General features: G+C 45.0%; 1 protein-coding gene across 3 annotated transcripts; it reads right to left on the bottom strand.

Moving 5' to 3' along the window:
- Nucleotides 1-47,387: 47,387 nt before the first annotated feature.
- On the bottom strand, nt 47,388-108,135 carry LOC309586721 (E3 ubiquitin-protein ligase rnf213-alpha-like). 3 transcript variants are annotated; one of them, XM_082304065.1, is made up of 69 exons: nt 108,097-108,135; nt 106,995-107,115; nt 105,778-105,860; nt 105,307-105,403; nt 104,946-105,073; nt 103,199-103,262; nt 102,563-102,602; nt 102,168-102,233; nt 101,878-102,054; nt 101,047-101,258; nt 100,090-100,373; nt 99,355-99,560; nt 98,301-98,474; nt 96,758-96,956; nt 95,806-95,870; nt 95,219-95,414; nt 94,728-94,847; nt 94,532-94,630; nt 94,176-94,304; nt 93,776-93,971; nt 92,806-92,985; nt 91,117-91,248; nt 89,680-90,257; nt 88,491-88,656; nt 88,101-88,318; nt 87,375-87,512; nt 86,667-86,846; nt 84,277-85,747; nt 83,268-83,461; nt 81,521-81,676; nt 76,998-80,567; nt 75,906-76,039; nt 75,666-75,761; nt 74,229-74,344; nt 72,541-72,669; nt 71,794-71,858; nt 71,191-71,335; nt 69,797-69,938; nt 69,386-69,559; nt 68,578-68,711; nt 68,209-68,366; nt 67,732-67,935; nt 66,488-66,678; nt 65,479-65,599; nt 64,960-65,060; nt 64,249-64,422; nt 63,552-63,727; nt 63,377-63,473; nt 63,178-63,292; nt 62,396-62,579; nt 61,002-61,213; nt 60,274-60,375; nt 59,856-60,071; nt 58,955-59,036; nt 58,517-58,551; nt 58,343-58,437; nt 57,817-57,967; nt 57,499-57,664; nt 57,240-57,331; nt 56,542-56,796; nt 56,206-56,341; nt 55,141-55,224; nt 54,719-54,887; nt 54,390-54,585; nt 51,525-51,602; nt 50,794-50,994; nt 50,508-50,597; nt 49,919-50,079; nt 47,388-48,555 (listed from the first exon to the last, which is right to left on the bottom strand). In XM_082304065.1, exons 2-69 carry the CDS (start codon nt 107,098-107,100, stop codon nt 48,369-48,371), a joined length of 14,988 nt encoding a protein of 4,995 aa, XP_082160191.1. In that variant the 5' UTR covers nt 107,101-107,115; nt 108,097-108,135; the 3' UTR covers nt 47,388-48,368. The 3 variants fall into 3 exon arrangements, with proteins under 3 accessions (XP_082160191.1, XP_082160193.1, XP_082160192.1); XM_082304067.1 differs by having other exon boundaries at nt 61,002-61,207; XM_082304066.1 differs by having other exon boundaries at nt 106,995-107,172; nt 108,097-108,127.
- Between the last annotated feature and the right edge of the window lie 36,044 nt (nt 108,136-144,179).

Here is a 144,179-nt window from a genome sequence, read left to right as displayed (position 1 = left end):
TCTACCCTTCTTTTCAATACCTCCAGGGATGGAGACTAAACCACTTCCCTGGGCAGCCTGTTCCAGTGCCTGACTACCCTCTCGGTGAAGAAGTTTTTCCTAATATCCAGCCTAAACCTCCCCTGGTGCAGCTTGAGGCCATTTCCTCTCGTCCTATCACTCGTTACTTGGGAGAAGAGACCGACCCCCACCTCGCTACAACCTCCTTTCAGGTAGCTGTAAAGAGCAATAAGGTCTCCCCTCAGCCTCCTCTTCTCCAGACTAAACAACCCCAGTTCCCTCAGCCACTCCTCATAAGACTTGTGCTCCAGACCCTTCACCAACTTCGTTGCCCTTCTCTGGACACGCTCCAGCACCTCTATGTCCTTCTTGTAGTGAGGGGCCCAAAACTGAACACAACACTCGAGGTGCAGCCTCGCCAGTGCTGAGTCCAGGGGCACTATCACCTCCCTGGTCCTGCTGGCCACACTATTCTTGATACAAGCCAGGATGCCATTGGCCCTCTTGGCCACCTGAGCACACTGCTGGCTCATGTTCAGGTGGCTGTCAGCCAACACCCCCAGGTCCTTTTCCGCCTGGCAGCTTTCCTGCCACTCTTCCCCAAGCCTGTAGCGTTGCATGGGGTTGTTGTGACCCAAGTGCAGGACTTGGCACTGAGCCTTGTTGAACCTCATACAGTTGGCCCTGGCCCAATGATCCAGCCTGTCCAGGTCCCTCTGTAGGGCCTTCCTACCCTCCAGCAGATCAACACTTCCACCCAACAGAACCAACAGAACAGTTTCCAGTGTCTATATTTTAGTCGGGAGGCAATAATGACTTTACACAATCATTTTTTTATCTGCTCCAGTCTTTGAGCCTCTTGGGGCCTATTTCCGCCATTCCTGGCCACCCTTGTACGTCCTTATAACCAGAATCGTAGAAATCATAGAAAATAGTATGAGAAGAGACATCATTTGGCCCATCTTTATACTCCACAGCTGGATCATCGCCACCTAAATTAGTCCTGAAGGTGTTTGTCCTACTTCTTGATAATGCCTGGTGATGGAGGCACCATATACTCTGTAGGCAAAATGCTCCAGCATTGACTGGTCTGTACTGTTTGAATAATTTCCCTGGGAAATGTCTTTCAAATAGTCATCGTGGGACTAATTCTCTAAGTGGAGATGTCTACAGGTGTATATCTACAAATACTGTAGGTTTCTAAGTTTCTGCTAGAAGAATTGGAGATCTGGATCTTGATTCAGTTGTCTACAGCTAGGTGATGAGAGCCATCTGACGTGGAAAGAGCATCCCTAATGTCTAACCTATAACAAAAGCCATTTCGCTCTGTCTCATCCATAGGACAGGTATGGAGTTCAATTTATTCCTTTCTTCTTTGTTGTACCCTTTACCCCTATTTGTCATGTTGCCTTTCATCTTCTATAGGCTAAACAAGTCCGCTATTTCTTTAAGCACTGTTTATTCTCAAATCATCCTCTTTGTTCCTCTTTGGACTCCTTCCAGCTGGTTCACGTAGTTCTCGTAATAAGGAACTCGAAACTAAACACGTGGTGGAAGAGAGACTGTGTGGTATTAAATGTACACTGCGTGAACCCCAGCTTATCTTTTAGGAGAGTGGGTGGGGAACTTAATCGGAGGAAAAGCTCTCTTCCATTACTCTCTTCCATTACATCACCACTGAAGCAAAAGCAATACGTGCAGCTGTGTAGTGCTCGCTTCAGGCTATACTTACTGTATAGCTGAGGGCTGGATACCAGTGAGCCACAAGGCCTGGTGGGACAGTATCAAAATCAGCAAGCATCATGTCAGCAAAAGTGTGCTGGCTGTTTCTTGATGATTTATGTCTACAATGTTTTAAAAAAGATGCTCGCAAAAATAAGATGCTGGAAGTGCTCTTAAGAAACTTTATTATCTCGATCACTAGTTTAAGAAGGTATTGCCTTCATTCTTGAAGTTGTGGAGTAAATTCTCAAGTTCACCTGTGGGGGAGGAATACTGAGCAGATTTTTTGCATATATCTAAAAAGCAAGTTAATCTAAAAATATGCTCCATTGTAGCTCAGTGTTCAGAAATATTACTCTTTTCAGTTCTATTTTTATAAACAGCTTAAATGATTTATAATAGTTCCTTAAAAAATTCTTTATTACTATAGTACATCTTATGATGGAGGATAATTGTTTTTGAATCTTCTAATTGTTCTTGTGTCAATCAATCTATAAGAAACTCAGAACAGTTTTGTGAGAATAACGGAACAAACTTCAAGTGGAGAGAGTTGTCTGAGGTCAAAGGAAATACAAGGGAAATACAAAGAAAATACAAATGACCAGACTGATGTTAGGACTCTTGGAGAATGCAGGAGTATCTGCAAAGAGCGTCTGTGGTAAATCCATACCACTTTGATCATACCTTGATTTTAGTAACATTATGATGCAAATAATGACCATAATGCACATATAACCTGAGATTCTGGAGTTCACATGAATATCGTTGGTTTAGAGAAATCATCACAGTTTGAAAGACAGAAACCAAGACAGAAGACAGAAAATTTAGTTCATACGCTGTTGCCACTGTTTGTTCATCTAGAAACATCATATTTACCTCCTGCTGCTTTGATGTTCTGGGTTCAAAATCACCTGAGAGGAAAGACAGGACATTGGAGACAGAGTTGAATTAGATTTTCAAGTCTGAACTGTTCTTGCACCTCCAGATCCTCAGGGCAGAGCCTGGTGGAGGCATGGAGTGGGCTTTTTGATCAGTTGTTTTGATGCAGAGCCAAGATCCTGGGTGAGTCCCAGCAATGGCATGTGACCTGACACATGGACTGAAGGCTTCTGTGGTAGAAAGAAAGAAAAAAAACCTTGTGAAAATTAATTGGGTTTGTGATTCTGAAATTGAAGACCAATCAACATCTTGATTGGATACTCTCTGCTTTATGATATTGTCTAATAATATGTAAGATTTTCCACTCGCACCATATATTGCGAAGTGCTTTGAATTCACATTGTTATTCATTAATAAATCTCTCCTGCAGTATTCTTTTACTATCCTTACTGCTACTTGATATAGTTTTAAAATTAATTTATTGGAAAATCAGAATCGGTTTATTGTGATGTACTAACTGCTTCTAAGTTTCTCTGTGGCCTTTCAGGTATGAGTTTTGTCTTTATAAAGCTTTACATTGTTCAGGACTTACTGACATAAAGGATAACCTGCTTCTTCCAGTTTTTCAATTATTATTTATTGTTTGTATTATTGTTACACTTAAAGGCTTATTAGTAGTAGATTGAGGACTTGTTCTCAGCGTTACACAAACACAGAATGAAAAGAAGACCTCTGTCCCCTCCATAGCACATAACTTAGAACAAGAGAAGACAGATGGATGCCACAGTCAGAGGCGTGTGATCTGAACAACCATTGGTTTTGGAGATATGAAATGAGATATTTCAAGATTTATATGTAGACAATTCCATTTCTCTCATTTGAAAGTGACTTTCCTACTGAAACTGCAAGGTGAAAAACCAAAAATCATCAAAACTAAACTGAAATCTCCTTTTAAACCCAGGTAATTTCATCTTTTTTTTTTTTTTTTTTTTTTTTTTTTTTTTTTTAAATTGACACAAGCACTTCTTATACTGATTTGGGGTAAAGAATTTTTTTCAGTTCTTGAAACTTTTCCTCAGGTGGGAAAATTATTTGCCATCTTCCTCTTCCCTAGAGGACAGTGGGATGAGGGAGGGCTCTTTGGGTCTCATGGTACAACCTGCACTAATACAAGGATGCGTACAATGATGAACTATACAGCTTACTTTTCACGAACATCAAGCAATTTTCTAGTTGATTTCCCTGATTTTGACTTCTTCCAAGTAATACTTAATTAATAGCATTTACTAAGCACGCCTCTAGTGCTTTTCAAAATTTAGAGTCAACCATGTTGTAGGTGACCTGTGTTAAAGGACAGCTTCTCTCTAGAAGCACCATGAGAAGCAGGTATGAACAAATTGAAACCATGGCTCACTGTTTAGCATTTGAGAGGTAGGATGTAGAAAAGGACCTGACAATGGTTCTCTTTTTCTCTTGTCAAAGGTCAGGTTAAATTTAGTTACCACTATTGCTTTTACTTGGTGTTCTATCTGTAGTAGGTCTGAATTTGCTTCAGCATTGTAGACTATTGAACCTAAGGCAGAGTGACACTAAGTAGAGTTGATTCTATGTTAGCGGAAGATTTGTTATTGTTTAGACACACCGTTGTGGGGTGAAATCTCACCATCTATTTAAAAGTGACAGTGTGAAAAGATTAACACATTAAAGAGGCATAATGATTTCCAATTTGATGTTTTAGTATGTCCTATTGCAAAATTCACTGGCTTGATTGCCGTGTATGCAATTCGCCAAAATTAGTTATGCAAAACATGTTATAAAAGGGTGACATCTTAGGCAGAGGTGAAAAAACAGCTCAGAAATGCTTTCCTAACCCAAATATACTTGCCCCGTGCTAGACCTACCCTAGAGATGATTATTCTTTTTGTCTTGAAGTCTCCAAAAGTTTTCCTGCATTTCACTGTCTATACAGCACATTAAATACAATATATTGTGATCACCACCCTGGTTCAAGTAAAAATAATACTGCAATTTTTTATTACAATCCAAAATGAATTTAGTGCATGTCTGGAGGAATGTACATAATGCCGGATGGAAAGCTGCTTCTCTGTCAGCAGCAGCATGTGGGTTTTCAGTAAACGAGAACATTTGGTGATGTTTCAGCTTTCACAGATGAAAGGTAAGAAAGATTTACATTTATACATAAACATGCACAGCATGGGGGAGACTCGTCTGCCTCACTGCTTGCGGCAACTGTTCAAAGGAAAATGAACACTTGTTAAGAGTACTATTCTGGGAAGTGCTAAGAGTCCATGCTGCTCACTGCACCAACGGCCCCAAGAGCAATACACCTTAGATGTATGCCACAACACGGTCTGGCTGACAAGCATATCCTCAGCTTCAAAGGCTTATGGAGTTCAATGAATTGTTTATTGATCGTACGTGAAAGAGCTCAGCAGCTAGTGGTGGAGGTTCCACCCTATACCAGAAACATCCATGCTTTGTCCTTGGGAGAGATACAGGCTGGCAATGAAACAACATTAGTACAATGACTAACCCAGCAGGAGGTAGGGAGGTGGGAAGAGTCTGGGCCACGTATCTTCCATGGTACCAGAGCACTCATGGTTCTGCTTTTAATGAAATCCTGGCCAATTTGGGACAGGGCTCTATTGCAAAATCCTCAGTGGATTTGTCTTACTGGAGGCAAATGTGTCTTGGTGTTTGCTGAGGGCATGAGTGCAGAGCCACTTTCTTCCTGGGGTAGATGGGAGAAATAGCGAGCTCCTTGGTGTCCCAGATCCATGTGATGCTGTAGGATCCTTATTGTTGGGGATGTCAGGAATTGCTTTATGGCAATATTAAACAGCTTTGATTTTAGCTCATGTCCATTTGTGGTTTTTGGCCCTGCTAACAGTCCTGTGCGCTGCGTGTGTTCAGGGTTCTGGCACCCAGGTGTTGTGCACGAGGTTTATGTTTGCTTTGTAGCCTTGGGTAGTTTCTCTCCACTGGGATTTTGGTCAGCAAATAACCACACTGTGCTGGTTTGTTGAGCAGAGGAATGCTTCCCTACCATGGAAAAACCAAATCCTCAGGCTGCTTCTTAGAGCTGTAACCTTTTAGAGACAGAGTGGGGTCTCCCTGCAACAATCTTACATCATGTTAGGGGGAACCAAAAGAGTCCCGAAAAGAAACCTCAAGGCTACTGTCTTTGCCTTCTGTACATCTTACTCAAAAGAGAATCACTTGTACTCATATTTGCTGCTTTTTAGTCGGTAGCAGTGAGACTTTAACATAAGAGAAAGTTGCTTCATTATCAGTCAGACCATGAATTTAGTCTTAACCTCTTTCTGCAAGAGGCATTGGTAACCAAAGATTAGAACCTTGCAGCTTAGGCTTGGCTTAGCCATCTTGATAACAGTTTATAAGCATCTTGCCAAAATATTAGCATAATATGTACCAGGACTGGCTCTAGGCAAATCGCTGCATGAACCAGGCCTCTTTGTATGCTTCTCCAAATGGGTTGCTGAAGGCTATGGTTGCAGGAGGATGATACTCTGGTAATGGTTTGCATAAGGGTAAGTGTGTATCCTGTTATCTGAACAGAGCTTGCAGCAAGCCTGAATGAAACTTGCTGTTCTTGCCTCATTTTCTGGTAATACATTTTCAGGATCATCTGCTAGTATTACTGCATGTATATGTGCATCACACTTAATCAGTATGATTAATCTGCTATTTTTACACAGGCAACAATCTTCTATATTAGGAAAATGCCAGGTCCTTGCCTTAGATGTCACAACAACTGTCACCATATTTTTGTCTCTACTTTTCCAGCTACCCTAAAATCACTCATTAGCACTATGAGTATCAGTACTATGGGAACTGCATTTTTAAGAACAAAAATGAAAAAAAAAAAACATATTACACTAAAGCAGAAGATGTGAGAAAGTCATTGCTTTGTTTAAGGTCAAATACACAGAAATGTGCGAGGTTTGTTCTTTTTCATTCATCTACAAAGCTCTCAGGTTGCTCACTGAATCCAGTTCTTTGATGAGTCTCACCTTCAAATTTGCTTGTCTTGAAATGGATTCTGATTTGGGTTCAAACTTATTCTTATGTCACCATTTTTCTCCAGAAGCCTTCAAAGAAGATTTCAAGGAAGCCCTCAAGTGAATCTCCATAAAGCTCTGTGTGGTCTTTTGGAGTACAGTTCACAACTCGGTACATAACCCTTCATAAAGTAGCCACTGAAAATGGAATTTTATATGAACATACTATTTGCATATCACTTCCAAGGCAGAATGTTTATGTTTGTAAAAGGGGGTAAAATAAAAGTGATTACTGAGCTTTATAGACAATTGTTGTGAAGATATCAAAATGAATCTGGGAGCAATAGCATATTGGTGTTAAATGACTCCGCTCTTTCCCAGTGGTCCCACAGGTCTGGCTTTCTGACACTGGGATACCATGCTGTGTGTCAGAAAGCTGATAAAACCTCAAACAATTAGTTCTGTGCTGTTGGCAACTCCACTGATCATTGCACGTGAAACAGCATTTTAGACTGAGCAGATGCAGTCACAAAATCTTTACTTTGGAGGTGCCTGGTTCAGCTGAGAAAGCGGCTTTATGGTGCAGTTTCTCACTGTTCATTCCTGGCCCGATGGCACTCGTACTTCACCATTCTGTTGTGGGGGATGCGTAGGAAACTGAGCCTTTTGGGAGTTTTTTTTTTTAATTTTGTTGTTGTAAACCACAATAACTCCAGCTGGTGCTGGAGTAAAGATATCTTACGTATGTTGATGTATTTTTAAGAGCTCCAGCTAATGCTTGGGGGAGGTTTTATATATTTTTTATATATATATATATATATATATAAAATTAAATACTTTCTGCATATTCATCTGTGAACTCCTTGTTTTATTCAGTGAGTAACAATCAAATGAGGTATGTTTTTGAATGTCTTTTTTCTTTTACTGGACCCTGACATCATGTAGTATCAGGGAGGGTGGCATTAATTACCCATACCGTGTGATGTTCTGCACCTGTTGCTTGTGCTATTTATTGCTTTTGATTCTCAAGAAGTGCAGTACTTAACAGATACCTTGAAAAATTGTTTTATCTTGCCAGATTTTTCGCCCTACTTGGTGAATGTGGTTTCACCAGGAAGGATTTTGATAGAGGGTTATTTTTCCCCTCTGCTTGGTGGTTTTGTGCCAGGGTTTATGAAATGCTGATCTGTTTTTCTGTCCAGAGAAAGCATTCAACGATGGTATCAACATTTAAGGGAAAAATGACTGGTCACAGAGGTTACGTACTAGCTGTTATGGGAAGAGCCCTGTTTGCTTCAAATGCAACTGCTAATGGGTTTTGCATTAAACTAAAACAAAGTTATCGCAGGCTTATTGCAGTAACTTGCAAACCAGCCAGGGTCATGTTTCTGTTAATTCTGCACTTACATGCATTGCAGAAAACTGTTGCTACAACCTGTCGGATGGCGTTGATCACAGGAGCTCTGATGTGTGTTGCTTTTGGATAAAGTATCCTCAACTGCTGTCACATTTGGTGGCATCGCTGTCTGCGGGTGACCACTCCGAGCAGCCGTGGTGCAGAGCTGCAGGTGCCTGGCTCCATGCACAGCCCCAGCCGGGAAGTGGGTGCTCCCAAATCGCAGCTCATGGTGCTCAGCGTGACTGTCTCACCGTTACCTCCGTTTGTGCTGAGTTCGTAGCACGCTTCCTGCATCGTTTTGGCCTGGGCCAGCTGATGCTGCGTCTGGGAAAGCCTGGTTTAGCACAGGGCTGGGACTATTCCCTGCAGGCAGTTTGGATGAGGTCAATCTGCTTTAATGGATGGAAGGTACCTACATGGATGTGAACTGTACTGTGCCAGTTGGTCAGATAAGAGTCCCTGGCATGTTTCATTTACTTGTACAGATGCAGTGTAATAAATAGTCTAATGGGCCTCACTATCTGTATTTTAATTATTCTTCTGTCATATGGGTTTAGGAAGTATTACAGGAGTGCTATGAGAATAAATACATTGAGAAAAAGCTCTGAGATGCTCAGAAAATGTGTCTACCAGGGCTACTTAAGCACTATTTATCAAACCGGAGCACTGTATTTAATGAATCTCTGCCATTTCTTTTCCTACTTTAATGTTCTTGCATGCTCAGCATAGATGACACTCAAAAAGCATGAAGAAGTAAATGCATATAAGCCAGCTTCCCCAAAGTAAATGACAGGAAAAAAATAACTGTGCCATCAAGGGCATGCATTACCATATTGCAAAGCACGTGAATGTTTTAATTGCTGTTGGGAGTGAGCGAGCCTCTTGTTGTTCCTGCCTGTTGTTCCTCTTTGTTTCCCTGTGTGATATAAGGAAAAGCATTTATAAGGCCCTCTTAAAAAAAACAGGTAGTGTGTAACAATCCAAAAAGTAGCTCTTTCTGCATCCAAGGAGTCCTTTTGGTCTCCCCTGCAGCACTTTTAACACATAGCCCAACTGGAAGAGGACAACGGACTGCTCCATCCCTGCTGGCCCAAAGGCTGCCCCGATCACGTAGACACAGACCGAACTGTGATGTGCCTTACGCCAGAGCTCTTACGGCTTCATTATAACTTATTAGGTCTCAATCAGCTTAAAAACAACAACAGTTGATTGTGCCAAGTGACAATGTGTTGCGTCATGACTGTGCTCTGCTCTGTATTGTCTCCCTTCCCACTACAGTGCCTGGTTCATGGACGATGTCCCCTCAGAGCCCTTTGTGACCCTGGCCTGAGCTTCCTGGGCCCTCGCTGGTCCTGGTGTGGTGTGCAGTGGAAGATGTCCTCTGCTGAAGGACATCCTGGGCTCGTGAGGCCCTGAAGGGCCATTGTCGTAGCCAGGCATACTCCAGCTCCCTCAAGGTCAAAGGCAGTACCGTGGTCTGAGAGAGGAATATTTAAAGCCCTGAATGTGCTGGAGCTTGTTTAGTGTCAGAGGAATGCACACACTAGCAACTAAATAAATACCAAACTGACTCACAAATGTGGAAAGCCCTTCCAAGCTGAGCTTTTAGTTAGGAATCACCGTTCCCAAAATATCCATCTAGCTTGTCCCATGGGTCACCCCAGCTATCTACTGTATTAAAGAGACCAGGAATTACTTTCTCTTCCAAGTGAAAGTATGTGGCAGGTGTCAGCATCCTTTCCAAGGTAGAAGGCCAGGCTGAATGTTTCCTTTCCAGATTAAAGGTCAAATGTGCCAGCAGAGAATTGCAGGAGCCAGAGCAAGATGCCACTAATCAGGTATCTGAAGCATCTTGGCTCAGGGTTAAGTGCGGGCCGGAGGAACAGGGATCTGAAGCCCTTCTCTCTCCTGCTGCTAGTAGCCCTTTTAAAGTGATTATTTTGAAGGGCAGAAGCTCAAGGGAGGCGGGGTGGGGATATGGATGACAAAGATGTTCACAAAATTACCAGATTCAGTTGTTGAAAAGTTGTGATTCAGATTTCCCTCCGCCAAACTGGTGATGTTTTCTTTAAAACACCGATATATTTTATTTTCTGGCCCTCCCTCCCCACTCCAAGGCCACGTCTCCATGTTTTATTCCCCCACGGCAAGAGTTAGAAAGGGGATTAATTTACACTAAAGGCCAAGCTCCTTGCCCAACCGCTGGCCCCGAACTTTGAGCCAAGAATGGGCAGGAGCCAGGATAACAGTGTGGCAGCCGACACCAGGGACTTCAGCCGCAACAGAGGGTGGAGAGCCCACTCCCAGACCTTTAGGAGAGTTCAGAGGGCAGAGGGAAAAGGCAAAAACAGGCAGCAAAGTCTATTTTAGCAGGCTCAGAGAAGCAGGGCTGAGGATGAGGGACTCAACGATCAGTTTTGTAGCTCTGTGCAAATCCAAGGAGGCCTTAAGGAGTGTCAAAGTGTTTGTGATATCTCCTCCTTCCTGACTCACTAGCAGGATTGCTTGTGGCAAGTACTTACCTTATTTTTAAAATTGGTCCAGGATTGGGATTTTTTTTCCTGAGAATAATTAAGATGCCCAGAAAAATATGTTTTTTCTTATGTCTTTGCTGATGATTGCTATCAGCCTGTTGCAGACATTTTGCCTTGTCTATCTCAGGATTAGACCTGCTGTTAGTCGGTGTCCTGCATGGGCTTGCTCTGAGTCCACTTTATACTGCATCCTGCTAGCTAGACCTGAAAGACCATTCAGATAAACTCCAAATATATTTAGGAGAGTGCAATGCCTTGAAGGGGACACTGCTGACTGGGGCCAATGCTGTCAGGATGTTTCTTTTCCACTAACTCTATTAGTGAATAAAACCAGTGCTCATCACTCATCTTCTGCAAAACATGCCCCTTAAAGTTGTCGAAAATTGGTATATAAAATAAAATTTTTAAAATTTGGACTATCATTTATTATGTCTGTAGGTTTTTTGGCTAAGAGGATTGTGAAAAAGAAATGGAATATGGGTGAGCCCTAAAAACTTAATAAAAATCTTTTTTTCCCCCCTTATGAAATGTAGCTTTTCCATTAGCTGAACTCCTCTCCTGGTAGGTCATTTCCAGTGGCAGGGCTGAAATCTACTTGCATTTAACACCTCTGAATGCTCCTGTGGTCATTACTTGCAGTGATACCCAGATCTAATTTGTAGAAACAGTAGGCAAGAGAGGGGAAATTCAGTCTGAACATTTTGTCCTTGAAATTATGGGCACAAAGTTAATAACATAGCTAAAACTTTAATTACTGTTATTTTCAATCCCCTTTCTGAACCAGAACTATTGACATCTCTGGTGTAATCTCCTGAATGCAACCCCACAAAGCCTTCGCCCACATACCCCATTGTAGGAACCAGAGCACCTGAACACAACCTTGTTTGTTGTCCTGTTCAATCAACCTTAAATACCAGTAGCTTTGCCTCAGCAGCAATGCCTTGGGCACGATTCGTCATGCTCTGTGCACTGACTCAGTACCTCACACTTTGCCGTGAATCTAACCTTCCCTTTTCTTTCTTCAAAGCCCTCGGGGGTGAAAAACAATTTGCTGGTAGTAGTTCTGCTTTTTTATGGATGGAGAAAATATTGTATTTATTTCTAAAGATGCACATTTACTTTTCTTGTCCTTTTCCTTTTCTTGTTAGCTAAGAACCTATTGCAAGAGTTTCTTTTCCCTCAGTGGATTTTTCCACATAATTAGTGAGAAATGGCAATTGCAGTGTTCACCATGTACTTGTGCTGTGGACAAATCACATTCAAGCACTGTGAAAAATGTAGTGTCATTTCCCACCGAACGTAATGAACAATATCATATCACCTACTGAGTGACAATCTGTAAAGCACTGACTGCTCAGGAGTTGATGCAGAATGACAATTTAGTGGTTGATGTTCTCTGTTTACTCACAAAGCCTAAGTAATATAAATCTGTAGACCACGAGATGATGTATAGGACTTAATTTTTATTTCACAGAGTCCTTCTGGAGGGGTTATGGTGGTTTCGATCTGTCCGAAAATGCATCTATCAAACAAGCACGGGAGTGATGGCCGTACAGGGCAAACATGTGGGCTATCTTTAGCCAGCTGTCTCAGGTACTGAGCCATGATGCTTGTCTTATGCTGCCCATTTGCCCTTCGTCCCAGCCTGCTGACTGAAGCTGGCAGGTTTTGGGATGCAGATAAATTCCCATTAAGAGTGGAACTGGGATCAGAAACCTAGTCATTTCTAAAATTACTGCGTCTTGAGAGGACTGAGATAAATGGGCATCTTGGAGGATAAAAAATCCTCAGCCCCTTCAGTTAAGCCTTCCAGCAAATCCACTTACATTTTTGTTGAGATAAAGCAGAGAAACACTCACTGCCCTCTTTACTGTCTCCCCAAGCCAATCAGGTAAAGCTGAGGACCCAAAGTAAAGGAAGGTCATTAATTACCATACAAAATCCTGGTCCCTGCACTGGGCAGTGTCCCTTAAAGCAACAATTCATTGCTGCTACACCATGCAACATTTCCTCATTCAGTTGGTATACAAGGGCATGTGTCGCATGGCAGCAATGAAATAGGACATAAAGGTGAAAAAAAAAATTCTCAGTCATTTACCATTATCTGTCTGACAGCCCTAATAACAGTAATTTAATAAATGATTCAATATTTTTTATAGGAGGCAGTAAAAGGTCAGTTATTCACTGTTAAGAGAATGAGACTTGTATCCCAAATGTCCAGTGTGCAGTACATGTACGATGTGCAACATCCTGAGTATAAAATCTGAGTTTAACTCCCACTGGCCAGATTCTGACTCAGGAAGAGTACGAATGCCTGATCCCATGGTCCTTCAAAACCAAGGAGATGACTCCATTGGAATTCCGTCTAATACAGATGAAGCTCTACGATGGATTAGTTAGGTTAACTTCAACCTCTGTTGAAGTCAGTGAAATTGCTAAATAGTATAGCAGAATAGGAAATCCAGCAGGTTATTTCTGCAGTGTACCATAGTTCTCAAGTCTGCAAACTCTCAGCCTGGTCGTAGGAGATGCTCTTTGCGATGTACTTAGAAATCAATACAACAGAGCTTGCTTTCTACTCATGGCTTTCCTTGTAAAAAGACTGTAATATTTAACAGCTTTCAGCCAAAGAAAACTTTGACGCCTTTATTGAAGAAGCCACTTAAACAATTACTTGTTACCTTATATGAAATAGCACAGGAAGTCAACTGCTATTTGTTTTAAATGGAAACAGAATCAGTATCGTTTTCATAGAATCATAGAATGTCCTGAGTTGGAAGGGATCCACAAGGATCATCGAGTCCAACTCCTGTCCCTGCACAGGACAAGCCCCAAATTCACAGCATATGTCTGAGGGTGTTGTCCAAATGATTCTTGAATATTGTCAGGCTTGGCGCCATGACTGCCTCCCGGGGGAGCCTCTTCCAGTGCTCCACCACCCTCTGGGTGAAGAACCTTTTCCTAATGTCCAACCTAAACCTCCTCTGGCATATCTTCCTGCCGTTCCCAACAGATGTTTTTCCTAGCAGTGTCAAAGCTGTGGATGTCACGGGAAATGCCGTACTCCTCATTCCTAGATGGGAACCCAGGTGTGATATTGGATGCACTGGCCCCTTTTCTTGTGCCGTTTCCTACATAGCTGAGAATTATAGCTGGAAAAAACAGAGCTGGATGGCTCCTTACAGATCACCTACAGTTGTCCTTTTACCCAAGGAAAAATGAACTGTAACTATGCCATCCCTGAGACATGTTTCTCCAATATGTTCTTAAGGATGACGAGGATGGGCAGGGTTCAGCTGAGGCCTCATGTGCTCTGAGCAGGTTGTCGGTATCTTCTACATCTTTCCTGCCCGCTTACCTCCAGTTTATTCACTGCTGGGATGATTTGTGTCTTTTTGCAAGAGTTTGGCTTCTCTTCATCCTGTACTTCTCTCGAATGGTACCCTTTCCTGAGCAGTGCTTCATCTTTCTTTCTGTATATGTGTGTCTGTAAATGGGAATTATGGAAGTATGGAAGTATATCCATGATACTAAGGAAAAACAGAAGTGTTTTTTCTGATTTTGTTGGGTTTTTTTTCTATTTCTGTTTTTGTTGTCTTTGTTGAAATGTGTTTCAACACAGGAGTTTGGGAGAGAAGGGCAGCACTTTTCACCTTGGTTTGGCTAATTCATAGCAGAGTCCCCAGCTGTACTAATTCAAAGCTGTTATCGTGCCTCTTGGTTGTCTGGATAATACCAATTCGCTGGATGCGTTGTGGCTGGATGCATCACTGGCATGTCCCGCATGGTAGGAGGGACATGGGAAGTGACTTAGCTTGTTACTCATGTATGAGCCTGGCCCAGCTCCCCTAAGTTTGAAATAAGAAGAGAAAGTGGCACTTGGGGCTTGTTCAATAGATGAATGAAGAATTTTAGCATTTGTAGCTAAAATTTGACACTGTCCACTTGCAGTAGATTTATGAAGACATGCAAACCCAGAGAAAATAGTATTATATGTAGGAGAGTGTCACAGATAGAACAGATTAACTGAGATCATGGCCACATCTTTTTAAAATTCAGTAGCAGATCTGCATTTCAAATGGTAATTTCTTTCTGTTTTCTCTCAGCTTAATTTCAGCAGGGCTAAATTCCTGTTTTTAGGCTTTTCTCTCAGCTTAATTTCAGCAGGGCTAAATTCCTGTTTTCAGGCTCATTTGCACAGATGGATTATCTGGCAGAACATAATACAGACTCCTGAAAGAATCAGATTTCTGTGGCTGGTTGCCATAACTCACAGCATATTTAAGGCAGTAAAAATTTGCAGCAGAGGGAAAATAGAGAATTAAAAATGGGAAGCAGAAGAAATGATGCCAAGGTCACTTCAAGATCATTGAAGTTACGGGAAGGAGATGCATTGATTTCCATAGCTTTCGGATTGGGCCCAATGGAGACAATTGACAAGAGCCCCTGGGCATTGGGGTGAGTTTGTCTCTGCAGTTTATTACTTGTAGTGGGATTACAGCAAGAATGAATTTAGCAGAGTCATCAACCTCTCATATAGCTCCTTTCATTTATACTCAACATGCTGCCCCTTCCCTCCTTACATTTCGCTGTTCCTCATCTGCACCCTGATTTTGCAGCACATGGAGTAAGAGGCAGATGCCCTTCAGGTGAGACTGGGACAGGGTAGTGAAGGCTGATCTGATTAATGTGCTGTGGGAGAGGAGGGCAGGTCAGGGGAGGAGAGGTGACACCAGGGACAGTTTACCTCAGAGTCCCCTCTGTGAGAGCTGCAGGCACTATCAGCTTCTCCTGGTGTTCCCTCCACCTGTGAAAAGAGTAGAAAATAGAATTTCTCCAGGCCTTTTGGACGCATGGGTATTGCTAAACCCTTGAGAAATAAAACTCTGCAGAGGCCACTCCAGCTTCTTCAGCAAGATGATAGAAAAGCACAAGATATAATTGTCCAGCATTCAGGGCAGGACTCAGTTTGAGATTATGAAACCTGAATCATAGAATCATAGAATCGTTAAGGTTGGAAAAGACCCTTAAGATCATCGACTGAGAGCTCTGTTGCCAGGGTTCCCATCGTGAGCAATGGCATCCCAGATGAGACATCCCTGGGGTGGAGGGAGCTGCTCAGTGGCCAGGCACTAGAGACCTGCATGCCTGGTCGGGTGCCTGCACATAGTGTCATCTACGCTGCTTGGCCTCCAGCAGGCCGTGGTCCCCTGTAAGTCATGGGGCTGTCTGCCAGCCCCGCATGGTAGTCTCAAGTGTCCCATGGCATCCCAAACAGCCCTAAATCCTCATGTATGGAAAACTGAATCAAGCAGTAGATAAATACGTCAGGGTGAACTGAATTATTTTCTGGGGTCTGCTGGCTGTGCTTCCTCAGGATTCAATCCAGTTGTCTGCACATAGGTGCCTAGTGCTGATTGAGATGTCCTTGAGTATCCAAGACATCCATGTGGGCTGGTGTATGTGGCCTATACGAGAGTAATGCCCTCTGTAGCAGCAGCTGGGGACCAGACATGTCAGATGGCACTCAACACTTATCTGAATGGAGTCCTGTATCTCCACTGACCACACTGGGCCCTAGGTGCCTAACTCATACGTAGACATCTCTAAGTACACGCCTAAATGTACATGGATACTCTGCAACTGCTTGCTACCCTGGGTTAACTACCCGTATCTCCTTAGCTAACCATGCCTTGAGAAGGGGGCATCAACTGGTAAATCCAGAAGGCACTTTCACTAAATGAACCCTGTCGTGGCTGCAGAGTACATCCTTACATTTGAGCAAAGGAGGCAAAAATAATGGAATTATGGACCAGAACTTTTATTCTCTACTTAGGCAAAACAACATTCAGGGTTGTTGGCAGTGCTGGTGAAGAGCATTACTTCACATTGAATAATTATTTAATACTGTGTAATCATGCTAAGATATTGCAGTCATTTCCCAGAAACTAATCTCTAACCACAGAGAATAATAAATTGACTGACATCCATTGATTTGTTTGTGACAGTGTTTAAAAAGTAGAAGTTATTAAAGCACTGTTTTGATCAACACGACTTCACTAATTATATATCTCATGTATCTCGCTAGGTTGATTTCCCTCTATATTATTAACTCTGAAACTTGGCTTCTTCTAACAAAGAGTTATTTCTAAATCCAATATTTCCATTACGCAGTTAATTCCATCTGTTTTCTGCACATTGTGCTGGTTACAGCTGAAATGTCAGTGTTGGCAACATGGTATTATATGAAGTGCCGAATATAGGAGATGAGGTACCCAAAACTGCTGACTGATTAGTGGCAGACTCCCCTCATATACTGCAAACATGTTGGAGAAATCAATGTCACCAGGGCCCAATGTCACCCAGGACATTTTCTCCACACCTCCAAGACCCCCTCTATGGGATCTGTGCCTGTGGAGCATCAAAGTCATGGCAGGCAGACTTCACCTAACTTCAGTCATCTAGAAGTAAGGTCCAGGCTAAGCTTATGAAATAGCCTCTATCAATGGCCAGAGAGGCAGAGGAAGGCATTTCAAAGAGTGATTCCCTTCCCCTGTTGACTGGAGAGGGAACTTAATGGTTAACTGAGGCTGGATACCTAACATTTAGACAGCCGAAGTTATGTGACATGAATACCTCCAAAGTCCTAAATCTGTAGCAACATTTGCAACAGCTCTGGAGCCTTTTGCTCAGTACTTAGAAAATTGCTGCATCTGCTGTGATTTTAAGTAAAGGCCTATTGTCAGTAAAATTGAAGCTTCAGTAATAAGCCTGACATTTAAAATTGTGTTAATGAATTGAAAGACCTGGGGAGACCATTTAAAATTACATGCCTTTCTATCTGTGCACTGAGTAACTAATGCTGGTCTGGTTACTAATTTCTGTGTAGTTTAGCAGAGTACTCAGCCTATTATCTTACTCCTTTCATCTGGAGCAGAAATCAAGACTGACAAGTACCACTGCACAAATCATTATCACTCACTGCCACTCTTTCTGCAGTTGCCTTAATTGTACTTCATTACTCATATCAATATCTTGTATTCCAGGTTTTAAGTAAAATTATCTTAGTTTTCAAGGTATTAGTGGAGAGGCTAGTTTGGACTCTGGCATTTCTGGAGACTGTTTAACAGTGAAAACAGATTGCCAAATGCAGAAAGCTTAGATTTTTTTCTTCTATCTGGTATTAACTATTTCTAAGTGTGATTTTAACATTTATTTTCCAGTCCAATGAATCATATGTAATGGATAGTATTTTGATCATCACCTCTGATTTTAAAGATTTTAGAGTTAAGTTTGAATATCCTACAAGGACGTTGTTTTTCAGTCATATGGGCCTCCAGCTTCTTTTTGATGGCACCAAGAACCTTCATTTTCCACTTTGTGTTCCCTTTACAAATCCAGGGTCATTGGTTTAAATAAGAAAACATAACAGAAGTACTAAGAAGTGGACAATTGTTACCAACTGTGCCCTACATTTCATTATGGTTGCCAAGCATTTTAGGAGTCTTTGGAATGATCAAATACTAAAATGCAAATCTTGGCCAGTAGCTTTCAAAGCTGACAAATCATTTGGGACATCTTATTTCTTAAGTACGCACTGTGACACCTTGACTAAAAGTGCTGGGTTTGACAAATGGGCCAACTCCCAACCCCTAAAAATCAATTCCTTTCATTCAGTTGAATTAAAACTCCAGAAACATCGACTGCTAAATGTATGGATCTTATGTTTAGGAGCAAAAAGGCACGCTTCTTCCTTCCCATGCTATTTTTTCTGTCAATCAGACTAATGAGCAATCTTGGTTTAGATAGAGATATCCTGTACAAGTTTTCTTTTGACCTTGAATATTAAATTTGTCTCTGGCAAGCAACACCAGTAAGAATTTAAATATACATATTTGGGATTCCAAGGTTTGGTTTTATATTTGTCCCTTTTGTCTAGTGCCAAGAAGTCTTTTATTGCAGAATTATTTCTCAACTCCTTTCCAATGAATATCTAAAATTCTACCGATGGCAGGGAATGATCTCCCTTTTGATAGGTATGTTTCCAATATCTCCTGCCCATTTCCCCTTCACATCCCAGTTGCGGTGACATAAGTTTGCACTTATGATCAACAACAAAAGTAATTCCAATTTTCCAAATGCCATGTTAAGAATCTGATTATCTCAAAACCAAAGAAACAGGTGGCTCGTCTTCACAAACTCTTCATTGTCAAGTTCAGAGAATAGACTTGTGATATTAAGTTGATTAAGGCTGCTTATGATTTAATCTCATATCCAGGGCTTAAGTTTTTCTTCAATGAGAGGAAGAAGAAATCCACCACCCATGACTCCAAAAAGTATCTCGTAGCAGAAAGACCTGTAATTGGGAAGACATATGGCCTATTATTTAGCTTTCTTCTTATTTTGATGTGTAAGTCTGAGAGCTTCATCAGACACTGCTTCTTTTCAAAGCATCTGTCTCTTTCCCTGTTGCTGTTAGTAGCTGATGGGAACTTCACCTTCTGATGCCAAGCTCAGTTTTTGGTGGGAGGACTTTTTTCTCCTTTCATTATGGGTGAGCCTCAGACAGTTCAGGACTTGGCCAGCTTGCTGCCAGCTTCAAAGCCTGTAGCTGGCCAGTATTCCCTCTAAGACTAATAGCAGCAGCATTCCTGTTATATGCCATTCCCTTGCATACCTGAGATGATGGCTGATTGTTATTTTTGGTGCAGAACAGCTTGGTGTGGAGGGTAGACGTGGCAATGTTCTTTCCCTCAGGCATGAAGGGACTCTGCTGTCTCCTGAGTGAACAGAACTTGAAAGGGTTGATGAGATTTGGGAGATTGTGAGAGACTTTATGGGCTGGTAAGTAAAAGCAGGCTACTCTCTCTCTCCTCTTGAGCTTTCCTGCTTTTTCCCACTGCTCTCTAACCCATCCTGGAATAAAAGTGACAATGCAGGAACAGTCAGTCAGAAATAGCTACTCTTGGATTAGTCTCCCATCAGGAAAATCAAGAATAATTTTTTCTGATTTTTGGAGCAGCAGGCTTTGTGCCATCTGCAGATCAGGTCCTGTATCCAGTTTCAGGTCCAGTTTCTCAAGTTGGCCCTCAGATACTGAGGTCACCAGAATCAGTGACTGCTCTTTAAAATGTGGACATTAATCCCAAATGCTTCACACTGAGATCAGAGTATGCACAACTGAGATTCAGCAGAAGAGACATGAATATTAAGAGATGAAGAGATGACTTAGTGGATTTGTCTGCTGTTACTTAGAGTGCATCACTAAAGTGAACCTATAGTTTCAGCTTAGTTGTGAAATTTGCATCGTGATGTGAACAAAGAGGTCACAGAAATGGTTTGCCAGACATTGCAATGAGCACATCACTTGGAAGCACATGTGCAGGAACTGATGCATTGACTCACCGAATTAAATTGTGCTTTAAGCATTAAACTGACAGCTGCTAAGCAAGGAAGAGAGATGCCTATTCTGAAGTGCTGATAGAAAGAATATAGTCAACATCTTTAAAAAATGTACCATTACAGCATACTTCGTGACAGGTTTCAGTCCCTTACACTTCATGAATTATTAGCAAGTTTGACAGTGTAGAAAACCTTTGATCAAACCAGTCCAGTGCTTCAACATCACCCCAAAATGGCAGACGGGAATTCCTGGAAAAAAATGAACCAACTTTCCTCCCTGCTTTGGACCACAGTGAGTGGGAGTGTAATTGCCATTCGCACATAATTTTCGGCAATTTTCTATTTGTAATAATGGAACCTTTTTTTTTCTTTTTTTTTTCTGCCAAAGTCAGTGCAAAGCCTCCCACTGAGCCCAATGTCCCACACTGGCACGCAAACACGAGCCCCGGCGTTGCCCGGGGGTGACGAGTGCCCGGCCACCAAGCACCCACCAGAGACACTCCTGCAGCTTTCTTGTTATCAGAGGCAGCATCTTGACAAGAGAATGGGTCTGTCTGCCCGTTACGTTCAAGATATGTTTTTTCTACTCAGTTTCACAATGTCTAACAATAATTGTGCTTATTCCCTTCTCTCCCCTGTCATTTCTTTGGTGAAATAACAGAGTCTGTAGCTGTCTGTTTGAAGAAAGCCCCTTCCCTGCTTCTGAAGACAAGCAGACGGTATTTTGGGATAACTTTGCAGTGTTAAACCCTAGTCTGAGGAAACTTATGATTCACAGGACACGTATAAATGCTACCCACTGTTCACTGCCTCTCGCTGTTATACAATCTCTCAAATCTGATAAACACTTCTAGGGCTTTGTCAAATTCTCTTTGTTCAGGTACATGAACAGTCTTCTATAGGATAGCACGTAATTGATATATCTTGACTTTCATTGTACTGCAGATTTAAATCCCTATGGATGGTCCTAGTTTATCAGAGGCAAGAAGTCTTCTATTTGCAAAAAAAAGGGCTAAGTTGAGTAAAAACTGCTCTGTAGTGAGTCTAAGGGAAAAAAAGAAAACTATTTTAATGAAAAACTAAAACTGGGAATAAAGAAAAATGTTCATCATCAAGACTTTGAGGCAAATAATAGAAACATCTCACTTTTAGGCCAGAAAGACCCAGGCTGATGCAGGAGAAAACAGTTTAATGGCAGAAAGGCAGCAAGCTGTCAGAAAGAGGCAAGCTAAAACGGAAGATACTTTGGCTGTCAAGCATGAAGATAACTGGGTTTGTGATGCCTGCTGGACACAACACTGGGACATCTTGTAGACCTCTACAGTGACTTGTAGGGAGTACCTGCACGATGGTCTGCCTTTTCCGTCTCCCTAGAGGTCTGCAGGATCTGCCACCACTGCACCCAGCAAGCGTCATGAGCCCAGTTATGAAGGAGGGGTAGAAGCATTGGAGGTGAAATGGAAGCTGTTAGGTGGGAGGATAAGCACCAGGACCCCATGGCTGTCTTAGCTGAAATGCTCCCAGTGCCATGTAATGATACAGAAAGACCGAAAATCAGTCTTAGGTTGTGATTTAGGAAATGGGAAAAAGAAATGATGTAGAGTTCACACTCATTGGAAACTTTCGAAAGAGAGGTATCCTGTTTAGGAAATGTGGTCTTACATTTAGAAATGTTAGAAATGGAAGGTGGCATTCAAATTTGAAAAAGTTGTATGGGAGATTAATAAAGATCTGTGAGAAAACAAAGAGGTATAGCATCTGGAAAGGCATGTCCTCCTGGGTGAAGGCATGAAAAACTCTACATCTTCAGCTGAGTGATAGTGTAGAGACTGATAACCCAGGAGAGAAACAGTGAAGATCAGTCTGAAGAAAAAAGTCTGATTTAAACAAGGTGCATGCACACATGTGCGCGCGCACACACACACACACAAGTTACTCCATCAAGGTGTCTGTGCTTCTAGTGAAATGCTAGAAGTCTAAAAGCTGAAATCAGGGAACAGGTATATTTGCTTTTAAATTCAGAAGTTGACACAGCAGGTACCTCAGAACTGGAAAGGAAAAAAAAAGATAATCTTTGGGACATTGTAACACCTAGGAAAAAATTATGACAAAAAAAAAAAAAAGTGGCTGCCCAGCTTTAACGGTGGTGCTATATGTTACAGAAGACATGCAATCAAATCAGATAAATAAGTTAAGTGCGTGATTCAAAGCACGAAGTCGCCGTGGATAAAGACTCCAGACCTAAATAGCAAAAACACATCATTAAGACTATACTTGAGACCAGGATGGATGGAGAGAATGATTGTAATGTCCTAATAGAAATTAGAGAGATGACGAATGCAGAAAACCCTGTTGCTTTATATAAATTAAGTACCTGCAGTGTGATTGCAACATGATGCTGGGAATACATTTGTAGACTGCACCATAGAGGAGCTATTCAGGGAAAAGGCAGGTAGAGCAGCAGCTCTCCACTGAATCCGGAGCTGTGTACAGGCCTGGTTTTAAAATATTACTGTCAAAGCCACAACGTTCCATTAAAACCAAAACAAAACAAAACCCCAATATAAATATGATTATATTTGCAAAAAAACAGACAAAAGAGTGAAGTGTTCATAGGTGACATAAGAATTGTCTGAAAATATCAGAGACTTGAGCAAATGCACGATCCCTCTCAATAGCATCTGTAGGAAGACCACCAAAAAAAGCCACCATCAAACTGTTGTGGTTCAAGAGCAGGGTAAGTAAGGCCATCCTTAAAAAAATGAACTTAGTGAAAAAGAAAAGTGGAAATAGACATTAAGTCTGGGAAGCAAAATATAAAATCATGGTAAGGCAGGCCAAAAAGAAACACAGAGCTTAAGGCATAAAAATGAAGATATCCTTGCTTAAACACACATGAAGCAAGAAACCTACCAGAGAGTCTATAAACACTCAAACCGCTGAAGAATTTCTGAAAGAGTATGGGTCTATAACAGAAGAAGAGCATGAATTATTTGCATTGCTTGTTTTAGTGGAGGAGGTTGTTGTTTCTTTAAGGGCATGAATGTTGGAGGATCACAGGATGGCTCAGGCGGGGAAGGACCTCAGGAGGTCTCTGGTGCAACCTCCTGCTTACGGCAGGGTCAGGGCTTCATGTACTCTAAGATTAGTAGAGAAAGTTTTACAACATGGTGTCTAAAGCAGTGGAAGCAGCTTAATGTTTGTGAAAGAATTTAAAGGGCATTTTGAAGTTGCTAAGTAATAAGTTGTTATGGGTACCCTGTTGATTAAAATTGCCTTAGTGACAGAGAACTAAGGTGAAAAATGTGGCTCTGATTTTCCACCTGGATCCGTGGGCCACCCTCAGCAAACTGAAGGGAACTACAGTAATGGGGAGGATCAGCAGATACATGGACAAACATGGACTCGGGAAGGACCAGCAGATCTTCTGTAGAGTTCTTAGCTAAGAGCCAGTAAGCATGGGAGCTAAGGCAATCTGGCTCATGTACTTGGGTTTCCAGAAGGCTTTCAGGAAGATCCATCACTAAAGACACAAAGATAGTAAGTTGCCAAGGATCAAGGAATACATTTCCTCATGGATTAATAACTCATTGAAAGATGGGAAAAATGAAGCCATGGATATAGAGGTATTGCAAAGTCTTCTGAATGCTCTTCAGGAGTTATTAAATCTCTTGCTGGAGGTGGGGAAGTATCAGATAAGTATTTTGGGGAAAGTCATAGCTCTACTTTCATTTAATAGCATTTCCTTCTTGAGTGACATAAGAAAAATGAAACAAATGTCTCTTAGCTGCATTAAAGCAATAGCACGTCAGGACCACACAGGATTTCATTCAGTTTCTTCTTTCCCAGTTTCGGTCCAGTCAAGTCTTTCAGTGAAAGTGATTCTGCACTGTGAGGACTGGTGTTTCTTCTCTGCCATCTACAAACTTTACTTCATTCCTTTTTTTTTTTTTTTCAATGTACTTGGCTAAATAACTGATTAAAGAGGCTTTTATTTTGAAAAAAGAAACTCTTTTCATAGAATCATAGAATCATAGAATCATTTAGGTTGGAAAAGACTCTAAAAATCATTGAGTCCAACCATAAACTTAACACTACCAAGTCCACCACTAAACCATGTCCCTAAGCACCACATCTACAGGTCTTTTAAATACCTCCAGGGATGGGGACTCAACCACTTCCCTGGGCAGCCTGTTCCAGTGCCTGACAACCCTTTCAGTGAAAAAATTTTTACTAATATCCAATCTAAACCTTCGCTAGTGCAACTTGAGGCTGTTTCCTCTTTTTCTATTGCTTGTTACCTGGGAGAAGAGACTGACCCCCACCTCACTACAACCTCCTTTCAGGTAGTTGTAAAGAGCAATAAGGTCTCCCCTCAGCCTCCTTTTCTCCAGGCTAACCAACCCCAGCTCCCTCAGCTGCCCCTCATAAGACTTGTGCTCCAGACCCTTCACCAACTTCATTGTCCTCCTCTGGACACGCTCCAGCACCTCAATGTCCTTCTTGTAGTGTGGGGCCCAAAACTGAACACAGTACTTGAGGTGCGGCCTCACCAGTGCTGAGTACAGGAGGACGATCACTTCCCTGGTCCTGCTGGCCACACTATTTCTGATACAAGCCGGGATGCTATTGGCCTTCTTGGCCACCTGGGAATACTGCCAGCTCATGTTCAGGCGGCTGTCAACCAACACCCCCAGATCCTTTTCCGCCAGGCAGCTCTCCAGCCCCTCCTCCCCAAGCCTGCAGCGTTGCATGGGGTTGTTGTGACCCAAGTGCAGGACCTGGCACTGAGCCTTGTTGAATCTCATGCAGTTGGCCCCAGCCCATCGGTCCAGCCTGTCCAGGTCCCTCTGCAGGGCCTTCCTACCCTCCAGCAGATCAACACTTCCACCCAACTTGGTGTCATCTGCAAACTTACTGAGGGGGCACTCAATCCCCTCATCCGGATCATTGATAAAGATATTAAACAGAACTGGCCGCAATACTGAGCCCTGGGGAACACCACTTGTGACCGGCCACTGACTGGATTTAACTCCATTCACCACAACTCATTGGGCCCGGCCATTCAGCCAGTTTTTTACCCAGCAAAGAGTACGCCCATCCAAGCCATGTGCAGCCAGCTTCTCCAGGAGAATGCTGTGGGAGACTGTGTCAAAGGCCTTACTAAAGTCCAGTTAGACAACATCCACAGCCTTTCCCTCATCCACTAAGCGGGTCACCTTGTCATAGAAGGAGATCAGGTTAGTCAAGCAGGACCCGCCTTTCATAAACCCGTGCTGACTGGGCCTGATCCCCTGGTTGTCCTGTACATGCTGCATGATGGCACTCAGGATGATCTGCTCCATAACTTTGCCTGGCACCGAGGTCAGACTGACAGGCCTGTAGTTCCCCGGATCCTCCTTCTGGCCCTTCTTGTAGATGGGCATCACACTTGCTGACCTCCAGTCAACTGGGACCTCCCTGGTTAGCGAGGACTGCTGATAAATTATTTTGCTTCTGTTTAGGTTCCTGAAGGTAAATACCATAATTCTAAAAGTTGACCTGGCTGGGGATCGCAGTAACAAGCATGCATTGATATGTTCCATATCTCAGGACAGGAAAGTGCCCTGCAGGACAGCCCCTGGAGCTGTAGAGCACCATCACCTCTGCAGCTCTGCTTGAGACGGAGGTCTGTGCTGTGACGTTCTCTGGTGACCTCCACCCCTTTGCTTGAGGGATCCCTGGGCCCTGATGTCTCCCAAGGCCCACATTGATCTCCCAGAGACAGTGTCCAACATATTGGTGTACAAGGGGTTTAGAAGTTGCTGCGATGGGCATCCCGCTGCGGGGACCCCTCTCAGGTTGGTGCTGTGATGGGCAGGGTCAGTCATGCCCCAGTCACTATGGGGACATGGTGCATAGGCCCCTGGCACTGAGGTCTGATTGGCCACATCCTGATGCCTCCGGGCCCACAGGACAATCACTCATGCATGGACCCAGACTGTCCTCCAGCTGCAGGAGGAGTGGCAGGAAGCCACTGATTTGGGTATTTGAGACCCGCTGGGCTGGCTGGTGGTGCAGTGCTCAGAAATAGCATTTGGGCCTCTTCCACAGGTTGAAACAGGGGTTTCAAACTCTGCTTCGGGTCCAGAGAAGATGAGGACAGGGGACTGAAGTTACCTCAGCACTGAGGGGGCTGCAGTGGGAGGCAGAAGAGCTCAGGCTCCACTGACTTCCTCACTGCAAGCTACAATGAATGCAAACTAATCATCTCTCAATGAAAATTTTAAGAACAATTAAAAAAAGCCCCAGATACGTGTTTTGTTATTAAAATAAACCCATGAAAAATTAAAGTAGGTTGTGACGAAAACTTTCAAAATGTGTTCTCTTATTTTGTGCAGTCTACATCATGAAGCTAAAAATGATACTTGTATTTCAGTGTTGCTATGGTTACTGATACTATTCTTCTGAGTCTTCAGAGGAAATGAATTGATTGTGTTAAGGAGTAGGCTGTATACAGGAGATAACCTCTGACCTTCATGACGGTTTCATCTATATTGGTCTAACTTCAAACTTTCATGGCCTAATCTTCACTTCACTGAAGTAGCTGTAGTTTCATTTTTCTGTCTTTGTACAGACAAGTTTAAACTCTAACAGACAAGGTTGAAAGTTTTGGCCTGAACTCCCAGAAGACAGAATTTGTTACTTATTTACTATTGCTGTCCAAAGCACTCCATGAGATAAATACCTTGGTGAATGTCCTGGTAGACTTTCCCATTTAATTTGATGACTCCCATATATTTAAGAATGCAGAATGTATTTTTCTAGTAAGGATTATCTTAGAACCAAAAATATTTGTTCTTTGAAGCCTTTCTCCATCCCCTTTCTCCCAATCCTGCACTGACTCCAAGTGCTATTTGCTGTGAATCACAGCACCACAGGATAGCTCAGGCTGCAAGGGACCTCAGGAGGCTCTGGTCCAACTTCCTGCCCACAGCAGGTCAGCTCTGAGGTCAGACCAGGCTGCTCAGGGCTTCATTCTGTTGCGGCTTGAAAACGTCCGAGGATGAAGTGTTGGTTCCTGCCCCAAAACACCTGTGACTTCCACGTACAGGAGAGACAAAAAGGCAGAAGAGGAGCCAAGTCACAGGAGCGGATTAGAGCCATATAGAGAGCATATGGTGGCAGAGCCAGGAGCAAAGTCCTGATCTCTGGTACTCAAGTCAAGTCAACAGAAGTCAACAAACTGTTCTATAGACATTGATTTTATGTAGTTTCCAATTTCTCCAGAAGCAACACAGCTATGCAGCCCTTCACTGTAGGCAGGCCTCTCTCTGGGGTGATGTCTATCATCGGGGCATGCAGTCATGCAACAGTTAAGAAGACCATCTCATAGCTTTGATGCCAAGATTGCTCAGGTACATTAGACATGGTTCTGCATTAATCTTCCTACCTGGTTGTGCTGGATGGAGTGGCTTATAGGTGTTAGCGCCTGATGGTGGAGCAATGCCCCAGGGGAGGAAAGATAAGAGGTGCTGCTGCTTGATGATAATGCCTTTCAGCAATGAACTGCAAGTGGTTTGAGGTGAGTATGTGAATGATTTAAAATAAGGAGACAAGCAGAATTGGCCTTGTTCTCAATGTGTTTATGCTGTAATCGCGCTGCGCTGATGACACTCAGCTTAAGCTAATGCGTTAGCTGCATTCGGAGCCCGCTCATGGCAGCTTAGAGCTAATGCACATCTCGTCCTACAGTCTCACTTACTAATGAGACCATTTGTTTCTCGGCTGGAGAAGGTGAAAGCATATGCAGTGATTTAAGACTAGCACAATATTGTAGGGACAGCTTAACTTTGTCTAAACCTAGTTTAGCTTAAATCAAATGGGTAGTTGTTTGAATTCACACACACAATGCTTGTGTTGTTTTCATTAACTGTGTTTGGAAATCACTCTGGCTAAATCAGGGCATCCCCTGGTGTGATATAATGAGGTCTCTCCTCAGATAAGTTACACAGATATAAAGACACTATACAGGAATGGTCAATGCAGCATAAAACTGTCTGTAAACAAGCCTTAAGGCACAGCAGATTAAGATGGCCTGCTCAGGGATTTGCACTGGTTTAATTAATTTGGTTTGTTAATTGAATTCCATTAAATTACAGAAAGTTTTGATTTTAGACAAAGCCTCAGGCCCTGATCTTCCATTCGGACCTATCAGTAGCGCTGGTTGAACTGCTTTTGGTGAACGCTTCATTTGCAACACTACAGTGTTGGTCATCGACAGACTATTAGTGAGTATGACCCAATTTGCCAAATGCTTTCCCTGAAAAGCAGTTTCGGGGGCTGATGATGAGATGGTCTCCTACTTATGATCTCTGAGCTCACTAGCTATGGCACAACTCAGGGTGTGTAAGACCCTAGTTCACTTTGAATCCTCTGCCTAAGGGGATGTGAACTAATAGCTCCTTGGCTGAGCAAAAAGGTATTCTTCCTCCTCCACCTCGAGAGCCGTGTGCCCTGTGCTCACCACAGTAATGCCATTTCTTGTAGGGTTGGTTCATGCAACAGCTTGGAGTATCCTGGTTGTGGCTGCTCCGAGACCAAGGAAAATTAGAGGGGAAGAGTGGGAAAGCAGGAGGAACATACTGGCTGAAGCCAGGAAACACAGCTTTGTCAGTGCCCCTTCTGGAGATTGTGTTTATTAGGTGGCCGTGCCTTGTCTGAGCAAAAGCTGTGGACTGTGCTGGTTCCTCCTTAGACATGGGGTGACGCTGTAATGTGGACTGGAAAAGCCATAAAAGGGGGTTTTCTCTAGAAACTAGTGTGAAGATCTGGTATGGAGAGAAAACCTCATGTTCTAACTCATTGGGTCAGTGTGTTTCCACCGCTATTTGCTTGTGCCATGTTAAAAAACAAACTAAGAAACAAACAAACAAAACCCTAGGAGTTTTGGACCACAGAGTAAGTCACTGTAACTGGGATGGGTGTGTGGTATAGAGCACAGCAGTTATTTCTGTGAATTGCACACTTATAAAAACGGAAGAAAGGACCTTTACACCATGTAAAAGCATATGAATTCGATGCAACTTGATTAAGCTTTGTGTGAACGGTACATATTTTCTTAGAGTGCCAAATACGATAAAAAAGAAATGACCTGATGAGTAAACTGCAGCATTTCCAAGGAAATGCTGCTGTGCGCTAGTTCCATAATTCCTGCTCCAGTAGGTTTCACTGGCAGGGATGACGGCATGTCTTCTGAGGGTCTAGAAATACAGCTGAACAACCATTTCTTTTGGGCTTTTTTCTTGGTTTATTTCATCTCTTCCTCCCCACTCTGAACATTTTTGTTCCAAAATGTTGCCTGAGGCACGTTACCCGTGCCTCATGGCACTAGCAATTTGGGTGACTAACCCTTCCATTTTCCTTCTCAGGTGGTGCTCCCTGGCTAAGTGATGCCTTCCCAGGGCAGCACATCTCCTGGGACGCCTCGCGGCAGTGGCACGGCCACTTGCCATCGAGAAAGAGATGTGTTACATCCCAGGAAACACAGCCTCTCCGAACAGCCTGGCTCAGGGAGAAGGGAGCAGAGGGCCTTCATCTGGGGCAAGGCTGTGTTACACCTTGGTGTGTCTGTTTGGTGCAAAGTGGGGCATACCTGGTGTGGAGTGGTTAATAACCATGGTTCATGTGCTTGCAGCTCTGAGGTGCTGCCAGGATGAGGTGAGATCCTTTCCCTGCCCTGGAGCCAGACCCTGAATGAGGAGGGAGAGCCCTTCATTTTGCTGGTTGAAGGAGAGACGGGATCAGGTGCCAGGAGGTGTGTAGCAGACAGACAGGTTGGGTGTCTGCTCACACTGCTGGTGCTGGCTGGCTTCCCCTGTGACAAGGGCTGGGCTGCACGCAGGGCTGAGCTCCGCACCCTCCAAGCGGTTTGTGCTTTGCTGGCTTTGGCACAGGATGTGCTTGCAGCCACAGTATGCAGGCGCAGCTGGGTGAGAAAATACAGCAGAACTTCCTTGGAAATTTTGCAATTTACTCATCAGGTTACTCCTTTTTGCTTGTATTTGGCACTCTGTAAGAAAGCACGAACCCAGCTGCACCCATATGCTGTTGCACAGGGCCAGCATTGCTGCTGGGCGTATCCCGGGATCCCTGGGCCTGCTGGAGTGGGAGCAGGGACATTTCTGCAGCTGGGCAGGTCTCACGGGTGGGTGCTCGGGTGGCATCTCTGGGGACCTCCGGCCAGAGGGGCGGCAAGGCGGCTCCTCCTGCGGCCCCGGGCCTTGCTCCCGCTGCTCAGCGGCGGGTCTGCTGGGCGCACGCAGGGCATCGCGCAGAAAAAGCAGATTTGGCGTCTAACAGGGTTTTTTTCTTCAGCTTTTAGGACTGCACCGTCTAGCGGGCTGTGTGAGTATGACTGACTGCCGGAGGAGCTCCGGCCCCAGCGCATCCTTTCTCACAGCCGGTGGTGGAGGGCCGGCCCCCGGGATGCTGCGGGCCGGCCGCCGGGATGCCGCGGGCCGGCCCCGGGGGATGCTGCGGTCCGGGCCCCCGGGGATGCTGCGGTTCGGCCCCCGGGGATGCTGCGGTCCGGGCCCCCGGGGATGCTGCGGTCCGGCCCCCGGGGATGCTGCGGTCCGGCCCCCCGGGGATGCTGCCGTCCGGGCCCCCGGGGATGCTGCGGTCCGGCCCCCCGGGGATGCTGCCGTCCGGCCCGGGGGCTTCGTGGCCTCAAACCCAGGTAGCTGCCTCAGCACAAGCACTGTTCCCCAGCCTGCTGCAGGGCTCACTGCTCCCTGTATCCCATATCCTCAGGGAAAGGTTGGGGATTTTAATCCATCACTCAAACTGGCATGGGGCAATATTAATAATTCTCCCCAGTCATGCTTTTTTTTTTTTTTCCTGTCCTGGTGGCTTCCTAGTTCTACTGCCTACTCACCCCAGCCTCAGACAGTATTTTGCTCAGGTTTTTAAGCTCTCCCTAGTCCCCAGAAAGCACGGAGAGGAGAGGGAGAGGGAAAAGGAGAGGGAGATGAAGAGGAGCTGAAATGGTTGAGATGTGCCACTGCAGATGCTGCAGACGGAAGGGCAGGACAGTGGTAAAGTCCAGAGGCCCGTGCAGTGCCCCTGTGCCTGCAGAGGCATTAGGCGAGATGGGGAGTGGTAGTTTCAGGGTCAGAGGACAGAAGAGACAAGAATTACTCACTGAAAAAAGTAAACTCTGAAAGCCCTGAGCCACCTAATGTTATTTTGAAGTTGTCTCTGCTTTGAGTGGACACTGGACCGGCATGAGGTCTGTTGCAGTCTAAATTATTCTGTGATTCTACAATTTTGCTCTACGTCTGCATTTTAAAGCAACAAAATTCTTCTTTGTTGATGTATGCTCTTTTGGTAATCATATTACTGGCATTAGCCTGGTAAAACTGACCAGTTACTTGTCTAAAGTACTGACACATCCGTCTGCAGCCTGGGTACATTTCAAATGTTACTGGAGTCATCTTCCTACCTTGGAATTACAGGATGTTTTCTGACAGCTTTGGAAAAGAAAAGAAAGACTACACTGCAGGGTCTGGCTGTCAAATTAGGGCTTTGTACATTGACTGCATTCTCAAAACTATATTTTAAGAACTAGAGAAACCTACTTGCTGGTCACAAAACTGACCCCACACAGGGCAGAAATAAAACATTTTAGATTTGAGTGAGAAGGACACAATGGATATTACCTGGATCTGCAGAGTTCGTAGCAGCAGCTCTATTCTGTACAAGCAGGAAGAAGATCTACAGATTTCCAGAGAGACAGCAAATGCATGTTCCACAAACACTTAATGTGAGTAATAGTTCAATTTCCAAAGGAAAACTGAAGGTCAGTTAGCACCTTCTGTTAGCACAAGCAGGACGTAGAGGAAAGTCTTAGTTAACTTTTGAAATCAGTTGGACTTGAGAGCACAAATCGGGAGTGACATTGTCTCCCCTCCCTGCTAGAGAAGTGATCCTGCTGGTGATTTTGTCCCCTGGCAGGGGTTCAGGGTTATACCTGGTTTTTTGAAGGTGCAGTGACCAAAGGGCTATTAGTGCAAGCAGATGAGATCGAACGGCAATAGAGCTGGACCATGTTGCACAGGTCAGGATGCCCTGCTCAGTCCCACTGTCCTCCTCCGTGCCCACAGTGGGTGTGGGTTTTACTGCTTCCCCCTCATTTCACAGGCATGATTTGGAATAGCTGCATGTGCTTAGGTTTATAGACACATCAGGAAAAGGCACCGTTGTGCTTATTCTGCATAACTGAGATATATGGGGCGGAGAGAGGGAAAAGAAATCCCTAGAGGAAGATCATGTCTGTAGCTGTCTGCAGCACTTCACAGCCGTGGCACTCCCTGCTCACTAAAAGCACATTTGCCCTTCAGTAGTTTCCGCATTATAAATGCTTAGGAAGAAAAGGACGAGCTTTGCAGAGGTTCATGCAATCTGGGACACAGCAGGTTCTGAGACATGAGACCACACTAAGTATCAAGGCAGAACCACACCGGACCCGTCAGACCCGCTGGCTCTGTCCTGTCTCCAGCAGTCAGCTTTTCCTTGGGGTGACATGCCCCCCCCAGCACCCCCCTGCGTGCCCCCCAGGGCAGAAGCAGCCCCCTGAGAAGGGGGTCAGGGAAGGGGCTGGCACAAGATGGGACCTGGTTCCCAGCGCCGGGGCGGTGCTGGACCCGTTGCCGCACAAGCCACAGTCCTGCATCCTCTGTGCGCTGCTGAACTGAAAGCTTGAGAAGAAACAAAATTACTAAATAAAAAAAAAAAAAAGAAATCCCCTCAGTAGCAATATAAAGAAAAGGATTTGCACTCCCCCGTGCCTTCTAATATAACCATGAAGCGGAGCAATTTTAAGTATTTATACTCTTATTCTCCAGGCACCTGCTGAATATTTATTACTGTAACGTCTCTTGCGCCTTTCTGTCTGTTCATAAACAGCTCAATACCAGTGATTTGAGCATTCATCGCTTTAAACTGAAGCCAATAGTTACTGAAAGAAAGTGCTTATTCCACGCAAGTTCCCCACATCTTCCGCAGAAAAGGTGATTAAGGGACAACTGCAACTGAGGGGCTCTAGAATATGATAATGATGCCCTGCCTTTGGGAATGAGCCACAATTAATTACCTGCCTTGAAGTGATTTGATTGTTGCTAGTGGGTTTCGGACAAGCCAGCTCCCAGGTGCAGATCTCCTTTTCCTTGTAAGAGGGGAAGCATCTGTGTAGTCAACCACAGTCTTTCACAGCTGGGGGTCCTGGAGCTCTGCCAGGCTGTAAGGCGTCAGCAAGTGCTCTGCAAGTTAGGAACAAGGACTTCACATGTTTGCATGTAGGCAAGGAAAGAAACCAAATGAGTGGATATGAAAAACAGTAAATAAACATTCAAAGCTGAAGCTTTTTTTTTTTTCATTTTTCATTGGAAGTGAGAACTGCACAAAAAGGTAATTTTTTTTTTCCCCAAAAGTGGCAGTTGGCCTTGATGGAAAAATAACTATGCTCACTCCTTTGCTTAGGCTTCACAGTTTTGTGAACAGGCATCATTAAGTCCTTCTCAGTCAGATCTGTGGGATGGGGGATGCCAATGAAGACACCCGGACCATGGAGTGTGTACTTAGAACTGAAACTGAGCTGGATACGTGCCCTAAGTTCCCGCTGCTTCCTGGGGAGACAGCACTGGAATCCTGGAGCCGAGCTGGCCATGGGAGCACCTCCTTCTCTGCTTCCTACTGGCACAGCTCCTGCAGGATGCTTGTCCTCATCACTTCTTCAGAGTTGTGACCTGCCTTAGAGCAGGGTCTGTAATCAAACAAATTCTTCTCCATCCATCCTGGCAGAATTTCTGTCTTCTCAGAATGCATTTGGTTTTTCTTTCGGGGTCATTTTACTGGGTTTGCTTTTGTTTTATTTTCACATGGGATGGTGGGGGGACTGGTGTAGGAGACACGGCCAGTGGATCCACACCGAGACTATGAATCACTGTTTCTTGGTTTAATTTCCTCAAGAAATGAGGTTTATGGGATCATGCCATTGCTCTTTCCGTCTGTTCTTCTACCCCTAGTAACTTTTGGATCCAGTTTGAACCAAGCTGGACAGGAGGGTAGGTGTATCAAATAATACAAAATGTTAGCATGTGTTGAGTGAAAATAGCTGGAGAAGCTCAGTTTCTTATGGAGGGAGAAAACAAGGAGGTCCTGCCTTATTAGACACCAGAGAACATAGCCCGGTGGCTGGGATTGAGACAGAAATGCTGGGTACTGGAACACAGTGATTCTGCTGCTCACACAGACATTGAGTCAGTTCAGCAGTGGGGAGACACAACCCAGACCACCTCCAGGCACTTGCCAGCAGGGCACTGGTCTGAGCACTGAGTCCTGCTCTCTGCTGTGGTTTGTGGATGAGTGCTTCGGGCAGTAGGGATTTAGAGGAAGGTCTGGTCCCACTGCCTGAACAGGGATGGTCAATGCCTGGGCCAGCAATGCCTTCAGCACCTTATGGGAGAGACCGCTGGACCCTCAGAAAGTGGCTGGATGGTGCAGTCCTGGCCAGCCCCCAATTGCAGATGTGGTCCGTGGTGGTGACATGGTGCACGGGTTGGCTGTACCTGTTTTTCTTAGAAAGAGGATGGAGGCAAGTGGTTGGAGAGTGTCCTTCTGTGCTCCAGAGGGGATTGTCCAGTGGGATGCAGTGTGTGCTATTGCAGAAAGAGAAATAGCACACCAAGCTCTTAATATTATCACTGTGTTGAGAAAAATGGGATTGGGTTTAAATATGATGTTCATCTTCTTTTTCATCAAGCCGGGTGCAGTGCTGAGCCAGATGGGTGCAGTCTGTATTGACAAGGGCACTCGCTTTCTAAGAAGGAGTTTTGTTCATCTATCCATCTGCTTCGTATCCATGCAACAGTGAAATGGAGCAGCTTTTGCATATTTATACCCTTGTTCAGCCTGCAGCACTATGAGAACCAAATGACACAATCACAGGGAAGTTTGCCCACTTAGAAACACTCCAGCAACCATAGCAGAATAAATGTGAAATGAATGTTATCATTTAATTATTTTTAATCAATAGTAGAGCTTGGCAAATTCTGCAAAGAAGTATTCATCAGTGTTAGCTCAAACAAAAATTGTGCTTTTGCTTTGGTATTCACTCTCCTTTTTAATAGTGTTCTGAGAATGTGCATACAAATGATTTGTGCTCAGCTGAATGCAAGTGTGGTGCAGAGAGGCCATTTTTCAGAAGGGAGGGTGGCCTTGTGATTAAAGTGCCGTGTCTCAGGACCTCAGGGACAGGTACTTAGTGCTGTTGCAAATTTTCTTTGTGACCTTGAGCAAGACATTTAGGGGAAGTGTTTTAGAGCACATACTGGACCAGGCACTTGGCCATCAGGTAGAATTTCGGTGCTGGATCCTACCCTATGCCTTTGAAAAATTTTGCCCTACATCTATCTAAATAACTTCAATTCCCCTTGTGCAAAATTTGGATAATCATATTTTCTTCTTGTCATCTGTAATTTGTCTTGTCTACTTACACCATAGACTGTTGCAGGCAAGAGCTGTCTCTACCTGTGCACTTCTTGGGCTCACAGAAGAACTCTGAGACCTCTAGAGCCACTGCTGCAAAAATCAATTTGCACAGAGTGAAAAACCTTACCAAAGTTCCTGAAATGGCCATCTTCAAACTGCTTTGATTTCCTTCTAGCTGTGTGTCATTCTGGGCAGGGAGTAGAGAGCACGAGAGCGTGCCCTGCCAGGTCCATGTTGGCTCCTCCTGGGCTGCAACGTCTCAGGCACCATCTCCAGGGTATGAATCCACCATGGCTAGAAGGTCTGAAATCCTGGAGGCCAAGAAAGATCAAAGCACCTGGCACAGTGTTTTTTTACCCCACTTAGATACAAGAAGAGGCTCACACACCCTATTGAAGAGGAAAGTACAAGACCAGCCTTAAGACAGGACAGCCTTTGGCAGGGTGAGAGTGACTGTGAACAGCTCACCAACAGCGCAGAGATGGCCAGTGATAGTCTTGGGGCTTTTGAACAGTTCCCATTAAGTGACAGATTAAAATGACTTCCGTGGATAGTTCCCAGACACAGGAAAGCGCTGTCGTAACCTGCTAAAATATTGGCTGCTGGCCACTATTGTGTGAATGAACACCACGGCTAACTGGATAGTGTCTTTTCTTCGTGCTGCAGTGGGATACATAACACACCTTGGTATATGCCCAAGATATATGCCCCTATACATGTTCAAAAGAGGTTATGTTGGACAGAGGCAAAGCGAACACGGTGTGTAGAGGCAGAAACAGCACGTTTTTTGGAAACTTCTGTATTCTCAAAAAAAAAAAATCCAGAATTATCTCCAAATTCAAACAAAACCTGTAACCTCTTCTTTTCTCTGCAGATTCAAAGGCAAGTGCAAGTCAAGAGAGGAGGCAGTCTAGGAGGTTCCTGGAGTGTGTGGGAGATAACTTCCTGACACAGCTGGTAAGCGAGCCAACCAGGGGAGGTGCCCCGCTGGACCTGCTGTTTATGAACAGAGAAGGTCTGGTGGGCGATGTGGTGGTCGGAGGCTGTCTTGGGCTCAGCGACCATGAAATGACAGAGTTTTCAATTCTAGGAGAGGTAAGGAAGGGGGTCAGCAAGACCGCTACCCTGAAATTTAGAAGGGCGGACTTTGGGCTGTTCAGGAGTCTGGTTAACAGAGTCCCTTGGGAGGCAGTCCTGAAGGGCAAAGGAGTCCAGGAAGGCTGGACATTATTCAAGGAGGAAATCTTAAAGGCACAGGAGCAGGCCCTCCCCATGTGCCGCAAGTCGAGCAGGAGGGGCAGAAGACCGGCCTGGCTGAACAGAGAGCTTTGGCTGGAACTCAGGAAAAAAAGGAGAGCCTACCACCTTTGGAAGAAGGGGCAGGTGACTCAGGGGGATTACAAGGATGTTGTGAGGATATGTAGGGAGAAGATCAGAAAGGCAAAGGCGCAGCTGGAACTTAAACTGGCCGCCACCGTTAAAGACAACAAAAAAAGTTTTTATAAATATGTCAGTGACAAAAGGAGGGCCAGGGAGAATCTTCCTCCTTTGTTGGATACAGAAGGTAACCTTGCCACGAAGGATGAGGAGAAGGCAGAGGTACTTAATGCCTTCTTTACCTCAGTCTTTAATAGTCAAGCTAGTCATCCTCAGGTTTTTCAGGCCCTGGAACTGGGAGATGGAGATAGGACACAGAGTGAAGTCCCAGTTGTTGAAGAGGCTGCAGTCACTGATCTGCTCCTCCACCTGGATGCACACAAGTCCATGGGGCCAGATGGGATCCAGTCGAGGATACTGAGGGAGCTGGCAGAGGAGCTGGCCAAGCCACTCTCCATTATTTATCAGCAGTCCTGGTCAACTGGGGAGATCCTGGATGACTGGAAGCTAGCAAACGTGACGCCCCTCTACAAGAAGGGCCAGAAGGAGGATCCGGGGAACTACAGGCCTGTCAGTCTGACCTCGGTGCCAGGCAAAGTTATGGAGCAGATCATCCTGAGTGCCATCACGCGGCACGTACAGGACAACCAGGGGATCAGGCCCAGTCAGCACGGGTTTATGAAAGGCGGGTCCTGCTTGACTAACCTGATCTCCTTCTATGACAAGGTGACCCGCGCAGTGGATGAGGGGAAGGCTGTGGATGTTGTCTACTTGGACTTTAGTAAGGCCTTTGACACAGTCTCCCACAGCATTCTCCTGGAGAAGCTGTCTGCACATGGCTTGGATGGGTGCACTCCACACTGGGTTAAAAACTGGCTGGACGGCCGAGCCCAGAGAGTGGTGGTGAATGGAGTCGAATCCAGTTGGCGGCTGGTCACGAGTGGTGTTCCGCAGGGCTCAGTGTTGGGGCCAGTTCTGTTTAATATCTTGATCAATGATCTGGATGAGGGGATTGAGTGCACCCTCAGTAAGTTTGCAGACAACACCAAGTTGGGTGGAAGTGTCGATCTGCTGGAGGGTAGGAAGGCCCTGCAGAGGGACCTGGACAGGCTGGACCGATGGGCCGAGGCCAACTGCATGAGATTCAACAAGGCTCAGTGCCGGGTCCTGCACTTGGGTCACAACAACCCCATGCGACGCTACAGGCTTGGGGGAGGAGTGGCTGGAGAGATGCCTGGAGAAAAAGGACCTGGGGGTGTTGGTTGACAGCCGCCTGAACATGAGCTGGCAGTATTCCCAGGTGGCCAAGAAGGCCAATAGCATCCTGGCTTGTATCAGAAATAGTGTGGCCAGCAGGACCAGGGAAGTGATCGTCCTCCTGTACTCAGCACTGGTGAGGCCGCACCTCAAGTACTGTGTTCAGTTTTGGGCCTCTCACTACAAGAAGGACATTGAGGTGCTGGAGCGTGTCCAGAGGAGGACAACGAAGTTGGTGAAGGGTCTGGAGCACAAGTCTTATGAGGAGTGGCTGAGGGAGCTGGGGTTGGTTAGCCTGGAGAAAAGGAGGCTGAGGGGCGACCTTATTGCTCTTTACAGCTACCTGAAAGGAGGCTGTAGCGAGGTGGGGGTCGGTCTCTTCTCCCTAGTAACGAGTGATAGGATGAGAGGAAACGGCCTCAAGCTGCACCAGAGGAGGTTTACGTTGGACATTAGGAAAAACTTCTTCACCGAAAGGGTGGTCAAGCATTGGAACAGGCTGCCCAGGGAAGTGGTTGAGTCTCCATCCCTGGAGGTATTTAAAGAACGGATAGATGTGCTGCTCGAGGACATGGTATAGATGGACTTGGCAGTGCTAGGTTAACGGTTGGACTCGATGATCTTAAGGGTCTTTTCCAACCTTGACGATTCTATGATTCTATGATTCTATGATTCAAGGCTGAATTGAGGTGTAAGGGTTTCCCCCAGCAACACACTCTCAAGACCAGATCTACTGTGCCATGAAGGACAGGGGACCTGGGCTTCAATGAGAGCGACCTCAGCCCAGCTGCCACTTCTGCTGGCTGCTGTTACTATCCCTCTGGCTCACCCTCTTCGAGCAGCATTTGCAACAGGCGAAGAGAGCCTGCGAGCAGGACATATGCAGCTCCTTACCTTTCCATGTTGGGGTTTTCCCCCTAGCCTTTGAGCTGGTAGTGATGCCATCTCAACCACCCTACCTCTGCCTGCAGTGTCATCTTTGTGTCCTTGCCAGGCTCTGCTCTGAGTATGTCTCACAGCTTCTTCTGATAACTGTGCAACGGCCATGGCAGCCTGAGCTGTGGCTGTGCAACCACAAGGGCTGTCTCAGAGCTGAGCTTCGGGGCCTCGGGTGCAGGCGGTTGGTCCTGGCCAGGGATGAGGAGGTGACAGCCGGGGTTGTGGACAGAGGTTGTAGCTCCCATCATTGATGGCCTGATAGCATTTGATCATGGATGCCATCCCCATGCGTGGTATTAGGGCTTGGTACCAGGCTGAGCCTCTGCTTGCACTTCTGCCTAATGGGCTGCAGCCACCAGCCGGGATAAGGGTCTTCGCAGGTCTGCAGGAGCCAGCCTTGCCCCGCTCCCTCGTCCGTGTGGGGCATGATGCTGCTCTGCTCCCAGGCCTGGAGCTGCGCTGTTACGTCGTGCTCTCCGCAGCCAGCTGGCGGTATGAGTGGCTGCTGCGATGCTGGAGGAACTGTGACATGGTGGATGATGGTGCTGAAAGTAGCGTTAGCTGTTTGGGGGGTATTTACAAAACCTGACAGCGTTTCTTTACCTGACAGTGCAACCTTAGTGCTGGCAATGTGAAGACATCAGCTGTGAAACTTTCTCTCCAGCTTGAACACATACAAATCAAAGTATGCATATCGCAAAGCATTATACCGCATAACAACTTCAGACATATAAAAGTGGGTTTCACTGGTGTTTAATACTTGCTCTTCAGTGACAGCAATATTCACATTTGTGTGTTTTCTAGTAGATATATAAAATATATTTGTCTCACCTTGTTATAATCTATGCAAACATCAGTAATCTATATGAACTCCAGTAGCTTGTAATGACAGGGGATGGCACCAGAACTGATCATTCACAGTGTGAGTTATCCTATTGTAAGTTAATTCATGCAGCAAAGCAAATATCTTATTCTAATTTATAAGCTAATATTCCAGCCAACAAGGCACTATTTCTCTGTGATCTTTCAATTGCTTTTGTTCTTTATTTGCTTGATATCCATCAGTTCCATCCTTTTCCACTAGTAAACAAATTTTCTTTATATTTGGCATAAATAAGCAAGCAGTAACACCACGATGACATTCTAGTGCAGCAGAACGACAGCTACGGAAATCCTTGTGTTTTCTAGGCACAGTCAGTCTTACTGCAGAGATCTTTTAACATTGCTCCTTAATGCTTTGTTGCAGCTTGGACAGAAAAAGAGATTTTTAATGGCTAGGGTGTTCAATACTATTAAAAATTGGTGGCTTACCTTTCTTTCTTTCCCTCTAAAAGTGGTGTTGATTTAAAACTGGTTAAGGATTAAGTTTATCAGTTACCAATTAAGTTTTTCAGTTAACCATCTGCATTTGAACCCTTATGTAAATTGCCTTGCTTAAGCCCCGGTTACTAGACAGGTATAAATTTCCTCTAATAGCTATCTGTACAAGCTGAGATTGTTACTTCTGTCCCAATTCAATCACAGTATTTTATTATTTATTACTCACCTGTCCTAGATTCTTTCCATACTTACACACTTGCTTGACAGGACTTACGGGAGTCAAGAGCAACATCAGAAAGTTGAGCTGCGTCCCGTTGAGTTCTCGTCCTGTGGTGGACCACCCTGTAACACAACCCAACAAAACCCAGCAAGAGGCTTATTATATTTTTGAGTGCATTTTCCCAAAGCTTGAACTAAAATTGATGAAATCTCATCTTCCAAGATGGGTTTGCTCTCTGCTTTGGTATTTCTGTGTGCTATACTGTAGGGCTGACAATTTCCACGGTTACAACTGGATCTTGCCTTTTCCTGGAAAGCCCCTGTGGGGCTTCACTGAACCGCTGGCACACAGCCTGCCCTCCTGCATTGTACTCTTTGTAGTTTTGGGGCTTTCCAAGTCCCCTTCCTTTTTTTCTTTTTCCTTTTTTTTTTAAGTTGCAGCCTAGCTGCAGTCTTCTGATTTTTTTTTTTCTTTTTACAATTTGTTTTGCTGAATATATATTATATATTTGTTGAATATATAGCTATCCAATACTTAATATGTTTAGCTGATTCATCTGGTACTTCATTAACAATGCACTATGACTGAGGTGTCTTATTTCTCGGCCAGTCATTGCTGTGCGAGAAGAGGATCCATGTACGACAGGGACGGAACATAAACCGTTAGAGTGAATGGAAGTTTTTCATCCCAGTCTTTTCCTGTGCTGCTGGACGTCTTTCCCAAGGCTTCCTTTAATGTTCAGTTCGCTCTGCCTACTGAGTGGGAGCTTTGGGAATGTCCTTTTATGTGAAATCACTGCTTGACTCCTGAAATGTCATTCCATTTTGGAGTAGCAGCTCACTCTCTCTGTCTCTGTGTGCTCCGCAGCTCTTAGGGCTGCAGCCTTTGCTAGTGCAGCCACTTTGTTACCTCTGTCCTCTCTTTTCATCTGATTTTTGGTGCGCTTTCACATGCATTACTTGTTTATCACCATATCTTTTCCTCAGGGTTTGGGCCACTTGTTCCCAGAGGACAACATGTAGTATTAGCTTGCCATCTCTGAACATGTCCCTTTGTTTTCCCATGTTGGCAGCCAGACAGCAATAGCTTGGCAAATCTACGGAAACAGCAAATAGTTTCTCCCAGTCCTCATTTTATAGTATTTCTTTAGCAGCCCAAGTTTCAGCTGCTTGAGCTGAATGGAGGCATACTTTCACTTTTGTGTATGTTTTTGTGCTTATCCAAATAGCTGCAAATCCTCTTTCAGGTTCCCCATATTTACAGTAACTGGATCCATCAGTAAACAGTATTAGCCATTTTTCTTCCCTCCTTTTGTTTAAGTCCGAGTCTGGATTTAAATGTGAAATTTTCTTCCTGATATTTTCATATTTGGATCCTCATATTTGGTAGAGGTGCAAAAACCTTTCCTATTCCCGGTGTTTCCCCCTGACTTGTTAAGGCTGGCTTCTGCAGCATTAGCTGTGGTTTGCTATCTACCATTTCGAGCTTTCCCAGCGCTGTGTGTTGGCCCCATGGCCACCATCTCTTCTCCTTGAGGGACATGGTCAGTGTCCGGCTTTTGCCTGCTAACGTTGGAATAAAACTTCTGGAAAGTTAAATATTCTTTGCAAGGCCCATAATCCCGATGAGTGGGCGTGTGTGTGTGTTTCAATGAGATCTACCTGTTGTTTATCAGCAACCTGTCCTCTTGAGCTAAAATTATGCCCCGCTCTTTAAGTTCCCAATGTACCAGTTGAGTCTTTGGTCACCTAAACTGAAACCCAGTTTCCTGCAGCACTATCTCTTTATTTGCTCTCATGGCCACACAAGAGGGTCCATGGATCAAAATACCATCTACAGAAGGTGGAACTGAAGCTTGGCTGTTTTCCAAGAACTCCTCCACATTTCCATAACACACACGGGGCAAGTTGCCGAAGCATTAGGATCCCTAAAGCACTGGCTGCCCCATCTGAGTATGAAACAATCCTAAAATCTGTGTTTCTACTTCATGTCCAGTATAGGTCATGGCCGCTTTGCTTGGTGGCTCTCTGGGGTCCCCAAGGGGCTCTTGCATTGAGCCAACTGAGGCTCCTGCACCTGTTAGCATTTAGAGACTATATGTATTCACTTCATTGTGATCAGTGCTCTAGTTGCTGGTTGCCCCTGTAAAGTATGGATGGGTCTGGGCAGAAGCAGCTGGAGGTTTTGAGAAGGTGGGAATCCCTACTGTGCAGAATCAGGTCTGTCTGGGTCAAGCTTTACCGCTTGTTGCTTTTCCAGCTCTTGTGGTTTAGTTAATTTGGGTTGTTGTTCTTAAAAGGCACTAAAGGGTGCCCCTCTCCCAGCATTTATGTTTTCTCCTTCAATCCTCAGCTCCGTAACCTGCTGAAATTCCGTCTTCCATCTCTGTCTCCAGTACTCCAGCAAAATCACTGGCCTTTGCCTCAACCTTGTAATACTGCCTTTTCTCCGTTAACCTTGGTTTTTACGGAGCAAACAATTAGTGGCAAATGTTACTGCTCGGACTGTTTCACAGACTCTCTTCTTCTTTCTCTTTACATTTTCTATCTATCTGCACCCGGTAAAATTGTTCTTCCTGAATGACTTTCCTCTTAAGCTAGAGCTGAGTCAAATGCTGTTGATTTATGGGTTCAGTAATTGCCCTAGCAGCTGGTACCAATCCATCCATCACTGCAGGTTTAATTTTGAACCTTAGCATTAGGTTGCTGTCTTGGTCCCTCCTGCATGAAATCTGATCTTTTATTCAGTACTTGCTTTCTTGATTAAAAAAAAACCCCTCTGGTCCTTCCTCAGCTTTCTCTTCTTCCAAACCAAGCAACTGCACCACAGTTAGGGAGAGCGCCAATGCCTCCGCAGTCCTCTGCAGCAGGCCCTGATGTTCTCCCCCAGCTTCTTCCACTGGTGCTGCAGGCACTGGGATGAGGTTGGATGGCGCTGTGGTGGGGTTGTGATCACTCATGGCTGTTCCTGGGGCTCCCCTGAGTCCCACCACCCCTTTATAGCAGTATCCATGCAGGGTCCTAGCAGCTATCATACAGCTCTGGCTTGTTCCAGGCTCTAACTCAGGTCTGGCTCAAACCCGCTCCTGCATCCCTGCATCAGCAGCTGTGCCCCAGCAGTGACTGGGGACATGAGGAGGGTCAGGGGTCCAGTGCTTTGCCAAGGAGCGGTCAGAGGGGAGGGGCAGGTGTTGACTGAGTAACCTGGTGACTCTGCATGAGCCAGCCCGGGATCAGACCAGCCAGCCCCCTCCTCAGCCCAGGAGCCAATATTTCCCCCACAGGAACCCCTCTTGGAGGGCTGCAGCCACAGCCTGCAGCTGCACGGCTCTTACAAAGACTCGGTTGTCCTCTGGCAAAACAAAGCATCAGATCCATGACACTGAGTGTCTTTTGCCATTGTCCTCACAGGTACCCTTTGCCAACCTGGATCCTGATCTCAAGTTTCTGCTGTATTAGCTCTTGTAAGCCATCCCTCACATCCTTCCTGGGCTTGCTCGGCCACTGGTGTGGATGGCAGGCTCTCTGCTGCAGAGTCACACACGTTTCTGCCTCAGTCCCTTCAACAATTCAGTCTTTTTTTTTAAATCCATCTTTCCATTTTCTAGACCTGCAAATTTGTCTGCAAGCCCTCCCTTTACCACTTTTAGTAGACTAGTCAACATAGCTGCAACTTTCCACAAAGCCCATAGCCAGCAGCCTTAATAAGTCTTGACTTTAGTGCTCTCCTGGCAGACTGTAAATGCTTTCCCTGCCTCCCCTGGGGCACTTTTGCCCATGCAGTTCACCAGCTGCCATGACTGGGCTCATACTGCATGACCCAGATCCTAAACTTTGCTGTGGATGGGAGAGTCTGTCTCTCCCCCTGCGAGCAGTCTTGTTTGTATCTATCTGGGTTGTGGTGCTCAGTACAAGAGCCCCAGTGAGATCTGAACCTCTCCCTGGGGTCACTCTGGGCACCCTTCAGCACATGTAAGGAGGTGCTGCAAGCAGGACACATACAGCTCTGAAGTAAAAAAAAGGGTTTGCAAGCCTTTTAGGACTTAATATATTAACACAGTTATGGCAAATTCCAGGCAGAAGTCTACCGACTCCTAGGAAATTCCTGAGCATTGCTATCCCTGCCTGCCTGGCACCGAGGTGCACTCGGTGATGGGGCAGGTGCAGGTCTGCACTCATCTCTGGAGGGCAGCAAGGTGTCAGGAGAGGTGGTTACTGCAAGCCAGCTCCTGGCAGAGAAAATCACAGATCGCTGTAGCCAAATGCATTTGAGAGAGGACAAGTTGCATTCTTCTGCATGCATATAGATGAAGGATTTGCATTCTTTGCAGATAATTTTTACTTGATATGTTGCAAAGTGGTTTGTTGATACCCACTGAATTACTGGGTCTGCTTGGATTTCTTGCTGGAATCAACCACATTATCTTCTGAGTTTTAGGCATGACTGTAGATAAGGTTTGATGCTCTGTCACAGTATGGGAGTCCTGTGGAGTCTCCTACTATTGTTTTGGATAACACACACAGGATAGCTGGGGCTTAACGAGCTACCCAGCTGAGCACAGGGAGCTCACCACCCCCATATGGCACCCCAGTGCCTTCGCTGGCTGCACAGGCACCACCTCAGAGGCAGAAGGGTTGGTCACATCCTCAATGGTGCTGAGTTGCCCTTTTTCACCTCCCTATTTGCTTCTTGAGGGTTTTATACCTTCCCACAATGTTTTTTTTTTTTTTTTTTTCTGATGAATCCTTGAGCTGGTAGTGATGCTATCTCAACCACCCTATCTCTGCCTGTGGTGTCACCTTGTGTCCTTGCCTGGCTCTGCTCTACAGATGTCTCATGGCTCCTTCTGACAGCTCTGCAATGCCCACAGCAGCCTAAGCCACAGCCACGCAGCCACAAGGGTTGTATCAGAGCTGGGCTTTGGGGCCTTGGGTGTAGGCCATTGGCCCCAGGGGGATAAGGAGGTGACGACTGGGATTGCAGAGGTTTACATCCCCAGCTGCTGCTGGAGACAGTGCAACAGCCGCAGGTCAGGGAACTCTGGTGATTCCCTGCTCAGCTTGTGAACAAATGGATGCTGCTGGTAGGTACCATGTCTCCAGGACCACAACATCTCCTTCCTGATTCCAGCAACATCAGTTTTAGGATGGGTGCTGTGGTGCACCATGCAAGCTGTAACACACCGAGCAGATACCTACAGTGGTGAACACTAGGAATGTTGTTAAGATTTTTCACTCCTGCATAGAACAAAAAGGTTTCTTCAGAGCAAAAGAACTGGCAGTAATTGGGGTGTATCAGTAGGATGTTTGAGCAGCAGTGATTATAGGAGTGCGGTAAATAGCAAGGCTGAGTTGCAGTGGTGCGGAGAGAACTGTAAGTTGTATGTTCTGTCTTCTGTGTATGCAGGCTGGCACATCACTTTTGTAGCCACAAATCAGGCCCATCTATATGATTTACTTTCTCCTCCTACCGTCTGCCTTTATTAAGTTAAATCAATCATCCCACTGCTCTGTGATTTATGGCTTTATGTTTTGCTGGAAATGTGTCACAAAGTGAAAAGCGGAAGTTTTGATATATTAGTAAAACCAAACTTGTCTGCCTAGGGTGAGATTGGAAGAATTTAGTTTCCTCTTGGGTGGATTCTGACAGATGATATAAATTTCCTTCCTTCCCTCTTCTTCCTCCTTCTCCTCAACCCAAACCTGTCTGCAAAGAAAGGCTTTGAAATAGATGGTGGCCAAGGCTCAGCCATTTCCCAACCTGTCAGCCTGTCCTGGCACACCTTGACCTGCACCCTGCAATACCTGTGGCACTTTAGGGCTCTGTGGAAGCTCTGCATGAAGCCATGGATGGATGGATGGATGAAGCTGACGAACCCCATCCCAGGTTGCCCTGATGGCCTTCAACAGCCAAGTGTGGCTGACATTGTCCATGGCCGACTGAAGGTTCAACGACTCCAAGGATGGAGATGCCATCAGCTAGCTGTCTGGGCAATGTTACGTGATATTGTCAGTCTTTGTCTTCACCCAGGTTCAACCAAGGAGAACCTGGCCAATGTGGGAGACCTTGTGTGGGGAGGGAATGGAAAAGGAGTTTCCCATTCAAGCAGAGGGGGAAATGGCTGGTCAAATACCAAGGCCACAGTCTGGGGAGCGCTGCAGTCCAAACATGCTGGCTTACCCACCACCCCGTGCACTCTCCGCTCTAAACCTGGACACAGAGAGTTTTATTTGTGCTGGAGGAAAAGGCAGAGGGGCAGGTATGGCCACCACAGCACTGTTCCCTCTTTCAGAAATGGAGACATTGTCTCTCCCCGTCACATTCCTTTGACTGTGCTGGGCAGCTCCTATCATCCCTGCTCTCTCCGCTATACCATGGGGTATGTGTGGCCACAGGTCCTTAGAAGCCCCGTGTGAAGGGTTTACGCCTCCCTAGACCTATTAAAAACCCTTTTTCCCTGAGGGAAGGTCCACTGTGTGTCTAAATTGCCTCTCCTTGTCTCCTGTTCTTCCCAAGGGTGGAAAGCAGCTACTCCCCAAGTTCAACTCTTCTCCTTTCAATTGGAGGCTTGAGAGGTAGCAGACTGAGATAGTAATGTTGTTTATTAATTAAGCAAAACACACCTCTAAAAGGCTCGTAACACCTTAACTACCTTATAAACACACCACTTTTTAGTAGCATAATTCACAATTACATCACTGCAAGTAATACAGAGTGACAATTCTATTGCTTATACGAGTATTAGTACTGATACATAATTATGTCACTACAAAGAAATCTTATAAATCAAGCACTTATTAAGCTGCAATTCTATTGCCTTTCTTCCTGCACTTAGTATTAAGGTACAAAGTCTATCCTTCCTTATAAGTTTATGCATCTTTACTGCACTCTCCCACACCAGGTCTTGTGGACCAACCTGGTGGAGAGAACAGCATGTCTTCAAGAGGTGTTCCCTCCAGCATCCCCAGTGGTGTTGGGTCCACAGCTCAGCTTTGGCATCTGCACTCCTTCCGTCAGAACCCTTCTTTGTTCTCCACCTGACCTTATACCTCATTGTCCATTTTTTTCCTTTTCCTGAACCCACATTTTTGCCTCCCTTGCACCTCTTTTTTGCCCTTTGGACTCCTTCCAAGTAAACAATCCTTAATTACTCATTGGTCTCAACTCTGTTACGTTCATACCCAAATTCAGTGTTTCTGACGCTGTTACTTGGGCATTTTAGGCCTATTATGGTATTACTGATACAATTCTTTAGATGAAGCATGTCTTATATTGCAAGACTCCCTCCTGACTCTATGGTAGCATTTGATTTACATTTTATGCTTTTTGGGGCAGAATTACCTTGCTTTAGTCTTACTCACCTACCTAAGTTTAATTAAGCAAAAGCAGTTTCTCATCTCAGGTGCAGAGCTTGCATACCACAGCAACAATATTTGTGCATTTTGTTCTCACATCCTATCTCTCATCCTATCACAAGGTGAGGTGATGAGACAGGTCCAAGGTAATGCAGGATGACTAGCGAGCAAACCAGGATTGTCAGGGCACAGGGCTGGACACCAATGCACCTACAACATAGCTCAGGCAGGGACAGAAGGCCCAGGGCTGAGCTTAAGTGGAGCTTCTGGACCAGCAGACAGTGGGTGCATGGGTGGAAATGCTGGGTGAGTTCAGTCAGGACAATTAAGGCACTCAGGGCACTGACAACTGGGTTGGAGAAGCTGCAGGTGAGTTCATTCCTGGGGAACTTAGCAAGAGCTAGGCTGGTCTTCCTGGATGTAAGTAAGGCTATGAAGTTTGCTGGTCCTCACAGCTGTCTTCCAGATGGAAACAATATCCTTCAGTAGCAGGTCTGGACTCAAAGTGCCTGTCAGGTTTGCAATGCAGGCATCATCTTGCCTGTCTTCCAGGAAGGATCTGAAAGTTTCCTTTAGCCTGTGGGTGAGACAGATCATAATTTTAAGTGTCTGGAGGACTGCTGGGTTTCCAAATGCCCTGACCTTTGGCCCGCAGTGCTGGCAGTCAATGACACTCCGCGCTGAGATGGCCTTGCAGCTGGAAGCCAGGCAGTATTCTCTGGGGTGTCTCTGGTGGTATCAGACAACAATGTGGGCAACTGTTGGTCAACATTGTCAACAGCACCCAAATAGAGGTTGTGGCCTCCTCAAAACTGAGGTCTCTCAGCTTCACTGCCTGCCCCCTCTCAGGTATAACACAGCATGCTGTACCTATCTGTACTCAACTTGATATATCCCCAGCTCCCTCCTTCATTGGGTCTGTCATGCTGTCACTGTGGCATTTTCTGAGACCTTTCTCATGCAAGAAACAGGGAAAGGGAGGTGATGTGGCCACATCCTCACATTGGGGCTTCTAATTGGTCCTGTATAGGGAGCACCTTTTTTGTTCCCTTACATGATCCCCCTTTTTTTTCCCCCAAAGCCAGACACATACTGAACTGCATTAACAAGAATGTAGCCAGCTGGTTAAGGAAAGTGATTTTTCTGCACTTATGAAATCACATCTGGAGGATTATGTCCAATTTTGTGCTCCCAGTATAAGAAAAACATTGACCTTTTGGAGTGAGTGCAGTGAGTGCAACCAGTATGATTACATATCTGGAGCACAGGACATACAAAGAGAAGGTAGAGAACTGGGTTATTCAGCCTTCAGCAGAGAAGGTAAAGGGAAACTCTAAATGCATCTTTAACTACATAGTGGGAGGGTGTCAAGAAGATGAAGCCAGACTCTTCTTGGAGTGCCCAGTGAAAAGACAAGAATTAACAAGCACAAGATGCAACAGTGGAAATCCTGACTAAACATAAAGAAAAAAATACTCTCCACATGGGTGGTGCAGCCCTGGGACAATGCAGAGTGGTGGTGGCACTATCCTTGGAGACAGTCAGAACTGGGCAAGACCTTGAATAGTCTACTGTAGCTTTGAAGTCAGACCTGTTTGAATCAAAGGGGTGGACTAGAGACATCCAGAGGGCCCTCCCAACCTAAGTCTCCATGATGCTATGATTTTTAGTGGTTCTCTTGCTTTCCCATGACATGCCAGATGAATTGAAGGTGCTGGGGCTTCTGCTCTATTTTCATCCCACTTGTCTTTACCTGGGCATCACAAAAAGACTCAATGATGCTCATCACAGCTGCAGTAACTCCCACTTTTGGAAGGCATGGCCTTTCTCTCCAGCAAGCTTCAAGAGCCCACCTTAAAAGGGACTTCAAGACCCCTTCCATCTGGGTCTAAAGAGTTGGTATCTACCCTTGGAACAAACAAGGAAAAATCTGCTCTTACCCCCACTGTGGATCAGAGCTATCCAGAAGCACAACGATCATCTCATGGAGCTCAATGAGGAACAAGTCGAGGTTAACTGTGGCAAGTGCAGTAGTCAGAGCCTTCTCCTTCTCTGCACTCAACTCCTCATGGTACTGCTTAGAAACCAGGCAGAATGGATTCTGCAATGACAAACAACATCAGCAAGAGGACAGCCTGGGACTCCCCGAAAAGACCATCTGGGGGCTACATCTGGAAGAGGTGGAACTGGGACCCTCTTTGTTCCTGGCTCTTATGCCAGGGCCACCAGAGACCACAGCACCAGCTGCTGATGTGACCCATGCCAGAAAGCATCACTGCTTCTAGCACAAAATCTTGTGGATGGCCCTTTTCCAACGATCTTAGGTGACTTAAATTGATGAATATTGCTTGGCTCTTGCTGAATGGCAAGATAGTAAGATCACAAAATTTTCCTTTTTTTTTTTTTCCTAAAAATTTCCAAAGTTTTCTACAGAAAATGTTTGGGGGAAAAAAAAAAAAATTTGTCAAAAAGTTTCTGTGTTCCCCTAGGTCTTGTAGACAGTTTTGTGAACTGGACTGTAACCCTCACCTGATTCATCTGCACCAGCAGGACAGATCTCTTTGCTGACAACGTCTGCCACAGAGACAGGATGTGCTTCAGCTGAGTGTTTGGTACCACCTGGAGGAGGAGAAATCAGATGGCAATCAGTCAGCCAGTTCCTGCTCTTCAGAAAGGCCACAACTGAGTTGCCATGGGTTCACTCGCAAAAAGGTGTGTGACTTAAAAGGTGATGTCTTAATCCTTAGGGGAGGGTATGAGGGGTGGAAATGTTCAGCCAATTTCCCATTCAGTACAAGCAAAGCGCCTTGCTTACCGGCATGTCTCTGAACTGTTCTACACTTGCATCCATCTTCAGCTCATTTTTTACGTAGTCAGACAACTGGCGCTCTGGGTCCCCACCAGTCACGGCCAGGAACTCGGCAGCCACTTTTAAGGTGGCAAGCGTTTGGGAAATAGCATTCACTGATCGGGCTTCTTCCATGATCCATTTCAGCTGGTTCACACTTAGTGATTCCTATCAATAGGAGAAATATAGCCAGACTGTGACTCTGACACATGAGGTCTGGGTCCTGCAAACGTGTCTGTACAGCAAAATGACTGTATAACCTTTGGCACCAGTTCTGCCCTCTTATCAGAGGGAGAGTTAGAGATACCTGGCTGCTGTCTAGGGTTTACACGGGAAAGACACAGACTACAAGAACATGGGTTCCCCAGTCTAGTTGCAAGCAGGAACAATACAGTTCCTACAGTTGCCACCTGTGCTGATCCATCATGCCAGTGCATGGTGTGCTGTGGTCACCATATCCCCTTGGTTTAGACACTTGTACAGATGAGTCCATCTGAGTGAGTTGCCTAGATTCACTTTGAGCCATCTCCTTGTGAGGCTCCAGCCATCTGCTTGATTTGGACTTGGACCTTTTTACACACCCTGAAGGTTCCGTATTCTTTGTTGAGCTCTCTGTCCCCTGGGATGGCGTATTAATAAGCACTAAAAGGCAGAAGAAAGCTCGGATGGAAAAAAAGGATGGTAAGTTCTTTCCGTACCTGTTGCAGCTGTTCTCTCACTTTTGTTTTTGTGTACTGCAGGGTCTTCGTCCTGTTCAGTGCAAAGGATGGAGCTGTCTGGAAAGCAAAGGAGTGGCTATGAAGACACAAAGTGTCACTTGGCACAGGCCAAATGGGAAACCCATGACCATGCAGTAGGACACAGCTACCCATGTCTTGGCCACAGGGCTGGCGGCAATAACAGCCTAGTGTAGGAGGTATAGGGGAGGCGGAAGCAGGAAGGGGCTACCCAACTGGAATATAGAGACATTGCTTGGGCATGCAAAGGTGGAGATAGAAGAGACAAAGCTCCTCTGGAGTTGAAACTGTTGAGGGATGTGAAGGCCAACAAGAAAGGCTTCTACATCAATACATCAGTAGCAAAAGGAAGACCAGATAAAAACTGGGCCCACTGCTCAACAGGGAAGGGGACCTACTGACAAAGGACATGGAAGAGGTACTCATTGAGATACTCGATGCCTTCTTTGCCTCACTTTTTACTGTAAAGGTCTGCTTTCAGTCCTCTGTGTTTACTGACAAAGTTTAAGGCATGTCACAAAAAAAGAGGACCAAATTAGGGACTACTGAGATAAGTTGCTGTTGTGGCAGCTAAGCACCACAGAGCTGCTCACTCACTTCCCTCCCCTCCTTACCCGCAGTGAGATGGCGAAAGAGGAAAGGAAGAATAAAAGTGAGAAAACAAAACAAGTGATGCAAAGGCAATCACTCACCACCTCCCACAGGTAGACCAATGCCCAGCCACTTCCTGAGCAAAAGATGGCTAACCTCCCTAAAACCCCCTCTTCCCCGTTTTATTGCTGAGCATGACATTATATGGCATGGAGTACGTCTTTGGTTAGTTTGGATCATCTGCCTAGCTGTGTCCCCTACCAACCTCTTGCACATCCCCAATCTATTCACCGGTGGGAGAGCAGAATGAGAAATGGAAAAGGCCTTTGATGCTGTGCAAACACTGTTCAGCAATAGCTGAAACATTAGTATGTTATCGGCACTGTTTTGGTCACAGATCTAAAACACAGCACCATATGAGCTGCTATGATGAAAATTAACTCTATCTCAGCCAGACCCAGTATAGCTGGATATACACAGGTCCATGGGACCAGACGGAATGCATCCAATGGTGCTGAGGCAGCTGGCTGATGTCATTAAGATACTTCAGCAACAACTGACATGACATCTCAGCAAGGTTGTGTATGATACCAAATTGGGGAAAGGAGCTGATACACTGGAGGGCATGGCTGCCATTCAGAGGGGTCTCAACATGCTGGTGAAATGGGCGAACAGGAACCTCATGAAGTTCGACAAAGGCAAATGCAAAATCCTGCATCTGGGATGGAAAATCATACGCAACAGCATAGGCTGAGAGCAGACCAGCTCTGGAGCAGCTTTGTATAAAAGGCCTGCGTGTCCTGGTGGACAGGTTGAACAAGAGTCAGCAGTGTGCTCTTATGGTGAAAAAGGCCACGTGCACACCAGGCTATATCAGCAGAAGTGTAGCCAGCAGGATGAGGGAAGTGATTCTTTCCATCTATCCAGCATTTATGAGATTACATTTGTGTACTGTGTCCAGTTGGGGGTTTCTCAATACAAGAGACACTGACAAATTGAAGTGAGTCCAGCAGAGACCAACAAGATGCTTGAGGGGCTGCAGAACAGGATGCAGGGGACTGTTCACCCTGTAAAAGAGAACCCTATGGGGAGAATCTAGGTGCTTTTCCACTACTAAAAGGGGGATCACAGTGAAGGCAATAAGGACAAGGGGCAATCAGGGATCTCCTACTTAAGCATGCAGAAAACATTTTCACAGTGAGGGTGCTAAAACATCAGAACAGAGGGGCAGAGAGGTGGTGAATCTCTATCCTTGGAGATTTCCAAAATTCAACTGTACCACACCCTGAGCAATCTGCTCTTGCTTTGAAGTTAGCCTTACTTGGAGAAAATGGTTGGACCAGAAACATCTAGAGGTCCCTCCAGCCAAACTCTTTCAGTTTCTCTGTGACTGTGTGTCAGTTTCTCTGCTTATCCTATTCTACTACTGGATGAGCATGTGGACCTAAATCACTATGTGACAGCCATGTTATAATGCCTTTGAACCTCTTTTTCCCACTCCCTCCTGGCCAGATTTTCACATTTCATATATCTAAACACCCAGTAGGCCCCTCCTCTGACATAGGAAATAGCTGGGGCAACCAGCAGTCATAGGAGTGCCCCAGGTGAAGTTTACGTAACCACCTGAGGGTTATGGGAAGTTTTAAAGTGGCCGAAGGGACTTAGGTACCTAAATTCATTGCTGTCCCACAAGACTTAATTTTTGAGGTATGTATCTCTGGCCTGCCTTTTCAGATGGGAATAAAGCATTTGCAGATCTGGTCCCCTGAGAGCTTCTGGAGGAAAACCAAAGACTAATGTAAGTGAAGATGAATACCACAGCAGAAGACCAGCTTCTCCAACATGGCTCAGAGACCCACATTAGACTCCAGCCCTATACTATACCGAGGAACTCAACTCTCTTGAGTCTTTTTGGATGATGTTTGACTCCTCCTTGGTTATAAGAAAATCCAGGCCAACCTCCCCTTCAGGCTTTGAACAGAAAAGCTCACATTGCCTTTCACAACACCAAGGTTTGCTGAGCACAGTGTGGTTTCTGACCACACAACTGTTACAATCCAAGGAATGCAGATAGATGCAGAGTGGTGGGCTGCCAAATATACAAGCACCTTCATGTGTGTTTGCTCCAGCTCTGGAGAGGTGAGTACTGGGTGCTGGAAATAAAATCTTACATCCTGTGCTGGCCTGAAGCACTGCAACTTGGCTTGTGCTGAAAGTGCATCATGCTAAGCTCACCTGAACTTTGATGATAGGTTTCCCACTGATAAAACGTTGGATCACTTGCCGCTGCAGTGCCTCGAAGTCAAAATGGGTTGTCTTGGTGCCGTCTTCCTCTATCACATACTGGGAGTTGGCCAGCGTCGCAGTGATCAGATCATTCTCAGTTATCTTCAGCACTGAAGATGATTTCACTTCTTCTGCAGAGATGATCCTGCAAGAGAAGAAGTTACCTTTTGCTGTTAAGGATAGCCACTTGCTTCTTAGCTCATCCGACTTTGCAGTCAGTGACACATGCAGCTCTAGACAAGTCCTGATTTGCTCCAGAGGGATGCTTTGAAACATACCGTTGCTTTTCCTTTGTGATCTGTGTAGCTATGTCCACACAACTGTTCTGGAGCTGTATGAGGAGCCTTGTCACAAGGTAACCAATAGAAAGCGGAGTTGGGAGGAGTTTCAGGAGAGCAGTGTTGGCATTGATGTCCTTTGGCAATGATTCCAGGGTGACTCTGACATCTGTAACAAAATGGAGGGTTTCTCTTCTGCCTCATGTGGTGATAGGAAGAATTCTCCCAAGGGGGAAACTCAGGCTAACTTTTGTTAAAATATTTTTGGATTTTTTTATATTAGGTTTTGTATTTTTGGAAGGGTTTTTAATTTGTTTTCAGCTAGAGGGTCAAAACAAAGCAAGCTCAGCAACTGGCACAGGTTCCAGCCTTCATCAATGGCTTAGGAAAGGGAAGTAACAATACCTGGGAAGTCAAAATACCTGAGCAGAGTGGTTGCATTCTGATATTGCTCCAGACTTTCTGGATGGTCCCTATAGCTCGGCAGAAAGCTGAACGCTGGTCCTCTTCAGGCACAGAGAGGGAAGAAGAACAGCAGTGTCAATGCATGCTCCCAAGAGAAAGCAATTGAAAAAGATTTATTTTTGTTTCCTTGAAAGATATAGCTTATGGTGTGCAACTGCTCAGTAAACTGTGTTAGGCTGGGCCTTGGTTGACTTTCACAGCTGTGGCTCCAAGCTTAACCAGAGCTAATTTTTTTCCAGCCCATATTATATCATATCTGGCATTAAGGGGTACCAAATCCCAGCTCACATGCACCATGCTAATACACCTGTTTACAGTCTTAAAAACCTGTCTCATGTATGTTGCCCATTCATGGGTGAAACAGCAGGAAAAGTCTCTACAAGTTTCTCAAGTCCCGCTGGCTATACTGACTCTGAGGGTGGGAGGCAATCTGCCCAAGACCCACTCCAATGTTTCAGAGATCATTCCAATGTCTCAGAGATGTCTACCTTCTCCCTCAAACCCTAAAGATGACTATGAAGATGGAGATGACTGAGAGTCGCCACTGTGAGCTTGTGTCAGGGCCCTGAAGTCACTAATAGGCCTTAATAGCCCTTAGCAGCATGACCTGGGGATGCCACCTCACCCCTTCCCCATGGGCCCAGGAGACATGTGTAAGCGCAGGTCAGTGACTGAGTTGTAAGCAGCCCCGTTTTCTGCTCTTGTAACTTATTGACTGGAATTCCTAGACTCCTCCTGGACTTATTACCTTGCCTTGCATTACGATCACTGAACTGTCGACAGAATCTGGCTCTATCAATCACTACCCTGGCCTTGTCCTGATACTGGTCACTGCCTGGTCTGTGCTGTGGTCACCCTCAGCTCCTGGCTCATCTTCCCTCATGGAGCAGTCTTGTGTTTGCTGCTCCCTCACAGCTTGCAACAGAAATCACAGGTCCTGCTATAACATCAGAGCAGAGCATGTGGGTGTTGAGGAGTAGTAGAGGTGAGTTTACTGGGATCGGAATAGGTCCATGTCATACCTGAAAGTTCACGTTGGTCTAGGAACTGTTGTACTGAATATGTTTCCCCTTCATGGCTGTTCTGGAAGAAGTGGATCAGGACTTTCTGTAGACTGAAAATGTCAGGCAGGTGTTGGACATGCTGGATGTTTTGGAGCTGGAAGGGAAAATTCAGCATGACTTTGCTATCCACGCCCTTATCTGAGGCACCAGGATTGTGTCTGGCATTGTGTGGTACTCAGGAGAAGGGCACTGTACTGGGAAATGAGTCAACTTAGTGCCCCACTGACACCAGCAATGGTGAATCCACATGATGCCTGTCTGCTTTGAAGGAGGAGGAATGTTTCTATAGCAAACCTTAGACATGAGCTCCAGAAGAACAGGGTAGCGGTTCCCTTCACCTTCTCTGTGTTCTTGCTGAAGGAGATGCATCAGGGTCTGGATGGACATCTTCTGTTCAAATCTCCACATGTAGGACAGGCCAGTCAGTCCAAGGTTTGGCTGGTCTTTGAAAGGAGTCATCTGGCCATAGGCTATTTGTAGGAGCAGGTTGGAGCCCTGAGGATCTCTTGTCCTCTGCTGCTTGACAGAAGTAAGGCTCTGCTCCAAGGTCTGTGGAATTTGAAAGGTTGTTAGGAGCTGCCTTTTGTTACAAAAGGGTTTGGGAGGACTTACAAGTCTTCTCATGAGGGAAGACAAAGATGGCTCTGAAGAAAAGGAAGAGACAGTAAAATCTTCCTGTTGAAGAATGAAGCTGGGACAAGAAGAAACTTGCCCAAGAAGAAACCAACAGGGAATTTTCTTGCCCTCCAATGCATAGAGCCATTTTTTTCCTAAAGGGGATTTGAATCAGCATGTAAAAAGCATCTTAAAAAAGAGGTCAGGACATTCTTAAAAAAGAGGCAATAACTATTTACTGCATGTGGTAATATCCCAGCTCGTTGGATGTGTCTGGGTATTCACCAGAGCCCATGTGGGCTCTGCACTTGATCCCTAGCAAAGTAGTAGTTTGTATATTGGATACATGGAAACACAGCAACCAGTCCCTCGCATACCTGGAAGAACAGCTGAGTCAGGGTTTTAAAGCAGGTTTCCCACTGCCTTCGGTCTTCTTGACTGGGCAAAATGTTCAAGGCCATGTTTTGTCCTGCAGGAAATGCAAAGCAAAATAAGGACCCTCTCCCAGTAGACACTGGAGTCTCTGCAGAACAGCTGCAGTCATGGGATGACAGCCACCAAGTTCCAGTGACTGTGTGAAAACCAACCTAATGTAAGCCTGCTGGTACCCTCCCAATGCGTGAAATGTACCTTTACCTGTTGTACTGTTGCTCAAGTGCTGGAGAAACAGATGGACAGTCACTGTGGCATCCTCCGTGTTTCTGCTAAGTGCCTCTGCCAGGCATTCAATATCTTTTTCAAGGTGGTCCCAGAAGAACTTTTCCATATCATTTGGCTTCTCTGTCATCAGACTCAGAATTGCCTGGAAGACAGGTTGGTTTCTTAACTTAGATCTCAAGAAAGCTTCCTCCCAAAGTAGGGCAGAAGCTATTCATCATGTGGAAGCTGCAGGCTAAGTGGGGTGGATGGAGAGACAGGAGGTAAGGGAGAGAAGAGAAGCAGGGGCTGTCACACCTGTTTATTTGTATAGATCCCCAGCAGCATGGATGAATGCAGCAGAGCTCTTGCAAGACAGACAGAGGCAGGCGACAGGTCCCTCTCCAATTCAATTCTACGTATTGAAGGGCACCCAAGGATGTATCCTTTTCCTGTTTTATTCTCTGTGCTGTGATAAGGAAATGGAATTCAGTTTACACTCTCAATGACTGGGCTCATCTCATAAGTTATCATTGACAGAGGCTTGGCCATCACTGGGTCAGAACAAGTGTGAACTTGGAGTGAAATGAGACTTCTGGAAGGGAAGAACTGCTGCTGAATAAATGCCATTTCCAGCTGTTTCATGCCACTCATGCTTTCTCTCCTCTCTGTTCCCCTCAGTAGGTATTTCCAAGATTTCCTCTTGCGACTGGACCCTGGGTCAGAAAGATCTTGCTTTGCCCAGCCACAGTGCTTCCCCTATGCCCAGAGAATGGAAAGAGGGTCAAGTGGCCACAGCCTTGTTTATCTCTCTTGGGCTGGAGGGGAGGGAGCATCAACTTACATTTCCATCCTCACGAACCCTCTCTCAGGTTTGTGATTAATTCCTCCAACTTTGGCACCACATAGGCATTGTTTGACTTCCCAGGGACGCCCGCACTGTAGGTAAAGAAATGACAGCAGCCTAAGACATAGAGCAGAAAACCTAACAGCAGAAAACCTAACAGCAGACACTTACGTTGGTGACGATCCAGTATGATCCACACTGACAAGCTGTGTATGAAAGGGAATTAGATTAATCAGTCAATTGTCTCCCAATTACAAAATCCTCTGTGATGTAAGCACAGCCAGAAATTCACTGGGAAGGCAACAGCCCAGGTCCTTCCCAAGTAAGACCTTCTTCCCATCTACCACCTGGTATCACAACATGGTTCTCACAGAGTTTGCCATAAATGGACCTGGAGTTGCTGCAGCCAAAAGCAGATCTGTAAAATACTCAACAGAAGCACAGAGGTATCTTTAAAGAAAGCCACCCTTTCCTCCATCCACCTGCTCCTCCTTTCCCTCCATCCCCTTGCCAGGCTGTCTCAGGACATGTTTCTAGTAAGTTCCCTGTGCCTGCCATCCATGTAGGAGCAGCTGGGCTGAATTGAATTAAAGTTTCCCCAGCACTTACTCCAGGGTGTATCATTTTGACCGATTTTCCAGTTCTTCTGATCAAATAGCAGGTCTTCAGGCATGGTGGGAAGGTAGGACCCCTTAGAAAGGAAATACAGGTGTAAAGAAGGATTTGAGGAATCATGTAACCATTTTCCTAGTTTGCTTCTCATCTACTGGAGAAATAACAGTTCTGGAGATAAACACATTAGGTGCAAATGGGTACATGAAAAAGCTTGACTAAGACATAGAACAAGGGACATCATAGCTTCATATCAACTGCGGCTACAGTGGGGATGGCTGGGCTTACAAGAACAGCAAAGCCCAAGTTAGCATCTTCGTCACTTCTTTGGTATCTGCCTACCAAACTGAGGATTCAGAGGGAAGGAGCAGGATCTGGACACTGCCATTGTCTTCACAGCCAAGAAATGGGCAATGCACGTCTCAATTACTTTCTGCACTCCTCAAATAACAGGAACAATTTATGCACCATTAGATGCAAAGGAGGGTGTAGTCTAGTAAAAAGTTTATCTTTACCTGACAGCTGGCATATCTGTGGTCAGAATGAAGAAGTTTGGGCTAGTATTTGAGTCATATAAGCTCAGTCAACAACTAATATTTGGTAGGCCTCCAGGCTCCCTTAGACTCACTGGAGAGAGATGGGCATCTCCAGCAGGCTGTGTCCCACACTTTCAATACAGATCGTGATGGACGGTCTCAGTTTGCTCTCAGTGGACCATCCGGAAGGGAGCAGAAAAACTAGCAGGCTCCATATGGTGTTTGCAACAACACAGAAAGCTGCAAACTGACTCAAACCAAATCTGGCTGTAAGCTGACAGAGCTGGTTGTGTAAAAGCAGATCCCATCCCTGACAGTGTTATCATAAAGGGAAGTATCTGTATCCCTACATCTTGACTTACCTTCACCACATGAGGCTCAAAGCAGATATTTCTGAAAAGTTGAGTGAGGGGACTTTGGGATAGGGCCAGAGTAAATGCAGTGTGAAACACCACCTCCATCAAGACCTTGTTTTTGTGTCTGCACAGAGCATCCACAATCATCTTCATCTTGTTTTCCAGAGGGTCATGTGGGAGCAATGGTGTTTGGAGGATGTTTTCCATTTGTTTTATGACAGGCTAGAAAAGAAATTGAACAAACCAGATGGAATCTTAGGAGACCCATGAGGTACCTCTTGATGAGGTGCCCACTGGTAGGCTTTAAAAGTGGTGTTTTATATAAATGTGATGATCCTTTTGTCTCCAACTCAGGAGGAAATTCCTATAGCTTTCTACAAACACCCCATAGAAATCTTCTGTAGGAGACACAATGGATACTCACCATCAGCCTCTGGACTTCCTGGGGATCTTTGCTTTTTATTTGATTTTCTGCTCTGTTCAGCACTGAAATCATCAGTGTTACATTTGACCAGGCACCCACATGCTGTGAAATACAGATGTAAGTTATGTTATCATAATGAAGATACCACCAGCATGTAGAAGGCTATTTCAAGCCCACTGAAGCATTCAGATGGACCCCTCACAAATGATCATGTTATTTTTGTGTTGTATTACAAACTTTTTTTGCATCTTTTAAGATTTGTATCATGGGGGCAAGCTTGGGGTACTGTAGAGATACGGGGTCTGAAATCTGTTCTTCTTGAATTTTACTATGCACTCGTTTCATTTCTGCAGTCTTCCAAATAGATGAATAGGTGCCTCCAGGGGAACAGTCACGTGATAAGCAGGTAATGGTGCAAGTCACATGCTAAGCAGGTAACAAACATGCTAAGGAGGGATGAATCGTTCTCTAGAGGAGCTTACATCTCTCCCCAGACTAGAAGAAAGCCCCCAAGAAGAATTTTTTCATTACTTAAGTTGGTTGATTCCTATCCCATCAGCTCTGATAAGGCACACAGGCTACAATACAAGATGTATTTCACCAAGCAGGGCTCAAGATAGCCAGCTGTACATGCTCAGAGCTGGCTGCAAAGAAAAGCCTGTGTGCATCTGTGTGCTTGGGTGGCACAACTTCAGTGACCTGTAGATGGGCTTTTGGAAGACACTCACCTTTGAAATTTCAACCCCTCTGGGTAAAATCCATTTTTCTTCTTGAAGGATCTTCTGCATTGGGATGAACCCATAGTTGTTACAGAGATTTCTAATGAGGAATATTTGAGGCCACGGTGTCTGTGCAGTTGCCACCAGCTTCTTCATTGCATTCACCAGGTCTTGCTCTTCTTGCTTGTTCCCACCAGGAGACGGTATGTTTGAATCTGCAGCTACCAGTGAGATTTCTCATTAGGCTCACTTCCATGCAGTCATATATCATAGATCCTTTTTGCAAGCACACCACCTGCTTAGATTGCAACAACGCTTTTTCCCCAAGAGTAGAAATATGGCCTGCAACCATAGTATCCTGGGCTTCTTAATACCTACAGCATGCAGGGAAGTAGAATACTAGGCAGTGAATATGTGGACTGAATGGCCTACTGTTTTCCCATTTTTGGCCCTTATAGGATCTTGGTCAGGTAATCTTCTCTAGCATCTATCTTAGGTCAGAGAGGAAAGCTCTCAAAGGCCGTCCAGAAGGTAAAGAGCAATCTCATGGCTCCGTTCTAAGTAGCTGAGAGAAGTGGGAATCCTCTGGCCTATTTTACATCTCGGCCTTATAAAGGGTCTCATATATCTCTGTTTATTATATGGGTTGAGGTAAGATTGTGACGGTCTCTTTACTCAGACTTTACTTCGACACGCTTCAAAGCTGAAAAAGATGTAAGGAAGTGAGTCAACAGAGTTTAACGTGCAATACGTCCTCTTCTAAACCAAGAGACTCACACATGTTCACTGTGTACTCCATTGACTCTGCTTCTCATTCTCAACAGACTAATGGGAGAACAGAGTCCCAGCACGTGCACCTACCTGTAGACACCTAAATGATTACCGTGATACACTCCTGCACACTACCCCTTAAGTCAGGTGAACTATTTATTCAGGAGAAATGCCAATATTCAGATAAGGTTCTTTTAACTCTGAACAAAAATGAGATGTTTCAATACAGAGAAAATAACCCAGAAAATGAAAATAGTTTCAGAGCAAGTTCTAGGTAATGTACATTTTGTGTGCAACATACACATCTTTGGATGCAGCCAGTTTACATACAAAATTTAGCAACTCTAACCCTATTCAGTTTCAATATTGCAAAAAAATAGTTTTATAGTATCAGAACAAGAGGGTTAAAAAATTATGCAGATTTAAAAGAAATAAATTAGCCCTCCTGATCCTGAATCACGTCTTGAAAATTCATCTGTTATATCCCTTAAATTTAGACAAAACTTTGTCTTTTTTTCTCCCCCCCCCCCCCCCGAAGAAACCTCCTGTACTAGAAAATGTTTGGCTTGTTCTAAACCTGCTTATGAGAAAACACAAATCTCATGCTCTCTGCTGCTAGCAGAAGGACTCACCGCAGAGCACCTGTCTACCAAGCACAGTGGCCACGTGGCTGATGGAGAACCTTAGATGCGCTATGAACTGGAGGGTGTCAATTTTTGAGGCCTTGCCTGAGCAGAAAGCAGAAAAGTCTGCAGTAGAGAGGCAGCTTTCAGCAAACTGGTTGATATCATCTTGGGAAGAAGGATACATAAAATCCTGTTCAAGAGAAAAAGAGAGAGAAGGAAAGTTAAGAGTCCAAAGCTGCCATAGGTTCTGGGTAGTCCCTTCTTCTTTCCTAAGCCTTTTCACCAGGTGCAGAGCTCATTTCTGCTGTGATGCTGTACCCTGTGAATCTCAAGTCCCCAGCAATGATCTGCATGGCAGGTGGGCTATTTTTCGTCATCTTTGAGGGTAGCCCCAACTCTGCATCTCTGGCAGGAGAGGACTGCCTCCCTTCTTGATTCACTTGGTGGAGAATCACATGTTGAACAGATGTGCTTGTTCTGCTCAGAGTATTGGCTGTGCTCAAGGGAGGCTCTCGTGGCTTACAAATCAGGCCATGGGCACCCCTGGACTCCAGGAGCTCCAGGTCCACAATTCAGACTGTACATTGAACCTTATTAACTCAGACCTGGGTTCTTCCAGACTACGCTTAGGCACATAACCAAGGGAGGTCAGCAGCCTGTTCCAGGTGGCCTCAGGAGCCAGTGGGGGGAAAGAGAGAGGAAGAGTGTGATCTGCAAAGGGCAGGACAGGAAATGATTGTTAGTTTGAGTATGGATTCCAGGAACATCTCAAGGATATTTGCACTTACCTCCAGACAATGCACCACCATGAAGTAGAAATGGTTCCAGTTCCTTTTGTTGAAGGTTATCTTTTCCTCCATCTCAGAAAGGTATTTTTCCAGGTGAACCTTTATGTTGTTGAACCTATGACAAAAAAAGACATAGGATGTGAGCATCCATGTAGCCCATGTGGCTCAGTGATCAGGCTGGGAGCTACCTCATGCTAACCCATGTTGCAGAAGCAGTTTCAAGAGGGAGGACTTGATTGTTGGACTGGTGTCCATGCACTCTTCAAAGGGTGACAGCTCACTTTTTGGCTTGCAAACTAAAAATGAAGGATGACATTCATTATTTTTCTTCAGTACAAGATCAAGTGAGGGTCCCAGTGAAGTCAGGCTTTTACCTCTTTTTGCTGCCTGGTGCTCAGGGCTGGATGGCTTGCAGGCCACAAACTGGATCAGTTGAGTGATGACTTCTGGGGATGGTGTGCCTCTGTCTCCCAAGACAGAGGTGGTGACAAACTCCACAAAGAATGAGTTACATTTCCTCCTGAATTTGTTATGACATGCAACAGCTTCCCTGTGGGGAGGAATAAAATCAAGACCTACCATCAAAAACGCAACAAAGCAAAGAAACAACTTCTCTTTTCTGCCTCTCTGAATATGACCAGGTACACCTAGACTGTGGAGAATAAATACACTTTTTAAATAGAGAGGGGAATGAACCCCCAGAAAACCCACTGCAGCATTTTTTCTTGAAAACTGAGGACAAACTTTCTTATTCTCCTGTACTCTCTCTCTCCCCTATCTCCACTCAAGACAGCTAGACAACAAAGAAAAATGGATTCTCATGTAGTATGTATGCCTGGATAGACTGCCTGTTGAGACAGAAGCAAAAGGACTGGAAGTGACCCCAGGTCACTTCACGTGAATCCTTTCACCACCGAGGGTTTGCTACACATGGTAAATACTGACATTTCCATGGAGGTCCCATGTTAATGACATTTGTGTAGCCTCTGCTCTAGTAACTATTCCAGTATCTTATACAAAGTGATAGAGACTGAAACAACAAAACTAGTTGTTTTAGTAGTTACAGGATACCTTGTGGCCGCTGTAGCTGTGGGTGTGTAATCCTCTGGGAATTTGTCCTTGCAGATCTTACACTGCTTGCTTCTCCACTCACGGATGCACTGTGAGCAGAAAATGTGGCCACAGGGCAGCTGTGCTGGGTCAGTGATCTCCAGTAGACAGCTCTTGCAGTCCTTCACACCCTTCCTGAAAGTTGCCACCAAAGGAAGACACAACTCAGGGCTGATTTTACACTGGTGCCAGACTTGAAGGTGGACATGGGATTCTCATGCCCAATATTTGCCTTAGGCATCAAAACTGGATGGTCATTTCTGACTAGCCTTACTGGTGAGCAGAGAATAAGGGCAACATCTGCTGGTATAATAAGTGGATGGCTCCACCAATGACCATCCCATCTAGGAGATGCAGCCTGTCATGCTAAGCATGGCTGGGTGAATTGACAGTCTCACTAGGCCTGTGAGTACCTACATCAATTACACCACATTCAGTTCCAGGGTTGTCCTGTCACCAACCAGGCACAACACTGCATGGGAAAGACTTTGCTCCGTGGCCTCCTGAGGTTGGGCATTACATGCCCTGGCATTAGGCGTCTCCAGGAGGAATCCTTTGGCCTGAGGAGATTCATGCCCATTGACTAGTAGCAATCTTAGCCCACCCCTTACAAAAATCAGTTTTGATGTAAAATGTCCCCAGAAAAGCTTTTTTTTTTTGGCTTGGACTTACACAAGGTACACAGTGTCAGCACTTTGGTTACATTTCTTGAGCACTTTTGTCACCAACTCAAGAGTTTCTGCTGGCTCAAAATTTTGCATTTCAGTCAGGCGCTGTAGGAAAGAAAGGATGGTGAAATCTCAATGGAAATATCTTCTTGGCATATGAAAGAGGAACAATATGGGATGTCAGCACCACAAAATTACGTAATAAAACACCAAAACCGAACAGACCCATCAAGTATCTTTCTTCATGTAATGCCAGGGATAATTGGCCTGAAATATGTCTTAAGCTTTCAAGAAAACCTTCCTTTAAATAAAATTCTGATTTTGGGGTGCTTTCATGATGATTCTGAAATCTCAGTGTTTTTTGCACTGGATGGTGTTTCCACCCTTTTCCCACCCTCATCCCATTTCTATGCCCTCCCTCAAGCTGGGATCAGAGGAATCCCTGGAAGATAAGGCTTCTTCCAAACTCTGCTGGTCTCCAAGGGTATAAATCATCCAGGCAAGCACTACACTGAGCACATACATTCCAGATGAAGATGAACTGCTTCACAAGAAGTCTCAGAAGCTTCTCATCTATCTGTGTCTCATTGTGCAGCAGGTGGTCAAAGAACATGTAGACAATGTTGGTGCAGGTCCACTTGTGTCTGGAAAACACACACACACATGGATGTTGAACAAGGCTTCAAGACTTGCCAGAGAAAGCCATGGGTAACCTACTCTACTGTTGGCAATGGTGCAATTTTAAGTGGGAGACTGGCCTACAGACTTCTGAGGTCCCTTCCAACCAAGACTTCTATGACAGGTCCCAGGTACTGTGAGATGATTTGAGGACACAAGTCCTCCTGGACTAGCTTTGGAGGACTAGACTAAGCAAGAAGAGAAAAATATGGCATGGTCCTGTCTACCTCACTTGTTGGAGTGTCCCCACACCAAACTGAGTTATTAAATCATTACTGGGTTTTGTCTATGGAGACACCTACTCTACTACAGCAAGCATCCTGGGCATGATCAAGCATGCAGTCAGATGTTCAGGAAAACAGGTCTTATTGTCAAGAAATGATGGGTGTGTAGTTCTTAATACAGCCTTTTGCAGTGATTTTTGCCAATGCTTTTGTGATAATCAGACAACAGAATGAGCAAAGGATTAGGAAGGAGCCAACAGTTTCAGGGATCAACGTTGTCAGGCTAATTACTATGGCTTCCCAAGGAAAGGATGGATTAAGCTCACAGTGTAGACACCTAGCTCATAGAAGAGGTGAGATAAGGCCCCATGTATTTGCCTGAAGTCTTTCAATTCATTGAAAAACTGGATTAGGAACTCCAGGGAAAAAGGATAGGCTATGAGCAATCCCTCTCCACAGACTGTATTTTTAAGCTTCAAGTATTTTAGTTTTCATATCTTTTGGTGAGAGCTGGCAGAATCTTTTGGTGAACACATGCCAACAATTTGAATGAAAAAATTTTGGCTTATCTGAAAGAGGACCTATTACTTGAAAGACGAAGATAAGGCTGCTCAGAAAGGTAGGACTTACAACACGCTCCTCAGGAGTTCCCTTTTCTTCTCGTAAAGATGAATCTGATAGTTGTCCGTACTGATCCACTCCATCCAGGGCTTAATGGACTTGACCCTTCTAAGCCATTCTGTACAGGCCTCAAATGACAGAAGATTATTTGTGGGCTGCACCTTTTTCAGGAGAATGTTCAAGGTGTCAAGAGTGATAAACTGAAATTATATTTAAAAAGAGAGAAGAAAAAAATAGCTTTTATAGCTGATCTAGCCCCATTGCAGCTTGGTGAAAAAAAATGTTCTGGGAAATTCTCTGAAAACCCTAGCTTGGTGCACACAGCAACAAATACCATAGTAGGAATTTATTAGGTGGGGAAGTGAGAACAGTACAGAAACCATAATTGTACCACAGAGTAACTCTGTGTTGCACTTGTGTCTTGAATACTGTTTGAATACTTGAACCAGAGCACTGCTTTCCCTCCACAGGGAAACTTTCAGATCTAAGCTTCTAAGCTTGTTGACTTCAGTCCCCTTGATGTTCAGGAGGGAGAAATAGGTATCTCCAAATAACAGTTCTTCCATTTCACAGAGAGATGTTTAAGATTGTTGAAAGACTTGTTCTTTGGAAAGACTTAGATATTTAGGTGGGATCCAGTTGCCCTATTGTAGGTCTCTGCTGTCAGCTGAAATGCCTTTGGATGTCTGAGACATCTATACGGAGCTGGCAGATAGGGCACAGGACCTGCAGGAGACTCATGTCCTACTGTAGCAGGAGCTGGAGGCCAAACAGCATCTGAAATGTCAGTAGATGCCTACCTGTGGGCAACAGAACTGCACCTCTTCCCTCAGTTGTGAGTCACTCTCCACTGTCTCAGAACAAAAGTTAACTATGACCATCACCTATAAGGTCTGAGTGTCTAAGAAGGGATGAATGTCATATACCCAGAATAACACAAGTGACAGGATGTGTAATATTTTCTACACAGTGCAGATTAAATTATAGAAGTTTTGAAGACCAATAAATGGAATTAAAAAATAGTTAGAGGAGGATGAAAGACAGGTCCTTTGGTGGGGAATGAGCTGGATGTGACCACTAGCTCAGAAACTCCCTAAGACTTACTGGAAACTGGAAAATACTTTCAAGGAAAGATCCCCTGAAGTCTTGGCTCTTTTCTTACACACTTGCACTGAATATTTGCTAGTGGCCATTGTTAGAAACAGGCTGTGCCACTTTGCTCTGCGAAACAACAGCTGTTCCCTTTTGCTCACCATTTCTGGCGGGTCCTTCTCATACAGTTTTTGCAGCTCGCTTGTTACAGTCTCATCACTTTTTACCAAGTCAACAAAGAGTTGATACTCCTCTCGCAGGTAGAAATATTCCATATGAAGCCAAATGGGGGAAAAGCTTGTCTCTTTCTGCCCCATAGAAGAGCAGAGCTGTTTCGCATTGATTAGGAGAGCTTTTGACAGAATCTGCAGATAAAATAAAAGGTGTTACTTCTGCTCCAAACAAACAGCAGGGGACTGAGGATGGCATTCTGCATTGCTGAAGCAGTCTAATCAAGCTTCTCCATCAAAAAAAACTTTTCTTAAGGTGGAATTAAGACTGAGCACCAACAGTTGTTGGGAGGTGTGCAGAACATGAGAAGCTATTTTTTTTTCCAGTTCTTGGAACCATAGATATCTGTAGCCCTGTGACTCAAGCCAGTGCCATTTAAAGCTTGTACTCCACCAAACCCCATTTACCTCATAGACAGAAAGATCTTGCCCAGGGAAAGTCATTCTTAGAAAGTCATTGGTGTAACACTGCATCATCTCTGGATTACTGCCATCTGGCATCAACACGTTTTTGATCAGCTCTTGGAACAATTTGGCTGGTTCCTTCATAGGCACTTTTGGATGACCTGGAGGAAAGGACAGAGATGTCAGGTAACCAGAAAATAGAAGTTGACAGGAAAACAGGAGTGCATAACACATGTTCTAGGTCATTATGGTTGCATGGGGAACAGAACTGCTATGGTTGCTTCTACCACAACCTTTGGCTATTGTGGGAAACTTTGGAGATCAGCTTCCCTGGGTTAAAGAACAATACCTGCTTGAAAAGTCTGATATTACCTTTCATATTATAGACTGTCTCCCATAATTCCTCCAGGTAGGCCTTCAAAACCCAGCTGAATGGGAACTGGCAAAACACAGATGTGTTGGGGTCTTCACTCATTGACAACACGGAAATCTTAGCATCTTGATTCCTTAAACAGCACAGAATGAAGCAATCATGTAATATGCTCTATGTGTACTGAACTGAAGCATCACAGAGAAATTTCTGACTGCCACTGGTATATGTTCTGCTTAAAAGGTTACAAAGCACAGAAAGATATTTTGTAAAAAAACTCAGCAACAGTGAAAACAAGGCAGCAGCAGAAAAAGTTCCTGCCAGTGGGAGCTGAAGGCTAAAAAAAGACTGCAGCAGGGGAAAGGCAACTGAGTCAGACAACATCTGTCTTGTCTCTGACCACAGCTGCTGTTCAGAGTAAGCTGACTGATCAATTAAAATGTGATAGCTGGACACTAAATGCATTTCGTGCTGGGGAGGGGACTGATCTTCTTTGACCTTAGGAACTCAAATTCAAGTTTCTAAATTCTGGATGTATTGTTTCTGACTTTACCCTGTGTTAATCGCCATTCCAAGGAACTGGAGTTCCTTGCTAATATTCCTGAGTTGCTGAAGGTTTAAGAGAACAGGAAGGTTCTGATTCCAATGTCATGACACAAAGGACTTATAATGGATAAGTTATGAGGTGTGTGACCTTATCTTAACTTCAGACTTATTGTTTTACCATTTCCTTCTGCAGAAAGTTGCATTATGAAAGCAGGTTTTTAGTCTCCTAGTGTACATACTATATTTTTCCACCAAGTTTCTTACTTGCTGGTATATTTAATTCTCAAGAATGATTCTTCTTTGAACATCTGAAGCCACAGTTCTGAGAGTGGAGACAGTGGAAAGAGATGATCCAGGTTGTTGTTTGCATCCACCACCGCAAGAATTTGAGCAAACACATTGGCCACAATGTCTTCTAAATACATCCAGAGTGCATGCCTAGAAGCGATAACACAGCCTGTCAAGTGTCTTCCTTGTACCTGACCAATCCCCTATTCATCAGAAACTCACATCTACTTCTGTACACCAGATAGATAGATAGAAATAGCCCTCCTAGTTGTCATATCTGAGCCCCATTAAGTATTGTGCTCCACACACCACAGTTCTTTTAACGCTCTCAGAAACAGACCTGTTTGTTTGTTAGAAATTTGGAAAGGGCTGCACAGATAAAAGTACCTGAATGAAGTGTCTTCAAGGATGAACTCACTGGAGATCGCTCTGCGGAAAACCCACTCCCTTGGCTCAAGGCTTATTTTCTCACGTTCTTGTAGGAGGTGGCAAATTCTCCTTTTCAGCACATTCATAAAACGACTAGAAACTAATTATAAAACAATGTTTATTAAAACTTTTGAATAAAAGGAGTTTCCATGCAAAGTTTTCAGTCAAAGTAGAGCCAGTCATAGAAAGTGACCTCTATGAAAAAGTTCTTGGTTTTCCTCCACAATAAAATCCAGGGGCTTTATATTCTACCCTAGTCTCTTCCCTGTCGTCTTTATTTCTAGTGAGTTGATTTGGGGGGTAACATTTAGTAAAGACACGCCATTTTTGATGGAGGAAAGAAAATCTACTTCTTTCTGTCTCAGTCTTTTAAAAATAATTGTGTGAATTAGGTTCTTTGTTGTATAAATACTCTGATGTTCATATTGATATGGAGAAATGTTTAGTATTGTATGTCACAAGAATAGTCACAGTGCTGCAGAAGGGTTGACATCCTGTTCTTATCAGTATGACGCTGGTATCAATAGAAAATAAAATTGATGGGATTGTTTCCATTTCAGTACTTATATAACCACAAGCAAAATTCATCCTGCATTGTACTGAGGAATGAAGATGCCACTATCAATCACAAGAAGACATCTTTTCCTGAGGGGTATTTTCTTAGAGTCAAAATTTTGTACAGAATAAGTTCTGGTTTTGCCATATGACCACAAGGACTTCACAGACCCATCACATCTTTGAAGTGGCAACATGGTCTTTTTTTTCTTTTTCAGTCATTAACAAACATCCTAGGCACCTGACAGGAACCTATTGCTCAAAGAAGAGCAAGTCATGTACCACAGAGACAAAGTCTTTCCATATGCAGGAAAGAATAATTTCCAAATGCACCTGCAAGGATTTTGGTGCTTGGTTTCTGGCGAAACAAGACCCTTTCCATTTTGCTGAATTCACAGTTTTCTATCAAGACACCACATCACCCGCACAAATAATTTGTATCAATTCTATGTAGAAATCAGCTGGGTGGCTTTGGACTCCAAAATAGTCATGGAGGTATAAAGTGACCTCTGCCTCAGATTTTTCTACCAGGGTCTCCATCAAAGGTCATGCGAAAAGCTGGATGTTTCAGTACAGACTCTGAGAACAGACAATATGAGGTGCATGGAGAGTAGAAGAAGCTCTGAGCAAACCTAGTCCTCTCTCCTATGGCACCTTCCCCCATGCTGGCCTAGACGGGCACCAAGACAGATCATTAAACCACTCATTTCATTCCCGCTGTTTCATGGTTTGCAATGTGCAAGTTGCAGAGTAAATAAAAAAAACCAAACCCACTCTGGGCCTTGGTTTGTACTCACTTGTGGTTCTATTATGATCCTGGAAAAGCAAGTTGTGAATGATCATGATTCTTTCAGTGGCACGCCGACTGTTGTCTGTCTTGTCTTCCAGCTGGATCACAGCTTTCTGGATGCTCTGTTTGATCATAGAGTCCATGCTGAGGAGCTGCGAATGGGAAAGATTGGAGGTCAGTATATTGCCTAACACTCCATTGCATTTGCTCTGTCAATTCCTACTTAACTTGACACAATGGACTCCCAGGTTATAAGTCTGCTTCACCATCCTATCCCTAGTAAATCGATCCCAACATTGCAGAGAAGTGCTAAAAGCCCTGGCAAGGGATGGAGAAATGGGGAAAGAGATTTCATGCTTTGTCAAAGTTCACAAAAGGCTTAAATGTGCCTACTCTGACCTTGTCCTGGTCTGTCATAGGGTGGGGACCACTTCCCCCTCACTGTGTGACTCACAAAGACCTGGAACTGCTTTTTCCTGTGGCAAATGTACTATCCGAACCAGGGACCAGCATAACTGGATCCCTAAATGCCTGTGAAATCTATTGTTTCCTAAACCAGTTCCTGTGTAATGTCAGGCAGCTGGAGTAAGAAAAGAGAAATAAATCATACATTTCCTTCTGCAAAAAGACTGGACTTGGCTGGATCTTCAAGAGCAGCAGATTCCTCTGGAGAACCTGAAATCACAATCACTCATAAGACTTCTTTGTAAAAAATGTAGAAACCTCAAAAATAGATACCTCTATCGAAAGAAAGCATCTGGAGTCTCAGCAATCAACAAAGGGTTGCAAAGCTGTCAATCTAAGAAATTTCAACCTGGGCTTTGTCCCCTCTGGGGACAATTGCCCAGTAACCAGATATCAGTTTTGGTTAGCACCCCATAGGAAATGCAGGTGTGTCAGGACAGGAAGTGGAGTCCCTTCCCAACTGCTCCTGCCTCCCTTTGTCCATACATCCTGAAAAAAATGTATTGAGTTGGCTTTGAACTCTCCAGATCTGGAATATTTAGCATTTTTATTTGGGCAAGGTAGGCAGAAATACTTGCTAGGAATCAGAATAAATGTGTGTCTATTGTATGCTGAATGCCACAGCAGTACAGCCAATTTGCTACTGTAACTGAAGAACTACCTTAGGTACCCTGCTACCCTACAATCACACCTTGCAGACCAGGAGGAAAAAAATGCAGTGCTGTGAGTACTTCAGAAACAGCAAGTACAGTAAGTCCTGCCGAGACTCAGATCCAGTACCTCCAAGGACCACTTGATCTAGCTGTACTTAAAGCTGTAGATGGAGCAAATGGGACACAGAGGAAGGGACAGAGCTGTGCAGGTAGCAGGTGAAAAGCAAGTGGCTGATTACCTCTTAGGAGATGCCCCTGGAAAGTCGTCATGAAAATCTCAGCAATAGTCATTTTGGCGAGCTGGCCTAGATTGGCTGTAAAGTTGTCTGGGGGCATCAGATCATCCAAGTGGATTGACATCCATTCACCTGGGGAAGCAGTAAGCATGACAGAAATAGTAGTACTGGACATAACTGCTGTGAACAGTTGACCTGTTCTCCTTGGTGCACCACACCCATCCAGAAAAATCAATAAACTTTGGCTGCCCTGAACTCCCAGCAGCCTGGATAAGATATTGAGAGATGGAAGATTTACCACCTCCTGTTTCTTTTTGCTCTGAGGGAGGATGCACTTCTCTTATATCATTCTGTTCCCCCCTCTCCATCTTCCCAGTTCTAATGGGCACAAATGCCCTAACTGTCATTCTCATCCATTAACCAGGGAAGAAAATGATCCTATAACCCAAAGGTGTTTGACCACCTTCAACATAAAGAAGTTTTTTCTTATGTTTGAATGGCATTTCTTGTATTTCAGTTTGTGCCCATTGCCTCTTGTCCTGTCATGGGACACCACTGAAGCGTCTGGCTCCATCTTCTTTACACCCTCCCATCGTGTATGTATAAATGGTGATAAGATCCCACGAGCCTTCTCTTCTCCAGGTTGAACTGTCTCAGCTCTCTCAGCCTCTCCTTATATGAAAGATGCTCCAGTCTCTTAATCATCTCTATGGCCCTTCACTGGGCTTGCTCCAGTATGTCCATGTGTCTTTTATACTGGGAAGCACAGAAACTAACACAGTAGTCCAGGTGTGGCCTCACCACTGCTGAGTAGAGTGGAAGGATTACCTTCCTTGACCTGCTGGCAGTGCTCTGCCTAATGAAGGTTATGTTGGCCTTCTTTGCCACAAGGACACGTTGCTAGCTCATGTTAAACTTGATGTCCACCAGGACCATGAGGTCCTTCTCTGTGGAAATGCTTTCCAACTGGTCAGCACCCAGCCTGGGGTTATTCCTCAATGGATGCAGGACTTTGCACTTCCCTCTGTTGAACTTCATGAGGTTCCTGTCAGCCCATTTGTCCAGCCTGTCCAGGTCCCTTTGGATGGCAGCATTACCCTCTGGTGTATCAGCCACTCCTCCCAGTTTTGTATTATCAGCAAACTTACTGAAGGTACAATCTGTCCCATCATCCAGGTCATTAATGAAGATGTTAAATGGCACTCAACCCAGTATTGATCCTTGAGATAACACCACTAGTGACTGGCCTCCAGCTGGACTTTGTGCTGTTGAGTAAAACCTCCTAAAAGTGCAGCAGTTCAGGGATTTGTCAGTCCAACTCACAGTCCATTTATCTAGTCCATACTTCATTAGTTTGTCAGTGAGGATGTTAAGGGAGACAGTGTCAAAAGCCTTACTAAAGTCAAGATAAACACCATCCACCATTCTCTCCTCATCCACCAAGCCAGTCATCTGATCATAGAAGGCTATGATGTTGGTCAGACTTGATTTCCCATTCATAAATCCATGTTGACTTACTGCTTTTCATGTGTTTGGAAAAGGTTTCTAGGAATATTTGCTGCATCATCTTTCCAGGGATCAATGTGAGGCTGTCTGGTCTCAAGTTCCCTGGATCCTTCTTCTTGCCCTTGCACAACCTTCCCTTTCCCTCCCACTCTCTCCCTGATCCAAAAGATCAATTTCAACCTTACCACCGTCAAATGTCAGGTAGCTGCAACCTCCCAGAACTCGCGGCACTTGAGTGGCCAGCACAACATGTGATTGGCCTGTGCTTGTTGATTTCCTTCTCTCATCTATGATACAGTACCTAGAAACAGGACAGAGAGCCTAAATAGTCCATTCTCTCTGTCAGCTGGGCAGGGAGTCTCCCAAAGCCACACCTTGCCTTTCCAGGGCTCAGGCAGAGCTTTTGGAAAGACCAGCAGCTCGAGGTGAGGCTGTGCTTCAGTGGTGGAAAGGGAAGAGAGAAGGTCAGCTCAGCCCAGCCCTGCTCTGGCAAGGCCAAGAGTCAAGATGGTGTTGGCTACTTCAAGACTCATGCCCATATATCTCCCCTACACCCTCTCCAAGCAATGAGTCAGTCACATGCCTCAGCAAGCTCTTCCATGACAAATTTCCCTCCCTGCTGAACACTAAATCTTTATTTTAATCTGAATTTGTTTTGCTGTATATATGGGTCTCTGCACAGTCATATGTTCTTTCTGGCAATCATGGGAATAACATTAGCAATATCTGCCACAAACATACAGACAAATTAAACAACAAAAGCCACAACACAGACCAATCCAGGACTTGTGGGGAAACAGGCCAAAAGCCAGCATAGCTTTCCTAGAAGTAGGACCAGAAAAGTTCAAGTCCCTCTCTAGAAAAGCACAAATCCACGCAGAACAAAGCATTTCAGGAGACAACATGCATGTTCGCTGAGACGGCGAAGAAAGGGTACGAACAGGAAATGTAGGAGAGTGAGAAAGGGGGTAAGAAGGATCATATTGAAAGAGGACGTGTCTGGTTGGGGAGGATGTCACTAATGTACTTCAAGGGCTTGAGACCAACATCATATAATGTCAATGTCAATGTCAATGACCTAAGCCCTCACTGGTGCCCAGAAGGGCTTAAGTCTCCTGAAGGGCCTGTGTCCTATTTAACCAGCCCTGAGAGGTGTCTTGGATCCCTAGGATGTCTCAAATGGCACCAGATGCCAGTTTAAGTCCTTTGGTTTGATGACTAAAGGGAAAAAAGTCATCTGGTGTTAGGCCCTGTTGGGAGTAGTTTGTGCTGTGTGAGCCAACCATGCTGGGGGAAGGTGGTTTTAATAGTGGGAAGGATGTATAAAGCATGCTCCCAGAATGAAGAAGATGCTCTTCTAGACAAACGAAAGCTGAGATGGTAGGCATGTTTTATCTTAATGTCTTAACAAACACATGCTTGGAAATTTAAGCTACAGAACATAGTCATGAACGCACACACACAGATACACACATAAAGATATGAGAACATCTGCAATGACTCCAGTGAACAGGTCACTAAAATCAACGGTATACCCCATGGCTATTTGGCCACTGCATCTTTCCTTACCTTTGCACCTGACTAAAGAAATACAGAAAGAAAGAAGAAGGAAGGATGTTTACTTGGCACAAGCTAGAAGCCTTTTGCTGCTCTGTGGCTCATCAAAGTGAAACTGGATGAGGAGCAATTTCTCTTCTGATGATTGTGCAAAAAAATTCCTGCAGATAATGAAATGGTCTGTTATTGCTCTATTCATAAAACAACCTCTGTTCTCCACTCTCCCTGCTCCCCTTTGCCCCCTTTTCCCAAAACCCCTATCTATAAAATTACCAGACAAATGTGAGAAGGAAATTTCTCCTCACCTGAGTTCCTGGCGGAAAGCATATTCGGTGTCAAACTGGCTTAGGAAGAGGCAGTGGATTTCATTTTGAAGGTTAAGTGTCTTCCTTATTTCTTCTAAATCTCTCTCATTTAGAAGTCTTGAATGTGTAGAAACCTGCAGTGAAAGGGAAATAAATTCCAGGGAAATATTATGTAGTTGTTGTATTACCATCCCTAATGGGTGGGAAAATTGAACTGATCCGCTTACGGACCTTTTCAAGTGCTTCCTAAAGGCAAGACTCAGAAATGTGCCCTGCTTACAGGGAAAAAGGGTGGGAGCATTGTTAACAACCAGAAACCCCCTGATTCCTCATGCTAGAAGCTGCATCCTTAGGAATGACTCAGATGCTGTGAGGCAGTGACTCCAAAAGTATCCTGCTGGGAGATGTATATGAGCACTTGGAACCTTGAGGGCTGGAAGAGCCTTTCCATGCAATGTTATGGGCCTAGCACGATGGTCCTCACATGTGACTCTATTGAGCTGACTCCCTCACAACACTGTGGGCTCCCAGTACTGTAGATCCTGTCTGCAGATTCAGCTGCTACCTTTTTTGGTGTCTCTATGCAACACAAGCTCCTGAGCTTCTGTGATGGGCACTGGAGAACTGATCAGTATGCTTTCTTTGGCACGGACAACTCCTGAAAATAGATGTCAGGGGACAGTGGGCATGATCCAGGACCTGCAGAATTGCCAGAACCACCTGAAGTCCTGCTGGAGGCTTGGTTGGATCCTCACAGCATCACCAGTGGTGCTTGTCACTTGTCTGCAGGCAATGAATGATGCCCTGAGTATCTTAGCCTTGAAAATCCATAGCCTTCAGAGTTAAGAGCTGGCACCCGCTGCCTGTCTGTTAGCAGATCCACCACATCCAGGTCAAGAGGAGGAGCAGAGCCCACCCTGACTGCAGAGAACCACAAGGCAGAAGCCAGGCACATGCGTGATACATCTGATAGGACAGGAGCCAAAGAGGACATGTGGAACTTATCCAGTGGCTTAATGGAGGTTGTGTGGCAACCTTCCTCATCTGGAAAATAAAGACCACTCTTACTGCTTTACAGTGAAGCACACATACCTGCAGGCAGAGCCCAGCAGTCCTCTCCTTCCTTGGTTGCTGGTTAACTGTCTCTCCCAAGACACTAACAAGGCTGTTGTGCTTCTGCTTGTGGAAGTACAAGTCTTGGATCTGCTCAGCATCATCCAGAAGGGAGTATTTAAGGCGCAGGATGGAGTCAGGGGTGGCACACTGAACAAGTTTCTTTTTGGCAATAGAGAGCACTGGCTCTTCATAGGGCTCAAGGTCTCCCCGGGACCTGCTCTGAGTGCTCTCCAAAGCAACAGCTGCAGATGTGTCCTTGCTGAAACCAATGAAGACATCCTGTTCCTTGGGGCTGGGCTTGGTGGACCAAACATCAGAGAACATGCTGCTGTCAATGGAGACAAACTGCCTGGCCCAGGTCTGCAGGTCCTGCTTCAGCTGTTGCTGCTGCCAGTTCAGAATGGTGTTCATGTCCAAGCAGTGCTTCTCCAGCCGGTTCAGCAGCGGGGTGGGGAACTCGGTGTAGACTACATTCTTCTCCTCTATCACGATGAGTCTGAAATCATCCTTCACACGGCTCTTCACTTTGTGAGTGCCAAGACCCAGGTCCACATAGTAATTTCCTCCCAGCCTAACGAAGCACTGGTTAAGTGCATCATAAAGGCTCTCATAAAGGTTGTGTATATTTAAAAGAACAACAGGCCTGCCTGTCTCCATGCAGATCTTCACTCTGCTGACAGACCGGCATACCTGGGAATAATCTTGGTCCTGTGGAAAACCAGAGCCAAATATGATTTCACAGTTCTCAATATCTATAAGCTGTGTCATCTGGATGATGTGGAAAGCTGCATGGTTGGTTGTCAGCAGCAGGAGATATCGAGACATGAGTCCTGCCTGCTGTTTGCTCATATTTTCCTTCAGCAAACGAAGTGTGTGGCTGGTTTCCAAGTCAGGGGGAAGATGCACCTCACTGATGCAGTTTCGGAAGAGCTCGACAGGATTGATATCACTGGAGCCTCCAAAGTTTCTTTGAATCACCTTTATAATGATCTCCTCTTGAGAGATGCACTTCTTGTCCTGGCTGTAGGACAGTATCATTTTGATCAAACTGTAGAAATCACGGAGCCCAAAGAACTCAATTTTTTGTGTTTTTAGCACCTTGCAGTAGAATTCTGCCAGCAAAGGGAACAAATACATAATGCTTTCAAGGTGAGGCTGTGCAGCACAGATGCCATTTGCAGTTTTAACTAGCTCTTCTTTGCTAGGGTCAGTCCGAAATACAAGAAGACCTCTGTTCATTTTGGCAGGGTCTAGGGCCCAGTTTGAAATGCCCACAAAGCCAACTTTTTTATAAGATTCTGGGTTTTCGTCATCAACACATCCATCTTCAAGAAGAGGGTGCAGTGTCTTCAGTGGCATCTCTGGTGAGTCTTCTGCGAGGCCGATCTCATCCAGAAGGACCACGGATGCAAACTCATCCAGATTCTTCCCCTTCTGGAACTGTGCACATTGTTGGAAAGTGGAGATGATCCCTTCTGGCTTTGAATGGGGACTGCACTGAAAAGACACCAAATGGATCTCTTTGCATCTTTTGAACAACTGGCTTTTGGACCGCCTGCCCTCCATGGCATCCACAGCAATGGTTTTAGACAGGGATTTTGAGCTTCCTGGCTTCCCAACCAGAAAAAGTGGAACTCGTAGGTCCATGCATACAACTGTCATGAAGATGTTTTCCCTCAAAGCATCGTTGCGGGCTGTTGCCTGAGGAACAGAGAGGTTATCAAGAAATACCTCTTGGCAAAGCTCAATCTCTTGCTGCAGAAGGGATGTAGGGACAGAAAAATATTTTGCAACCTCCTCTAGGTAATCTTTGCGGCTCTCCAGAGATACATAATAGCAAACTCCCACTGAAAGGACCAAGGCCCTTTGTGCATCATTTAAGACTGGCTCCTGTTCTTTTTTGCACTTCTTTGCATCAATCTGAGGAAATAGCAGGTCTCTTAATTTATAAAACCAGAGCACAATGCTCATGCAGCGCTCTATATCTCGAAGACTGGCAACTCTGCATTCATCTTTCTTCTGCCTGAGGAACTTCTGGGAGGCTGAAATGACACTAGTAAAGATGTCCAAATTTCCAATGGCGATCTTGTTCTTCATGGTGGACTTTACAATCTCTCTGATGTACAGGCTCTGTGTCTTTTCATTCAGCTCTCCAAAATCCCAGACAAGAGGCAGTAAACTAGGTGGAAGGGGCTTGACCCGATACACTAGCTGCCGCAAAGGAATGTAGCCCAGTTTCTCCAGTGTGTCTTCACTTCGGACTCGGTACCCCAAGCCAGCTTTTTCCAGTTTCTCTATGGTTTCCTTGGTATGCCTTTTGTAAGGGTTGCAAGTAGTTACTACTTTTAAACGGTCAGTGGGAATCTTCTTTCCATTTACACTGTGATCACACAGCACCTCTTTGATTGCAAAGATAGCTTCTGATGTGTTGGCTTCATCAAAAAAGAGTACAGTGTCCACTTTGTGCCTTTCTTCATTGATGCGTGCCAGCTCAATTGCCTGCCTAACTTTCTTGTGGATGATCTTGGAAGTAGTGCCACCATGGACGCGTACCACCACCATGTTCTGAATGTCCCTGCCTGCTCTTTGCAGACTGCACATGAACTGCACAAGCTTTGTCTTCCCACAACCTGTTTCACCCATGATGATTACAGGGATCCCACACTGGAACCGCAGGTGAATGGCAAGCATCTTCATGGTGTTGTCCAGTGTCAGCTGATATGATTCATCTGGATCTTGGGTGTAGCTCACACCAAAAACTCTGCAGAGCACCTCCAGCTGCATTTTTCTGGGCAAGTCTTCAAACTTCTTATTGAAAGGAACTTGCTGGGCTTTCAAAGTCTGGTATAATTTATCTTTGATAACATTCCTTTCCAAAACAGCTTGAGAATGGGCATCAATAGCATCCAAGTTATTACTGATGTGAAAACCCAAGAACTCCATGGATTCATTGTCTGCATGGAAGACTATATAGGGGTGGGACTCTTGTTCCCACTTTCGTCTTAGCTGGTACTGTCTCATAATGCTGTTTTCCTCATCATCATTTTCTGCACTTGGCACACTTTCATCAGAGATGTCAAGAGAGGGCACAGCAAAGTCCTTGGACATGATGATCATGAACTTTACCACAAACGTTTTAAACCCCTGGAAATCCTTTCCAACTGCTGGGCTACAGAAAACCGATTTCTCACATTTGCTTAGCTGGAAGTTTAGGAAATGAGTGAAATTGCTAAGCTCGGTCCAGGAAGGGTTGCGTCTCCCACAGAACTCCAGTAAGAGCTTCAGGCACTCTTTCTCTGTCCCTTCAGTCCTCTCAGGGATGAAAACGAAATGGTCAAGGTTTTCGTGCCTCTTATATCTGCTGAGATACTGGTAAGACCTCTGGAAAGCTTCACTCTTTAACTTGTCTCGATCAAACTGTTCCTCTTTCATTTCAGAAAGACAACCAGAGCTGGAGTGTTCCAGCAATTCAAGTACCCGCATAGGTGATACACATTCCACTGCAGGAAAAAGATCCAGGAACTTTTCTTCTGTTTCACTGGACATCTAAAAAAAAGTCAATAAGGAGTGCACAGATTACAATGAGGACAGTTGCCCAACCTTCTGCATTTGCCTACAGTTCAAGAGGTTTTTTTTTCGCACACAAATAGGTCAAGAAGCTGGGAAAAATCATATGTAGATCAAATTTGTCCAAGCCTGCCTACATGCTCCTAGATGGATATGTACTGACATGCCCATAACCTGTAAGGTCCTGGTACTGAGTGGATGTCCAATTAAAAGCTAGAATAGAGCAAGCATGATTATTTCCACTCACCAAACGATCTGCCAAACAGACAGGTTTCAGCACAGGTTACTCTCCATCTTCATCTGCTTTCTCTAATTAGAAAGCCACAATAGTTTTCCCTTCCAAATACTTGGCCAGACTCACCTCGCACCTGTGTCAACCTGTCAAAGGAGGCACACACAGCCCCCTTTGGCAAGGACCCTCACAGGTTTATGACCCATACCATGAAGAATCACCCCCTTTTCATTTGTTCTAAGCTGATCTTGTTAACATTGTGTGATGCTCCTCGTTCTTTTGTTGGAAGAGATGGTGCATGCTTGCTCCCCATTCACCCTCTCCAGGCCACTCAGGATGTTCTAATTCTCCATCACATCCCTAATTTCCTCTTTTAGAGCATCCTCCCTCATTTCTCATATGGGAGACTTTTATTACTTTTTTAATATGTGAGATGTCTATGTTATACCAGGAATGAACTGGAAAAAACCCTAAACCCCGCACAGCACCTTACATTTCCTTTCCAGAGTGGACACATGCTGGGACTGCTTGTTGCTATGTAGATGAGACATCACTCCACTGGAGAGACAGACCCTAAATTACACATACCTTTAAAAGAGACTTTGGATTTTAGCAGATTTACTGCAGGTGCAGACCTAGTTATGTTACCATTCTCCCTTACTACTCCTCTGACCTGAGCACACCATCCCCAAAGCAATACCTCTTGTTTTCTTGTTCTGCTAACACCTTTCCCTTTTGCCAGGCACTCAATCAAGTAAAGATGAGAGGATTTGCACTTCCAGACCAAGCCATTGGGACTCTTGATGTGTCTTAGGATGCATAGCTCGATCAGCAGCCGGTAAAGACCTGTTGACACCTGACAGGGAAGAAACATTTGAAAATTAGTGAAGGAAATGTCTATCAAAACACACTTACTCCACTACCCATGGCAGGTAGTAGTACCTGAAGCCAAGCTACAGCCTTGCTCCCATTCTTGTGCAGGATTGCTATTCCAGTCAATACTGAGACAGCTGTAACTGTTAATATGATCTGATACTTGGTGCTCTACAGCCTTCTGAGGTAGGACTAGGTCATCTGGATTCACCCTCTGCCCTAAGCCCACTACCTTTTGTTTAAATAAAGCCCCTCCAGAGAGGTACCAGATTGGATGTGAGATGGAGAATCCACCCCTTCTTCTCCCTGTGTATAGAATCATAAAATCATAAAATTGTTTAGATTGGAAAATCGTTAGACTCCCCGTTAGCCAGGACTGCTGATAGATGATGGAAAGTGGCTTGGTGAGCACTTCTACCAGCTCCCTCAGTGCCCTTGGGTGGATCCCATCCAGCCCCAGAGACTTGTGTGTGTCTAAGTGGTGTAGCAGGTTGCTAACCATTTCCCCTTGCATTATGGGGGCTTCATTCTGCTCCCCGTCCCTGTCTTCCAGCTCAGGGGGCTGGATACCCCAAGAACAACTGGTCTGACTATTGAAGGCTGAGGCAAAGAAGGCATTGAGTACCTCAGCCTTTTCCTCATTCTCTGTCACTATGTTTACCCCCACATCCAATAAAGGATGGAGAGTCTCCTTAGCCCTCCTTTTGTTGCTAATGTATTTATAGAAACATTTTTTATTGTCTTTTACGGCAGTAGCCAGATTAAGTTCCAGTTGGACTTTGGCCCTTCTAATTTTCTCCCTGCATAACCTCACAACATCCTTGTAGTCCTCCTGAGTGGCCTGCCCCTTCTTCCAATGGTCATAAACCCTCATTTTTTTCCTGAGTTCCAGCCAAAGCTCTCTGTTCAGCCAGGCCGGTCTTCCCTGCCAGCTCGTCTTTCGGCACATGGGGATGGCCTACTTTAATATTTCCTTCTTGAAGAATGTCCAGCCTTCCTGAACTCCTTTGCCCTTCAGGACTGGTTCCCAAGGGACTCTGTCAACAGGCTCCTGAACAGGCCAAAGTCTGCCCTTCGAAAGTCCAAGGTAACAGTTCTGCTGACCCTCCTCCTTACTTCTCCAAGAATCAAAACCTCTATCATTTTGTGATCACTGTGCCCAAGACAGCCTCCAGCTGTCACATCATCCACAAATCCTTCTCTGTTTGCAAACAACAGGTCCAGTGGGGTGCCTTCCCGACTATGGGGGCTTCTATGTCTGATCACTTGGTTTGAATTCAGCCATCCTCCAGTGCCCTACACTCTGATTGATACCACTGTATGAGGAAAGATTGCTTTTATGAAATGGGACCCATTTCACACAGCTTTCCCACCTGTGGGCATGGAACAAGGCAAATGCAGGCACCTGAGCTTCCAAACTGTACCCAGAACTTGCTGTTCACTTTAACTTTTAAGCACCTGCTGCTACTACTGTAGATGAGAATAAGCCAGAACAAGAGGCTGTGCAAATACCCTCCTCTAAAAAAACCTGTGAGGTCTTGGACACTCCATGTTCCACCACCAAAGACTCTCACCACTGGTGACACATCAATATGGAAGACGGTGGGCTGATTTTCAGTCGGATATTCCTCAAGAGAGAGTAGGTCCTCCAGAAGGAACTGGAAATCAATCTCTGACTCCATCAGCCTAATGGTTTTGTGAACCACTGGTAAATCACCCAGCTGGGCACGGATCTTTTGGATGGTATTTTCCACGTAGAGAGACTTCCCTAAGGAACAGAAGAGATGGCCAGGATTCATCGTCAGAATCAGTCTGCCCTTTCACATGCATGGGACAGTCTTCCTCCAGACATCTGAACTCCCTCCAAACTGAGTGGCCATGTCTCAACAGCCTCTTCAGAACAATACCTGGGACCAGATGGCAGTCACATGAGGGACAACCTCCCCGTCTGTGCTCACAATTTTAGCAGTATGGCTCATTGCAAGATGGAACTCATGCCCCGACTCCAGCCCCGTTGAGGTTACCAATACAAACATAGCCAGAAGGCCTGGATCCTGATCAACTTACCTCAGATGTGCCCTACAAAATGTCAGAAAAGCTTACTGTCCAAAGAGACATGTCTTTAAAGGTTTCAGAAATGGTATGAAGCATGAGACATCCTGCTGAGGCTTGCAAAGGGCCTACGGAACACTTGTTCCATTCTGGAATGGCAGGTGAAGGCCAGTTGGGCTAGTGTATGGTCTTTCAGAAGACACCTGGCCTTATTTAGGCAACTGACTCCCATCCCTATGATCTAGTTTATCCTATAGAGAGAGTCTTGTTTCTTGCTCTTTCCCAGAGTCTCACACCATTATTTGTTTCTCTTCAGACTGGACAACTGTAGCTCCCTCAAAGCTCATGTTTTCTAGACTGCATTGTCATTCCCCTTTGGACTCTTTCCAGGTGGCCTAAAATCCCTCTTGTAATTCACTAACCAAAACTAAACACATGTGAGGAGAGTGGAGGGCTCTCCATTGCACACCATGTTCCTCGCAAGGCCTCCTGGTTTGAGACATGACTCACAGTAGGACTACTAACACCTACCCATTCCTGCTTGATTTGAAAATATGAACTTCACGTTCTGCTGATAGGGCTCTTCAAAGGCCTGAGAAACAGGGGCTGTCCCGCAAGGCACTTTGAGATGTGTGCTCAGGTATGCCTGGATTTCTGTCTTAGAGTAGCATGGGATAGTAACTTTGTAGGTGTTGAAGGCTGTGATAACATAAGAATTGTGAACTTTGGCATTGCAAAAGATAATGAACCTGTAGTCAGGGACTGTAGAAGATTGCAGCAAGCGAAAGAAGTGGGACTCCAGTTGTTTGGAAACTTTGTACACTAATTTCTCAGCACCCAGCAAGCAGTAGATTTTCTGGTTTTGAGAATCAGATGAAAGAGCTCTCCTAACAATCAGCTCCACTTCTTCCTCCTCTGTGTCTGGTGTGCACACCAGGACCTCATCATACGTTGGGAGAGGTGCTGTCTCAGTGTATTTGTAAATGGAGAGCATGTAGAGTAACATTTCCTCTTCTTTACACATGATGAGAGAAGGTTTCCTGGCTTCAAGGCCTACTGGTAAACTTCTCTTGATACATGTGGTTTCAAGAGCTGCTAATTGCTTCAGCGTTTCACCGAAGACATCCAGGCTGATGTATTTGTCTGACACAAGGCCAGTGAATTTCTTGCAGTAAGCATCCCAGAGCATATTCACTTTGTCATAGATGGATGGCAAACTCTCAAAGGAGGTGGCCAGTTCATCTTCTGCAAGGGTGCTAAAAGTTGCCTGGTCAACACCTGTGTTCTTCTTTTTAAACTTAGTTGACTTCTGCAGAAAAGCTTCTCGCTGCTCATCATATAATTTGCTCAGATATTCAACCTCTTCCTTGTCATCGCCTCGTTCAAAGGCAAAATTCATGAGCTTCTGCTCTGTAATGTCAGAGTTTGGAAGGCAGCTCTGCAGGGCTGCCTTTGCCACTGATGTATCGTAGCCAGATTCAGCCAGGCTTTTGATGAGCTGGGGAAAACGAATGACATAGTCATGCCAGGTAACAGACTTCTTGTCTCCTGCTGATGTGTTGACAGAGTCAAGTGGAGTCATGAGGGCTTGCTCCAGGGCTTTTCTAATATCTTCTGCTTTAACGTCATGCTTTATGACAGAAAGCATATTAAGAATCTGTGGCTCTATTACACTATTGTGGGCTTTGGCCAGTTGGCTACATAAATAGAAGAGCTGGTGTGCAGTGAACAGGTTGAGATGATAGTAGGTGTCCCGTTGAGTCTCCAGATATTTCTTCCACTCTACCAGGCAGTGCTCCAATGCTCTGCAAAGGCCATCCAGCTCCTCCAGGACGGGTCTGGTGCTCTGAACAAGGATGCCAGCAATTCCAAATTCTGTGTAAACTTTTACTTTGTGTTGAGGATTGCAGTAGATGTCAGCCTTCCAGTCTATGAAGAGGATATTACCAACACTGAGAAGCTGCAGGTACAACTTTCCAATCATTTGAACTTTTTCCAGGATCTGTAACATGCCACAGACAAAATAGGGAAATGGATTATCATGTGTTTTCAACAACTACTGAATACTTCTCACATTACATTTTCTTCCAAAGATCTATAAACCTGTTAAACAACAAAAAAATGGATTTGGCTCAATTTTTACGTACAGCTGCTTCTCAGGATACATTCCTTGGCCAAGGACATGGTCTAGAAGTGCACGTTTTCCTGGAAGACTTCTACTACTTTTAAAAAATACGGTTCCATGGTAACTAGTACATGTCTACTGGGGCAAGAAGGTCCGTAGAGGAAGGACAGCTCCTTTGTCTCAGGTAGCAAGCAAATCCCACCCCTAAAGATTATGATGAGCTGTATCCCACCCTCAGAATCACCACCTTTGAGATATTTGGCCCTTGTGAGGTTCCTTCATCTCTGACTGAAGCACTGCACTCCGTACAATTGATCAGACAGCAAGCAGTTGAAGTGGTTCCTCAGGTGCGTAAGAGAACACCTCACTTCAAACACCTTCTGAATAAACAACTTGTATAGGAAATAAGGAAAAGGCATTTTTGGTATGTGAAGCATCTGGCTTGCGGTGAGTGCCCACATTGGGGTGACCTCTATCACACCCCTGGAGTTTCCTCTTCATTCACCGCAGCAGGAGCTTAGATGGCTTGCTTGGGTGGAGATATCCACATCATTAACATGCAGGTGAGGCCAAGACCTCAGAGAGTCAGACTTCTACACACTCCATGATCACCTTACAAGGGAATGGCTGTATTTGTAATTTGCCTTACACATGAGATCTGGGAGTCTGCTATCTCTGTTCCTGAAAAGTCAGAGCTGAAGGTCAAGGATGAGTGTCCATGAAAGAATTCTAGCAAAAAAACCCAAGCCTTACAGACACTTTTCCAAGCACATACTGGTGTTGCACTGTGGCTTACCTCCAGGAAGCGGTTTGCCTCCTCTCTGCCTTGCTCAGCTTTTGTGGTGATCAACATAAGCTTGTTCTGGAGCTCTGTGAGCTGAGCCAGGCTGTATTCTTTAGCCTTCTGATCTGTCTGAGATGCTTCCTCCGTGGTATCCTTCGGCAGTAGCACCGAAACACAGTCCTCAAGGGCAGCCTGAAAAGCAGGTAAAAGGATCAGCCCTGCTCTGCCTCTTCTCTGCGCAATTCCCCATCCTTGTGCAATGGGCCTTCAAGAACAGTAGAAGTACATCCATGCATATCACAGCCAAACATCAAGTTTTCCCATGTCTTAAGATGCAGATCATTCCTTCCCTCTTCTATTGTGCAGGGCTCACTCTTTCAGGGTATGCTGCAAGCACCACTCTCCTTGAACAATGGAGTGGCAGTTCTCATTTTAAATGTTTCTCTTTCATTTTTTTACTTTCTTAGTGATCAGATGAGTTCTTCTTTGTATTAAAATATTGCTTCCTTGTCTCCCTGGGGACAAATCCCCCCCTGTTTTGCCTTGAAAATGACCAAGGCTTAATAGAAAATGTGACATGAGGTTGTGCTCCTTTCAAATCTGGCTAGAGATCTATTGGCTATCTGACATACTCCTTGGAAATGGATTTCAAGAATGTTAATTTCTTTGGGCAGAAACCATCCCCTGGAAATCACTCTTTGAAGCGTGGAGAATGGTTACCTTGAATTTTTGAGGTGCTGAGATGATAAAAATCCCTCTACTGTTGATGACTCTGGCTTGAGAGATTGAGGAATGCTCTATGGAGCCATGAGAGTCATGAACCATCTGTATCCACTCTCTGTTATCGCAAGAATCTTTCTGTTAAAGAAAAAAACCAACACGACAGAATGAGACCTAATAATCAGTTGGCAGCTCTGTAAGAACGATTTTGGTAGGAGTGGGGTTTCTTGTGCTTGCTGTGCCTGAAGAGACAAAGCACAGCTGTTGCACCCAAATCTGCATCTATCTTATCAGCTTTCTGAAAGCCAAAGCCAGTGAATAAGTATTTTGTGAAGCTGCTGTTCTCTGCCAGTCTATGGCAATTTGGAGGAAGGGTGTCAATTAAATTGTACCCTGAGTAGGATGTTATTGTTTCTGTGGAGAGGACTATGCAAGACAGTGCTAGACTAGACTTTCCTAAAACACAGAGCATTTGATTCACTTTCTTCTGCATGTGACACCTAATGGGTCTCCTCCATTTGCCCTCACATAGGCATGTGAGGTTTATTTAAAGTGACCCAACTGGACTTCAGCCCCAGACAACATGGATTTCTCACAGGTCTTACGTCATATCCACTATGCCCACTTGGATGTCTTGAATCCCCTAGGGCATGGCACCACACTTTGGCAATTCATTCTTCTAGTACAAGTCCAAGTAATTTTGGAACATGGGATTTATAGACTCACCAACTTCTTGGGCAGATTCTTGTCTTTTGCAGTGGCTTCGCTGATTAATGACAGGGCTGCAGAGAACTGTTCAAATCCAGATGTGGGTCTCAGATCATATATAATGGGTGCTGAAGCAGCCATGGCATCACGGAAGAACCGCACTTTGTCAATATCTATGTCATTTTCACCTGCGGAAATTGATGCCAGCTCTACAAATACGGGTATTTCTGTTTTGTCTGGAAAAAAAAAAAAAAAACCAAATAAAAAATCAAAAAATGAAACACATAGTTGAGGAGTTCACATAGTTGATGCATACAATGTCTCTGGATGTTGTGACAAGTAGGGACTAACTGATCCCCTTCTATTGCTTCCCTTGTCTGATGACTATTACATCCCAGTACAACTCACCTGTTATTATGGTTTTGATCCAGGAGACAAAGCCTGTCCTTGTGCATTCAAGAAGTTCCCTCAAAAAGTCCAGCATCTCTTCTGGAAGGTTGCTCAAACTATTTTTCACCTTCATTAAGTCCTCAGTCATATAATCAAGTCTCTTATTCCTGAATTCCAGCTCTTCCTGCAAAAAAACCCCAAGACATACTGATGTGTGTCCCTTGGTAAGAGAAGAGGAAACGTAGGCTCTGCCTCCGCCCCGCACATCAAAGTTTCATCAGCCACTCAGGGTCTTTTCCAAAGGGCAAGCTTCCCAGAGACTTCTGTTCCTCTCATCTGATCTATTTCATAAACCCAGTCTGGTTATTTCAGTACAAGTCCCTGCAGCAGAGGCACAGAGTCATGATATAAAACTTATCTGGCATCTGCATTGAAGTCCTGATCACTAAAAGGACCTTTCCACAAAATTTACAACGTCTGTTCCAATTTTAAATTTCTGGGGAAACCCGTTCAAAACATGGAAAGCTATCCAAAGTACAATAAGTTACAGAACATCCAGCTGCTCCTTGGGAGCTACCGACGCGCTGCCCCATCATTGCAACCATAATAGAAAGGTTATGACAATATAACATTTTAGCTTATACAGGATTGGAGCAACGAGGCTTGGAGATCTGCAAAAAAGAACATGTGGAAGCCAAATTAAGAGTTGCTGGAATTGGTAGAGAATATTAGGTTGAGACCTGTTATTTAACTCCTGGAGTTTTTAACTCCTGGTTCTGCCAGAAACTTTCCATGGAGGCTGGGGAAGATAATACTTCCCTGTCTATTCCAAATCACTTGATGCAGAATTTGGTTGCTGACAAACACAGATGCCTGCATCCATCAGCCTCACACAAGGGCCTCAGATGCCCTTGGGCATCTCTAATGGCACTGGGAGCTCATTTGCGGACAACCAGGAGTCTGGTTAAGGATGAGCTGAATCACATTCCTGACTCCACTTACTCCACTATAAAGGTGCCAGGCTAAAAGAGAAACTGCTACAATAGTGAAATTTATATTCCAGAAGAAAAATTCCATCCACTGTGTCCAGTATGATTTAGTTAAAAGTTAAGACACACAAAAGCAGAGGTTCCCCATTCAGACCTGCCAACACAAAAGCCACAAGAGCACTCAGTATAAACCAGATATCCACGTGTGCTCTACGTACATATTTTGTTAGGTCGTTGAGAATCTGAAAATTTCCATTAAGATCAAGTGTCTTCCGCAGTTCATCAATCATCTTGGCAGTCTTCACCACTGTAGACAGGGTCAGGTAGTTCTTAATCTTCTCCACTGCAGCATCTATCCAGGCAGCTTTTCCATTCCCTTTCCCTTCACTCATCTCCATCATTTGAAACTCCTTTGTGAGTTGACTCTCATTTGCTAACTGCTTCTCAAAATGGCTCTGCACAGTTCCAAGGGTGATGGAAAAGTCTTTGAGGGCCAGATAGGTACTCTGAAAGTCAGCAATGGCTGGCTTATAAATGTTTTCTTGCACATCTTCTATCAAGAGAACTTTCCCTTCAGGGATTGTGGGTTTGATTTGCTCTGCTTTTTGCTTCCACAGTCTCTGAAAATAATTGCTTTCCTCTAAGATATGAATTTTTTCCAGCATGTCAGTGTATTTAGCAAGGAGGTGCAATTCAGGAATTTTCTTCTCGCCATTCACAGAAAATTTGCTTACAGATGTCTGATCCTTAAAAATTCCTCTTTTTTTGATGCTTTTCTTCACAGTCCTTATATCCACTAAACAAGGTGGAAACAAAAAAATTAGTGTGTTTCTCCAGCTAGAAAGACACTTACTCTCTAAGCATGGAAATATTCTGAACCTGACTGCAACACCAAAGAGGGGCATGTGTGTGTGTGTTTGTTGGTTTTTGGCAAAGTTCTTGGGGAAAAACTGAATCCAAGACCAACACTAAAACAAATGGTGGGCAAAATCAATTGCTCCATAATGAGGAAGGGAGCCTTCAAACCTTGAAACTGTGGAAGTGTCTGTACTGTTAGAAAACAACTTGGCTCTGAAGTAGAGGTTGAGGAGACTTACCCCACCATTTGGCCCACCCCAACAGGAGAATCACTTCTATTGATTCTTGCACTCAATCCGAGAACTTCAGTGCTGGGATGTGTATGTTCCACTGTCCAGCCGGAAGAGCTCACTGGGTGAGTCTTCCCAACCAATATACATTTCTGCTCCCTTTTGCTAGCTCTGCCCTTCTCTTTTCAGGTCCCAGATCTTGTCTGAAATTGTTTTTCCTGTCTGAAATGCACTTTCCCCCTACAAACATTTGTCAAAGTAGGTAATCCAACCTTGTGTATCTCTTAGAAAAATGAAATACCTGGCACTGTTTAATCTTCCCCCATGAAACAGATCTTCCCACTATTCTGAACTTCCATATATAAACTCCTACCAGACTTTCCCCATTCCTTTTTTTTCTTAAAGAGCTGCCTGCTTAGTCTCTTCTCCCAGTTACTGCTTGCCACTACACAGTCACGCAGCACCGTTTCCTGGAGGATTTGCTACCAGCTCTTTATTTTAGGAGACAGCTCCCCATTCAAGAACCACATAGGCAATCCCACCCTCTCAAATAGAATGGAATGATACCTCTTATCACATGCTCTATGCTGCTGCATAGATGCAAAAATGAGTATCTCTGCTTCTTCTGCTTTTCCAATTGCTCATATTCCTCCCTTCTGACTTTCAGCACTGTTTCTATACAGCTGGAGACAGAGGAATCTGGGGAAAGAAACAAAAAAAAACCCCATACCCAGACCTCAGATATAAAGGATTTTTGAGAAAATCACTTGCAGAGAGAGAGAAGAGCTACTGGAAACAACAATTGCCATTAAAAAAAGCATACTTGATTTTGCACAAAGGCTGTGTCACTTGATCTAAAAGAAGCAGAGATCCAGAGCCATTCTGATGTGATCACTGCCAAAGTCTAAAACACTCTGAGACACATGGATGAAGTTCATTATTGCAGAAGAATTTGAAAGAAATTTCTTCCAGGTTTTTGTAAAATTCAGGCAGATTTTGAAACTGGCCTGTGACCTTGAAGATTATTGTGTAACCAGCATAAATAGCAACGGGAAAACTAAAAATGCTACAGTAAACTAAGCTGACTAGGTGTGGTTGACATGCCTGAGGGACGGGATGCCATTCAGAGGGACCTGGACAAGCTTGAGAAGTGGGCCCATGTGAACTTCATGAGGTTCAACAAGGCCAAGTGCAAGGTCCTGCACTTGGGTTGGGGCAACCCCCTAATATCAATGCAGGCTGGGGGATGAAGGGATTGAAAGCAGCCCTGTGGAGAAGGACTTGGGGGTACTGGTGGATGAAAAACTGGATGTTAGTTGTCAACGTGTGCTTGCAGCCCAGAAGGCCAACCGTATCCTGGGCTGCATCAAAAGAAGCGTGGCCAGCAGGTCGAGGGAGGTGATTCTGCCCCTCTACTCCGCTCAGGTGGGATCCAACCTGGAGTCCTGCGTCCACCTCTGGGTTCCTCAGTACAAGAAAAACAGGGACTTGTTGGAGCAGGTCCAGAGGAGGGCCACAAAAATGATCAGAGGGATGGAATACCTCTCCTATGAAGAAAGGCTGAGAGAGTTGGGGTTATTCAGCCTGGAGAAGAGAAGGCTGCAGGGAGACCTTATTGTGGCCTTTCAATACTTAAAGGAGGCTTATAAGAAAGATGGGGACAGACTTTTTAGTAGGGCCTGTTGCGATAGGACAAGGGGTAATGGTTTTAAACTGAAGGAGGGTAGATTCAGACTGGATATAAGGAAGAAATTTTTTACGATGAGGGTGGTGAAACACTGGAATGGGTTGCCCAGAGAGGTGGTAGATGCCCCATCCCTGGAAACATTCAAGGTCAGGTTGGACTGGGCCCTGAGCAATGTGATCTAGTTGGAGATGTCCCTGCCAATTGCAGGGGGGTTGGAGTAGATGACCTTTAAAGGTCCCTTCCGACACAAACCATTCTATGATTCTAACAACACAATTAAAATTCTATAAATAAATCCTAAGAACACTGCAATATTTTAATTGCTATCCATTGTGCAGAAGAATATTGTTTTCTGTCCTTCATAGTGTTAACAGGGCTGAAAAATATCGCCTGTATTCAACTTTTGTATTTTTTACTTTTGTGTTTGTTCTTTTGCAGAGGATTTTTTGTTTTCTTTGTATTTTAGATACCTTTCCAATAGATATATTTTCTATTTGCCCCATTGCATAGGAAAACACACCACATGGAACTACTGTTTTGGGAAATAAATTTGGAAACTGTGAGCTTACCGCAGATGCACAGTATATTCTGAAATAGCACTTGATGCTGCAAGATGATGGACAGTATATTGCAGGTGATGTCTCCTGAGAAAACTTGATGCCTCAAAAAGCAGAAAAAGTTGGAAAACTGGGAAAGCAGGATTTTTGCTTTTTCATTAATCTGATTTTGAAGCTTGTGCTCCGATTTTTCTGTAAAATAGATGAAATCTATTGATAGAGCAGTGCTTTCAACAGAAGCAGTTTCCCCACTGGATTTCTTTTTAACATATATCCTCAGGAAGAGTTAGCAGCTTCACAGCTCCCTGCCTCCAAGCCATGAATAGCAAGGTGATCTGTTACAGCCACCTTTGTGGACTTCACAGATTTGGTTGTTTTCCAATTACGAGGCAAACACCAGCATATGGGAAAAATGTTGCTTTGTTCTCAGTCAATGTAAAATAGCATTTTTCGGTTGTTTCAGGTACATGAAAACCAAAATGTATCTTTTGAGGACCCTGGCCTAGCTTTTGTTATAATCATCCTTCGTGCAGGAGACAAACCTCTAGGGTGCTTCACAACTAGCATTTCTGTTATTTTTTTTCATTTTCAGAGGGTAATTTTTTTTTAATAGCCTTCATTTAAAAAATGAAACACCTCCCCTGAATGTGCAACAAAACACCGTTTCAACTGGAAAAAGAAATTGAGATGCTTCTTAGTTTCTGAAATGAAACATAGTTTTTCCAGGATATGTGAACATTTTCTCTTCCATTTTGTGTTGGCAATAAACTTGGCAGATCTTTGAACAGAGCTGGTGAAACCTCATATTCCCTTCCAGCAAAAGAAAGGTCTTGATAGCAAACTTCACCCAGCTCCACGGCTGAATTTTGTTTAGTGTGGGATTTTAATGATATGTGCATCAGATGTTGCTTGCCTTTTACAGCCCATCAAAGCTCACTTCCAAAACAAGAATTTAAAAAAACCCACTCTGTGGGAAACTTACTGACAGTGAAGAGGAGACCAAAGAACACAGAAGAGCTGAGCACCTCTGCGAGAACTGGGCCCGTGCTGTCAACATGTTTTTCCAACATGCTTATCTTGTCTGAGAATATTTTCTCAACAACAGCAGAAAGCACTTTCCCAACAGTTGACCTGTCTGTCTTGAGGACTTTGGAAACCATTTTTCCTAACATGGGCTCCTGTAAGGACAAGAAATTTCTCCTCTTAGTTGTAAATAAGCTTTGCAAAACCTGTACCTTTACAGAAAATTCCTCTTCCATTCCATTAACCCACCACAGGCCACATAAGCACAGCTAGCAAAGTGGGTCAGCTCGCTGTGGCAGGAGGTAGAAACTCCCAGCTGTGCAAGAAGGGATGGTGGCATTTAGACAGGAACTCTGTACCTCACTTTTCTCAAAGCATTTAATCCTTTGAATCACACAATCTGTAAAGCAGCTCTCTAGATTTGTATTCCAACGCTTGTCCTCCTTCATGAATTCCAAGTAGAAGTCCAGAAGTTTTCTGCCATCTACCTGCAGGAAGGAAATGCTTAAGCTGCAGTTGCTTTCTGGGGCCTTGTCAAATATCATTGGGTTCTCACAGTGGGGAGAGATGCCCTCTATGCCCCTCTACACCAGCAATGAGCTGGCTGCTTCGTCTCCCATCATCTAGACACTGACTGGGACAAAACAGAGGATTCTGGGGTCAGGAGAAGTCTGAGCATCACCCCCTTCCTTGGAGTTAAGTAACCGTAACTTACTTTCTCCAGCCACCTTTCAGCTATGCTGTGTATCAGGCTTTGCCATTTCTGGGTCCATTCCACACAGAGGATCTCAAACAAGAACAGCTCGTGCCACACCTGTGGCAGAAAAGCAAAGCTGGTCAACTGGACCTCAAGGTACAGACACACTTTCCAGAGTGGGTGGTTATCCCTTGTGTGGGTTCTTGCTACTCACATGGATGTTTTCCAGGAACTGTCTATTTCCCATGGGTGGCCTGGGCAAGGATTTTTCCAGCCACTTCTTGATGTAACCTGCAAACTCATTGAACCTTTCTGAGATAAACTGCTGATATCCCTTGGGAAATAAAAAAAGGAGAGAATTGGCAATGAGAGACAGATTTTCCCTCTGGCTTTTGATGCTTAACTGCTGTGTACAGAGCGAAAATTAAGTTCTTCCCACAACCATCAAGGGCCTCCAAGAAGAGAAATGGCTGGCACACTCTGAGCTGCTACTGGCTCTGTTTGCACCTCCCTTCTCATCTGCCCCAGCACAAATTCTGACAAGGTTAGAATATGTAACTGAGAAAGGTAGCCACATGCTCTGCTGTCACTCCTGTAGTTGGCCACATTTGAATGAAGCAAACCTGAATTCCTGGCCCTTCTCAGCTAAAAGACATGGGTGTATGTCTTCCTGAAAGCTATGGGTGTTGTTTTTTTTTTTTTTACCTCATTTGCTTGCAACTCATGTGATTTTGCAGCAAACATGTCAAGTATCCGCAGCAGTGACATTATCAAGCTAAATGGCACTGCATGCCAATGATTTAAGGAAAATGAAAGCAATGCATATGTTGAATTCAGACATGGCAAGACATCCTCCTTATTCGTGGGCTTCTTCAGCTGCTCTGTATCCCCTGGCAGGCACCTGTGGACATAGAAAAGCACTATACACCTCTTGTGCTAATTCTAACAATAGCATTTAAAAAACAGTCAACACAACCTTGAGCTTGTCCTTCATTTGCTGGACAATGCTATGTAGTCTCGGACAACCAGCGCCACTTATGTGTCTGAATTTGGAGCTGAATCCGACAACATGAGATGGAGGCAGACTGTCTGACAGGATGGATTCCCCTGTGGACCTCCTTCCCACATGGTACTCCTCAGCCCCAGAGTGGTTTAAAAGATTATGACATACAACTAACAATGAAAATTACTACAACCTCCCTTGTTCTGCTCAACCACAAGTCTAGCTATTCCTTCCCACCTCCTCCACAGAGCTGTCCTAGTATTTCTCCTCTCAGAAGGTTAGCACTTACAAGTCCTTGAACCAGAATGCCATCCTTTCAGCAATGTTGTTCAAAACTCCAGTCAAATCCTCTTCCTGAATAGAGAGTAAAAACATACACTGAAAACAACTGTGAAAACACATCCATTCTGAGAGCTGAGGTGGTCTCCTATGAAAACTGGTAAGTGTAAAACCTTCAGAGAATTTTTTTCTGCCAATGTTTGATTAAAAAACAAAAAAACCCAGCACTTCCAGATGGACAGGCAGACCTAGCTCCTATTAAAACAATCACTTCAAATCCCACAGAAGCCAGCTGTCTCCAAGAGATTTAGAGTTCAGAGGATGGTGTGGGAGGGCTTTGCTCGATTTTTTCAAGTACAAATCAGAGTTTGTTGGGGGCAAACCCTACAATAAGCACCAAGAAGTAGATCTTAAGTGGAATTCCTCTCCAGGACCTCAGAGGATATTACAACAGTCTAGTTAAAGCATAAGTGAGAATGACAGAAAGTAGGTTCCCACAAACAAGTTCAATTTTGATTTAAAAATAATCACTTCCCCAAAAATGCAAGTTAGAACTTTAACTTCCTTCTTTCATCCTTTCCAGCTTTAAACAAATTTCCGATTTCTTGATCCCCACAATGTTCATTTTGGGTACCGCTTTTGGGGACAGGATATAAAAATTGCTTAAAGATTCTGATTAAACTTCACTCAATACAGCATTTGCTAGTCATTTTCCAACAAGGCCAAAACCCCAATAAGATCCCCTTGCCCTTTCTCTTTTGCCACTTCTCTCAAAACATGGGTATTGAGCTCTCACTCCAGGTTCCTATGACTCCACCCCTTTGGATTTGTTGAAAATTTCTTCAGGAGCCAGGGAGACTTTCTGGCTCACCTGTACAAAATTGCACAACTTTCCATAACATAGGAAAGAAACACTAACAAGAAGTTGATCTATTACTGTGTGTATTGTCTGATTGCCTTACATGGACTTGGGATGGTTTACAGACGACGTTAACGATGCGTTGGTACACAGTATCTAGGAGGAGCTGAGGTGGAAGCTTGATTTGGAGCAGGGAGGCCTTGGTGAAATTCTTCAGTGCCAACATCTCCAAGACTGTCATTGCCAGTGCAGAACAGCTTTCAATTAATGACTTGTGAATCTTTATCATTGCAAGGACTTTCCTGTGAAAATGGACCATCAACAGCAAATGCACTTTGGAGTATCAGGAGGAATTTTGTGCCATCTTATGTGCTCCTGTGGCTGGCAAATGTGTCACTGGACTTAAAGAAGAGGTGGCTGGACACTGAATGGGATATCTGGGATTTTATAGCAAGTGAATTTATACAGTAACACTTTTTTTTGAGGCTTTTAAAGAAGAAATGCTGTGTTTGAGACTTTCAGTCCTGGAACACTCTTGTGTGAGTGCACATACGTGCCTTTGCTCCCTGTCCAGTTTGCCTGCAGATAGGATATTCTGGAATGAGTCCACCTTTCTCCCTGTGAAAGAATGCCCAAATGAGGATGTAGGGGTACTTCTCTCCCTAAGGCCACTCCCAACAGGATGTCTGAATGAGACTGCACAGTCCTCAGCTCAGTCTTCCCCTTCCTCCAATTCGACTTCAAACATCCTCCTCTTCTCCTAGTTAGAGTCCAGAGCAGAAGTAGGGTGTATGATAAAGGCAATGACTTGCATCCCAGGGAAGAAACACAAAGTTTCTGGTGGTTGAAAGTCCACAAGCAAAAGCAATGAAAAATTACTCTAACATAGAATCATAGAATACCAGGTTGGAAGGGACCTCAAGGATCATCTGGTCCAACCTTTCTAGCACAATCTAGACAAGATGGCCCAGCACCATGTCCAGCTGAGTCTTAAACGTGTTCAGCATAGCAGAGTCAACCACTTCCCTGGGGAGATTATTCCAATGATTGACTGTTCTCATGGTAAAAAATTTACCTCTCGTGTCCAGTTGGAATCTCATTGGGAGTAACTTGTACCCGTTACCCCTTGTCCTAACCATGTGACTCCTTGTAAAAAGGGAGTCTCCGTCTTCTTTGTAGCTCCCCTTTAAGTACTGGTACATGGTGATGAGATCACCTCTAAGCCTCCTTTTCTCAAGGCTGAACAAACCCAGCTCTCTCAGCCTATCCTCATACGGCAGGCTTCCCAGACCCCTGATCATCTTGGTGGCCCTTCCCTGGACCCCTGCCAGCCTGTCCACATCTTTTTTGTATAACGGGGACCAGAACTGTACACAGTATTCCAGGTGTGACCTGACAAGCGCTGAGTAGAGTGGGATAATGACTTCTTTATCTCTGCTAGTGATGCCCTTTTTGATGCAACCCAGCATCCTATTGGCCTTCTTGGCCGCAGCAGCGCACTGTTCACTCATATTGAGTTTCCAGTCCACCAGGACCCCCAGGTCCCTTTCCACGGAGCTGCTGTCTAGGCAGATGGATTGTGTTGTAATAGTACAACAACTTATTTCCCTGACCCAGCCTTGATGCTCTCTCCCTTTCAAACTTACCTCTGCTTCTCTTCATCATTTCTCAGCTCCAATAAATGTTGTAAAGGAATGGTTGGTGGAAAAAAGGGGTCGTCCATCTTCTCTGTGATTGCATACAGCAATGGAATCAGCCAAATCCACAACGTGTTGCCTGTATTACTTAAGCAAATTTCTTTCACAGATGAAATGTAATTGCTGAAAAGAAACAGAACCACCAAAAATCTCCATCAGTGGTCAGAGCTCCCACAACCACCTCCTAGGATGGCAGTGGGAGCTGTGTGCTTTCCCCTCAACCCAATGGCATTCATCTTGCCAACATGTACATGCACGAAGTCGTGTGAGAGAGAGCGAGAGCTTGGTTCTAGAGACCTTATCAGCAGACATTCATGTACAACAAATGAATTCCGCCCCAGCTTTCCCAAAACAGTTTCCCTCTGTAAGTTTTATGTCACAAAGGAAAATTAAAAGAAAAATAACTCAAATGCTATAGATTATATCAAAAGAGCATGACAGAATACCGTAATCTGACTTTGTGGTGTAATATATCCGTTTTTGTAGGGCTCAATTCAGCTGTCTATGCAAAGTGTCTAATTCTGTTTGAGATGTCTGGGACATCCAAGACAGACCTGCAGGGTTTTCAGATATAAACCAGAACTTCTGGGAGACAGTAATCCTGTCAGATTGTCATCAGGAGGCTTGGTGAGATAGCACATGGCATCTAAAATGACACTGATGCCCAGCTGAGTCTTGGATCTCCAAAGATTATAACAGAAGCCCAGACACCTATAGATGTGCATAAATGTAAGGGTCTGAATCTCAAACCAATCCCTGCCAAAAATAGGGCCAGTGGCTCTCCTTCCATCAGAGACTTGGCAGAGTGGACAGGCTGCACAGGTTATGGCAGCCAGTGGCAGAAATACAGATAGGAAGCATTGAAGCGAAGGGGAAAGCATGTTGGGGGAATACATTCTACCTCTGTATTCACATAATTGCTCCATAGAGAAAATGGCTGAATGAACTGAATGACTACAGAAGGATCTGTAACTCAAGAAAGTAGGATGACACTTTTAATTACCTCTTTCCTCTCAGGTGCTTGAATTTGCCTTGAAATGGGCCGATGTCCTGGATGAGTTTTTCAGCCTTGACAATTACCTCTTTGCTTAGTGAGATGTTATAACAACGTGAGGTGTGTAAAGCAAAAAGCAGCCCATCGTCTTTATGCTCCTCTGTCTCCAGGTGTCCAATGATCTTGTCCATGAACTTTATCATGTTATCACGCAACTGGACAATGAGAATAAAGAAGGGGAATTTCACCAAGATAGATAAGACAATTTTACTTGAGTAGCTGGAAAATAAAGTTATTTTTCAGTGTGTCAATTTTATTTTAGGTGTCTGCAGCCTTAAACTGCATCCTACCTTTGGTTCATACCCCTGAGATATAAGTCAAATGGGAATCTAAGTTTAGACGTTAACATGAGGCATGGAAGCCAGAACATAACTGCATGAAAAATTCTTTTTTTCCATGCAGGATTCTCAAAACCAGGGTAGTCTTTCCATTACCCAGCATCAAAGCTAGTTCTACAAATGACACCATCTGGGTCTGATTCCAATAGAAAATCTCTTTTGACCTCATCAGGCTTTGGGTCCAACTGAGAAACTGGAAAAAGCAATGAAAATAAGGTCCAGCCTTTTGATGTTCTCTGGCTGTGGTACAGAACCCTCTGTGGAATTAGAGATAGCTGCAGAAATTTCTCTTCAGGGTTCTGTCTACCTGGGAACTGCTTGCTACTTTGGCTTGGTATATACTTACCACTTGCTCAGTAAGATTAGTTGGAGAGTAGGGTTCGCCTTTTGCAGCATCCCCAAGATAGATTTTGAAGCTCTCTGTGTAGATCTTCAATTTCTTTTCTATATTCTTAAAGCCCATCTGGAGCTTGATGGGCCGGCAAAATTCATCTGCAAGGTATTCTATGATACCACAGTTGACTGACTTTGGAGGCATTGTTGTTGAAGACGAGAATTTGAAGGAAGGCAAGTAATTATTTTTTTTTCCATGAAAATAGCACTTCGTATTTTCAAAAATGGTCCATGTTTCTGGGGAGGAATCAAGGTTTGTGAATGAACCTTCAAACCTATAAAGGATGAGTCTTAAACTGGCCCAGAGCTAATGATACCAATTGCTTTATATGAATGCCAAGCCCATCTGAGCTATAACTGAGCCACTAATGCACAAAACTCACCATGCATATTTAAATTCAGCCCTAGATATCTCACCTGCACTTTAGATGGGCCTGGCGTGCATAGCCCATGGCTGATTCAATTACCCCAACAATAGGTGTCTACTACTTTTTGAGTCATCCTGGCATATTCAAAACATCTATACAGGGCAGCAGATCTGACACTGGACCTCCAGCTCGCTTGCACCCTTCTGGAATGGCCACTGAAGGCCTGATGGTAGATGCAAAGGTGATTCAAGGCTTCATTACACACTCTCCCTTTCCCAAAAATGAAAGGTCTGAGTTTATTCTGGGAAAAAGCAAAATAACTTCAACACTTCTTCCAGAATAGTTTGTGTTATATAAAGAATCTGTTTGTGTTAAATAAATAGCCCATAAGCCTACGTGTCAAAAATCCCCACAATAACAATGCTTCTGTTGTAGGAAGCAAGTGCTGCCCCACTGTGAAGCAAAACAAGAGAGAGCTTATGCAAGGGTCTGTTGGTCATACTTCACCCCAGTCCTACCTTTGAAGAAAGTACACCACTTACCATCTGCTTTGATCTCTTCCTTGGGAATGTTTATGACTCGATGTAATTGACTCTCTATATTCTTGGAGTCCATTCCATAAATATGCTCTAAATCATATAATCTCGTTTCACAGTTGGTTGAGAGGACATTAAGGATAGCATATTTATAAAAAATTGGTCCTTTCTGCAGGTCAGAAATGGGGATCATTGCATGGCCCACGATTAGTCTTTTTCTAGAATAGAATAAAGAATAAGATTAATTAGTTACTACACCATAAGGAACTTCCCTCAGATTCAACTCCAGATGGACTTTGGCTATACAGATCAATTCATGCAGCAAGAATGAGCAACCAACATTCACATTCAAAATGCAAAGTTTGACAAAATGCCTCTGGCCTTTATAACGGCAGACAAAAACTTGATAATCTGACCTGAGCTTGAAGGTTTATCAGACAGGAGAGAAATAAAAATAACTGTAAGAAGTCTTGATGTGAACAACCCTGGTCCTAGCCAAAGTTGCAGCTGCCTTGCAAAAATAATGGGAAATACATCTAGAGATATTCCCGCTGAGTGCTGCAACTGTACCAGAACTGAGGTGACTCTATTCACTCCATCTTCTTTTACGCAAGGCACATGGTGACATTTGAGAAGCTCCGTAATGTTTTAGACCTCCATGCAGATCTGGCAGATCTGACACAGGACCTACAGAAATTAGACTTAACACTGTAACTCACTTCTAAAGACATCTAAATTTAGGTGTCTTTGGAGCTGAAGCCCAGGCTGGCACCCTAAAGTTGGGGTGACCTATATGCTTTCTGAAAATGTGACATCAACATATGGTATCACTTTTACCTTTTTTTCAGAACAGCAAATTCCTGGTATTGTCCAGGTTGCTTGTAAAAAGCAACACAGATCTTGGATGACTCTTCAGAAAACCTGGATTTTTTTGACATTACAGCAACAAACTCTAGGGTCATTGTTTCTTCTGTTCGAAGTCTTTCATTGGACAGGTATGGATTCTCCAGGCAGCTATTGGAAGGGAAAGAAATACTCTAAGGTCAACATCAAGCCCCCTTCCACCACTCTGTTGCCATCTTCACCTGATCCACATCAGGACTTCAGGGCACCATTCAGACACTTACATGCATTTCTTCCAGCCTCCAGCTACAGGTCCTTGAAGAGTATCTTCTGAATCATTTCTTCCAGTCCTGTACAAATAACCTGATTACCATAAAGCATTTATAGTGGTCCCAGCTGCCTGCATGCAAGTATCAAGCCACTGTGTGAATAACTCAGATATAGACAACATGCTGTAGACCAATGCACATTGCAAAGAGACCAACTCCTGCCCTGGAGGGCCTCTACCTGTCTCCATCTCCATCTGCTGGTGGGGGAAGGAGTTTAAGGATAAAGTACCCTGATGGTACTAAAGCTACAGATCCTCGCAAAGACAGCTTTTTCCCAGCAAGCTCCCAGATCTCAGTCTCCTTGAGGTCTGATGGGAAATCCCACAGCACAGATTTCCACATCAACAAACCTGCTATTGGGTCCTAGGTTTTCTTTGCTTTCACGGTCACCTGCAAGTGAGGAGAATGCTTGGGTTAACATCAGCAGAAGATACATCAAGCCAAGAAAAACTAGACTAGTTGCATGCTGGGAATGGGAGAGAAGTTCTTGAATTTAAAATCCTCACAGCTTGGGTATGATCCTCTAGGTCTTTGAACCAATAATCCCAGCCCACTTGTTGTGTGACCTTTTACCTGTCTTGTCAAGATCCACCAATATTTGGTACAGCTTTCCTGGGGATAGGGACATGAAGGAATCTGTGCTGCTGGGGGCAAGGGTGGGGGCAGTGAATGGGCCTAAGGACAATAGTTAGCACACCCCACATTGGTGGAGTTATGGGTGGGGGCAATGGGTGGAAGGACAACATGTACAATTACACTGAGCAATCAATTTTGAGACCTCTCTTACCAATGGTCTTTCTCCTCCATGGGCAGTTCATGGTAACAAGCCAAGTACCTCTAGGCATTTAAACAATTTACATGTGGCATCGCCAGGAGCCTCTGACTTGCAGCCAGACTCTGCACACTCAGGCCTGCTCTTCACAATAGCCAGCATCAGATTTGCATTAGAGCAGAGATGGGAATACTAAAATACACTCGTTAGTTACCTCTTCTGTTACAGTTGCTTTGCTCCACTGGTTCTTCTCTCCTCTGGTGACCCAGGATGTTTTTCTTGGAAAATAAAATTTTAAAGTTAAAGAAAAAGAGACCCCCAGCAATGATTCAAACCCCAAAGCCCAAATGACACAAGAGGCACAGGGCCAGGGAAGGTGCAGAGCTGAAGAAGCCATTCAGCCTTTCTTCCAATATTTCTATTCATGGCTTCTGCTTTGCACACAGCAAATTATGAGTGCAAAGAGCAGAGCTGCATCTCAGCATAACTGCAAGTGACCTCAGAGTGCCACCTTGCAAACACCATGCTAGTGACCTCCCATACCCAAAAGACCAATGCTATCCTGCATGTTATAGGGGTGGAAAATACAACCCTCTTCCATTGTCCTCAGGGCCCCCCAAGGAGTTCAGCCATGGCTGAGTTTGCTCTTTGACAGTTACAGTGTGATTCCCACTCAGAAGGCGTTCTGGCTTCCTTGAATGCTGGGAGTCCTGGGTTTCTGATAGCCCCACTTGATTGGAACCAGCACTCAAATAACGCTCCCTCTCCACTGACACAGCAGACTGCTGTTGGTATGCTGGGACTTGTTGGGCATGGGTCTCCTCCTGGGGTGGGGCTGCTGGGCCATAGAAAGGAGAAAAATATGTGTACTAATGGCCATAATTAGAGTTTCCCTCCTGTGTGTTGCATCAGCCCAGGTCTCCATCAGTGCCAAAGGGCTTTTGGAGGAACTCCAGGATTTGAGACCATGTCAAAACAAAGCATGGCTGTGGCCAGGCCAGGAAATAACTCCTACAGGAGCAGGCAAGAAAAAGACATAAACAGTGTAGGGCCTAATATTGTTTCTCTCAAAGCAGGAATACTGGCAGCACAGAAATCCTGGGCTCTTAGGATATTTTAGCCCAATGCAGTAATGCCCAAATGTTCACAAGAGGTTCTGAATTTTGAAGGCGTACTTGCACTCAGAGTTTTTACCCTGCTCATAGACTGTAATACATCAATACAGTCTGTTAGACCAGAACTCTTATAGTTTGACAGTGGGGTTGATCAGCAGCAGAAGGAAGACAAATTCAGTGGGAAATCTTAAATTTTCAAGTAAAGATTTTACTTTTTATGTGAACAAAATCAAATGGTCTTTTCGCGGTAATTGGCTTTCTCCAAACTCTTTTCTCACAATGGATTTTTTCCATGGGAAAGAAACAGGTCAGACCTCAAATTTTACATTTTTATTTGTTTTATGTGGATGAAGAAAAAGAAGCAAGACACCTGATTTCATTTGCCATGCTGATGATGATGAAGAAGGCAAAGTCAAAGAAAAAGTTTCCAGAACTATTCTGAAGACATAAACCAACTGGACATTCAGTGGACATGGTCACATGGAAATCTCTTCAGAGTACAAGCTGCTCTGTGGTATTGTCAAAGCCACCCTTTTATTTCTGCCTCTTACAGCCCAAAAACATTCCCAGAGCCCAGTGCTGGGGCACAGCATCACTTTGGGATCACCAGCTTGAAAAAGCAAGCAAGAACCATACTCAGGCTTCTTAATGGGGCCTTTTGAGTGAGACAGAAAGAGGCAAATCTCTTCTTTAGCATTAAATATCTAAGTTTAAGGGTTTCAATCACCAATAATAGGAAAGTGCCCTAGGTAAAGCCTTATTTTCTCTCTGTGTGACTTCTGTCACAAGTTTTTTGGCTTAAGTATGTTCATTTGACATCAGTGATAATCAATTAAAAACTCTCACCTCATTAGCTCTGGCAGAGGTGTCATCTCTGGACTTGGGGGATGATTCCTGTCCAGCACAGTGATCTCCCAAGAGTTCTGCACTTGTCGTGTGTGCCTGGAGTTTCTCTTCCTCTGCAGTATTTGGAGCTGAGCACAAAGTGAGATCAAGGTTTCCACCTGATCCCATCACTGTGCCTGCCCTCCTATCTGTGATCCAAAGCCACCAGCTGGCCAGCAGAGAGGCATGCGGGAAGCCTTGGGGCCCATGACACTGATTGCAGGGACCTGCAGACTAACTTGTCAGAGAACTGGGTAGGGCAAAGATCATCCAGGAGGGATCTCAACCAGGCCCTGATGTACACTGATTACTCACACTGTACCTGAATTGGTGGGCAGTATGTCCCAGAAGCTGCTGTCATATGTAGTTGAGGGGTCGCTTGTCTCCCGTCCCAGGGATGAACTGGTATCACAGCTTCCCTTTAGAAATATTTCAGAAATCAGGATACACTCTTCAGAGAAGATAATGGGGGAGCAGGTTTCACAGGGAAGGACTATGAATTCCAGTGCTGGGGATCTAATGAATGTGGTTGTATAATTCCCAACTACTTTCCCCCGCCATAAGCCCCTTTCTAGCCAGCTGTGGTTAAGATACCCTGCAACCATCCACTCATTTTGCCAGCTTTTTTGTGGGACACCAAATAGGGTGAAGCTCAGGTCTTACAGGATGGGTCCCTGGATTCCCCTGCAGCTCCAAATCCTGGCTAAGTGATGCTCAGAAATCATGTAACTTGACCACCCTGGACCTAGAGAAACAGGGTTCCCACCTCAATGTTTGGTCCTAGAGCTTATACCTGGGATGCAAGCACAGTATCTGTCAGATGGTCTGTGCAGAGAGGTTGCTGCTCGTTGCTTTTCGGTGCTGCAGATTTCATTCCTGGTGCAAGAAAATGTATGTGTTGAGTACAGTGTTTGTCTTTACCATATCTGCTACAATGATGCTAAGCCCTCTCACTTTGCTCCTGATAATGAAGGAGCATCGTTTGCTTTTAAAATGCTCCCTTTTTCCAATTAAAATCTGCTGAAAGGTCTGAGCTGGGCCAGCAGTCAGTCACAGAGCCCAGATTTCCACCCTGGTGGGTGGACTCATCTGAGCTAGATAAAAGCTGGCATATCTAATCTGAGCCAGTTATTTAGATTTAGTAGAGGCAAGTTAACAATAGTGCAGGGAAAGAAAATGTCATTGAAAAGGATAAAAGAGAAGCACATGGAAAAGAAGCCAAGAAGGACTGATCTGGGGCAGGGCTTGCACCAAGTTTTATGAAGTCAGGAAGCTCTGATTCCTGCTGCTGAAATTCTGCCACATTCTGCACTTTCCAAGGAAAACTACCCAGGAACAAACTTACCTGTGTCAAAATCGTGTGGTAAGAACAGATCGTGCCTGCGACATGAAGGCCGGCTGGCCAGCCAGCCAGCCTGCTGACAGTGCCGTAAAAATGTGCATGTCAGCACTGCTCCTCCCCATTTTTTGGGACTAGCATACAAATATAAAGGCAGGGTGTGTGTCCCCACTGCGGACAAAGTTTATTACAGGGCCTTTAGCGCAAGTTGTGGCATCTTCTGCTTCTAGTTCTGCAGACTCCCTGATTAAATCCCTGGTGTAGGAGGCAAGAGACTGGCTGTCACACAGATGTGACGTGCTGCTCCTTGCAGACAGCTTTTCTTTGGGCCTAGGGAGACTGGACAGAGCTTGCCACCTTTTTCTTTTTTCTTTTTTTTTTTTTTTTTTACCAAGTGAAGCAGCCTTTCTTTTCTGGTAGCACTGATGGGAGGTCAGCTTTATATACATTTATATATCTTTCCTTATAAATAACATTCAGATATTTTAAACACAGGACAAAGCACCCTCAATTACAGGAGCTGAAAGTCTTCAATAGGCAAGTACCCTTTTTTAGTTAGTTTCACTATTTACTATCCCTTGCTGTATAATGGAGAAAGTTGCTAGATTAGAGACATGAGGAACAGGTTGGTGGCTGTTTACGTCGCCTGCACCCACAACATTTCCTATTACCTCTTTTCTCATGTAGCAGGTTGCTGCTGCCTTCCTGGACAGATGGAGGCACAGGATGCGGTTTCTCTCTGCTTTCACCCTCTGTGTCGCTCTCTGCACTCTCCATTGCGGCAGCTCAAACCTGGGCAACCAAGGAGAAAACTTCAGCGAGGAGACTTGCAGCTTCAAAGCTAAAGGTCTAAAGGAAAGGTTAAAAGATCACAAAGATCAACCTGAGAAGCCCAGGTCTGGTCTTTTTACCTCCCCCCCTGCAATGAGGAAAAGAATCTCATTTAGTCATTACAACCCCACTGGTTTCAAACCCCTCTTCAAGCCATGTAAGGGTTTGCCAACACCTCTGAGAATACTTAGGAGCATGGAAAAAATCAGGTGCATGGAAAAAATCAGGTGTTTTTTACATCCTCTCCTGGAAATGCGACCTCATGGGCACATTTTGAAGTGCTTCTATGGACTGGGACTTTCCAGATGAACGCAGTTTAACTCAGTCCAGCTCTGCTTTGTGAAAGTGAAAGAAAAAGAGCTGAAGATTCTGTCCTTGAATCTCTCTCTGTGCATTGTTCAACCCTTTTTCTGGTGTCCTCACTTCCTCCTTCCTGATACTGCTCTCAGCCATATTGTACATTGCTCGTCTCTCTCTCTCTCTGCAGCTTGGTCTCTAAAAGTTTAAAAACTGCGCAATTCCTTTCCCATTGCAGTTATGTTTTTTCTCTGAAACAGTGAAACTAGAAGACAATTTTTTCCTGCGATGCAGGAAGGGGTGAGAGCAGCACATTTTGAACAGCCCTGTAAACCCTCCTGCCTCCACTTCAGGTGCATGGGGAGAACAGGCACCCTGTTCAGACCTGGTCATGGACTGGGGTGGGGGAAACTGAGGCAGGGACGGTCTCCCCTTGCCCTCACCCAGACATAGAGGCTCCCTTGGCCCCACTGGATGCCTAGGCGAGATGCAGGGATGTCTGGGAGAGACGCAGGGCTCCCTGGAGATCCTGCAAAGGGGAAGCACCCACAGAAACATCCCCCCAAAGCCTCCCGCTTCCCTTGGCTTTGAAGTCTGCAAAGGCCTGAGCAAAACCCCCAGGCAGGACCCTGCCCCAGCCCCTACCTTTTCCTGTGGACGCCTCGGGTGCATCTCCCCACCAGACTGGGCTGTCACTGCCTCTTATACCCGCCCAGATCTGCCGGCTGCCTTTTCTCAGAAATCAGTGGAAAGTGAAAGAAATTATCAAAGGGCAGCAGAGTGCTGCTTGTTTCCCATCACAGGGCAGAAGAGGAAATTTCTTAGCAATAACAAAAGCCAGGGCTCACAGGGGTGTGAGGGCCCCTCATGGGGTGTGTGGCTGCCCTGCCATGCTGTGGGGCAGCCCTGGGCTTCCCTGGCACAGATGTCATGTGGGGGTGCCTCAGCCCAGTGGGTCTCCCCCTGCCCCAGGGATCCTGGGGTGCATCAGCTCTACAGATCCCACCCCCCTCCCACAGTCCCTTGGGTTCCCCAGTGATCCCACTGGTGTCTCTGCCCCACAGATCCTCCCGTGGCCCCAGGGATCCTTACCCCACAGCTATTCTCCCACCACACATGCATATCCCTCTGTGCCCCAGGGATCCTTGGGGTGTCTCAGCCCTTGTGTCTCCAGGGACCTGGGGGCTTTCTCCCCTTCACCCCCCTCCAGCTCTGGCTGTTCCGAGGATCATAAGGTCCCTCCCACTTGTCCCATGTGGTCCTTCTACACAAGTCCCCAGATATCCTTGATGTGTCCTAGTCCCATAGATCTCCTCATGGCCCAGGGTCCCTCAGCCTCTCCCTGGACCAATGGATGCTCTAGATCCCAGCCATCTGTCCTTGCACATGGGGCAGAAAGCCAGAGCTCACTGCCCCACTGCCCAGCACAGTGGAGCAGTGCCAGCTGAAGAACATGCCCAAGGCCAGCAGCAAGGCTGCCATCAGGAGGGCAGCAGGCCCTGGGTCTGCTCAGGGGCGATGGTCAGGCTGCTGAGGGAAGGCCTGATCTGCAATCTCCCCTGCACATCCCTCGAGGTCCTGACTGACAACCCTGGACAGGCTCAGCGGGTGACTGTCATGGTTTAACCCCAGCCAGCAACTAAGCACCACACAGCCACTCGCTCACTCTCCACCGGTGGGATGGGGGAAGAGAATCAGAAGGGTAAAAGGGAGAAAACTCGTGGGTTGAGATAAGAACAGTTTAATAATTAAAGTAAAATAAACTAGAACAGTTAGATAGGCAAAGCAAAAACCGTGCACGCAAACAAAGCAAAACAAGGAATTCGTTCACTACTTCCCATTGGCAGGCAGGTGTTCAGCCATCCCCAGGAAAGCAGGGCTCATCACACATAACGGTTACTTGAGAAAACAAACGCCATCATGCCGAATGTCTCCCCCTTCCTCCTTCTTCCTCCAGCTTATATACTGGGCATGACATCATATGGTATGGAACAGCCCTTTGGCCAGTCTGGGTCAGCACCCCCCTGGCCGTGCCCCCTCCCAGCTTCTTGTGCCCCCGGCAGAGCAGGGGAAGCTGAACAGTCCTTGACCGCTGTGAGCGCCACTTAGCACCTATTTAGAGAGAGCTTAGCACTACTTAGCAAGAACCAAAGCATCAGTGTATCATCCACATTGTTCTCATCCTAAACCCAAAACACAGCCCCATACCGGCTACCAAGACGAAAATTAACTCTATTCCAGCTGAAACCAGGACAGTGACCCAGCTCATCCTCACCCACAGTGGATGACACAGTGCCTGGGATGCTCCACAGGGGACCCAGGTGTCTATTGAAAATTAGACCTTCATAGTATTCTTTGCCTCCTGCTAAAAAGACAGAAGATACAATGTTTGTCCAGACCTTGCCTTGCCACCCGCAGTCCATGCCCTAGTCATTGCAGTACAAGGTTTACTTCATTCCCTCTTCCATGACTCAGAAAGAAATAAGAGAAACTATGTCGGTCTCTTCTCCCTAGTAACGAGTGATAGGATGAGAGGAAACGGCCTCAAGCTGCGCCAGGGGAGGTTTAGGTTAGATATTAGGAAAAATTTCTTCACTGAAAGGGTGGTCAAGCATTGGAACAGGCTGCCCAGGGAAGTGGTTGAGTCTCCATCCCTGGAGGTATTTAAAGAACGGATAGATACGGTGCTCGAAGACATGGTATAGATGGACTTGGCAGTGATAGGCTGACGGTTGGACTGAATGATCTTAAGGGTCTTTTCCAACCTTGACGATTCTATGATTCTATGAATAACTGAGAGAGAATAGCAGGTGAATTAAATATGAGGCATTTGTAAATTCAGTGGGTGTAACAGCAGCTGGACCTTGTCTGTCCAGGAGGAGCACCCTACCCATAGAAAGCATGTTCGGAGCAGGAGGAAGAGCAGTGGGATGAAAGCTCAGCATAGTAATAAGACTGCTGTCTCAGATGATTAGGGACAGACAGACATATCAATGAATCAAGGAGAGATGTGCTAACAGGGCCAAGAGGACTGCAACACATGGGCAAGCATTGATCGTCCAACACTTGCTCCCCCTTGCACGATAACAGAGATGTTGAGCTGTCAAACAGTTGGTGGCCAGCATCTTCCCCATTGCACCCTTATCCAGCCCCGCTGAATAGGCAAACTGCCACAGCCCTGAGCTTGGCTCGTGCTTTGCCCCAGAGTGCCAACAGCTCGGACAGGATGGTTGGTCTCCATGCTGTGCTCCTCAGGCTTTGCCTCCAGCCTGGGGGGGTCCTCTGCACTTCTGAGCTTTGTACCCCGGCATGGGGTGGCCGGTACCCAGCCCCAGGCCCACAGGTGGTGAAAGGCACGCGCTGAGCTGGCTGCCGAGACCCACTCCTGGTCCCAGGACTCACAGGTGCCCTCTGGCAGAACAACCACCGCTTCTGATACCTTCTGCCAGAATGGGATCTGCTGTACCTGCCAGCCAAACTCTGAAAAAAGGCATTTCTAGGCTCTTTAGGAAAAGCACACAGGAGCTGCCAGTCTGTCACTGAAAACAGCTTATAAGAAACAGAGTTGGAATACTGCCAGTATTGATTTTTTTTTTCTGTATTTGCTACTTTATACAGCTGCAAGGGTGAGAAAGGAAGAGCACTGAGCTTGAAGCAAAACCAGAGCATTATAATGTTATTTTTGAACATATGTCTGTGTTACTCTATTGAAGCTCTTGCTTGGTTTACATTTTTCTAAAGCTTGTATTTTAAGTCTCATTCTTTTCTTTTTTTTTTTTTTTTTTTTTCCCAAAGAAGCCAACCAACCAGCTCATCAAAAGAAGACACTGGAAAAGTAAAATTCCCCTGCAGAGTTTTCAGTGTTCAAAGCCCTAAATCCTGCTGAGAACCACAGAAATCAGCATTACAATACATCATTTTAAACAAGCTCCTTGTACCAAGGGATTCTACAAACAGAGCAGCAGATACTACAGGATCTGTTTTGCCCATTTCCTTATCAAAAAGCAAAGATAAAGCCTGGTTCTGTAACATAAGCTACACTGTCTAGGACAGTATTGTCTCTGTTATCTTTAAATTGACATTTGCCTTATCACATTAATGTTATTTCATCACTGTACCAAATTTTAAGAATAGGGAAATATTCCAAGTTATCATGTTAAAATCCATATCACTATTCCAAGTAGCACGTATGGTAGCCTGTGAACACATTAGCTGAATGACCTGTCATTTTTATGTTGTTTTTATTTACTTAACTTGTTCTTGACCGAGTAATCCTTTTGTGTGTGTGTATGTGGCAAGGGTCAGGTAGGAAAAGCTCTTCTGCTGGGGTTTTCAAGTAGCAAAGTTATTTAGTCCTGGTGATGGGCTAAAGTAAGTACTTACAAAAAGTCTGAGCCCCTTGAGCTAAAAGAGATTATATAGTTTGATATCTTATCTCCTGATCTTGTTAGGAGCTGCCACTTTATCTTACCAACAAAGGCAATACTGTGGGGAATGATTTGTGTGGCAACAGATACAGATTAGCTGACTGAAATAGCACAGTTCCTTGAAATGGGGTCTTGGTAGGTGTCAGCCCTTAAAAGATTTTCAGCTCTGCAGAAGTACAAGTAGAAGAAACTAGGTGCTTGAGAGGCCCATATCATTCGATGTAAATGAATGAATTGCAGATAGGATGATATATGCAGCAGCAGCTACTTCTTTACCAAGAAAAGGTTAAATTTTGCTTGTTAGAAAAATATCCCCCCTGAAGACACGGCATTTCTGTAAAGTTACAATGCTTGGGCTTACTTAGGAGGATTGGTTTCGGGTAGCAGCCAAGTGCAAGCTTTAAGCTGTAAAGTAATACTGCTATAACGTCAAAAAGTGCTGAAGCTGGTACGATATATGTGAGAGACATGGTTAACCTATAAAATTCAGATACTGTAGTGCAGAAAGAAAAACTACATCAGGAAAGGCTTGAAAAAAATGAATGCATAGAGGTGAAAATGTATGTGTAGAAAGTATATATATATATATGTTTTGATATGTTTCTAAACCTTCCCCTTAGCTTGCCACTGCAATTAGCATCTTACTTTGCCATGCCATGTTAGAAAGCTAAGGAGTACTAGCATGCCATGACAGGTCATGAGCAAAAGTTGGTCTTGTGGCAATGTGTTATCCCTTGAAGGGAGAGCAACTGCTTTGACTTAGTAATGAAGAGGTATTAACTCATGTCTGTGTTCACTTTCTGTTGTGTGAACATAGGACCTCCCAAAGGCAAATTTGAGAGAGTTTGACAGGACAGAAATAACACAAAATACCTTGTCTAAACATCCTGTAAAGTTTACTCTCTGCTCTCCTGAACAGCCCAGCTCTTGCCCCACACACCACAGACATCTTAAATATTCCTTGTCTTCTCCAGTCGGGAGCTGAGTCTAGAAAACACAATTCTCAGGCACCTCTTACTCCCACCGGTCTTTGAGAGGGTTGAGGAGTCACCACAGCCAACTGCTTGGCTTTCTTCCCTTTCCCTTCACTGTTGGTGATGTCAGTCAAAGTTTCATACCTAAATATCATTGAGGATCTGGTCCCAAATGCCCAGATGCCTCTTGAAAATGAGCTTTTGAAACTGGTGTTCAAGATGTTGAACTGGTGGGCGATGTGGTGGTCGGAGGCTGTCTTGGGCTCAGCGACCATGAAATGACAGAGTTTTCAATTCTAGGAGAGGTAAGGAAGGGGGTCAGCAAGACCGCTACCCTGAAATTTAGAAGGGCGGACTTTGGGCTGTTCAGGAGTCTGGTTAACAGAGTCCCTTGGGAGGCAGTCCTGAAGGGCAAAGGAGTCCAGGAAGGCTGGACATTATTCAAGGAGGAAATCTTAAAGGCACAGGAGCAGGCCCTCCCCATGTGCCGCAAGTCGAGCAGGAGGGGCAGAAGACCGGCCTGGCTGAACAGAGAGCTTTGGCTGGAACTCAGGAAAAAAAGGAGAGCCTACCACCTTTGGAAGAAGGGGCAGGTGACTCAGGGGGATTACAAGGATGTTGTGAGGATATGTAGGGAGAAGATCAGAAAGGCAAAGGCGCAGCTGGAACTTAAACTGGCCGCCACCGTTAAAGACAACAAAAAAAGTTTTTATAAATATGTCAGTGACAAAAGGAGGGCCAGGGAGAATCTTCCTCCTTTGTTGGATACAGAAGGTAACCTTGCCACGAAGGATGAGGAGAAGGCAGAGGTACTTAATGCCTTCTTTGCCTCAGTCTTTAATAGTCAAGCTAGTCATCCTCAGGTTTTTCAGGCCCCGGAACTGGGAGATGGAGATAGGACACAGAGTGAAGTCCCAGTTGTTGAAGAGGCTGCAGTCACTGACCTGCTCCTCCACCTGGATGCGCACAAGTCCATGGGGCCAGATGGCATCCAGTCGAGGATACTGAGGGAGCTGGCAGAGGAGCTGGCCAAGCCACTCTCCATTATTTATCAGCAGTCCTGGTCAACTGGGGAGGTCCTGGATGACTGGAAGCTAGCAAACGTGACGCCCCTCTACAAGAAGGGTCGGAAGGAGGATCCGGGGAACTACAGGCCTGTCAGCCTGACCTCGGTGCCGGGAAAGGTCATGGAGCAGGTCATCCTGAGTGCCATTATGCAGCAAGTGCGGGACAACCGAGAGATCAGGCCCAGCCAGTATGGATTTATGAAAGGGAGATCCTGTTTCATTAACCTGATCTCCTTCTATGACAAGGTGACCCGCGCAGTGGATGAGGGGAAGGCTGTGGATGTTGTCTACTTGGACTTTAGTAAGGCCTTTGACACAGTCTCCCACAGCATTCTCCTGGAGAAGCTGGCTGCTCACGGCTTGGATGGGTGCACTCTACGCTGGGTTAAAAACTGGCTGGATGGCCGAGCCCAGAGAGTGGTGGTGAATGGAGTCAAATCCAGTTGGCGGCCGGTTGTGAGTGGTGTTCCCCAGGGCTCAGTGTTGGGGCCGGTCCTGTTCAACATCTTCACTGGTGATCTGGATGAGGGGATCGAGTGCACCCTCAGTAAGTTTGCAGATGACACCAAGTTGGGTGGAAGTGTCAATCTGCTGGAGGGTAGGAAGGCCCTACAGAGGGACCTGGACAGGCTGGATCGTTGGGCCGAGGCCAACTGCATGAGATTCAACAAGGCTCAGTGCCGGGTCCTGCACTTGGGTCACAACAACCCCATGCAACGCTACAGGCTTGGGGAGGAGGGGCTGGAGAGCTGCCTGGCAGAAAAGGACCTGGGGGTGTTGGCTGACAGCCGCCTGAACATGAGCCAGCAGTGTGCTCAGGTGGCCAAAAGGGCCAACGGCATCCTGGCTTGTATCAAGAATAGTGTGGCCAGCAGGACCAGGGAGGTGATAGTGCCCCTGTACTCGGCACTGGTGAGGCCGCACCTCGAATACTGTGTTCAGTTTTGGGCCCCTCACTACAAGAAGGACATCGAGGTGCTGGAGCGTGTCCAGAGAAGGGCAACGAAGCTGGTGAAGGGTCTGGAGCACAAGTCTTATGAGGAGTGGCTGAGGGAGCTGGGGTTGCTTAGCCTGGAGAAGAGGAGGTTGAGGGGCGACCTTATCGCTCTCTACAACTACCTGAAAGGAGGCTGTAGCGAGGTGGGGGTCGGTCTCTTCTCTCTAGTAACAAGGGATAGGACGAGAGGAAACGGCCTCAAGCTGCGCCAGGGGAGGTTTAGGTTAGATATTAGGAAAAACTTCTTCACCGAAAGGGTGGTCAAGCATTGGAACAGGCTGCCCAGGGAAGTGGTTGAGTCTCCATCCCTGGAGGTATTTAAAGAACGGATAGATGTGCTGCTCGAGGACATGGTATAGATGGACTTGGCAGTGCTAGTTTAACGGTTGGACTCGATGATCTTAAGGGTCTTTTCCAACCTTGACAATTCTATGATTCTATGATTCTATGAAACATGCAGCAGGATAACCTTTCATTTTCCTCATAAAAAAAATCAAATCCTTCTTGGTTCGATATAAGTGTAGACTTCAAAATCATTGTGCTTTAAATCATGAGTCTGCACTTCTGGAAAATTTGATGTTCCTTTTTTTCTCCCTGAGATTGTTGATTTTGTTCCTTCCCTCCTCACCCCCTCTGCTTTTCTTTTCTTATTTTACTTTATCTCATCTTATTTCACTTTATCTCTTCTTATTTTAAAGAGCCTTAGTCCTGTTGCATTTTCTGGGGAGTGAATGTTCTGGTGTAGTAATGCTGCCTAATGTCTGTACCAAAGCTTAAGCAAACCCAGACATTTGCATCTGAGATGTATGAGGCTCCTGATCTAGGGACTATTTTAATCACGGTGCTGCTTTTACAATCATTTTACTAAACCATTAAGAGAGACAAAGAATCATATTAGGAATTACTCTGAGGAATCTGGAAAAAAAAACCATCCTAAAACATTTTGCATGGTATAACATCTGTTTTAAATAAAAGGAAATCCTGCCATGGCAATACTGTGATTAAAATGCCATGAAAAGGCTTTAATAAACATCAGAGACATCATAGGTATCTCCTGCTTTAATGACTGCTGATTAATTATCGTATGGAGCTTATGCTGTATGTTATTTGGACAAATTAGAAATTCTGCCTCAGGCCATCAGACACTGTACTCCTGGTGCTGCACAAAATGGATGCGTGCTGAACAATGACACAGTCTGATTTAAAATGCTGAAAGCAAGCCAAAGCAACTGCAGTTGTTTGCTCTGTAAATTGTCCCAGGGGCTTCATCTGCAGGAGGAAATTACAAGTTTGCAATTGCCCCCCAGCACAGCTGTACCAGTAGGTTGTGCGAGAGTCACGTGGTAGGCACAGGGGACACGTTTTAATTCTGGAGCTTCTTGCCTCCTTTGGGTAAGGTTAGGGGATGGACCTAAATATCCCTGTATCCGGTTTGTGGCACCTTGCTTTCGAAACACTGACAGCACATGCAAGTAATGCAGTCGTGCATACATTTGTGTGCACTAAGGCACCTCTCAAGCACTACAAGAGCTCAAACAGAGAGACTCAGGTGCTGTTTCTGAAAGATCTTGTGCGGGCTGTGCTACGCAATTTTCATAGCTTGTTCTGAAGCTTATTTAACTGTCAGTATTTTCTCTCCTAATTCTTCACTGACATTGTGCTTTACAATGCTATCTAAAGTTTTGCAAAATATTCAGAAAGAAACCAGCAAAATTCATATGCCAAATTTAGGGATTAATCTGACAAATTGTGGGTCCAATTTATTTGTTTGCACATACGGAGACCGAAGAGCTATGTTTGGTCTATAGCCATGTAGATTTTTCCTCACTGCCATAAAACTTACAGAAGTCTCAAGTTCTAATTCTGCAAACCATTTTTTAGCCCTGTGAATATCAACACAAGTTCTTATGTTTTCTTACCATGCAGGTATAATGAGCAATGACCTTTAGTCTTGTTTTCAATGGGCAGGGTTCAAACTGTAGTTCTGTTCTCCCAAGTATTATAGCAAAGGTTATTTTCTTAGTGTGTCATGCTCCCCTGGCTGCATGTCATTAGTAATCTTTCTTAAGAAAGAGAAATAAGCTCTTAACTCCTTCATGTAACTACAGTCTCTGTTAAATCATTTTGGCATATTAAGAATAGATCAGAAGAACAGTGAAACTCTTTTTCTCCTCTATTATGATCTGAATTATTCTATCTCTGCACATACCATTGACCAATGTACCTTCTCCTTCCCTTAGGGCATTTTCAGTGTAGTCTCCATGTGATGATCTTTTTCTGGTGGCATAAAGCAATACCTTTTCAAAGAGCAGGTCACTTTGAGGGCACACAGGCTATGTTTATGATATTATACTTGGGCACATTTTCCTTTTGTCATTGGGATTTACAGCACAGTTAATATTTCTCCATGTTTAATCTTAAGTAACCACCCAAATCTACATTCCTGGCACCACTTTTCCCTGAAGAAGAGAGCAAATGGCTAGTGCTGCTGCTGCCCAGCTCAGGTCCTTCCAGATGGGGTAAATCAGAACTACACAGCTGGTTCATAGGTAGCTCAGGACCTGCTCACCTTGTTTGTAGTCATGCTCACATACAAATAACAAATCTGACTGTTGCCTGATGTTGCATTTTCTATATGTTAACAGAGATTCCCCCACCCAGCAAATTGCTTACTCGCCAGATAGTATCACTTCTACCATGACTGGGCAGGTGACACGACTTACCCTGCTATGGCAGCCTCCCACCCCACAGTGCCCTTCTCCTGAGGGGCATAAGATGCTCCTGATCCTGACCCACCCAGGGTCCACGAGGCCTCTAGTGCCACTGAGTATATAATGGGGCATCCCCTTTAGTGATTTTCCCCCAATAGTTTCAGACTGGGCAACTGGAACATTTTGTTAGCCCAAAGGCTCAGGGAGTTTTTCTGCAGGGAGGCATTAGCCTGCACAGATAGAAATAGTGCTGTCTGCCTCCTGCAGGTTGCCAAGAACAAGTGAGCGCTTGCTGACAAAGGACAGCAAGCAGCTTAGGAGCTACTCAATAAGGACCGAGGCTTTCCTCATATGAAGAGTTTGTACAGGCACCTTATTCAAATACCATCAGCACGTCAGTGAGCATTGCTGAAAACACCTCTTCTGTCTGTGCCTCAGTCTGATGTGCAGTCACAGCACAGCAGGGCAAGAACATCTTTATCAAAGCAACCACTACAGTCCAGCCCATCCCTCTTTTGTGCCTGGGATATCTGATCACTGCAATTAATTTGTCCCTGTGAAGATTATTTCTCACTTAGTGCAAGTTATCTTTGGGTGTGTTGCAGGCATACTCCTGTAATTTACTCTTAATTACTTGTTTACTTATATATTGTTGCTAATAAAGGGAAGGGGGGGATCCCACTTAGGTACCTAAATAAAAGTCAGGTGTTTGTCCAAATTTACTCTCACTAGCTCCTGTTTTCACAGTTATGGAGGCTTTGGCTGTTGCTACCATAAGCTTTTTACTGAAACCCAGATGCTTAATGAGGTAACTAAAAAAGTACTGAGCACTCCTGGTGTGCTGTTTTTGGCTGGGATAGAATTAAATTCCTTCATAGTAGCTTGTATAGGGCTATGTTTTGGACTTGTGATGAAAACGGTGTTGGTAACACAGGGATGTTTTAGTTATTGCTGAATACTGCTTACACAGCATCAAGGCTCTTTCTGCTTCTCACACTGCCCTAACAGCAAGTGGGCTAGGGGTGCAGAAGTAGTTAGGAGGGGACACAGCTGGGACAGCTGACCCCAACTGACAAAAAGGTTATTCCATACCGTATGGCATTGTGCTCAGCAATAAAAAGCTGGGGGAAGAAGAAGGAAGAAGGGGAATGTTTGGAGTTGTGGGGTTATGCATGAGGGACCCTTCTAGTTCTCTCCCTCATCTGCCCAGAAAGGAGTGAGCAAGTGGCTGTGTGGTGCTTAGTTGCTGGCTGGCGTTAAACCATGGCACCTGGACACCTAGCTTGGGTAGTATGGTTTTCCTTTCCCCTCTAGATTTTCACCAAGGCTTTGCCCTGTGAGAGTAATTGTTTGTTGCTGATGTCAACAGAGAGAGAGATGAAGCAGCTGTGATAATTGTTTTATTCCAAGTACTCAGAGATACCAGTCTACTGTTGGCTCAGCACACTGAGTGGGCAGAGCTGATGGCTGACCCGGTGCCTGCACAACTATGGACAAAAAGAAACTGGAATCCCTGTCTGTAACTGTCAACAAACCTCTGAGTCTAATGTACAATCACTTTAGCTTTTAGCAGCACAGATGAACATAGAGCTGGTGGCTACTGCCAAACACCCAAGCAGAATTGTGGACTCTGCTGGAGGATGCTTGGAGGATGTAAATGATCATATAGCAGCATCTGCTGCTATGTTGCAGGTTCTTGTGTGGCCCATGCAGAGCCGCAATGACACAAAGCTTTCCATAAAGCTGTAAACTTACTGGACTGTGGTTGTACCATAACACATATCAGGGAAATAAGTATTCAGTGCTTTGGATTGGCATGAAGCAGCAGATGATAACTGTGCCAGACAGTAGGTTAAGATCAGCAATGAATGGTTCACAGCTGAAGCTTGTACCTTTTTGACCAACACAGGCTGGAAAGTAGTAGCTTCCTTAGCATTATTATTAACGTTAGCTTTCCCAAGTGCATCTACCAAAGTGTGTGACTGTGTGGCCAGCATCACCATCTCTGGGTAGGGGATAAGTGTTCAGCCAAACTTTTCTTAAGCACTAGGCGGGAGACTGACTTCAGTAGTACTAGATTCTTGAGGGATTTGCTTCAGTGAAGGTGACTTTGGTGACTTCAAAATCTGTTCTGAAATGGCTTAAAACCAGCACTTGCCCTACGTAAAAATATGCTAGTCTATGCAATATCTTTAGACTCTAAATATATTCAAATTTTTTTTCAACTAAAAAACTCTCCAGAATGTCAAAATATATGTAAAGCTATTACTTTACAAGCACATCCATCAGGTTAGCTCACCAAGTGTTTTCTTCTAAAGCTCCTCTTCCATGTGTCAAAAGGGAATAGAGACCTCTGTAGCTGTAAGAAACCGAGAAAAAAGATCAATGGTTTGAATATCCTACTTTTCCACAACGTTTCTGTAGTGTTTATGCTTTAATATTTGTCCACTGCTACTTTGTAATCTTGGGTTTATTCTGTTAAAGGCCATGCCCTTCTCTTCTCAGAGGGAGCTATGGCTGTTTAGCTGCTGCTTTTTGATGAGATTTATTCAGGTAGTCAGTGACCTTTCCTATACCCCCTATTGATTGTCTGGAATGGCTCGGCCTGACAAGGTGAAAATAGCTACAGTGTTTTATTGTTTCTAGTACTTGTTTATTTACCCAGTTATGCAATGCACTTATAGACTGGCTGGCTGATTGATTTAGTGCTGCTTTGTACTGCTGCCGGTGTCCTTCTGGGCAACAGGACTGGAAAAGGACTTTCCGCAGCCGAGAGCTTATGCCACTGTCCATGCGTTAACAAACTGCATGTAAGGCATTTTAGTCAAAACCAGCCCTTGTAAGCTATGGCTGTCCATTTGTCCAGGGTTTGTGATTGCAAATCTAGGCTTATACATGCTGTAAGACTGCCAGCTGGCAGTGCATTGAGTTACTGCTGAGACAGGCTTGTGTCAAAAGCAGTATAAAAAACAGGGAAAAATGTATTGTAAAACATAGTAAAAGAGCCACTCTAACTTCCATCACCGCTATGTAACAATCTCTCAAAGAGCAGAGTGGACACAGGACAAAACCATGTCTTCCCCCAGCAGTGCTTGTTTCTGGGATTATTCTGCAGAGGCCTGGGAGAGAGATCTCAGCTGACTGGACAGGGTGGGAATCTATGGCCAAAGTGTGACTAAAAAGTGTGAATGAATGGGGGAGACCTTATGTTGCCCTGGCAATCCAAGGATAAACCAGTCACGATGATCTAGAAGCCACAACATGGTTTTTCATCTCTGCAGGTAACTTGGGACAGCTGTCCCTTATGAGCATGAATCCTTTGACAAGAGGTGAGTGAAGGTGAGGTCTGGGCTGTCACAGGGCAATAGGCCAGTCAAACATCGTTCTACGGCATGGTCTTCCACGGTGCCTGGTGTTCAAGAGCAGGTGATGGCCACTGGAAGTGCAGAGACCCATATGGAACAAGGGAAAAGGAAGGTGAGGAATAGTTAGATTTGGGATCTGGGGAGTGGGCAGTACTAAGCTTAGAGGTGCTCATGTTCCTCTCTTAGGTCAGATGTCTTTTCTCATACTTTTAGGCAAGATGTTATCAACTGACTGCTCAAGAATGAATAAACTTTCTTCTAGTGACTCAGTGACCGTGATACTCTGAAACATATGTATGTGCACTGACCCACATCTCTTATCTGTCTCATATCAATAAACACTAATGATGCAAAGCTCTGCATGGTGTGCATGGAGGTACCATGTTACTTCTCTTGGCTGAAACTACATATGAGAGTAATTAACCACAGTGGTGCTCTCTTATATACACCAGTTCTTAACAGGGATGTATAACGCAGTTTCTCTGTGGCCCTATTTCAGCAGCTTTGATTTCCAGTACTGGTGACGGTGCACTTGGCTCCTTTCTCTAACGGATGAAATGCAGAGTGGTTGCACCAAAATCAGACAAAGTACCACTGGGAAAGGACATAGTTTTTCAATGCCCTCTTTGACACTTCTTCCCCAAGACGTCTGTGTACTCATCCCTGTGAAAGTGGCTTTACAGCTTTCTTTCAAGGGCAAAACAGCATTGAGGCAGGAAATGCCTCACTTTCTGGCTGGATATAAATCTGAAGCCCAACTAACTTCCCGGGTTCAACATGGTCTGAGGGGCATTTCTCATGGGGGCAGTTCAGTTCCATTCAGAGAGAAGTTAATTGGCATAGCAATCTGCACAATGCTGCCAACATCGGAAAGGAGACAGACCCTCAGGTATCTACAAAAAATAGATATGATCAATCAAAGATAGGAATGTGTGTTGTACTGGGGCAGGTTCACATTTAGGGTGGACTGGTCTGTTGTGGACTGTTGTTGATATCATCCACAGCTGATTCAGTGGCAAGTTGCAGGTTATCACTAGGCCATCTTTTTCTCCCTTTTATGGAGATCCCCTTTTTCTTTTCATAACCTGGCTTAGACTCTAACGAGAAACAGTGTTTGTATAAAGAGGTCATAACATTTTTCACACCATTTTTTTTGCAACCAGTATTTGTAGTATTATACTTCATACCTGAAGCCCCATACTCCCCCTGCTCACTGAACTGAATGCCCCTAAAAAAGTGAAATATGCTGCTTTTACTTCTAAAAGAATGAAGCTAGGAGTCATGCTCTGCATCGCCAAGGTGGTGTTCTCCATTTTCTTTCAATCTGAATCTGCAACAGTGCATGCACTGCAGGTGATGGAAGTGTTCACAGAGTTAGGCCAGGCTGGATTTAAGGATAAGTCATCAAAATGGGCATGACTTATATACCAGAAGTCCCGAGCCTATTTTCTGTGGGCTTCTGAACTTTCAGCCTTTCCTGTCAATATGGGTCCTAAAATCCATTCAACACATGTGGGAACACCAACTGGTGTCCCCCACAGTTACTCTCCTCACACCTAGGAAAGCATTAGAGAAAGGATGAGCCTTTTGATGAAGACGTGGGTGGAAATAGGCTGGAAAAGACTCCCACTTAAAGCACATGTCTGGCTGATGCATGGGAAAGGTGGTCACTAAAGAGTGTGTAGAAAGACACCACGTGCTTTTAAAAAAATTTAGCATATCTGAAAGGCACATCAGTTATTGGGAATGGGACCTAACCATTAATTTTTTGGCCATGTATGGACTCTTAATACCTCACAGGTATCACTGAGATGCCCAGTTCCTTCCTTCCTTCCTCACCGTGTTGCCTGCATCTCTCACACTGGCAGCATGACAAGACAACCTCTTCCTCATTGCTGGGCACAGTAGGTCACAGTGTCATGAGCCCATCAGCTTTGTGGAAATGGGCAGACCTAGGGAGAGAAGCCACAGTGCTCAGTTAAGGACTGTGCCTGGTGGCAGGGACAGGGGGGCCCTATGACGAGGCGTCCTCAACATGGAGACATTCACCTAAGACACGGGACCAGGCGCATGTGTGAATTCATCACGTTACTATGTTTCTGTGTGTAGTGGATGTGCTCCAGCCAGGCATATCAATGCATAAAGTTTCACACTGAGAGGAGAATAACTTGAGAGATCTCCAGTTCCTGTAGATACTAAATACCTAGATGCTCACCCATATGCATTTTCATGCCAACTGATCTCAATTAGCATCTGAAATTCAAAAAACCCCCTCATCTGGTTCTTCCCTGCACTTCGGTCTTTGGACAGTGCATGGTCACAACAGGTCTGGCAATGCAGTTATGGCTGCAGAATATGCACGAGAGGTATCCATCACCTGAGACTTCTCAAGCGTGTGCCATCCCAGTACCACTTCCAGTCTTTCAACACTGGGTGGCACCAACAATATAAAGAATCAAGGCCACGACTCCAGCGTTTCCCTGTTCAAAGGGAGTTGCTATCCGGGAGAGGTGAGGTGCTATCAGTTTATTTGTTTATAGTCTTGACGCAGTGAATGTAAGAAAAACATTATTCTAGCAAGAGACCTCAGGTAATGGTAGGATTAGGAGCAGGTGGGGATATAAGATAGGAAGAACTGTCTGTAAAGTTTGATTACTTCCACTGTGGAACTATTTAAGCTAAAAACCCCTATCTGTGATTAAAGATTTTTTTTATCTTGTTGTCATGAATAAACCCTCTCCTCAGGCACGGAAAAAAGGAGACAGAAAATCAGTGGAGAGGTAGGGCCAGTCCCAGGCTCTGTGCCAGTGTTGTCCATGTCTCAGAGACTGCTGGAGTCACGAGTGGCCCTTGCAGCTCCCCTGCTCCCTCCATCTTCGGCCGCATTGCACTGTGCACCAGCCAGCAAAGCAGGAACCAAGCAAGAGGCAGAGCCCCTCCATCAGCAAGTTGCTCTTTCTCACACCTTGTCTAACATGGGATGCTAATGGCATCCCTTTAGCAGATAAGGCCAAGTTCTTCAGGAAAAGTACTCTGCATGCAATTTTTTTGTGGGAGCTTAGAGACAGAAGTTTCTAGATGCCAAACTGGAGGAAAGCCATGTGCTCACTATTGATTTCTCATTGCTGGCTATGATAAATTCCAAGAGTGTAGCAATACAGAGCAGAAAGTCGTGGAGGAGCTGCTGTCTTATGGAGTACTTCATATGCCTTCTTTAACATCTGTCATTTGTGACCAATGCCACCGAATGCAGTTATCCAATAAGATGCCAAACTGTCAGCATTTCATTAAAATATGCTTCAGGGAGTAGTTCAGTAAACTACTTAACATGCCAAATGCATAGTATGTGCCAACATATTTATCGTATAATGTTCCTAAGAGCTGCAAGCCTCTGTTGATTGGGAGTAATCAATTCCATTTTCATATGCAGTGGACCTTGAACCCTGCTCTGCACTCACATTGCAACAATTTAATTTTTCCAAGGGACGATCGGAATAAGTAGATGCAGTACCTCTTCCAGGAGCTTTGGCAGTAATCTTTATTGATATTCTGGGCTAAAAAAGCCCCACAGATCTCTGCACACTGTAGGAAGGATCTAAAAATACATCATAAAAGCATGATTAGCACAGCATGCAACAAGGTTTGCAGATCATCTTGAGTGCCATTACGTGGCATGTGAGGGACAACCGGGGGATCAGGCTCAGCCAGCATGGGTTTATGAAAGGGAGATCCTGCTTCATTAACCTGATCTCCTTCTATGACAAGGTGACCCGCGCAGTGGATGAGGGGAAGGCTGTGGATGTTGTCTACTTGGACTTTAGTAAGACCTTTGACACAGTCTCCCACAGCATTCTCCTGGAGAAGCTGGCTGCTCACGGCTTGGGTGGGTGCACTCTACGCTGGGTTAAAAACTGGCTGGATGGCCGAGCCCAGAGAGTGGTGGTGAATGGAGTCAAATCCAGTTGGCGGCCGGTTGTGAGTGGTGTTCCCCAGGGCTCAGTGTTGGGGCCGGTCCTGTTCAACATCTTCACTGGTGATCTGGATGAGGGGATCGAGTGCACCCTCAGTAAGTTTGCAGATGACACCAAGTTGGGTGGAAGTGTCAATCTGCTGGAGGGTAGGAAGGCCCTACAGAGGGACCTGGACAGGCTGGATCGTTGGGCCGAGGCCAACTGCATGAGATTCAACAAGGCTCAGTGCCGGGTCCTGCACTTGGGTCACAACAACCCCATGCAACGCTACAGGCTTGGGGAGGAGGGGCTGGAGAGCTGCCTGGCAGAAAAGGACCTGGGGGTGTTGGCTGACAGCCGCCTGAACATGAGCCAGCAGTGTGCTCAGGTGGCCAAAAGGGCCAACGGCATCCTGGCTTGTATCAAGAATAGTGTGGCCAGCAGGACCAGGGAGGTGATAGTGCCCCTGTACTCGGCACTGGTGAGGCCGCACCTCGAATACTGTGTTCAGTTTTGGGCCCCTCACTACAAGAAGGACATGGAGGTGCTGGAGCGTGTCCAGAGAAGGGCAAGGAAGCTGGTGAAGGGTCTGGAGCACAAGTCTTACGAGGAGCGGCTGAGGGAGCTGGGGTTGCTTAGCCTGGAGAAGAGGAGGTTGAGGGGCGACCTTATCGCTCTCTACAACTACCTGAAAGGAGGCTGTAGCGAGGTGGGGGTCGGTCTCTTCTCTCTAGTAACAAGGGATAGGACGAGAGGAAACGGCCTCAAGCTGCGCCAGGGGAGGTTTAGGTTAGATATTAGGAAAAACTTCTTCACCGAAAGGGTGGTCAAGCATTGGAACAGGCTGCCCAGGGAAGTGGTTGAGTCTCCATCTCTGGAGGTATTTAAAGAACGGATAGATGTGCTGCTCGAGGACATGGTATAGATGGACTTGGCAGTGCTAGTTTAACGGTTGGACTCGATGATCTTAAGGGTCTTTTCCAACCTTAACAATTCTATGATTCTAAGGTGAGGAGTACATGCTGCTGAACAGAAATAAAGTCTTGACAATGTAAAAGCAACAAAGCCAAATAAAATAATTCAGCAACAAGAGTATTAAGCTCAGCCTTATTGCAGTATGAAATAAAGGACAGTTACATTTTTAGTGGAGCTGAAAGAATCTACCCCAGTGACTGGTAATTAATAGTGCAATGAGACCTTCAGTCCCCTGTTCAACCTTTGGATTACCTCATTAGACATTGTTAGTTTCTGGGACATGCAAATCCCATGTGTCAAAAAGCACTGGTTTTCATACTTGATGACCTTTCTCAGCTCTTGTATCCCCTCTTTCCTTTCTGTCTGACTACCCAAAGTTCTTGCAGAGACTCTCTTTCCAGGCAATTACTTGTTGGGCAGCTCTCCCACAGCTGAAATAGGGTCTCTCCTCTGATGTTGAAAGCTAGACAGCACTTCATTAAGCCAGGACTCGTGTCCATGTTCAGCAACCCTACACAACCTTTCTCCATGGGAGAGAACTCTCATGGCTCCTGAACCTTGGGGTTTTCATCCTTACTTGGTATAAGGTGCTGCCAAATAGTTGTAGTCAAACCCCGAGGCCAGCAACGGGGCATCAGCATGTTCCTGAGCCTTGTGCCCCTAACCCTTCCCATCCCTGGCAATGGGCTCCAGTGCCCCGTTGCCCACATCTTTTGCTAGGGCAGACAGAAAATGTCTGTGATATCACATATCTCTTTAAAACCTAAAATGCCACTCTGGCTCTATAGCAACACTAACAGGCATCATCTCTTTTTTTATAGCTGGGAGGCTCACAGAGGCCCTACTGCAGTGTTTTGCAGCTACAGTTAAACAATTCAAACCTAGAAATGAGTCTGAGGTAAAATCTCATCTGTTACACCTCTGCTCTCAGACCATGCTCCTGGGGGCTTTATTTCAGATCTCAGTGAGATCTATAGAGAGCTTTACAACCTTGAAATTCAGACTCCATATTAGGATCCCAAAAGAGGATGTGGAAACCCAGCTCTTAGCTTCAAAAATCAATAAAATAGGACATGTAGAACATACCGACATGCCGAGACTTGCAGGGACTGTGTATATGTACAAACATCCTCATAAAATCAGACAAGGTTTTTTCCCCAAAGCGAGTGTCTCCTCAGGACGAGCTTGCTGAAGGGGAAGGTGTGGGTAGGAGTGGAAGGAAAGAAGGGAGGAAGCACAGGAGTAAATTCAATTTAAGTGTGCACAGGAGCAAGGAAACCCGTAAACATATCCAGAGTGATAAAAGGTAACTGAAGCAAAGGGCTTTTTAAAGATGTGTAACCCACCAGCTCCGTCAAGCAGAGCTGAAGATGAATAAAGACTTATGATCTGGGTGAGACAGTTTGCTGCATGCTTGTGCCTCCCAGCACTGCTGTCTGTTCCCCTGAGGCAAATGGGCTTGTTTGCTGCTGATAGCGGCCTGGAGTGCTACCTGGAAAGCAGCTCCTGTGCATAGCCCTGACGTATATGGAATAAAAGGTGCTCTTTAACTATACACAGGGCTCAGAATGGCCAGACTGTGTGGACCAGGCCAGATGCTCACAGTGTTTACTGCTTTGCCCACGTTTACAACATCCAAGCCCAAATTGCAGGTATTTATTGTGCCTTTTCTCCCTCTCTTGATGCTAGGTTTTGGATGCACTGGCCTGGCCCTGCAGCTGCAGGATGCACGACAGTGGTACCATGCAGGGAAGCAAGGCATCACGGCCCCTTCGCTGAGCTGAGAGTGCAGGCTCAGACCTTGATTATTTGGGGGAGAATATTTGAGTGGTCAGCTCATATTACAGTCTTAATCACAGCAGAAACGTAATGAATAAATTCTTCTCCTTCTGCATTATGTAAATCATTTTCTGGGCTGTGTCAGCTCTTCTGCAAGTGAGAGCTTGTTTTCATCACTCAAGAGAGGATCTGACTGACACAGAGGCAGATCTGCTTAATATAGGAGTGCATAGTCTGGTAGAGTTGCTTTTCAGAGCAAAGTTTTAAAGTTTTCAGGCTTTTTCTTTTATTTCCACCTGCTATTTTGTTTCATACCTTCAATACAGCAGACATGACAAAAAGTCAATGCCTGGGGAAGGAAAGGCTGCATCAGACTAAGAATACATTTGAAGGGCTGTGTGTACTTCACACATATTACAGGACCACAGTGAGACTTTGGTCATACACTTCCTGGACAGTTTTTAACAGAGGAATTGATGCTTGGCAGTTACATTTAACTGGTAAATTTTTGCTGTTAATCATAGACCCTGTTAGAGGAATAGGTTGCTTATAATCATGCTGCTTACTGGTGTATCTATGATACTGTATAACACAGTTCCCATGCCTTTAGTACAGTAATACATTACTTCTTCCCTCTTTTCTTTCCTCCTCTCCTCCCTCCCTCCCTCCCTTTCCTCCTCCCTTTCCTCCTTCCTTCCTTCCTTCCTTCCTTCCTCCCTCCCTCCCTCCCTCCCTCTCTTCCTTCCTTCCTCCCTTCCTATTTTCTTCCCTCCCTCCCTCCCTCCCTCCCTCCCTTCCTCCCTTCCTTCCTTCCTCCCTTCCTCCCTTCCTCCCTTCCTCCCTCCCTTCCTCCCTTCCTCCCTTCCTTCCTTTCCTTTCCTGTGCCCTCTCTCCCTCTGCCCCTGTGGTGTGCTGACACAGGTACCGGTCACTGGTGGTCCATGGTGAGCTGACCAACTTTGTGAGTTTGGCTTCATTTTCCGTGTTGCTACTGGAATGGTATCCAAAGACTGGTGCTGCACTCTCCTCCCTTTTCAAACTGCTTTCCCCATTAGCAATGGCTACAGTTCCCAACGGGCCACAGTGCAGTCAGAAGGGGAGGAGCAGTCATGGTGCAGCTGGGAACGTCTCCATTTCTTGCTTCGCACTTGGGGAAACATTGGTCCTGGAAGAGAAGATAGGGTCTAGCAACTTATTTGAATTTGTCACCTACACCTTCTGATGGGCAGGACTTGAAAGTGTATAAAAATTTTGGCAACAAAAGAAGAAATAGGCCATGCTTTTGCAGCAAGATTTTGTGGCATGCCCCTTCTCCTGCTGCTTTTTTAATTAGTTTTGCTTCTACCCAGCAAGGGAGGTAATGAGAGCCTCTTTCTTTCTGTTTGGTTTTCTGGTTTGTTTTGTTTTGTTCCCCCCCCCCCCCGAATATGCCTATCATCAGTGCAGGAAACAATTTGCTATGGTCTTTTTTTTCTCTTCTTCTTCTTTTTTTGTAGCTCTTACCAGTTTCATAGGCTCTGACTTTTTTCCGGTGGGTCAGCTACACTGTTCATGGCCTGGGGAAGATAGACGTGAGAGAAGAACACAACCGGCCCTGGTGGGGCTGGTTGTGACATGTAGTGGGGTGCAGTCTCTGAAACTCTGTGGCTCCTCTGGTCCAGCCAGCCAATCCTGCACAACATTTGTTCACCACCTAGCAATGTTTCAATAGCTTGCACTGAATTTATTTACTGGCGGGTGTCCCAGGGAGGCAGACATGGCATTTATCAGGTGCCAGTTAGAAAATTCTGCTACCTTTGCCAGTAAATTGAAGAGCCACTGCTGTGTTAGGAAAAACATATTATATACAGAGCACCTATTAATAGCCTTATCTCTGTCTACAGTGAATCGGTAGGAAATGCTCAGGCTTCTACCCAAACTGCAAATTCAAAATGCTGTTCGGGTTGAGCAGACCACAGGGCAGAAAACCAGTTTCATGCAAGCTCCTAATGCAATGTAATTCTGCAGCTATCCACGCTGAAGCTCCAGGTGATAAAGATTGCTCCTGAACACATCCATCAGTCTCTGCACTGCCTGACATTGCTGTCCTTGTCCAAGCAATGGCTGTTCCCTTTTCAATGTTTTTTTTCCCTCTGTATCACAGGTTGGAGGACACAGGTGTTCCCCAGGAGGTGTTTTGCCCTCATACTGACAGACGCTGCCTGTGCCCTTCTCTGACCCAAACCCCCTTCCTACCTGCTTTGTATTCCAGTTCAATCACCAGTGTTAGTGGCACTAAATGCTGTCTAGCCATCCATCACAAGACATTCAGGGCATCCATTATGATATGATTCATTTGAGCAATCTATGTTCATTATTAATCTTCCCTTACTGCAGGCTAAAGTAACCCTGGCTTGTAAGGTCTCTGTTCTTTTCAAAGCTGTCTTTACTATCATTGCATTTTCTGCTGTATCTGCTTGCTTGCTTGCTTCTCAGTGCTTTGCAGGGTGTTGTCCCTCTTCATATCTTCTGAACTGTGCCATTCGTCCTGGAAAGTGTTTATTGGGGATTAATATGCTGTCAGTCGCTGCTGTGCTCTCAGCTTCTGAAAGACTGCTTTGAAGTATAGCTCGTCCCTTCACCAGGCTGAAGGGGTTAAATACATAAATCTTGTTCTTCTTTCTTAAGTTCTTGCTCTCCTGCCACCAAAAAAAGGAATTTGGATCTTTAAAAGAACAGGGACCGGCTGCAGTTTTTCAACCTTTTGCTTTTCAGTGCTAAGCTAAACAAATTCCACCTGTTTCCCCACTGACCATCCAGATGCTGCCGGGTGAGTGCTGTGTGCAGCTCTTGAATGCATTTGTGCACCTTTGCAGGTTGCCTGTTCTTCGAGGTTGGTTCTTTTTTTCCCCTCAGATACAGCAGAAGATTTCATGAGATTAAATCACATCTGTGCCCAGCCAGTGCACTGGGGAGGGACAAGGTGCAGGAAGCCTCTATTTCCAGCCCAGATATTCTTACTAAGGAGGGGACAACAAAAATAGGTGATGGCACTCCAAGAATGTGACAAGGAGATGAGCTGACCCTAGGCAGCACATGGACCCCTTTGAGCCAGGGACACCAAATCCTGGCCATTGACTGGGATTCTCAGTTGCACCCTAGGAGTAACAGAGAATGCATATGCCACCAAACTGTCCTGGGTCTGCTACCAAGCCCTGCTTGCTTCCTCCACAGCAAGGAAGACACATTTGCCCAGCACCTCTCAGATGTACCAAAGTGAAATGGCTCTGGGAGCCTCTGCTCAAACCACATTCCCCCTTCCAGAACACAACAGCTCTAATTCATGCTTCTAAACAGTTGCAGCAAGGGATGGACAAGCCCACATCATCTCTGATTTATTAGGAAAAACCTTTGCATTATTTTTTTTTTCTTAAAGCAGGGTGGAATAGCCAAAGGCCAGTACATTCTGTTGTATTCAGGGTTAAATCACTCCAACACTGGTTTGATTGAGCTACTGACAATTGAATTATAAATGTAGCCAAATGTCAACAAGCAGTAATTTTTTTATGGGGCATTTATATTCTGTATGGCGAGAATTTGTAAAAAAAATCTTGATAACTAGTGATCCCAAATATTTAATAACTATGATTTTTTTTGATTATTAAGAGCTAGGTTGTTCCCTCCCTGCAATGCAGAATCAGTGCTGTGGCATTTTTATCCACCCAGGAGCAGAAGGAAAATTATCTCCCTTTGCCTCCATCGCACTGAAAGCAACTGCATTTTATGTTTTAGAGAAGAGGTGTAAGCTGCAACAACAGAACTGGAAGTGAAGGAGCTGGGAATAAAAGGCAAGTACCTCTCAGGAGAAAAGACAGAGGAAATACACAGAAAACTTCTGCTTGGCTGCTCTGATGCTCCTCTCCCCAGCAGTGCCCTTCCTAATCACAGCACACTGTGCCTGCTCACACTGACAATTTCATTCAGGCCATCAAATTGTCCAGGAGAGGCAGCGTGGGTAAATTAATAGCAACCAGACTGCTTGGTAAGTCTTGGCTCTGCCACAAACTCACTGCTCATCTCCTATCTGCTCATCTCCTATCTGCTTCCTTTCCCATCTTTGTCATCTTTGTTTCTGGGATACTGCCTAGGATCCAGATGCTTGTTTAGGCATCCGTGATTCACATCTTTAAGATTGCCACCGCAAGGTACAGTTTTTCACACAACATAGCCATGCATCTGGACACGCTGCCGTTCAGGTCAGCACTGTCCCCAGCCACCACCCTTGCACACCAAGTCTTCACAGGGAACTTGAGAGGTCATCTAGTCCATCCTCCCACTCCAGCCAAATTGTTCTTCAATATCTTGGACTACGTATGTGCAGAGTGTAACGCAGGGGATAGCTGGTCTGGATTGGACCCAATGGATGCTGCCCCCTGGAAGTGGTAAACAATAATAACAAAAGTACGGTCCAGGTGCCAGGATTAAATAAACAGAAAAGAATATTTGGTTTCTGTTACTGTTATAGGTCAAGTTGTGGATTTAGGTACATAAACTTGGGCACTCTTTGAATGTCGTGACTGTGAAAGCCAAGAATGAGCACAGCAGCTACCCCTTTTCAGCTACTGCAACTTCAATCTCTTAAAAAGGAAAAAAAAAAAAAAAAAGAAAAATTGTAGCTTGAATATGACACAGCATTTAGTGGTTTTCTTTCTCTTTTCAGTTAATTAAGTGGCCTCTTCTATTAAAAACCTCTTGATAAGACAACGAGAGCTATTAGCAGCTCATGAGAATCTGTGGTTGGTAAATAGAATTACAACTCTGAGAAGAAGTACTGCAGATATCATACAGCGAGTAAGTGGCATGGCAGTAGAAGTAGGTTAAAATACTGTGTTATTTTAGCAGGTGAATTCCTAGAAGATGATTGGGGAAGCTGTCACAACCTGATTGAGGTCATCACTGAGTGATATCTGCAGAAAGACAATAATACATCACCTGTACAGCTGTAAAATCTGTAAGCAACTTTCTTGATGCTCTGACCTGAGCTCCAGCAATGCCCTGTTTAGGGTAGGCAGAGTGTGCCCTCTGTGTGTGACCGGAGTCCCAGCTTGGAAAGGTTCCCCTTGTCTTCCATGGATGACAACCTTCATTCAAAAGACACTAAGCTCACATTAATCTCCCCTTATTCTGGTGCCTGCTCCCTCGCATACTAAAATCCTCTTTTGGCTGGTTCAGTTGGTGATAAGAGCACGTCTTCCAGATGACAGTATCTGTAGCACACACACAGCCCCCTCCACCTTGAGAATGCTGAAATCAACCCAAGTGCCAGAGCTGCTCTTTAAAATATTAAATACACAAATATTTTACAAATAGTATTTTAGCTGTGAATAATAACCTGGTAGAGCCTGGGAGAGGCAGACAATTTACATCCTCCCTTTCCATATGAGCTGTTTTGCTGTGACTTCCAGATGCCAAATAAATTATTAATCAAGTCTGAAAAACACACTGGAGCCTTCCTTCCTGAGAGGAAGGGTGATGCTAATCACCAGATGGATTTGGCATGTAAGTCACATTACCACTAAATAACTGATCAACATCTTTCGCCACTATTTTATTGTGTTCAGAGCTTACCTGTCTAACTTGGAATATGTTGCAGGTGTGTACTAATTCCTTCTTTTTCAGTGCCACCACTGGTGATGTACACTTGCCCTGGCATGGGCACAGGGACGCATGTGGACACAATCTACAGGGCAGACGGCAGAACTGCATAGCATGCTGGTGGGGTATTAGAAAGCACAGGAGAAAAATCCTGTGGATCTTTGTGTTTTGGGCTGTTGGGGTTTTTTTTTTTGTTTTGTTTTGTTTTGTTTTTCCATTCGAGCCATGATTAATGGCTGCATTAGACATCACAAAGTGAAGGATGCAGTTTGTGAACACCCCTGCATTGACTTCAGGACAAGGTGGTAGAGAAAAGGAGAAATTTCTGGTATTTTCATGACTTTTTCCCAGCTTACTTTTGCAGTGTCACAGACACTTGATCAATGTATTTCTTTCTTAGCACAGGGCAGAGAACACAGAACAGGACACAACACAGAACAGACATATCAGCTGAACTGTTAATGTATGCCCTGAGTTAGCTGAGGGCTCTCGTTTTCAAAAGAAGTGGAGTCCAAGAGCCTCGCCATATAAGCAAACCCACCAGGAAGGGCTGAAGACTGGTCAACCACTGTCAACCACTGACAGTGGTCAACCACTGGTCAACCAAGTGATCTTTTAAAAGTCTCTCCTAACACAAAGACAATTCTCATGCCTTGCTTTCCAGCTAGAGGCTAACACAGAAAAAAACATTATTGTGTCTCAGGCACTGCTGGGTTTTGGGCCATATCTTGTGCCCTAACATTTCCATTCAAAGCCTGATTGAGCCATAGCTGTGAAGTTGGGTGCTCATGTCTCCATGATCCCGGTCTCTACCCAGAAAGCCTGGGCCTTTAAAGCACGACTGAGAGAACCAATGATAAGTACTGCTAAACACAAACTGGCCTTTGGTGGTCTCCAGAAACACAGCCTTAGTGTTCCTCTGCTGCTAGTCTGGTGTCAAAGGGAGCAAAGGTTATGACAGTTGTACACAGGTCACTCTTCTGTGGTACAAAGAGGGAGAGAGGAACCAAATGCTTTCCCTGTTGATTCTGCTGCTGCTTTCTTTTAAAATACATTTAGATTAATCTTTTAAGTGTCCAGTTCTACCCTGAGTATTTTATATCAATAGAAATACATTACTGCAACCAGAATGCACACCAGACAACCCACAAATATGTTCACACACAACATACCTCGAGATGCATAATATTATTTCTTCACTCTTATGTATGTCCCCAGCTCCCTGTATGTCAGAATCATCTCTTGGCACCCTGCTTAGTCATAATAAATCAGGCTCAGCTGCTATGATCCAGAGCCAGTGAGCATCCTTGATACATACCTTGCTGCCAACCCATCTTCTATTAATCCAAGGGTTCACATGCGTGTGTGTATTTGTGGTGCCTCATTTCCTAATGAAGTGAGTCATTAGGAAGTCAGACAGATGAAATCCCAGCAAAACAGTACCAATTAATTTTCCTGCCCATTTTTCCAACCGGAGCATGGTATAGTGCATCTTTCTCCACTGTCACCATCACCTCATTGTGTTAGGTACTGTATAAAAGCAAGTACAAAAAGCCTCTGTCTCAAACAAATAACAACCAATGTATAAATTAAGAGGCAACACATGGTAGACTGAAAAAGCAATATCAGGCTGTCAGGAAGGGGTCTTGGTGCATGGCTGCCTGCTCATTGTGAAGATTTCTGTGGCATAACAGCAAAAGAGACATTTATACAACTTATTGTTTACAACATAAATATAAATAATTGGTGAAAGAACCCCAGAGACCTTGTAAACTAAATCACACTGAAAAAGACCCTCCATGAAGACCATAAGCTGGAAAAAGCTTATGCCATGTATTCTGATCCCTTTCTTTAAACAGAAAAATATCTTCCTAATTAATGACTGATTGTATTAATACAATGAAAGACTTTTATATCTTCAAACTCAGTTCTGCCCAGAAGGCTTTGATACATAGGAGTATATATCCAGAGGAACACAGTGAGTGAAGACACCAAATCTTTCTCTTGTACAAGAGTGTCTGCTGGTTTGATCATTACTCCTAGGAAGTAGCCAAGCAGCAAGAGCCACTTCCTAGCAATGGAAGAAATATTAGAAACAAGGCAACATAAATCACTAGAAGACAAATGGAAATGGAAAGTTTGGGTTTTCCCTTTATCTTTCTCCTCTTTTTTTCTTTCACACACTTTATTTCAGGGAATTGAGAAAGAGAATATTTCATCAGCCAAACAGAAGATATTTCTGGTGCTTGCAAAGATGCTGTGGGTCACAGCAGCTGGTGGGCCTTCCCCATGAGAATGTACAAGGGGAGCTGAACACAGGGAAGGCTCTTCATCCTGTATTCATGTCTGCTGTACACCATGTTTCCTATGGGCATATTATCATGTTCTGTATAATCCCCAATGATCTTTCAAGAGATACTGTCCTTTATGATAGAAGACTTAAAGGACATCCATTTTTCATGTGATCAGAAGCACAAAAACATCATTCAAAATGGATCATGAGACACCTATTTGTGAAATTAATGCTAGCATGTCATTCAAATTTTTGTTTTGTTTAGGTGATTAATTTGCCTGTGTACAGGTATGATAAACAACAGGTTCTCTCTCTTGCAATATTATTTTCTGATCATGATATTTTCTAAAAGAAGTCTATAGATTGGCACATATGACACATAAATGTGCTTCTAGAGATAGACAGACGGAGAGACTTCTTGAACAGAAACTTCTTGGCCATTCCTATTTCATGGAACAGGACACTGCAAAAAGCTGATCCTTGAACCTGATTGAGAATGCTAAAAAAAAAAAAAAAAAAAAAAGAGACAAATATAGAAGTTTTTAGGCATCTCAAAGGCCATGGAATTGAGTCTCAAGAACAGGAGTTGATATGAGCTTGAAGAGGCTCTGGTTATGTGCTGACCTTGCTGACAAACAACCAAGGTAAAAATTGCAAGGTGCAAGATTGGCATTTTGTTATGATGACTTTTATTTGTTATAGTATAAAACAATTCTGGGAAATATTCTGATAAGTAGCAGCATAATAGTGAGCATATACTCCCTATAACTCCTCACACAAACAACAAGTAACAGTCTCGTAGAAGCTGCAAAGAAAATACATGGCAGCATTTTTCAGAACAGCTGGTTTTGGAAGAATTTAACTACACAGTACACAGGGATGAATTTAGTAGGATGACTTAGAGCGTCTTAAACCTCACCTACTACATTCCTCTTCCCTCTCTCTCCACTAGCACTGCTTGCCTCCGTGAGCTTGCTTCGGACCAGGGCACATGGGCAGCCCTCCTCTCTTTCAGTGCCTCTCAGTGCACAGGACGAAGCAAATAATAGAAAAACTCTCATTTCAAGATGATTTGGACTGAGTCCCTTGACTATCTTTGTAACAGAGTTCTCCTTGAAGAGGCTCACAAGGAAATGGTATCTGTCACTGCCTCTCTGCTCTTATCTGCCTGTTGAACCAAATTTCAACAATGCGTAGGCATGCACCCCTGGAAGCCTCCATATGCAAGTTTTACAAGGAAATGCAGTCCTGTGTGCTCCACAGACTTGTCTACTCACCTACAGGTTTTGGGCAGAATTGATTCAGATCTAAACTGAAGGCTCTCCCTGTGCCTATTAATCACCTTTCCTCATGCAGCGTTTTTGCAGCTGCCACCACATACACTACTTGGGCACCGATCCACTGTTTTGCAGCTCCCAAAGTTGCGCCATAATCAGCAGCACTGATTTTTATCCTCGGTAGTAGGACAAATCTTCTAGGGCAGCTATAAATGATAAGTAACTTACATAATTATCCTGACCACTGCACTCTTAGTCAGTTGACTACTGATACTTCAGTAATATTCAGATCAATCAAAATTCTGCCCAAGATATTATTTATATCTTTTCATAGACAATAAAACCAGAAGGAGCCACTGTGATCATCTATTATGACCCCTGCAGAAGGCTCTGGGTCAAGACCTGATCCCTGAAAGAACTACACCGTATCTTGTACAAACATCCTGTGTTTGCGGTGATGGATAACTTAACTGCAAGACTTGGGAAGCTGCTCCAATGTTATGCAGGAGAGTGGCTAAGATCAGATGGTTTTGTGTGAAAAAAATCCTTTTGAATTTGTAATTACTATGTAATTTGAAACATCTGTAAAAAGAAAGATAAAAGGGAAGCATTCACATGCATGGGGAGTAGCGTATAAAGAATGCAGGTTTCTTTTTATATCCCTATTACTGTGTTTGATCCTCTCCAGCTTCTATAATTGCCCTTTGTGCGATTATCTTCAGCACAATACAACGTTTTTTAAGTCAGTGCAGACTAAAATTGTATTGTAATACAGTGGCTGCTTTGTCTCCAGTAGATCTTTAGTAAATTTGTGGTCAGCAGCAGCACTATTTGGTAAATAATATAAACCCATGACAGGTTTGCTCGAAGCAGAAAAAGCCTCAGAGTGACTAAGATGTAAGAAACAGCTCTGAATGAGCAATTCAAATGGAGGAGGCATTTAAATAATTAACTTCCTTTTGATAGGATTTTCCTGCTGCAGTGGCAAAAAGGATAAACAATTAACAACTGAAATGTTCTTTCTTGCCCGAGCTGTCCCTGACTGTGTGAAATAACGGGCTTTACTCCAGGAGAGAAATGGCACTCAGACTATCCTGATAGCTGAAGGAGACCTTCCTTTATAAAGAAGGAGGAAAGGGGAGGTAAAGGGGCTGTAGGCTCCGTGCACAGGAGGGTGTGGGGTGAGTTGGGCTGTTTTCCTGCTGCTTGCTATTTCTCCTTGGTGCTGTGGCAGTGAAGTGTGAGGTGTGCCCAGCGGGACTGCGGCAGGCAGAGGGAACCCGTGCGGGCAGGTACCGCCACCGAGGATGGGGTGACACCATGGCACCTTCACCACCTGTGAACTGATGCCTGCCTGTGCTAGCCATGGTGCTCAGCCTCTGCTGCGCTGCTCCCAGACCATCCCTGGGCAACTGATGTCTTCCAGGAGCGGGGCTGGGGTAAAGGCCAGAGGTTTTTCAGACAAAACAATAAAACAGATGGAAATGAAAAGGGAGGGAGAGGTAGGTGGATGGCTCCGCTGCAGTGTGAACATGCTTCACAAAACTTACCCAGTGCAACTGATAATAACAGGCAGCGGCAGCAGTCTCCAGTGCTGGCCTGCCTACCGCGTCAGTCGCGATGCACATGGGAGTTAGTCACACGTCTGCTGCAGAAGGCCACGTATGTTAGTGTTCACTTATGCAAACAGGAGATATCTGTCCCCTTTAAATACAAATTGTGTGAAACTGTAGGATATAATCCAAAAATAGGATAAGCCCAAAACCTGTCTTTTGAATTGTCTTCTGCTTGATTTGAAACTGGGGGAGGAGCAGCAGGCTGTGCAGCAAATGCCTTTTGCTGCAGAGACCTACAGAAAAACCATTCCATGACCCATTTATACAAATCAAACCACATGGCAATACCCAGCATTTTCTCCTGACACTGTTAATTAAGAAACTGTTTTGACCATTCACTGGGTACCACTTCAAAAAATAATCCTCATCTCTTATAAATGCCAAGCTGAGAACTATTAATATTTTCAGTTTACTGTTGCTTCCTAACTCAATTTCATCCTTATCATTTGCTTTTGGGGATTTGCTTAAAAAAAATCAGGAAAAGAACAAAGTATATTAAGGCACGCGGTTGGAAATAAGGCTAAGAAAACATAATAAAATGTATTGATGAGAAATGCAGACCACGTATGTGTTTGCAGTCAGATGCCTGGCAGTATATAACTGAATGGTAGTCCTGGTTTCTTTAATACTGCATGTACAGCAGTCATTGTAGAAAAGCAAACAGATGCACACATGCACAAACATACACAACATACACACACATGCATGCACTACAAAATCACCCTCTGAAAATAAGCACAGTCTGAAGGAACTGGAGCTAAAGGGAGCGGGGAGTCCAAGAGAAGAGAAACCAGAGGAACTGACTGAGCTTGCCAAATCTTGATGGTGCTTTTCTGGCCATAAGTCTCTGGTCTCTGTCTGACTATGACAGAATACTTTTTCAACAGTGTTTCCAATTTCTTCTACAACTTCAAAGAGGACGTTCTGGGCAAAAATGGACAGAACTCTATCTTGCTTTCTGTGAAATCTGGAAGACTGTAAATCTGGAGGGGGAAAGTATTTTGAGGCATCTTCCAGGAGAGGGACATACTTAGCTCAGTCCTGCCCGGGAGACCTTTATATGGTTATGACTGAATCCTTCCCCAAAGAGGAAGAGAAGAAGCAAGACCAGGGTCTAAAGACCCAGAAAGGATGGCACACGCAGCCGTGGGCAAGGAACGGATGATGGGTGGTTCAGGTCTGGGGAGGAGGAAGAAGGCAGAGAGAGAAGGTAGGTCTCCATGCCAGAGAAAAGAGATGGAGGAAGGGGAGGAGACAGAGGTGTCAGGTAGGACCCCAGGAGGTCACACAGCCCCTTTTGCACAGCAAAGAGAATAGAGGTCAGCAGTCAGTGAACAGGCAAAATAGAGTTTTGTGGCACAGGGACTAGTGGCCCAATGGACAGGGCAGGACAGGCTGCAGGGTTTCACTGCAATGGGTGGTGCGGGCGAACCCACATGGCTCCCCCCTTGGCAAAATTGTGGGGTTGCTCACAAAGCCCAGTCTTGGCAGAATGGCCTGGTAAAAATAGCTGCTAAGACAGAAAGGTGAGTGCATGCAGCATGGGAGCAGAATACCCCAAAGTACCTTCATTTGCCCCAAACAGAGCATGTTAAAGAAGACAGCAGCAATTAGCTGGATTTAACAGCAACCAGGGAATTACAGAGACACTTGTAAACAAAGGAGTCACCTTAAGAAGGCTTATGAGTGAAGTATAAAAATTTGTAACAGCAGGGAGAGACCTTGGGGTGAGAATAGCAGTGGTCAAAAGTTGGTGTGACGCTGCCAGAAGTACCTCCAGCATCCCAGCCTCTGCTGAGGCTGGGCAGAGCAGCCACCCCGTTGGACACCACGAGGAGCCAGCATCCAGCTGGTGGGGTGACAGCACAGGGTGCTGCAGTGAGGACCCACACCTGGGGTGCCTGTGTGTGACCCTGGGGGGCTTTTGTCACTGGTGTGTGCGTGGGGAGCACCCACATCTCACAGGGGGTGTGTGAGAGCAGGGGTGCCCCCATTGCCAGGAGAGGGGTGAGTGCTGGTGGCCCACGTAGCCTCTGAGGAGTAACTATGCACAATGTGGGATCAGAGATTTAGGGGATTAGTTATGAAGGTTATTTGAAATTTGTAAGTGTTTATTAACATTTTATAGGCATCTAGTGCTGTGGTTTGTCTGTCATATTACTGATATTGATCCTGCCTGTACGGTCCTCTGATTGCCAGTTAATTATATGTCATTAAAAAATCTAAAAATTGCTTTGATCCTGATTTGATTTAAACCACATGAGCTGAGCAGTTTTTCCCTGTGACAGTGGATACAGGAGCTCTTACAGAAAACAGCAAGGGTATAAGCTGCCCCAGTGCTGCCCCAGTGCTGCCCCAGCTGTCACGCAGAAGTTGGCAGGGGCAGCAGCACTGAGCTCCTTGAGCCTCAGGGGATCCATGAGCAGCGTGAGGACAGATCCCAGGCTGGGGGGATGTTATGTGAGTTGGGGTGAGGCTGCGAGAGGGAAAGAGCCATCAGGGCTCACTGGGGCTGGCTGGGACCAACCACACGCCCGCAGCTCCCTCCCAGGAACTGCTCTGGGAGTCCCCTTGGAGGAGCGTGGCATGGACCCTGCAGCTCTTGCACGCATGCAGAAATTTGTGTCTCAGACCCACAGCTTGCAATATGCTTTCAATCTGCACCAGGGCAGGACAGACAGCCACGCTGGGGGAAACATTTCTTTCACCGTGTGCACCCTGCTGTGCTCTAGTGAAGGCAAATATGGACCATTGCAGCTCCCCTGGTCCAGCTGGGCTCTGCTCCTAACCCTGTGGTGGGAGACATGGGTGAGAAGACACGTGCTTTGCATTCACACCCATGATCCAGATGGTGATCCATTTAGGTCAGCCAGGGGATTTTATCTCCTCCTTAGACCCATATGCAGCCCTCTAGTCCAGATTGCAATCATAATTCCCTTCTCATGAAGGAAGAGACACCTGTAATGTGCTCAAACTGGCTTCATGGTAGATTTTAGTCAGAGCATGAAGGCAGCTTGCAGACATGCATTGAAGCATGCAGAGCTTCAATAAGATACAAAGATGGGTGCCATTCCAGGGGTTGTGCTTGCAGCCCCTTTTGCAGATATTCATTACCAAAGGTGTCGCCAGACAAATTGTCTCCTTTCTTTGGATGAAATGAGTGAATGTGATGTACAATTCTGCCCACGCTGTGCCTGAGAGAAGCGTTTCAGTAAACTCTGCCCTGTGCTGACAGGACACGACTGAAGAGCCCACCGCATGAGCTGGCACTGTTCCTCCTGTGCACCTTCTGCAAGCAGCTGCAGGGATTGCTATGAAGTGAGCAGTCACGGAAAAAGGAGGTGAGAAACACATTTCCCTCTGGTTTCTGCAGGTTCCGAGAGTCCTTGGGCTAGGACCACTGTGCAGCTAGCAAACAGGTACTGCTGGCCGGAGGGTCCTCATGCACTGCTCTGACAGCAAGGGCACGGACAGCTAAACAGCAGAGCAGCCACCAACAGCTCTTTGAATACTTGCAGTGTCTGGGAGGCAAAACTCAAAGGAATTTGTGTCTATCATCAAGTGTTTTCTGCTCATTTCATTTTAGTCTGTCACAGCTTGAAAGGCAAAGTCTGTGCTTTGGTTTGCATGTCATGAAGGACTGGCTTCACTTTTTCCTTGGGACAAATCTCCAGTCAGGGCAAAACAGCTGGGCTACACCACATTACAGAGGACCTAGGTTGCTGCACCATCTCCACAGTCTCATAACTCACACTTCATCTTGTTTTTGTCCCACAGCTTTATTTCTGCAAAGCACTTACATGCAGATTACAAGCTGACATTTATAAGACTACAAGTAAAATACATATCTATGTATCTGTGAATGCAAACACTGCTTCCCCCAGCCCCCCACTGACCTGAACCAGTGCTTGGCATTAGAAAAGACAGGAGTATCCAAAGCATCCCACGCAAACCGAGAGTTGAGGAAGGAAGAGAGACAGACAGACAAAAGCCTAAGAGCAGCCACATGCAGAAGGGCATAATGGAAAAGTTTGTGACAGTTGGATAATGAATAACTAAGCCTTTGGAAAAAAAAACCATTTTTACAATTTGGATGGTGAAAATGGCCTCAGCAATATTTTCCCCTCAGATAAATCACTCAGTGCCTTGGGGTGAGTAGCAGTTATGCTCACTTCTCACCATGCCGAGGGAAATGGCGTAGGAGGATGCCGTGCTCACTGGGCGAGGGGCAGGGGAGTGGATCAGGCTACAGAGAGCTGAGATGAGGTGAACATCACTTGTTATAGACAGACTTTGAAAAGTAAATTGAAAATGATCAGGGGGAGCAATAAAGGCAACATGTAACTCCTGCAGGTTGGTACTCCTGTCCACAAATGTGGCTTAGCTTCTGCAAGCCTGATGCCTGCAGTGTTGAACAGACACTTGAACCTGGTGATGATTACATGGAGATAGTGAAGGCTCTTGGGCAGCTGTCATCTATCACACACTTCAGACAGAGAGGGGGAAACACAGAAACTATTAGCTGAGCAATAAGGACTTTTTCTGCTAAGACAGTTCCATCTCAGTGGTAACGACTGTGACAAATATGTAAAAAGATTCATTTGCAAACAGCAAAGCCTGCAGGGTAGGTCAGCAGTAGCCCTGACTAAATGGAGTTAATTCCTCAAGAGAGATGCTACAGGCTCTCCTGTAGCTCCCCGGTCCCCTGTGGTGTGGGGATACTCCCATAGGCACACAGGACTCAGTGTGGCGTTGGGACCACTGAGGCCATACACCTGTGGGTTTTATGGGATCAATGGTTGATATGCACAACACAGGAGTGGGTGTCTGTGTCTGATCTGGTCTCCATACAGCCAATAGAGAGAAACAGCAGCCACAGGGATGCAATTTGTCCTGCTCATACCTTTCAGAAAGGGTAAAACGAGGCCCTGTGCTCTCCAATTTCTCTCATTGGGCAAGAACCCCACTGAGCTCCAAAAAGAGTCTGGGTTGCAGTCACCTGCCCTGTAGACATACAGGCTTAGGGAAAATGAATCTTTTCTCCTGTATTGCCTTCCTTTTGAGCTGGGAGAGGGAGCAGGACTCAGTGCAACTGTCAGTATGTCACCTTGTACAAGATGCTATGAAGAAGCATCTACCCAAAGCTCCCGACACTTAGACAGGCCAGATGAAGAGGAGGAGCAGTGCCAGGACCTGCCCATAGAGCTGGCCTGTGGTAGACTGGCACTAGGACTTCCACGTCAGTGCCTTCCTGATCACATCCCGTACTCTACCCCATAAGGTACACGTGGCTCTCAGGCCTTTTCCCACACTTCAGCAAGTACGGACAGGGCATACAATGTTGCGGGTACCTTCCTGGTTGCAAACATGTGAAGCCCCTAACTCCAGGATGCTTCCACCTGGGACTGCACAGTGCAGCCCTGTCCCAAAGCTTCCTTCATTGGAGGGGATGAAGAATTCAGCTTTAATACTAATAACTGCAAATAGTCTAAAATTAAGTCCTGGGCTTATAAAATTATCTGAATAAATACCATTTATTAGAGAGCACAAGCTTCCAGTACTGCCACACCAAATTTGGAAGAGCACTGCCCCTCTCTGGCCTGTTGCTTTCCCAGAAGCAACAAAAGCACAACTTAGCTGCAGACACCATGCAGAAGCTGCTG

Source organism: Platalea leucorodia (genome assembly GCF_965183815.1).
Source record: "Platalea leucorodia genome assembly, chromosome: 2".
Classification (NCBI taxonomy): domain Eukaryota; kingdom Metazoa; phylum Chordata; class Aves; order Pelecaniformes; family Threskiornithidae; genus Platalea; species Platalea leucorodia.
The sequence above is the reverse complement of the archived record's forward strand: the minus strand, read 5'-3'. Positions and strand labels throughout refer to the sequence as shown.

Coding starts and splice junctions, on each gene's coding strand:
- LOC309586721 (XM_082304065.1), bottom strand. CDS start 107,100: ATGGAGAGTGCAGAGAGCGACACAGAGGGTGAAAGCAGAGAGAAACCG. Junction 65,061..65,478: donor AGTTCATCTTCATCTGGAAT/GTATGTGCTCAG, acceptor TCTTTCCTACAG/CGCCTGACTGAAATGCAAAA. Junction 55,225..56,205: donor AGACCAACGTGAACTTTCAG/GTATGACATGGA, acceptor CTGTGCCTGAAG/AGGACCAGCGTTCAGCTTTC.